The sequence below is a fragment of the Hoplias malabaricus genome, chromosome 6, assembly GCF_029633855.1.
Source record: "Hoplias malabaricus isolate fHopMal1 chromosome 6, fHopMal1.hap1, whole genome shotgun sequence".
Taxonomy (NCBI): Eukaryota; Metazoa; Chordata; class Actinopteri; order Characiformes; family Erythrinidae; genus Hoplias; species Hoplias malabaricus.
This window is the reverse complement of record NC_089805.1, coordinates 51,735,722-51,879,900: the sequence shown is the minus strand read 5'-3', so window position 1 is coordinate 51,879,900 and position 144,179 is coordinate 51,735,722. Positions and strand designations below refer to the sequence as shown.

General features: G+C 41.2%; 1 protein-coding gene, 1 long non-coding RNA gene and 3 pseudogenes across 2 annotated transcripts; 4 read left to right on the top strand and 1 right to left on the bottom strand.

The window, feature by feature from the left end:
- Positions 1 to 10,116: 10,116 nt before the first annotated feature.
- Positions 10,117 to 15,698, top strand: LOC136700277 (gastrula zinc finger protein XlCGF52.1-like; annotated as a pseudogene).
- Positions 15,699 to 16,134: 436 nt separating this feature from the next.
- On the top strand, positions 16,135 to 38,227 carry LOC136700276 (zinc finger protein 214-like; annotated as a pseudogene).
- A 16,356-nt stretch (positions 38,228 to 54,583) lies between these two features.
- Positions 54,584 to 70,665, top strand: LOC136700275 (uncharacterized; annotated as a pseudogene).
- A 20,307-nt stretch (positions 70,666 to 90,972) lies between these two features.
- LOC136699966 (uncharacterized) lies at positions 90,973 to 109,116 on the top strand. Its single transcript, XR_010803683.1, has 4 exons — positions 90,973 to 93,352; positions 105,442 to 105,557; positions 107,100 to 107,288; positions 108,986 to 109,116. It is a non-coding gene; the product is annotated as an uncharacterized lncRNA (long non-coding RNA).
- On the bottom strand, positions 107,295 to 111,840 carry LOC136699965 (cystatin-A-like). The gene is made up of 3 exons (XM_066675055.1): positions 111,293 to 111,840; positions 110,697 to 110,798; positions 107,295 to 109,097 (listed from the first exon to the last, which is right to left on the bottom strand). The coding sequence occupies exons 1-3, from the start codon at positions 111,425 to 111,427 to the stop codon at positions 108,918 to 108,920; spliced, it is 417 nt and encodes a 138-aa protein (XP_066531152.1). The 5' UTR covers positions 111,428 to 111,840; the 3' UTR covers positions 107,295 to 108,917.
- Between the last annotated feature and the right edge of the window lie 32,339 nt (positions 111,841 to 144,179).

Sequence of the window (144,179 nt, the reverse complement as noted above, 5' to 3'; positions counted from 1 at the left end):
CTGTGAAGGACTGGTGCCCCCTCCAGGGTGTATTCCCGCCTTGCGCCCAATGATTCCAGGTAGGCTCTGAACCCACCGTGACCCTGAATTGGAAAAGCGGTTAAAGATAATGAATGAACATTATTTTCAACATGTGAAATATTGTCTTTGTTCTACTTCATATGTTTTAAATGGGCATTGTGACATTTCATTTCAGTAACATTTTGAACAGAACGGACTACAGAGTGTTATCCCTGAAACACCACTGAAAGGTTTTAGAAGGTTTTGTTTCTCTCAGCACCTCATTCTTCCTCTCGTTGTAATCTGACCTTCTGTGAATCTTAGTGCCAGGCTGCCACTGTAAATAAGAAGCTGTTCTTAATGAGTCTCTAGGTTAAATAAACAAAATAATCATAGTCTATTAGACACTGCCACAGTTGTCTTCAGCTGCTCAGCTGGGGCTTTCTGATTCACACAGTGGAGCTGGACGAGATGAGTGACGAGACTAAGAAGAACACCCTGAAAATACATTTTCTAAACTATTACCACAGCAACACACCTATGTCACACAGTTAATTTACTGCTCAAATCCACGTTTTGTTCATTAAATACCAATGATTCCAAATGCAAACAGAACTTCCTCTACATTCACTAACTACGTCAAAGCATCGCAAACCTGCTTCAATATCGAGTCATACGTTCAAAATCTAGCTCATGTTTTCTCTCCAAGAGGAACACAGAGTCAGTCAGAGCATAATGACTGTCAAAATACTAACAGCTGATGGCATTACAGAAACAGAATAACTCTCCATGTGTCAGTTCTACCAGCAAACAATAGACGCTATGACATTCACTGTGTTTCTCCTGGAAACTGCTACATTTTCTGATTGAGTGTCAAATGTGTGTGTTTTTGGTGCCATACTCTCTACAGGTGAAAGACTGATATTTACTGTGTGGTAGAGAAGAAAACAAGAGTTCATGACAGACTTGGTGCAGTAACAATGTTTATTACAGTACACTCTCTGAATTAAAGGTACAGTACAGGTACATTACTGTCACTAAAACTACAAACAGTGTAGTGTATCCTTAAAGGTACAGCAGTGGTGTTAAAGTCCACTTCATTATATGAAGTCTAGCTGTGTTCCCTAAAGGTTCATTACATTCTCTTCTCCAGAAGGAGAGGGGGATCTCTGTAATCTTTCATTATACAACTGTGGAGAATAAAAGAACACAATAAAAGTCCTGGAGATGAAATGGGGCGAATGACATCGACAAAACTGTAACATCTACAACTGTGATACAATCATGTTCCCTAACTTGTGTTTATTGATAGTCAGAAAACATGTTATTTCTTACTAATTCAAGGAATAAGGTTTAAAAGACCGTTGCCCCCCTCCCAACAGTGTTGGGAAACTCTAATAGGTGTCTTGCCTGTGACGTAGATGGTGGACAACAACTCTAGAAGTTGCACTTAATTTAATGCAAAATGACGAAAAGGTGTGTTGTTTTTGGCTGCAATCATTCAATGTACAGTGGGACGTCTGTGTACAAATGGCCCAAAGATCCCAAAATATCCAGAAAATGGACTAAATTTGTCAACTTTAAACGGGCACTTTGGAAAGGACCATCCGCTCCCTCCGTTATCTGTAGCTCATTTCACTGGCGCTTTTCCAGCAATATGGGCATGTAAGGAAACCAACGAAAGGTGTTCAAGAGCCTCTGTAACATGGAGGTAAAGGACACTTACTTCGCCTGTTTTCGTTTGTGTTAGTTAACGTTAGCTTGACTTGCTAAACTCGGTGGCTCAGATTATATTAGGCTGCATTACGGAAGTTTATAGTGTCGGATGAATTCAAGTTCGACTTCGATAACATTTACAAGAATAACGGTGCCTCTAAATTTGAGTTTAGCTTATTGCTAGGCTATTGTCATGAATAATGTTGGTTATTTAGCTAGATACTGTCATAACAGTCAGTCATAACGATGTTTTACCACGGCTGTTGTTCAGCTGTTGTCCACCAGTGACGTCACACGGTTGCGTTCAAGAATTTCCGTAGCGAGCTCGGGTTTTTCCGTCTATTTAATAAAATTGTCAGTTTTAAAGCAAATTAAGCAGCTATTTTCATTTTAATCCATACTTATATATGTCAGTAACTAAAATAATGTCAAATATTCATGGAGGTCCATTAAGTGGTGCTCAGCCTTTAAATTAACCTATCTGTGTTTTCTTACTGCAGTCCATCTTTACTTAATTACATAAAGAAAATGAATTAGTTCATGTTCATAGTTAATTTTGAAAAATTTAGCCAACTCCACAGCTCCAAAGTAATCTACTTCACATGCTTTTGTTATTTTTTTTTCTCTCAATGAATATGCTTCTATCATTTTCAACCCATTAATCACTAGCCCAAAATCACTGCTACTCCCTAACAAAGAATTAGTGTATGTGGAATTATATATTTATAACATTACATTACACCAAAAACCAGCACTGAGTTTGAAAATGTATTTTAACCTACTTAGCTAGTACTTCTTAATGTGTTTAAGCAGGTTATTTTTTAATTTTATTTATTTATATAGCGATTTTCACAACTGATGTTGCCACAAAGCAGCTTCACAGAATTCCAGTAAGACTAAGATTTGACATGAAACGTAAAAAACAAAATGTAAAACCCTCAAGTGAGCAAGCCAGGGGGTTGTGACTGAAAAGTGACTGAAAAGAAAAAATGATTTTATGCTTATCTTATGTTAGAAAATTAATTACAGTGTGTGAATTTTAGAGTCATTACAAAGTGTAAAGGTGGTTTGTGTTCAACTGTAAACCAAACACAGTTTTCTAACTAGACAAATGAACTTTTATATTCTTAATCTGTGCTGGTCCTAGTGGTTTGGCTGAGGTTAACAGTTTCCTTTACTTCGTTAAATGTTCTGGGCCTCAGAGGTAATATCAGACATTACCAGCCTCACAGATAAAGTTATTGGAAATGCAAATACTGTCCTTTTCTCTGTGTGAAGAGAGCACAAGGATTGAGCCTTGTCCTTGGTAGCATCAGGAACATTAAAAATTAATATTAAATTATTTAAACTTTGTACATTATACTGTTTGTGAAAATAAATATTGAAATATGACCATAATTTAAGGCAAAAATGTCAGAGACAAATTTCTTAAAACCTGGAGAAATAAAACCCAAATTATCTCATGCATGTCACGCTCTTCCAGAACCCTGAGCTAACAGCCATAGACACATCATTGGAAGTCCCCTCAAGGCTCTAAGTTCTTCATAAGTAGCTCTGTGAGTATCTTTTCTTTATCTGTCTGTTTCTTTACACCTGACTGTCTAGCTACATGAGATACACCCAAGTTTCAAAATCTGAAGAATGTTCTTGTTGTGTACGAAACATTTCTGAACATTGCAAAAGTGCACGTAAAGTGCTTGTTTTATTGTGTATCACTTTTAGACTGTTCTGCTGCTGCACTGTCAGTAAACTCAACATGGTGCTAACTTTTGCTGTCACTGTAATGGTACTCTCAAGGGTATATGTTCACATCCCTTTAGTTCAGGAACATAATTGTAAGTTATTCTATTACAATTGTGGATTTTTAAATTGTGTTGATTTCATACGCCTCCTTTCATCTTCTGGACTTACATTGTGTTATTTTATTTTACACAGTGTCACGCCTTCGTCCTGTCAGTTTGTTGTCCCTGCCATGTGCTTTATTTGCACATGGCTCTGTTTTGTTTATGTTCGAGTCTCCGCCTTTGTTCCGCCTCCTCGTCCGTGTCATGTGTTACCCGTCCTCGTTATCTGTCCAGGTGTATCTCGTTTGTGTGAGTATTTAAGACCTCTTGTGTCACGTCCTGTTTGTCGTACATTTCTCAGTCGGTCGTGTTTTCGAGTCTGTCCGTCTGTCTCCACAGTTTCTCCGTGTCTGTTTCCCTAGTCGTTGTTTCGTGTCGTAGTTTCTTTTCCTCTCTCGTTCCTTCGTTTACTCTTTAGTCTGTCAGTCCGGTTTACCCTGTTTAGTTTCCCTTGTTTAATTTAGCCTGCCTTGTTTCCCTGTATGTTTTCGTGCTTTGTTTGGTTACCTCCCTTTATTAAAGAACTGTGTTTTAGCGAGTGCGTCCGCCCTCCTTCTATCCGCCCCTCGTTCCTGACAGAATGTACGACCCCCAGGACGCAGCTAGCACAGACTATTATCTCAAGGGATGTGCCGTTCGCCGGACTCCATTCCGCACAGGCCCCAAAGATCCTGTGGGGGAGGCTTTGAAAGCGGCCTCGGAATGGAGTCGCCGGCTCCAGCTCCTGCCTGGCGCTGCTCCGGATCCTATAGCGGAGTCGTCGACTCGGGAATCGAGTAGTTGCGCCAGCGGGAGTCGAAAGAGTCGGCGGAAGAACCGTGCTGGAGTTCCCCCCTCGCTGGAGGATTACCCCCTCAGGTCCGGGGAAATTTTTGGGGGGGCGTTAAGGGTAGGGGCTGTTAGCCTCACCTCCGTAGCTCTGAGGTCTGAGGCTAACAGGGGCGCACATTGAGGTGATCTAATGGGTGCGCCTGTGAAACCCCCTAAACCCTTTACAGCTCCAGCGCGAGCCCGGCGAGCAGCACAAACCCCTGTCCTCGAGAGCGCGGCGTGCGCCTCTCCTGTCTTCAGGGATGACGTCGCTGCAGGTTCCCCTGCCTCCGTGGACGACGTCGCTGCAGGTTCCCCTGCCTCCGTGGACAACGTCGCTGCAGGTTCCCCTGCCTCCGTGGACGACGTCGCTGCAGGTTCCCCTGCCTCCGTGGACGACGTCGCTGCAGGTTCCCCTGCCCCCGTGGACGACGTCGCAGGTTCCCCTGCCCCCGTGGACGTTGCTGCGGGGCTTCCAGTGTCCGTGATGGCGGCGCCCGCCGCTCCAGTGTCCGTGATGGCGGCACCCGCCGCTCCTGTCCCCGTGATGGCGGCACCCGCCGCTCCTGTCCCCGTGATGGCGGCACCCGCCGCTCCTGTCCCCGTGACTATGGCGGCACCCGCCGCTCCTGTCCCCGTGACTATGGCGGCACCCGCCGCTCCTGTCCCCGTGACTATGGCGGCACCCGCCGCTCCAGTCCCCGTGACTATGGCGGCACCCGCCGCTCCAGTCCCCGTGACTATGGCGGCACCCGCCGCTCCAGTCCCCGTGACTATGGCGGCACCCGCCGCTCCAGTCCCCGTGACTATGGCGGCACCCGCCGCTCCAGTCCCCGTGAATATGGCGGCACCCGCCGCTCCGGATCCTATAGCGGAGGAGTCGACTCGGGAATCGAGTAGTTGCGCCAGCGGGAGTCGAAAGAGTCGGCGGAAGAACCGTGCTGGAGTTCCCCCCTCGCTGGAGGATTACCCCCTCAGGTCCGGGGAAATTTTTGGGGGGGCGTTAAGGGTAGGGGCTGTTAGCCTCACCTCCGTAGCTCTGAGGTCTGAGGCTAACAGGGGCGCACATCGAGGTGATCTAATGGGTGCGCCTGTGAAACCCCCTAAACCCTTTACAGCTCCAGCGCGAGCCCGGCGAGCAGCACAAACCCCTGTCCTCGAGAGCGCGGCGCGCGCCTCTCCTGTCTTCAGGGATGACGTCGCTGCAGGTTCCCCTGCCTCCGTGGACGACGTCGCTGCAGGTTCCCCTGCCTCCGTGGACGACGTCGCTGCAGGTTCCCCTGCCTCCGTGGACGACGTCGCTGCAGGTTCCCCTGCCTCCGTGGACGACGTCGCTGCAGGTTCCCCTGCCCCCGTGGATGACGTCGCAGGTTCCCCTGCCCCCGTGGACGTTGCTGCGGGGCTTCCAGTGTCCGTGATGGCGGCGCCCGCCGCTCCAGTGTCCGTGATGGCGGCACCCGCCGCTCCTGTCCCCGTGATGGCGGCACCCGCCGCTCCTGTCCCCGTGATGGCGGCACCCGCCGCTCCTGTCCCCGTGATGGCGGCACCCGCCGCTCCTGTCCCCGTGACTATGGCGGCACCCGCCGCTCCTGTCCCCGTGACTATGGCGGCACCCGCCGCTCCTGTCCCCGTGACTATGGCGGCACCCGCCGCTCCTGTCCCCGTGACTATGGCGGCATCCGCCGCTCCAGTCCCCGTGACTATGGCGGCACCCGCCGCTCCAGTCCCCGTGACTATGGCGGTGACTATGGCGGCACCCGCCGCTCCAGTCCCCGTGACTATGGCGGCACCCGCCGCTCCAGTCCCCGTGACTATGGCGGCACCCGCCGCTCCAGTCCCCGTGAATATGGCGGCACCCGCCGCTCCTGTCCCCGTGATGGCGGCACCCGCCGCTCCTGTCCCCGTGACTATGGCGGCACCCGCCTCTCCTGTCCCCGTGACTGTGGCTACCGCCGCTCCTGTCCCCGTGACTGTGGCTACGGCCTCTCCTGTCCCCGTGACTGTGGCTACGGCCTCTCCTGTCCATGTCCGTAGGTCGTCCCGAAGGACTTCAGGGCCGATCCCCAGAACTGTGCCCAGGCTGGTTCCTCAGACTGCCACACAGACATTAGCCAGTCCTGGGCACCGCCCTGTTATTTTGGTTCCTTTGTCTGTCCCTGTCATGGTTCCCGTCTCTGTCCTTGTCCCAGTACCCGTGTCAGCCTTTGTCTCTGTCCCTGTACCAGTTACTGTATTCATGTCTGTCCCCGTAAACGTCTTGGTCCCTGTTCCCCTACCAAGTCCAGTCCAGTCTCCTGTCCTGCCTCATGTCCAGTCCCCTGTCAGCCCTGTCCAGTCTATGTTTCAACCCCCGGTTCAGTCCTCTGTTAGTCATGTCCAGTCTTCGTATCCGTCCAATGTCCAGTCACCCGTCTTGTCTCTGTTTCAACCCTCTGTCTTGTCTCCTATCCAGTCCCCTGTCAGTCCTGTCCAGTCCCTGTTTCAACCCTCTGTCTTGTCTCACGTCCAGTTCCCGTATCCGTCCAATGTCCAGTCTCCAGTCCCGTCTCCGTTCCAGTCTAGTGTCATGTCACCTGTCCTGTCTTCTGTCCAGTCACGTACCCCTGTCCAGTCTAACGTTCCTATCCTGTCCAGTGTCTTGTTACCAGTCTCTGCTCCCGTCCAGTCCCAGCACCAAGTCATGTCACCTGTTCTGTCTTCTGTCCAGTCACGTACCCCTGTCCAGTCTAACGTTCCTATCCTGTCCAGTGTCTTGTCACCAGTCTCTGCTCCCGTCCAGTCCCAGCACCAAGTTCTGTCACCTGTCCCGTCTTCTGTCCAGTCCCTTTTTCCATCCAGTGTCATGTCCAATGTCAAAAACCCTGTCAAGTCCCATGTGTCCACTCCTGTCCTGTCCAGTCCGTTCTCGTCTCTTGCTGCCCGCCTTTGTCAGTCTCCTGTCATGTCCCATGTCCCATCTTGTATATTCGGTCCTGTCGTGTCCCCAGCTCCTGTGTCTGTTCCCGTCCTGTCCTGAGTCCTGTCACCCGTTGGTTTGTTGTCCTGTCTTGTTTTCCGTGCCCTCTCCAGTGCCAGCTCCTGGGGGGTTTAGGAGTATGCGCCCGGGAGTTGCGCGTTCTTGGGGGGGGGCATCTGTCACGCCTTCGTCCTGTCAGTTTGTTGTCCCCGCCATGTGCTTTATTTGCACATGGCTCTGTTTTGTTTATGTTCGAGTCTCCGCCTTTGTTCCGCCTCCTCGTCCGTGTCATGTGTTACCCGTCCTCGTTATCTGTCCAGGTGTATCTCGTTTGTGTGAGTATTTAAGACCTCTTGTGTCACGTCCTGTTTGTCGTACATTTCTCAGTCGGTCGTGTTTTCGAGTCTGTCCGTCTGTCTCCACAGTTTCTCCGTGTCTGTTTCCCTAGTCGTTGTTTCGTGTCGTAGTTTCTTTTCCTCTCTCGTTCCTTCGTTTACTCTTTAGTCTGTCAGTCCGGTTTACCCTGTTTAGTTTCCCTTGTTTAATTTAGCCTGCCTTGTTTCCCTGTATGTTTTCGTGCTTTGTTTGGTTACCTCCCTTTATTAAAGAACTGTGTTTTAGCGAGTGCATCCGCCCTCCTTCTATCCGCCCCTCGTTCCTGACACACAGTAATTCCCACAAATATTCACCTCTTTTTCTGTAGGAGGCAAGGCAAGGCAAGTTTATTTATAGAGCACCTTTCATACAAAAGTAATTCAAAATGCTTTACAGAAAAAAAAAACTGTTAAATTAAAAGCCAGAATAAAAATCATAGAAGTCCAACAAAACAATTACATAAAAAGATTAAAATGAGTAAATGATTAAAACAATTTAAAATGATATAATAAAAGAAAAGAACTGAAGTGCCGTTACAGAATAAAAGTGCAGAGTGTTTTAAACTGAGCTGTAGCTGCTCAAACAGGAATGTTTTAAGCCTTGATTTAAAAGTGTCTAAAGTCAGGGCTTCAGACACTTTAGAAACGCTGCCTCTCCATGTTTAGTTTTGACCTGAGGTGAGAACCTGAGGTGAGCGGTCCGTGGGCATGCGGAGGTTCAGTTCAGGTAAATGTGCCAATGTGCCAATTCACCACTTTGGTATTTTGTTTTTTATTGACTTCCTGTTTTTTACATGCACCATATCACTGTGAAAGTGTGTGCGTCTGTTTGTAGGGTCTTATGCCAGATGTCTGGTACTTTGCCATATTCCTTTCCAAGTAAATATGTACAACTTGTTGGACATTTCAGTATAATTGAAATAGAATTTCCTGGCACTTACCATCATGTAACCAGAGTTTGTACATCACATGGTCAAAAGAACTCTTTAACCGATTCATATCCAGTCTTTATTGTGCAACATACATTTATTTTATCTGAGTTTCTTCACAATAATTTTTAAAATGCCTCCTGATTCATTACAAATGTTCTTCACATGACTGCGTGTGGATGAATGTCTTTCTCTGTCTGTTGCTGATAAAGGGCTTATTATGCAGTTATAGTCCCAGCTCATGTCTTTACGAGTCTAAGATTTAAAGAAGGTCAGAGCTCAGTGGGAGGATGAATGAGGTGCTCAGAGAAATAAGACGTTCTGAAACCTTTAACTGATGTTTAGACCTGTGATAACACTCTGTAGCCAGTTCTGTGCCAAATGTAAATAAAAACAGAACACAATGATGAGCAAATCATTTAAAACCTAACTTTAATGGAAATGATGATAAAGTCAATATTTCACATGTTGAAACTAAGAAACTGTGTTTTTTTCTGTTTTTGTTTTTGTTTTTGTTTTTTCATTCACCAATTTTGAATTTTGAAAAGGTTGGGACTGAAAACAAAACACTGGTAAATCCTACAAAAATATAAATGTGGTTAAGTAGTGACAGGACAATGACATATTTGGGTTTAAGGAGAGTGTCTATGAGAGGCAGAGTCTGTCAGAAGTAAAGATGGGGAGGGGTTCACTGCTCTGTCAAAAACTGTGTGGATAAACAGTGAAATAATTCAAGAATAATCTTTCTCAACCTTAAATATTAAAGAACCTGGGGATTTCATCATCTACAGCCCCATAATATCATTAGAGGATTCAGAGAATCCAGAGACATTGCTATATGAAAGACACAAGGTCCAAAACCAGTATCTGAAGGCCATTGCAGTGGATTCATATTTGGAGGATTTTGTTTTGTCAAGAAATCTCTAATTATAATTAATAATACCTTTAGGTAGTAATCTGGGTCTGGTGCAACGTGGAGCGGGTGGAAGCTGAGGGCGGGGACCCTGGTGTTCTGATCCTCGGTTACTGAAACTGGCTCTTGGAACATGGAATGTAACCTCTCTGGTGGGAAAGGAGCTTGAGCTGGTGTGTGACCTTCAGAGGTATCAGCTTGATATAGTCGGGCTCACCACGACACAGAGTATGGGCTCTGAAACCGATCTCTAGGTGGTGATCAGCTCAGCACCTCTCTTCACCGGAAAGTCAGAGTGGCGGAAGGTGTCTGGATTGAAGGTCTCAGAATCCCCTGTCTGCTTTTTGCGGATGACATGGTCTTGTTGGCTTCATCGAGCCGGGACCTACAGCTCTTGCTGGACCAGTCTGCAGCTGAGTGTGAAGTGGTACGGATGAGAATCAGCACCTCCAAATCTGAGTCCATGGTACTGAGTCAGAAAAGGGTGGAGTGCTCTCTCCAGGTTGGAAGTGAGAACCTGCCTCAAGTGGAGGAGTTTAAACACCCCTGGGTCTTGTTCACGAGTGAGGGAAAGATGGAGCGGGAGATTGACAGGCGGATTGGTGCAGCGTCAGCATTAATGCGGGCTCTGTACCGGTCCATTGTGGTGAGAGAGAGCTGGGCAGAAAAGCAATGTTCAATCTACGTCCCAACCCTCACCTATGGTCAAGAGCTTTGGGTAGTGACAGAAGGAATGACATTGAGTTTTCTCAGCAGGCCATTTGGACTCTCCCTTAGAGACAGGGTTAGGAGCTCAGACATCTGGGAGAAACTCAGAGTGGAGCCACTGCTCCTCCACATTGAGGGGAGCCAGTTGAGGTGGTTCGGGCGTCTGGTCCATGTGACGTAGGTGTGTTGCTGTGGTAAGAGTTTAGAAAATGTATTTTCAGGGTGTTCTTCTTAGTCTCGTCACTCATCTCGTCCAGCTCCACTGTGTGAATCAGAGAGCCCCAGCTGAGCAGCTGAAGACAACTGTGAACCCAGCCTCGTCTTCGACTACATCACCCATGTGCCCGACAGCCTGGAGTACATCAAATCAGAGCAGTACGCCGACCTTCAGTGTTACTACACCAGGGAGCTGGCGTCCCTCAAACCAGAGTATGAAAACAACCTCATGTCCAGCCACCTCAAGTCAGAGATGAATGGCCTAGAGCAGGGGTCTCAAGCTCGCGGCCCGCGGGCCAACTGCGGCCCTCAGGACGATAGTTTGTGGCCCCGCCTTGATATGAAAGTTCAATGTTAGCGCGGCCCGCGAGTTTGATATGATTGGCACTTCTCAGTGTTGTGTGCGGAGCTGAACGAACCTACCAATCACAGTGGGATATATTCAGGGTGCGATTTGCCGGTGGGGATGGTGGGGACTTTCCCACCCTCTGGTTTACACGTCCCACCCTCTGCTGAATTATTTTTATCCTCCTATGATATGTGCCTCAGCGCTTGTATAGCCGGGTCAGCGTCTCAGCACCATGGACAGCGCTGTGTGCGCGTATTCAGACAGGAACAGGGAAACCGCTAAGGTGTGTTGCTGTGGGCGTGTCTGTACCTGCTGAATGTAACCGCTGTGAAACAACCAGGAAACTTTTTATTTCTCTGATTAATAACAGCTTTATCGAGGCCGGCGCTCTCTCTTTGTTGTTACTCTATGTCTCTCTACCAAAGCGCTCTCTCTCTCACTTTCGGCCCGAATTCAATTTTCCCTCTATTGATGTAAACAACGTGAAGTGAGGAGAGAGAGAGACGGGCGGCGGCTCCTTCCCGACCCAGGGCTTCTCTCTCCCTCCGATCCGCCGGAATAGAGAAGCACCGTCTTGGTGTTCCGAGTTCCTCAAAATAGGCTCTATATCATGAATTAAAATTGTATTATATTTAAAAACTATATTTTTTATTTTTTAAGTTCACGTTCTAACTTAAACTGTGGTGTTTTTCACAAATTTAACAATTAAAAAAAAATATATTTAAGTTCACGTTCAAAATAGGTAGGAGTAGGAGTGTGAGGTTTATCTACACAAGAATTCACTGTTTTCATGTTTTCACACTATTGTGGTCATTTTTCTGAATAAAATGTTTCTCAAAATTATCCCCCCTCTGTTTTTTTTCACAAATCGCACCCTGGGTATATTGCTCTCGGGGGCGGGACATCGGCCGGGTTTATTGCGAATATATCAAATCAAATCAAATCAAATTTATTTATATAGCGCTTTTCACAACTGATGTTGTCACAAAGCGGCTTCACAGAATTCCAGTAAGACAAGATTTGAAATGAAATGTAAAAACAAATTGTAAAGCCCTCAAGTGAGCAAGCCAGGGGCGACAGTGGCAAGAGAAATCTCCCCCAGCTGAGGAAGAAACCTTGGGAGGAACCAAGGCTCACAAGGGGTGACCCATCGTCCTCTGGTCAATCTACTGGTGATAATAGTTAGTAGTCCGTGAGAACTTCAGTGTAGGGGCAGCTTCAAGGCACTTGGTGGTTGCTGGAGCGTGGGCAGCTGATCTGTAGCGTGGAGGAGGATCTCGACAGTCATCCATCAGTGTCCAGACAGACAGGTGGGCAGTCGTTTACTCGGAAAGATGTAAAGGGATGGAATTAGTTTTGAACTGTTTTGTGTTTGTAAAGTAGAAAATATGAAAATTTCCAGAGTGTGGCTAATGACTCCGGCAGATCTGACTATGACAGCTTTAACTAAAAGGAGAGAACCAGAAGGACACACAGACACGGGAGCATCCTGAAACACTGGCATCCCTCCGCTCCACCGTCAACAAACCTGAGTGATCGCGAGAAGCGGCGGGACGACAGCACCAGCGTCTCAGTTTACTATAATTCCCCGTGTCCATGCACCCCCCGGATCTGCCGCCTTTATCTATGGGGCTGCATTAGCTACCAAAAGATAAACTAAACAAATGAGTTTTTAGCCTACATTTGAAGATTGCGACTGTGTCTGAGTCCCGAACATTTTCTGGAATATATGCATCCCGCTTTTCGCTTCATGCGCTTCGGCGTCCAGTCTGAACCCGGAAGTTGCTGCTCAACGGGACAGAGAAAGAAGCGGAAAAGACTCATCGGCTAAACACTGAAACTGAAACTTCAACGCCACAGCGACACCAAGTGGAATTATATATATTATACAGCCCCAAACATGTCTTTTTCAAAGCCTGCAGTGAAGAGAAAGATTTGTGATGAGCACAGACAATTTCAGGAAAAGTGGGAAGTGCAATATTTCTTTGTTGAGCACAGGGGCATCCCGACGTGTCTTATTTGCACAGAGAAAGTTGCAGTGCACAAAGAGTACAATTTGAAACGTCATTACACAACTAGACATGCTGAGGAGTATGCAAAATACCAGGGAGATGAGAGAGACAACCGGGTTGCTAATCTTAAAACATGTCTACTGAGGCAACAAGATTTCTTTAAGAAAGCAACCAAAGAGAATAATGCAGCAGTCGAAGCTAGCTACGTGGTTAGTGAGATGATTGCTAAAGCAGGAAAGCCATTCATAGGAGGTGAATTTGTCAAAAAGTGCATATTACAGGCTGCAAGTATTGTCTGTCCAGAAAAGAAAGGTCAGTTTAGCAACATCAGCCTTTCTGCCAAACACCGTGGCAGAGCGCATTTCTGACCTGTCAAGTGACGTTTATGATCAACTGTGTGAGAAAGCAAAACGTTTCAGTGTATACTCAGTCGCTCTTGATGAGTCCACAGACATCGCCGACACTGCCCAGCTCGCAATCTATGTCCGTGGTGTTGATGACAATTTTGAAGTTATAGAGAAGTTGCTCACAGTAATTCCAATGCATGGCCAGACCACCGCTCAGGAGATATTTCACCAGCTGTGTGATGCCATTGAGAATGCCGGTTTGCCATGGAAGAGGTTTGTTGGAATAACAACCGATGGAGCGCCATCAATGACAGGGAGGAAAAATGGACTGGTGGCACTTGTTAAAAAAAAAACTGGAAGAGGAGAGTGTGGAGGAGGCCATTGCTCTGCACTGCATTATCCATCAGCAGGCCCTTTGCAGCAAATGCCTGAGGTTTGACAATGTGATGTCTGTAGTTGTGAAATGCATCAACCAAATCAGATCCAGGAGCTTAAAGCACAGAAGGTTCCGTGCTTTATTAGAGGAAATGGAGTCAGAATATGGGGATGTGCTCTACTTCACCGAGGTACGTTGGCTCAGCAGGGGAAACATATTGAAGAGATTTTTTGAGTTGAGAGCGGAAGTGAAAGCCTTCATGGAGAAAGATGGGGTTGCTGTTCCCGTGCTAAGTGATCCCAAATGGCTCATGGACTTAACTTTTCTTGTTGATATTACACATGAGCTTAATGTACTGAACAAGAAGTTACAAGGCCAGGGGCAACTTGTCAGTGCTGCCTATGACAACGTGAGAGCATTCTCTGCGAAACTTATGTTATGGAAAGCCCAGCTTTCTCAAACAAACCTTTGCCATTTCCCAGCATGCAAGGCACTCATGGATGCAGGCACACCATTCAGTGGTGAGAAGTATGTGGATGCCATTTTGATGCTACAGGAGGAATTTGATCATAGATTTGCAGACTTCAAGACGCACAGAGCCGCATTTCAAATTTTTGCGGACCCCTTCTCCTTTGATGTGCAAAATGCCCCCCCTGTGCTTCAAATGGAGCTCATTGACCTGCAGTGCAACTCTGAACTCAGAGCCAAGTTCAGGGAGGTGAGTGGAAAAGCAGACAAGCTCGGGCAATTTTTGAGAGAATTGCCTCCCAGCTTCCCTGAGCTTTCCCGAATGTTCAAGCGGACCATGTGTCTTTTAGGGAGCACATGTGCGAAAAGCTCTTCTCTACCGTGAACTTCAATAAGTCCAAGTACAGGTCCAGACTTACTGATGAGCATCTTCAAGCCCTACTGAGGGTCTCAACTGCCTCCTCCCTTAAGCCAAATGTGGCTCGGCTATGCAAGAGGAAGCGCTGCCAGATCTCTAGCAGTAAGAAGTAGGCAGAAGAAGCCATGTTCATAACTGTTTATGTTCAATGTTCCATTCATGTTCAGAAAGTTAAAGGTTAAAGAACTGTTAATACAGACATTTGAATCTTAATAATAATAATTACATTTCTCTAGTCAGCAACTATATGTGGTTTCTTCAGTGTTCTATATCTGCTGTATTATTATTATTATTATTATCATTATTATTATTTTCATTTTATTTATTTATTACTGATTGATTTTATTTTTTTTCTTATGAATTGTTAATTTATTTATTTTTTCGTCTTATTTTGTGTTAAAAAATAAAAATAAAGACATTTGATAACATTGGAATGTTTTTGTAAGAGCTTTTCTTGTGGAAAACCTGATGGGGCCCAGCCTCACCCAGACTCTACCTCCAGCGGCCCCCGGGTAAATTGAGTTTGAGACCCCTGGCCTAGAGTCTATGCACATGGCGGAACTGCGCACTGAGCTCAACAAGCTGCACCCAAATGAAGGCATGGTCAAGATGGACCCCGAGGTCCAGACAGGACACCTGTACGAGCTGCGGTTGGCCGAGGCAGGTAAGGGCCCCAAGGCCGGCACAAAATCGCACTCTCGCATACCTTGCAATCTCACGGGAGACACCTGCATGCAGTGCGGCAAAGACTTCAGCACTTTGGGTAACCTGAAAACTCACCAGTGAATCCACACCGGAGAGAGGCCTTACACCTGCTTGCAGTGTGGCAAGAGGTTCAAGAGTGCGGCCAGGCAGGCAAGCTGAAGAGGCACCAGCTCATCCACACGGGGCAGAAGCCCTACACCTGTGCCCGCTGCCTCAAAGGCTTCACCAAGGTGCACCACCTCCACTCGCACCAGAGGCTCCACACGGGTGACACCAAGTGAGGCAAGAGCTTCTGCCAGTCAAAGGAACCGAAAGCCCACCAGCTGAGCCACACCGGGGAAAGGCCCTTCTGCTGCTTGCACTGCGGCAAGACCTTCGCCAAGGAGATGAGTTTCCGCCACCACCAGCAAGTTCACATGGGTGAGGAGCCCTTCAACTGCTGCTATTGCGGCAAGAGCTTCAGCCAGTCAGGCCACCTTAAAGCACACGAGCAGATCCATAAAAGAGAGAAACCCAACCTCAGCAGCGGCAGCAGCTGCAGTAACAACAGTAGCTAAACACCTCTTAAGCTCGCAAAGTATTATTCTTTATTTTCTTTATACATTTGTTGACAGTGAGACCTGGAGGGGCATGATTGGTAGGAACAGCCCCGCTGATCTGAATCAGAGTGGTGTTCAGTTATTGGATCCCCTATGCCCATCACAGTTTTATGGATCTGGAGAAGCCATTCGACCATGTCCCTCTGGATATTCTGTGGGGGTTGCTCTGGGTGTATGGGGTATTGGGCTCTTTGCTACAAGCCATCCAGTGCCTGTATAAACAGAGCAGTAGTCTGGTTCGTATGGCTGGCAGTAAGTCCGACTGGTTTCCAATTGGAGTTTGACTCCATCAGGGCTGCCCGTTGTCAATGGTTCTGTTCATAATTTTTATGGACAGAATTTCTCAGCATAGCCACGTGAGGGAAGAAGTCCGGATCGGTGGTCTCAGGAGCCCATGTCTGATTTTGTGGATAATGTGGTCTTGTTGGCTTCATCGAGCTGGGACCTACAGCTCTTGCTGGACCAGCTTGCAGCTGAGTGTGCAGCGGTAGGGATGAGAATCAGCACCTTCAAATCTGAGTCCATGGTACTCAGTTAGAAAAGAGTGGAGTGCTCTCTCCAGGTTAGAAGTGAGATCTTGCCTCAAGTGGAGGAGTTTAAATACCTCGGGGTTTTGTTCACGAGTGAGGGAAAGATGAAGCAGGAGATCGGTGGATCGGTGCAGCGTCAGCAGTAATGCAGGCTCTGTACCGGTCCGTTGTGGTGAAGAGAGAGCTGAGCAGAAAAGCAAAGCTCTCGATTTACCGTTCAATCTACGTCCCCCTCACCTATGGTCACAAGCTTTGGGTAGTGACCGAAAGAATGACATCGTGGGTACAAGCGGCTGAAAAGAGTTTTCTCCGCAGGGTGTCTGGACCCTCCCTTAGAGACAGGGTTAGGAGCTCAGACATCCGGGAGAGACTTGGAGTGAAACCGTTGCTCCTCCACGTTGAGAGGAGTCAGTTGATGTGGTTCAGGCACCTGGTCCAGATGCCTCCTGGACGCCTTACTGGTGAGGTGTTCCTGGCATGTCTAACAGGGAGGAGGCCTCGGTATACCCACGGAGGAGCTGGGATCAGTGGCTGGGGAGAGGGAGGTCTGGGTTCTTTACTCTGACTGCTTCCCCCGCGACCCGGACTCAGATAAGCGGTGGATAATGGATGGATGGATGGATACTAGATTTGTTCATTTCTCTGCAGAAAAGATTTCTTCATTTTTATTTTCAGAGGAACCACCTTTAAAATCTTTGCTGTGTGTGTGTGTGTGTGTGTTGTCTCTGTGGCTGTGTGTGTGTGTGTGAGTGAGTGTAGTTTGCTGATGAGACTAATTTACATTGTCCTGAGCTTGTGAATAGATTGAAATGATCCATTTTAAAGTAATGTTTAAATATATACATGTTATCATTGAATTTATATAAAATTATATTTATAATATTCGTGGTAATAAAAAATAAAAAAGTGAATGTGTAATCTCAGGGACACTGATGGACCACAGAGTGGAAAGAAAGGAACAGCTTCAGGAAACTACAGTGGAGGAAAAGCCCAGCAAGACTCTGCCTCTCTGAGACGCTAAACCCACACTATTAACCTGTAGTTTGTTTCTATGGAAACAGTTTGAGTAACCACTACTCAAAAGAAATTATATTTTTTTGCATTATTTAAAATGTTTTAGTATGTGCTCCTATTTTGAGAGAATAACTGAGTGCACTAGAATTTTTTATTTGAATGAACTTAAAATATCAATTTGTAGCCGGGACCACACCCTATAGCACTTTGCCAGTTTTTTCATTGGTCAGTTCCAATGAGCCTAGTCTTGGTTTGTTTTGTGGAAAACCCTGTACAAGTTTGGAAGCCTTTTTCTCATTTTTACACAATAAGATTTGGTGTTTTCTGCATTTTACTTTTTTTCCTTGGGCAAATACCTTTTTAGGACATAGTTTTCATTTCTTCTTTTCTTCAGAGAAGAGCTAATTACAGTCACAAATTACAGCTGACTGAGTCAAACAAGATGTCTTTTTCCCTCAAGCTCTTTTTCACATTCTGGAAATTGGTGAGTTGTTTTCCATAAGTAAGTGACTGAAAAGAAAAATGATTTTATGCTTATCTTATGTTAGAAAATTAATTACAGTGTGTGAATTTTAGAGTCAGTACAAAGTGTAAAGGTGGTCCGTGTTCAACTGTAAACCAAACACAGTTTTCTAACTAGACAAATGAACTTTTATATTCTTAATCTGTGCTGGTCCTAGTGGTTTGGCTGAGGTTAACAGTTTCCTTTACTTCGTTAAATGTTCTGGGCCTCAGAGTTAATATCAGACATTACCAGCCTCACAGATAAAGTTATTGGAAATGCAAATACTGTCCTTTTCTCTGTGTGAACAGAGCACAAGGATTGAGCCTTGTCCTTGGTAGCATCAGGAACATTAAAAATTAATATTAAATTATTTAAACTTTGTACATTATACTGTTTGTGGAAATAAATATTGAAATATGACCATAACTTAAGGCAAAAATGTCAGAGACAAATTTCTTAAAACCTGGAGAAATTAAACCCAAATTATCTCATGCATGTCACGCTCTTCCAGAACCCTGAGCTAACAGCCATAGACACATCATTGGAAGTCCCCTCAAGGCTCTAAGTTCTTCATAAGTAGATCTGTGAGTATCTTTTCTTTATCTGTCTGTTTCTTTACACCTGAATGTCTAGCTACACCTGTCTATCTATCTGTTCCTCTACAGCTAACTATTTATCTATAGACCTCTGTCTTTCTGTCTATATTTAGACAAATTGTAATTGACACTCAACACTGTTTTTTGTCTCTCGCTCTCTATAGACTCTGGATGATGCAGATTTCCAGGTCATTGGTCCAAAACCAGGCATCACCTCTACTGAACCGTTCAAGAGTCAGGATCATCCTAGAAGGCAGTCTTGAAATGGATGAACTTACCAACCTACCTCAGGCAAGGTGCCCTTTGTTTGTTCTGACATATAGAGCATGAGATTTACCCACGTTTCTAAAGCTGAAGAATGTTCTTGTTGTGTACGAAACATTTCTGAACATTGCAAAAGTGCACGTAAAGTGCTTGTTTTATTTTGTATCACTTTTAGACTGTTCTGCTACTACACTGTCCGTAAACTCAACATGGTGCTAACTTTTGCTGTCACTATAATGGTACTCTCAAGGGTATATGTTCACTGCCCTTTAGTTCGGGAACATAATTATTGTACAAACCGGATTCCAAAAAAGTTGGGACACTAAATAAATTGTGAATAAAAACTGAATGCAATTATGTGGAGATGGCAAATGTCAATATTTTATTCGTAATAGAACATAGATGACAGATCAAAAGTTTAATCTGAGTAAATGTAACATTTTAAAGGAAAAATATGTTGATTCAAAATTTCACAGTGTCAACAAATCCCAAAAAAGTTGGGACAAGTAGCAATAAGTGGCTGGAAAAAGGAAATTGAACATATAACGAACAGCTAGAAGACCAATTAACACTAATTAGGTCAATTGACAACATGATTGGGTATAAAAAGAGCTTCTCAGAGTGTCAGTGTCTCTTTGAAGCCAAGATGGTAAGAGGATCACCAATTCCACCATTCTTGCGCAGAAAGATAGTGCAGCGATACCAGAATGGTGTTACCCAGTGTAAAATAGCAAAGACTTTATCATCATCAACCGTGCATAACATCATCAAAAGATTCAGAGAATCTGGAACAATTGCTGTGCGTAAGGGTCAAGGCCGTAAAACTCTACTGGTTGCTCGTGATCTCCGGGCCCTTAAACGTCACTGCACCTCAAACAGGAATGCCACTGTCAAGGAAATAACAGAATGGGCTCAGGAATACTTCCAGAAAGCATTGTCAGTGAACACAATCCACCGTGCCATCCGCCGTTGCCAGCTGAAACTCTACAGTGCAAAGAGGAAGCCATTTCTAAGCAAGCTCCACAAGCTCAGACGTTTGCACTGGGCCAGGGGTCTTTTAAAATGGAGTGTGGCGAAATGGAAGACTGTTCTGTGGTCAGATGAGTCACGATTTGAAGTTCTTTATGGAACACTGGGACGCCATGTCATCCGGACCAGAGAGGACAAGGATAACCCAAGTTGTTATCAACGCTCCGTTCAGAAGCCTGCATCACTGATGGTATGGGGTTGCAGGAGTGCTTGTGGCATGGGCAGCTTGCATGTCTGGAAAGGCACCATTAATACAGAGAACTATGTTCAGGTTCTAGAACAAAATATGCTCCCATCTAGACGTCATCTCTTTCAGGGAAGACCCTGCATTTTTCAACAAGATAATGCCAGACCACATTCTGCAGCAATCACAACATCATGGCTGCGTAGGAGAAGGATCCGGGGACTGAAATGGCAGCCTGCAGTCCAGATCTTTCACCTGTAGAGAACATTTGGAGCATCATAAAAAGGAAGGTGCGACAAAGAAGGCCCAAGACGATTGAACAGTTAGAGGCATGTATTAGACATGAATGAGAGAGCATTCCTATTTCTAAACTTGAGAAACTGGTCTCCTCTGTCCCCAGACGTCTGTTGAGTGTTGTAAGAAGAAGGGGGGATGCCACACAGTGGTAAAAAATGGCCTTGTCCCAACTTTTTTGGGATTTGTTGACACTTACAACATATTTTTCCTTTAAAATGTTACATTTACTCAGATTAAACTTTTGATTTGTCGTCTATGTTCTATTACGAATAAAATATTGACATTTGCCAACTTTTTTGGAATCCGGTTTGTAAGTTAGGAACTCAAATTCCACTGTATTTATTTGTTTGACACTTTCATAGAGCTGTTGCTTAGCCTTTAAGTTATTTAGATGAGATCTTTAGCATCAGTTGTAGCATAATCATTTGTATAACCGTGTTTGTACTATAACCTGATAATCTTTTACATTTGAAGTTCTGTAGTTAATGAATCTGCATGCATGAGCATTTTACAGGTTTTCATTAAATATTTTAAAAGAAAATATATTGAAGAGAACAGAACATGTACATAATCTCTATATGTTTAAGTATAGAGCTGGAATTCAACAAGGAGTACAACTGAGGTGACTACACTTGAGCGTTCTTTCACTACACTGCACATCCTGAAGATCCCTGTGGTCCAGGCTGCCAGAGATGAGGATACGGCTGATATCTCCATAATTGTTGAGGGCAGTGAGGTCTTGACAAAGTGTGACAGCACAGCAGAGGCTTGGAAAACTGTTGATGGAACTGATGTATGCCATGAATATTGGCACGCATGATTCGGCCAGAGTGTGGGCAGATACAATTTTGCTAGTTGGGGTGTGGCCAACACCTGTGTTTACAAAGTTCTGACCTCAAAAGTCTTGTCGAGAAATGTTTAGAACGTGTTTTTTTCACAATATATCAGCACTTCTGAAAATAGGTTTTTGGAAAGTCTAAGTTTAGAGTAAATTTAATAAAAAAAATAGATGTATGACACGCTTACTGATTCAACATTGTTGTTGCAGAGATTGTTCTGAAGAAAAGCATGTGTAACACTTTGAGAAAAAAGTAATTTGAGATGGGTGTAATTTGTAAAAAAATCAAGGCCTGTCAGACTACACCAGAGTGTCTGAAAACCATTGCTGTCTCAGTACTGTGATGACAATGAAAACCAATTGGAATGTCTCAAAGACAAAGCTTCAGAAGAGAGTTTGGAGCAGGGTCATGTAGACAAGATGAAACTGTAGAGATTATATTTGATACAATACTATGCAAAATTTACTTTCATCATCGAACATAACTTTGGACCACTCAGCAGCAGTCCAGTCCTTTTTGTCTTTAGCTCAGACGAGATGTGTTTGACGCTGTCTCTTGTTCAAGAGTGACTTGACACAAGGAATGCGACGCTGAAACCCATGTCTTGAATATGTCTGTGCATGGTGGTTCTTGCTTTTACACTTTTTTCTACCATATCTTTTCCTTCCCTCCACCTCTGTATTAATGTGCTTGGACACAGAGATCTATGAACAGCCAGCCTCTTTAACAATGACCTTTTGTGTCTTGCTCTGCTTGTGTAAGGTGTCAATGGTCATCTTCTGGACAACTGTCAAGTCAGCAGTCTTCCATTTCAAGGCCTTTGCAGGTGATTTGAGTTAATTCGCTGATTACAGTGTGGGACCAGGTGTCTTCAATATTGAACCTTTTCATAATATTCTATTTTTGTGAGATACTGAATTTGGGGTTTTCATTAGCTGTCAGTTACAGCGCCCTCCATAATTATTGGCACCCCTGGTTAAGAAGCATTTTTGGCTTCTAATAAATTTGTTAAAAAATAATATAGGACAACAATGCAAAAAAGAGAAAAATCTATACTTTCATTCAAACGCCTTTATTTGGTGGGAAATAATCACACATTAAGAAATAAATCTTTTAAATGAAATCATGTGTGCCACAGTTATTGGTACTTTGTACAACCTTCTTTTGCCAGCAAGACAGCACTTAATCTTCTCCTATAACTATTCACAAGATGGGAGAATACAAAAAGAGGGATCTTCGACCATTCCTCTTTGTACAACCTCTCTAAATCATCCAGAGTCCTGGGTCTTCTCCTACACTCTCTCCTCTTCAGCTCACTCCACAGGTTTTCTATTGGGTTGAGGTCTGGGGACTGAGATGGCCATGAGAGAAACTTGATTTTGTTCCTTGTGAACCATTTTTGAGTAGATTTGGCCACATGTTTAGGGTCATTATCTTACTGAAAGACCCAGTGGCGACCCATCTTCAGCTTTCGGTGAGAGGCCTCCAGATTCTGATTCAAAATGTCCCGATATTTCAAAGAGTTCATGATCCCATGTGTCCTTACAATGTTCCCAGGTCCTTTGGAGGAGAAACAGCCCACAGCATCACCGATCGTCCCCCATACTTAACAGTAGGCATGAGGTGTTTTTCTGTGTACTCATCCTTGGTGTTACGTCAGACCCACTTAGAGTGTTTGTTGCCAATTTGCTCTATCTTTGGTCTCATCTGACCAAAGCACACAGTCCCAGTATAATCCCAGTACCGCTGGCAAACTCCACCGGTTTACGCTTATAACTCAGAAAAGGCTTTCTCCATGCATGCCTCCCAAACAGCTTGTTGGCATGTAGATAGCACCTGATGGTTGTTTGGGAGACCTCGTAACCCCAAGCTGCTACCATTTTATTCAATTCTCTTACAGTGAGCTTTGAAGAACTTTTTACTTCTCTTACCATCCTTCTCACGGTGTGTGGTGGCAAGATACATTTGCGTCCTCTTCCAGGCTTGTTTGTCACAGTTCCAGATGTTTGTCACAGTTCCAGTTGTTTGTCTCAGTTCCAGATGTTTGAATTTTTTGATGATTGCTCTGACTGTAGATAAGGACATCTGCAGGTGAGTGGCTATTTTCTCGTAGCCATTGCCTGATTTATGAAGGTCGACACACATCTGCTTTACTTGAATAGTGTGTTCTCTTGTCTTTCCCATGTTTAAGAGTGAGTAAGAGAAATAGTCCTCTGTGTATCGCCATATTTATACCCCAAGGAAACAGGAAGTGATGAATTACTAATTACAGGTTTCTAGATACTTTGATCCACTTTATACACTACAGTAGAAATGACATAAATGGTTCAAATACATTTATTTTCAAGAAATTGTTAAGGATGCCAATAATTGTGGAATAGGTAATTTTATGGAAAATAATTATTTCTTAGTCAGGATTTTCTCTTTATTCTTTTTTTTTTCACTTGATTTGAAGGATGCTTTTTTATATAATTTGTTTTCAGAATGAGATTATGCTTCTGCAATAAAAGGCTTTTAACACATTTAAACTAGGGGTGCCAATAATTATGGAGGGTGCTGTATAATCATCAAATTAAAAGAAATAAACACTTGAAATATATTAATCTGTGTGTAATGAATGAGTATAATATACAAGTTTCACTTTTTGAATGGAATTACTGAAATAAATCAACTTTTTTATTTGTAGTAAACTCATCCCTTAGCCTGGGCCATGTACCTAAAGCTTTTAAACTAGCAGTTATTAAACCTCTGATCTAATTTAATAAGCTAGCACATGTCTAATTACAGGCCTATTTCTAATCTGCCATTTCTATCCAAGATCTTAGAAAAAGTTCATATCTACATAAGAATCATATATATGAAAAATTCCAATCAGGATTCAGGCCACATCATAGCACTGAGACAGCTCTAGTCAAGATAACGAACAAATTCTTCTTGCCTCTGATCAAGGCCACATTTCCCTGTTGGTGCTTCTTGACCTTCGATACGATAGACCACAATATTCTATTAGAAAGGTTAGAAAACATTACAGGGAATTACAGGGACAGCCCTATCATGGTTCAAATCTTACTTAACGGAATGTTATCAATTTGTAAAAGTAAACAATTTATCTTCCAATTTGGAATTCTGCAAGGCTATACTTTAGAACCGTTATTATTTACATTATAAATGTTACCGCTAGGCACAGTTATAAGAAACCATGACATTAACTTTCACTGTTACGCAGACGACACGCAATTGTATATTTCAGCCAAGCCCGATGACAAACACAGATTACAGAAAATAGAGGATTGTGTGAATGATTAGATAGGACAGAGGGAGTTTTTCTTGCCACTGTAACCCTGGCCTCGCTCACGTGGGGATGTTTACATTTTTACATGTCATGTGAAAACTTTGTCTTTACTGGAATGCTGTGAAGCTGCTTTGTGACAACATCCGTTATAAGAAACGCTATACAAATAAATTTGATTTGATTTGACCCTTTACTGACACCGGGGGTTTGTAATCACATTAGATCAGTGTCCAGTGCAAACCGACTAAAGAGCAGCAAATAGTGCAGAAACATCTACTGAATTTTATGAAAAGTGTTTTTTGATCACAGTCGTGAACGTTGCCTTCAAGTCTCTGTCTAGGGCTGTGGAACAGGGAGCAGTTACACAGCTCTTTTAGCCCTTTTTCATTCATTCATTCATTTTCTGTAAGTGCTTATCCAGTTCAGGGTCACGGTGGGTCACATTTTCTTCTGTTTATGTTTCGGTTTGAAAACCTCAGCTCTTGCAAAGTAAAACACGTTCATTTATAAAAATATGTTTAATTGTCTGGGGTCCTTTATTTAAAATGCTGTGACACAATAATTTTGTCTGTTTTTATGCAGTGCTTTTCTACCATTGAGCAGCTGTGTGGCCTGCTGTCTTCTTAGAATTGACAGAATTGTCTACAGAGTGTTGTCACTGGTCTAAATATCAGTGAAAGGTATCAGAGCGTCTTACTTCTCTCAGCACCTCTTTCATCCTCACACACATGCAGTCATGGGGAGAGCATTTTTAATGAACCAGAAAGCATTTTAAAAATGGTTATAGTGAAGAAACACAGATAAAGTAAATGTATGTTGCACAACAAGACTGAATGTGAGCCGGTTCAAGAGTTCTTTCGACTATGTGACGTACAAACTCGGGTAAAATTACCATTACCATTTTTGACAATTCTGACTTTGACACCACTATTCCAGTACTGTAACATGTCAGAGTGTGGTGTAAAAGGAAATGGTACAGAGGACCATGATTTTACTTGGTTCTTATGGATTTTTTTCACTCTATCGTAATGTAAAACATACACATATAATTACAACACTGCAGAATTACTGAAGACTGTTTATTCAGTAATTTTCAGTATTTTAGTGAAAGTTTATTATGCAGCACTTTGTTAATTTTCTTATTAACTTCCTGTGTACATGTACTGCATAAATGTGAAAGTGTGTGTGTTTGTAGAACCGTAATCCAGATCTCTTGTTCTTTACAATGTTCCTTTTAACCTAAGCACTTAAAACCTGATGAGCATTTCAGTATAATTAAACTAGACAGTGTTGGTACTTACCATCATGTTACCCGAGTTTGTACCTCACATAGTCAAAAGAACTCTTGAGACACAGATTGGCTGCGTATCTGGACTCGAGAGCCTTCAAATCTAAAGAACTGGCTCACAACCTTGGTGTATTAATGGACTCAGATCAGTTTTAGTCTCATATTAAAGCGGTTACTAGATCAGCATTTTACCATCTTAAGAACATCAGTAAGATCAGAGATTTTCTGACTAAACCAGAGCTGGAGAAACTTATCCATGATTTTATTTCTAGCATTGATTACTGTAATGGTCTCTTAACTGGACTTCCACAAAAGACCATTAAACATCTTCAGCTGATTCAAAATGCAGCCCCAGAGTCTCACTCTGAGCAATAGAAGAGATCACCCCCCCCCCCCCCCCCTTCATCCTCAAATCCTTAAAATTATGTTCCCGAACTAAAGGGCAGTGAACATATACCCTTGAGAGTACCGTTACAGTGACAGCAAAAGTTAGCACCATGTTGAGTTTACTGACAGTGCAGCAGCAGAACAGTCTAAAAGTGATACAAAATAAAACAAGCACTTTACGTGCACTTTTGCAATGTTCAGAAATGTTTTGTACACAACAAGAACATTCTTCAGTTTTTGAAACTTGGGTGTATCTCATGCTCTATTTGTCAGAACAAACAAAGGGCACCTTGCCTGAGGTAGGTTGGTAAGTTCATCCATTTCAAGACTGCCTTCTAGGATGATCCTGACACTTGAAGGGTTCAGTAGAGGTGATGCCTGGTTTTGGACCAATGACCTGGAAATCTGCATCATCCAGATTCTATAGAGAGCGAGAGACAAAAAACAGTGTTGAGTGTCAATTACAATTTGTCTAAATATAGACAGAAAGACAGAGGTCTATAGATAAATAGTTAGCTGTAGAGGAACAGATAGATAGACAGGTGTAGCTAGACATTCAGGTGTAAAGAAACAGACAGATAAAGAAAAGATACTCACAGAGCTACTTATGAAGAACTTAGAGCCTTGAGGGGACTTCCAATGATGTGTCTATGGCTGTTAGCTCAGGGGTCTGGAAGAGCGTGACATGCATGAGATAATTTGGGTTTTATTTCTCCAGGTTTTAAGAAATTTGTCTCTGACATTTTTGCCTTAAGTTATGGTCATATTTCAATATTTATTTTCACAAACAGTATAATGTACAAAGTTTAAATAATTTAATATTAATTTTTAATGTTCCTGATCCTACCAAGGACAAGGCTCAATCCTTGTGCTCTCTTCACAGAGAGAAAAGGACAGTATTTGCATTTCCAATAACTTTATCTGTGAGGCTGGTAATGTCTGATATTAACTCTGAGGCCCAGAACATTTAACGAAGTAAAGGAAACTGTTAACCTCAGCCAAACCACTAGGACCAGCACAGATTAAGAATATAAAAGTTCATTTGTCTAGTTAGAAAACGATGTTTGGTTTACAGTTGAACACGGACCACCTTTACACTTTGTAATGACTCTAAAATCCACACACTGTAATTAATTTTCTAACATAAGATAAGCATAAAATCATTTTTCTTTTCAGTCACTTATTTATGGAAAACAACTCATTCTGTGAATCTTAGTGCCAGGCTGCCACTGTAAATAAGAAGCTGTTCTTAATGACTCTCTAGGTTAAATAAACAATATAGGTCAAATAATCATAGTCTAATAGACACTGCCACAGTTCTCTTCAGCTGCTCAGCTGGGGCTCTCTGATTCACACAGTGGAGCTGGACGAGATGAGTGACGAGACTAAGAAGAACACCCTGAAAATACATTTTCTAAACTATTACCACAGCAACACACCTACGTCACACAGTTAATTTACTGCTCAAATCCACGTTTTGTTCATTAAATACCAATGATTCCAAATGCAAACAGAACTTCCTCTACATTCACTAACTACGTCAAAGCATCGCAAACCTGCTTCAATATCGAGTCATACATTCAAAATCTAGCTCATATTTTCTCTTCAAGAGGAACACAGAGTCAGTCAGAGCATAATGACTGTCAAAATACTAACAGCTGATGGCATTACAGAAACAGAATAACTCTCCATGTGTCAGTTCGACCAGCAAACAATAGACGCTATGACATTCACTGTGTTTCTCCTGGAAACTGCTACATTTTCTGATTGAGTGTCAAATGTGTGTGTTTTTGGTGCCATACTCTCTACAGGTGAAAGACTGATATATACTGTGTGGTAGAGAAGAAAACAAGAGTTCATGACAGACTTGGTGCAGTAACAGTGTTTATTTCAGTACACTCTCTGAATTAAAGGTACAGTACAGGTACATTACTGTCACTAAAACTAAAAACAGTGTAGTGTATCTTTAAAGGTACAGCAGTGGTGTTAAAGTCCACTTCATTATATGAAGTCTAGCTGTGTTCCCTAAAGGTTCATTACATTCTCTTCTCCAGAAGGAGAGGGGGATCTCTGTAATCTTTCATTATACAACTGTGGAGAATAAAAGAACACAATAAAAGTCCTGGAGTTGAAATGGGGCGAATGACATCGACAAAACTGTAACATCTACAACTGTGATACAATCATGTTCCCTAACTTGTGTTTATTGATAGTCAGAAAACATGTTATTTCTTACTAATTCAAGGAATAAGGTTTAAAAGACCGTTGCCCCCCTCCCAACAGTGTTGGGAAACTCTAATAGGTGTCTTGCCTGTGACGTAGATGGTGGACAACAACTCTAGAAGTTGCACTTAATTTAATGCAAAATGACGAAAAGGTGTGTTGTTTTTGGCTGCAATCATTCAATGTACAGTGGGACGTCTGTGTACAAATGGCCCAAAGATCCCAAAATATCCAGAAAATGGACTAAATTTGTCAACTTTAAACGGGCACTTTGGAAAGGACCATCCGCTCCCTCCGTTATCTGTAGCTCATTTCACTGGCGCTTTTCCAGCAATATGGGCATGTAAGGAAACCAACGAAAGGTGTTCAAGAGCCTCTGTAACATGGAGGTAAAGGACACTTACTTCGCCTGTTTTCGTTTGTGTTAGTTAACGTTAGCTTGACTTGCTAAACTCGGTGGCTCAGATTATATTAGGCTGCATTACGGAAGTTTATAGTGTCGGATGAATTCAAGTTCGACTTCGATAACATTTACAAGAATAACGGTGCCTCTAAATTTGAGTTTAGCTTATTGCTAGGCTATTGTCATGAATAATGTTGGTTATTTAGCTAGATACTGTCATAACAGTCAGTCATAACGATGTTTTACCACGGCTGTTGTTCAGCTGTTGTCCACCAGTGACGTCACACGGTTGCGTTCAAGAATTTCCGTAGCGAGCTCGGGTTTTTCCGTCTATTTAATAAAATTGTCAGTTTTAAAGCAAATTAAGCAGCTATTTTCATTTTAATCCATACTTATATATGTCAGTAACTAAAATAATGTCAAATATTCATGGAGGTCCATTAAGTGGTGCTCAGCCTTTAAATTAACCTATCTGTGTTTTCTTACTGCAGTCCATCTTTACTTAATTACATAAAGAAAATGAATTAGTTCATGTTCATAGTTAATTTTGAAAAATTTAGCCAACTCCACAGCTCCAAAGTAATCTACTTCACATGCTTTTGTTATTTTTTTTTCTCTCAATGAATATGCTTCTATCATTTTCAACCCATTAATCACTAGCCCAAAATCACTGCTACTCCCTAACAAAGAATTAGTGTATGTGGAATTATATATTTATAACATTACATTACACCAAAAACCAGCACTGAGTTTGAAAATGTATTTTAACCTACTTAGCTAGTACTTCTTAATGTGTTTAAGCAGGTTATTTTTTAATTTTATTTATTTATATAGCGATTTTCACAACTGATGTTGCCACAAAGCAGCTTCACAGAATTCCAGTAAGACTAAGATTTGACATGAAACGTAAAAAACAAAATGTAAAACCCTCAAGTGAGCAAGCCAGGGGGTTGTGACTGAAAAGTGACTGAAAAGAAAAAATGATTTTATGCTTATCTTATGTTAGAAAATTAATTACAGTGTGTGAATTTTAGAGTCATTACAAAGTGTAAAGGTGGTTTGTGTTCAACTGTAAACCAAACACAGTTTTCTAACTAGACAAATGAACTTTTATATTCTTAATCTGTGCTGGTCCTAGTGGTTTGGCTGAGGTTAACAGTTTCCTTTACTTCGTTAAATGTTCTGGGCCTCAGAGTTAATATCAGACATTACCAGCCTCACAGATAAAGTTATTGGAAATGCAAATACTGTCCTTTTCTCTGTGTGAAGAGAGCACAAGGATTGAGCCTTGTCCTTGGTAGCATCAGGAACATTAAAAATTAATATTAAATTATTTAAACTTTGTACATTATACTGTTTGTGAAAATAAATATTGAAATATGACCATAATTTAAGGCAAAAATGTCAGAGACAAATTTCTTAAAACCTGGAGAAATAAAACCCAAATTATCTCATGCATGTCACGCTCTTCCAGAACCCTGAGCTAACAGCCATAGACACATCATTGGAAGTCCCCTCAAGGCTCTAAGTTCTTCATAAGTAGCTCTGTGAGTATCTTTTCTTTATCTGTCTGTTTATTTATACCTGCCTGTCTAGCTACATGAGATACACCCAAGTTTCAAAATCTGAAGAATGTTCTTGTTGTGTACGAAACATTTCTGAACATTGCAAAAGTGCACGTAAAGTGCTTGTTTTATTGTGTATCACTTTTAGACTGTTCTGCTGCTGCACTGTCAGTAAACTCAACATGGTGCTAACTTTTGCTGTCACTGTAATGGTACTCTCAAGGGTATATGTTCACATCCCTTTAGTTCAGGAACATAATTGTAAGTTATTTTATTACAATTGTGGATTTTTCAATTGTGTTGATTTCATACGCCTCCTTTCATCTTCTGGACTTACATTGTGTTATTTTATTTTACACAGTAATTCCCACAAATATTCACCTCTTTTTCTGTAGAAGGCAAGGCAAGGCAAGTTTATTTATAGAGCACCTTTCATACAAAAGTAATTCAAAATGCTTTACAGAAAAAAAACTGTTAAATTAAAAGCCAGAATAAAAATCATAGAAGTCCAACAAAACAATTACATAAAAAGATTAAAATGAGTAAATGATTAAAACAATTTAAAATGATATAATAAAAGAAAAGAACTGAAGTGCCGTTATAGAATAAAAGTGCAGAGTGTTTTAAACTGAGCTGTAGCTGCTCAAACAGGAATGTTTTAAGCCTTGATTTAAAAGTGTCTAAAGTCAGGGCTTCAGACACTTTAGAAACGCTGCCTCTCCATGTTTAGTTTTGACCTGAGGTGAGAACCGTGATGCGGTCCGTGGGCATGCGGAGGTTCAGTTCAGGTAAATGTGCCAATGTGCCAATTCACCACTTTGGTATTTTGTTTTTTATTGACTTCCTGTTTTTTACATGCACCATATCACTGTGAAAGTGTGTGCGTCTGTTTGTAGGGTCTTATGCCAGATGTCTGGTACTTTGCCATATTCCTTTCCAAGTAAATATGTACAACTTGTTGGACATTTCAGTATAATTGAAATAGAATTTCCTGGCACTTACCATCATGTAACCAGAGTTTGTACATCACATGGTCAAAAGAACTCTTTAACCGATTCATATCCAGTCTTTATTGTGCAACATACATTTATTTTATCTGAGTTTCTTCACAATAATTTTTAAAATGCCTCCTGATTCATTACAAATGTTCTTCACATGACTGCGTGTGGATGAATGTCTTTCTCTGTCTGTTGCTGATAAAGGGCTTATTATGCAGTTATAGTCCCAGCTCATGTCTTTACGAGTCTAAGATTTAAAGAAGGTCAGAGCTCAGTGGGAGGATGAATGAGGTGCTCAGAGAAATGAGACGTTCTGAAACCTTTAACTGATGTTTAGACCTGTGATAACACTCTGTAGCCAGTTCTGTGCCAAATGTAAATAAAAACAGAACACAATGATGAGCAAATCATTTAAAACCTAACTTTAATGGAAATGATGATAAAGTCAATATTTCACATGTTGAAACTAAGAAACTGTGTTTTTTTCTGTTTTTGTTTTTGTTTTTGTTTTTTCATTCACCAATTTTGAATTTTGAAAAGGTTGGGACTGAAAACAAAACACTGGTAAATCCTACAAAAATATAAATGTGGTTAAGTAGTGACAGGACAATGACATATTTGGGTTTAAGGAGAGTGTCTATGAGAGGCAGAGTCTGTCAGAAGTAAAGATGGGGAGGGGTTCACTGCTCTGTCAAAAACTGTGTGGATAAACAGTGAAATAATTCAAGAATAATCTTTCTCAACCTTAAATATTAAAGAACCTGGGGATTTCATCATCTACAGCCCCATAATATCATTAGAGGATTCAGAGAATCCAGAGACATTGCTATATGAAAGACACAAGGTCCAAAACCAGTATCTGAAGGCCATTGCAGTGGATTCATATTTGGAGGATTTTGTTTTGTCAAGAAATCTCTAATTATAATTAATAATACCTTTAGGTAGTAATCTGGGTCTGGTGCAACGTGGAGCGGGTGGAAGCTGAGGGCGGGGACCCTGGTGTTCTGATCCTCGGTTACTGAAACTGGCTCTTGGAACATGGAATGTAACCTCTCTGGTGGGAAAGGAGCTTGAGCTGGTGTGTGACCTTCAGAGGTATCAGCTTGATATAGTCGGGCTCACCACGACACAGAGTATGGGCTCTGAAACCGATCTCTAGGTGGTGATCAGCTCAGCACCTCTCTTCACCGGAAAGTCAGAGTGGCGGAAGGTGTCTGGATTGAAGGTCTCAGAATCCCCTGTCTGCTTTTTGCGGATGACATGGTCTTGTTGGCTTCATCGAGCCGGGACCTACAGCTCTTGCTGGACCAGTCTGCAGCTGAGTGTGAAGTGGTACGGATGAGAATCAGCACCTCCGAATCTGAGTCCATGGTACTGAGTCAGAAAAGGGTGGAGTGCTCTCTCCAGGTTGGAAGTGAGAACCTGCCTCAAGTGGAGGAGTTTAAACACCCCTGGGTCTTGTTCACGAGTGAGGGAAAGATGGAGCGGGAGATTGACAGGCGGATTGGTGCAGCGTCAGCATTAATGCGGGCTCTGTACCGGTCCATTGTGGTGAGAGAGAGCTGGGCAGAAAAGCAATGTTCAATCTACGTCCCAACCCTCACCTATGGTCAAGAGCTTTGGGTAGTGACAGAAGGAATGACATTGAGTTTTCTCAGCAGGCCATTTGGACTCTCCCTTAGAGACAGGGTTAGGAGCTCAGACATCTGGGAGAAACTCAGAGTGGAGCCACTGCTCCTCCACATTGAGGGGAGCCAGTTGAGGTGGTTCGGGCGTCTGGTCCATGTGACGTAGGTGTGTTGCTGTGGTAAGAGTTTAGAAAATGTATTTTCAGGGTGTTCTTCTTAGTCTCGTCACTCATCTCGTCCAGCTCCACTGTGTGAATCAGAGAGCCCCAGCTGAGCAGCTGAAGACAACTGTGAACCCAGCCTCGTCTTCGACTACATCACCCATGTGCCCGACAGCCTGGAGTACATCAAATCAGAGCAGTACGCCGACCTTCAGTGTTACTACACCAGGGAGCTGGCGTCCCTCAAACCAGAGTATGAAAACAACCTCATGTCCAGCCACCTCAAGTCAGAGATGAATGGCCTAGAGCAGGGGTCTCAAGCTCGCGGCCCGCGGGCCAACTGCGGCCCTCAGGACGATAGTTTGTGGCCCCGCCTTGATATGAAAGTTTAATGTTAGCACGGCCCGCGAGTTTGATATGATTGGCACTTTTCAGTGTTGTGTGCGGAGCTGAACGAACCTACCAATCACGGTGGGATATATTCAGGGTGCGATTTGCCGGTGGGGATGGTGGGGACTTTCCCACCCTCTGGTTTACACGTCCCACCCTCTGCTGAATTATTTTTATCCTCCTATGATATGTGCCTCAGCGCTTGTATAGCCGGGTCAGCGTCTCAGCACCATGGACAGCGCTGTGTGCGCGTATTCAGACAGGAACAGGGAAACCGCTAAGGTGTGTTGCTGTGGGCGTGTCTGTACCTGCTGAATGTAACCGCTGTGAAACAACCAGGAAACTTTTTATTTCTCTGATTAATAACAGCTTTATCGAGGCCGGCGCTCTCTCTTTGTTGTTACTCTATATCTCTCTACCAAAGCGCTCTCTCTCTCACTTTCGGCCCGAATTCAATTTTCCCTCTATTGATGTAAACAACGTGAAGTGAGGAGAGAGAGAGACGGGCGGCGGCTCCTTCCCGACCCAGGGCTTCTCTCTCCCTCCGATCCGCCGGAATAGAGAAGCACCGTCTTGGTGTTCCGAGTTCCTCAAAATAGGCTCTATATCATGAATTAAAATTGTATTATATTTAAAAACTATATTTTTTATTTTTTAAGTTCACGTTCTAACTTAAACTGTGGTGTTTTTCACAAATTTAACAATTAAAAAAAATATATTTAAGTTCACGTTCAAAATAGGTAGGAGTAGGAGTGTGAGGTTTATCTACACAAGAATTCACTGTTTTCATGTTTTCACACTATTGTGGTCATTTTTCTGAATAAAATGTTTCTCAAAATTATCCCCCCTCTGTTTTTTTTCACAAATCGCACCCTGGGTATATTGCTCTCGGGGGCGGGACATCGGCCGGGTTTATTGCGAATATATCAAATCAAATCAAATCAAATTTATTTATATAGCGCTTTTCACAACTGATGTTGTCACAAAGCGGCTTCACAGAATTCCAGTAAGACAAGATTTGAAATGAAATGTAAAAACAAATTGTAAAGCCCTCAAGTGAGCAAGCCAGGGGCGACAGTGGCAAGAGAAATCTCCCCCAGCTGAGGAAGAAACCTTGGGAGGAACCAAGGCTCACAAGGGGTGACCCATCGTCCTCTGGTCAATCTACTGGTGATAATAGTTAGTAGTCCGTGAGAACTTCAGTGTAGGGGCAGCTTCAAGGCACTTGGTGGTTGCTGGAGCGTGGGCAGCTGATCTGTAGCGTGGAGGAGGATCTCGACAGTCATCCATCAGTGTCCAGACAGACAGGTGGGCAGTCGTTTACTCGGAAAGATGTAAAGGGATGGAATTAGTTTTGAACTGTTTTGTGTTTGTAAAGTAGAAAATATGAAAATTTCCAGAGTGTGGCTAATGACTCCGGCAGATCTGACTATGACAGCTTTAACTAAAAGGAGAGAACCAGAAGGACACACAGACACGGGAGCATCCTGAAACACTGGCATCCCTCCGCTCCACCGTCAACAAACCTGAGTGATCGCGAGAAGCGGCGGGACGACAGCACCAGCGTCTCAGTTTACTATAATTCCCCGTGTCCATGCACCCCCCGGATCTGCCGCCTTTATCTATGGGGCTGCATTAGCTACCAAAAGATAAACTAAACAAATGAGTTTTTAGCCTACATTTGAAGATTGCGACTGTGTCTGAGTCCCGAACATTTTCTGGAATATATGCATCCCGCTTTTCGCTTCATGCGCTTCGGCGTCCAGTCTGAACCCGGAAGTTGCTGCTCAACGGGACAGAGAAAGAAGCGGAAAAGACTCATCGGCTAAACACTGAAACTGAAACTTCAACGCCACAGCGACACCAAGTGGAATTATATATATTATACAGCCCCAAACATGTCTTTTTCAAAGCCTGCAGTGAAGAGAAAGATTTGTGATGAGCACAGACAATTTCAGGAAAAGTGGGAAGTGCAATATTTCTTTGTTGAGCACAGGGGCATCCCGACGTGTCTTATTTGCACAGAGAAAGTTGCAGTGCACAAAGAGTACAATTTGAAACGTCATTACACAACTAGACATGCTGAGGAGTATGCAAAATACCAGGGAGATGAGAGAGACAACCGGGTTGCTAATCTTAAAACATGTCTACTGAGGCAACAAGATTTCTTTAAGAAAGCAACCAAAGAGAATAATGCAGCAGTCGAAGCTAGCTACGTGGTTAGTGAGATGATTGCTAAAGCAGGAAAGCCATTCATAGGAGGTGAATTTGTCAAAAAGTGCATATTACAGGCTGCAAGTATTGTCTGTCCAGAAAAGAAAGGTCAGTTTAGCAACATCAGCCTTTCTGCCAAACACCGTGGCAGAGCGCATTTCTGACCTGTCAAGTGACGTTTATGATCAACTGTGTGAGAAAGCAAAACGTTTCAGTGTATACTCAGTCGCTCTTGATGAGTCCACAGACATCGCCGACACTGCCCAGCTCGCAATCTATGTCCGTGGTGTTGATGACAATTTTGAAGTTATAGAGAAGTTGCTCACAGTAATTCCAATGCATGGCCAGACCACCGCTCAGGAGATATTTCACCAGCTGTGTGATGCCATTGAGAATGCCGGTTTGCCATGGAAGAGGTTTGTTGGAATAACAACCGATGGAGCGCCATCAATGACAGGGAGGAAAAATGGACTGGTGGCACTTGTTAAAAAAAAAACTGGAAGAGGAGAGTGTGGAGGAGGCCATTGCTCTGCACTGCATTATCCATCAGCAGGCCCTTTGCAGCAAATGCCTGAGGTTTGACAATGTGATGTCTGTAGTTGTGAAATGCATCAACCAAATCAGATCCAGGAGCTTAAAGCACAGAAGGTTCCGTGCTTTATTAGAGGAAATGGAGTCAGAATATGGGGATGTGCTCTACTTCACCGAGGTACGTTGGCTCAGCAGGGGAAACATATTGAAGAGATTTTTTGAGTTGAGAGCGGAAGTGAAAGCATTCATGGAGAAAGATGGGGTTGCTGTTCCCGTGCTAAGTGATCCCAAATGGCTCATGGACTTAGCTTTTCTTGTTGATATTACACATGAGCTTAATGTACTGAACAAGAAGTTACAAGGCCAGGGGCAACTTGTCAGTGCTGCCTATGACAACGTGAGAGCATTCTCTGCGAAACTTATGTTATGGAAAGCCCAGCTTTCTCAAACAAACCTTTGCCATTTCCCAGCATGCAAGGCACTCATGGATGCAGGCACACCATTCAGTGGTGAGAAGTATGTGGATGCCATTTTGATGCTACAGGAGGAATTTGATCATAGATTTGCAGACTTCAAGACGCACAGAGCTGCATTTCAAATTTTTGCGGACCCCTTCTCCTTTGATGTGCAAGATGCCCCCCCTGTGCTTCAAATGGAGCTCATTGACCTGCAGTGCAACTCTGAACTCAGAGCCAAGTTCAGGGAGGTGAGTGGAAAAGCAGACAAGCTCGGGCAATTTTTGAGAGAATTGCCTCCCAGCTTCCCTGAGCTTTCCCGAATGTTCAAGCGGACCATGTGTCTTTTAGGGAGCACATACTTGTGCGAAAAGCTCTTCTCTACCTTGAACTTCAATAAGTCCAAGTACAGGTCCAGACTTACTGACGAGCATCTTCAAGCCCTACTGAGGGTCTCAACTGCCTCCTCCCTTAAGCCAAATGTGGCTCGGCTATGCAAGAGGAAGCGCTGCCAGATCTCTAGCAGTAAGAAGTAGGCAGAAGAAGCCATGTTCATAACTGTTTATGTTCAATGTTCCATTCATGTTCAGAAAGTTAAAGGTTAAAGAACTGTTAATACAGACATTTGAATCTTAATAATAATAATTACATTTCTCTAGTCAGCAACTATATGTGGTTTCTTCAGTGTTCTATATCTGCTGTATTATTATTATTATTATTATTATTATTATCATTATTATTATTTTCATTTTATTTATTTATTACTGATTGATTTTATTTTTTTTCTTATGAATTGTTAATTTATTTATTTTTTCATCTTATTTTGTGTTAAAAAATAAAAATAAAGACATTTGATAACATTGGAATGTTTTTGTAAGAGCTTTTCTTGTGGAAAACCTGATGGGGCCCAGCCTCACCCAGACTCTACCTCCAGCGGCCCCCGGGTAAATTGAGTTTGAGACCCCTGGCCTAGAGTCTATGCACATGGCGGAACTGCGCACTGAGCTCAACAAGCTGCACCCAAATGAAGGCATGGTCAAGATGGACCCCGAGGTCCAGACAGGACACCTGTACGAGCTGCGGTTGGCCGAGGCAGGTAAGGGCCCCAAGGCCGGCACAAAATCGCACTCTCGTATACCTTGCAATCTCACGGGAGACACCTGCATGCAGTGCGGCAAAGACTTCAGCACTTTGGGTAACCTGAAAACTCACCAGTGAATCCACACCGGAGAGAGGCCTTACACCTGCTTGCAGTGTGGCAAGAGGTTCAAGAGTGCGGCCAGGCAGGCAAGCTGAAGAGGCACCAGCTCATCCACACGGGGCAGAAGCCCTACACCTCTGCCCGCTGCCTCAAAGGCTTCACCAAGGTGCACCACCTCCACTCGCACCAGAGGCTCCACACGGGTGACACCAAGTGAGGCAAGAGCTTCTGCCAGTCAAAGGAACCGAAAGCCCACCAGCTGAGCCACACCGGGGAAAGGCCCTTCTGCTGCTTGCACTGCGGCAAGACCTTCGCCAAGGAGATGAGTTTCCGCCACCACCAGCAAGTTCACATGGGTGAGGAGCCCTTCAACTGCTGCTATTGCGGCAAGAGCTTCAGCCAGTCAGGCCACCTTAAAGCACACGAGCAGATCCATAAAAGAGAGAAACCCAACCTCAGCAGCGGCAGCAGCTGCAGTAACAACAGTAGCTAAACACCTCTTAAGCTCGCAAAGTATTATTCTTTATTTTCTTTATACATTTGTTGACAGTGAGACCTGGAGGGGCATGATTGGTAGGAACAGCCCCGCTGATCTGAATCAGAGTGGTGTTCAGTTATTGGATCCCCTATGCCCATCACAGTTTTATGGATCTGGAGAAGCCATTCGACCATGTCCCTCTGGATATTCTGTGGGGGTTGCTCTGGGTGTATGGGGTATTGGGCTCTTTGCTACAAGCCATCCAGTGCCTGTATAAACAGAGCAGTAGTCTGGTTCGTATGGCTGGCAGTAAGTCCGACTGGTTTCCAATTGGAGTTTGACTCCATCAGGGCTGCCCGTTGTCAATGGTTCTGTTCATAATTTTTATGGACAGAATTTCTCAGCATAGCCACGTGAGGGAAGAAGTCCGGATCGGTGGTCTCAGGAGCCCATGTCTGATTTTGTGGATAATGTGGTCTTGTTGGCTTCATCGAGCTGGGACCTACAGCTCTTGCTGGACCAGCTTGCAGCTGAGTGTGCAGCGGTAGGGATGAGAATCAGCACCTTCAAATCTGAGTCCATGGTACTCAGTTAGAAAAGAGTGGAGTGCTCTCTCCAGGTTAGAAGTGAGATCTTGCCTCAAGTGGAGGAGTTTAAATACCTCTGGGTTTTGTTCACGAGTGAGGGAAAGATGAAGCAGGAGATCGGTGGATCGGTGCAGCGTCAGCAGTAATGCAGGCTCTGTACCGGTCCGTTGTGGTGAAGAGAGAGCTGAGCAGAAAAGCAAAGCTCTCGATTTACCATTCAATCTACGTCCCCCTCACCTATGGTCACAAGCTTTGGGTAGTGACCGAAAGAATGACATCGTGGGTACAAGCAGCTGAAAAGAGTTTTCTCCGCAGGGTGTCTGGACCCTCCCTTAGAGACAGGGTTAGGAACTCAGACATCCGGGAGAGACTTGGAGTGAAACCGTTGCTCCTCCACGTTGAGAGGAGTCAGTTGATGTGGTTCAGGCACCTGGTCCAGATGCCTCCTGGACGCCTTACTGGTGAGGTGTTCCTGGCATGTCTAACAGGGAGGAGGCCTCGGTATACCCACGGAGGAGCTGGGATCAGTGGCTGGGGAGAGGGAGGTCTGGGTTCTTTACTCTGACTGCTTCCCCCGCGACCCGGACTCAGATAAGCGGTGGATAATGGATGGATGGATGGATACTAGATTTGTTCATTTCTCTGCAGAAAAGATTTCTTCATTTTTATTTTCAGAGGAACCACCTTTAAAATCTTTGCTGTGTGTGTGTGTGTGTGTGTGTTGTCTCTGTGGCTGTGTGTGTGTGTGTGTGTGAGTAAGTGTAGTTTGCTGATGAGACTAATTTACATTGTCCTGAGCTTGTGAATAGATTGAAATGATCCATTTTAAAGTAATGTTTAAATATATACATGTTATCATTGAATTTATATAAAATTATATTTATAATATTCGTGGTAATAAAAAATAAAAAAGTGAATGTGTAATCTCAGGGACACTGATGGACCACAGAGTGGAAAGAAAGGAACAGCTTCAGGAAACTACAGTGGAGGAAAAGCCCAGCAAGACTCTGCCTCTCTGAGACGCTAAACCCACACTATTAACCTGTAGTTTGTTTCTATGGAAACAGTTTGATTAACCACTACTCAAAAGAAATTATATTTTTTTGCATTATTTAAAATGTTTTAGTATGTGCTCCTATTTTGAGAGAATAACTGAGTGCACTAGAATTTTTTATTTGAATGAACTTAAAATATCAATTTGTAGCCGGGACCACACCCTATAGCACTTTGCCAGATTTTCATTGGTCAGTTCCAATGAGTCTAGTCTTGGTTTGTTTTGTGGAAGACCCTGTACAAGTTTGGAAGCCTTTTTCTCATTTTTACACAATAAGATTTGGTGTTTTCTGCATTTTACTTTTTTCCTTGGGCAAATACCTTTTTAGGACATAGTTTTCATTTCTTCTTTTCTTCAGAGAAGAGCTAATTACAGTCACAAATTACAGCTGACTGAGTCAAACAAGATGTCTTTCTTTTCCCTCAAGCTCTTTTTCACATTCTGGAAATTGGTGAGTTGTTTTCCATAAGTAAGTGACTGAAAAGAAAAAATGATTTTATGCTTATCTTATGTTAGAAAATTAATTACAGTGTGTGGATTTTAGAGTCATTACAAAGTGTAAAGGTGGTCCGTGTTCAACTGTAAACCAAACACAGTTTTCTAACTAGACAAATGAACGTTTATATTCTTAATCTGTGCTGGTCCTAGTGGTTTGGCTGAGGTTAACAGTTTCCTTTAATTCGTTAAATGTTCTGGGCCTCAGAGTTAATATCAGACATTACCAGCCTCACAGATAAAGTTATTGGAAATGCAAATACTGTCCTTTTCTCTGTGTGAAGAGAGCACAAGGATTGAGCCTTGTCCTTGGTAGCATCAGGAACATTAAAAATTAATATTAAATTATTTAAACTTTGTACATTATACTGTTTCTGGAAATAAATATTGAAATATGACCATAACTTAAGGCAAAAATGTTAGAGACAAATTTCTTAAAACCTGGAGAAATTAAACCCAAACTATCTCATGCATGTCACGCTCTTCCAGAACCCCGAGCTAACAGCCATAGACACATCATTGGAAGTCCCCTCAAGGCTCTAAGTTCTTCATAAGTAGCTCTGTGAGTATCTTTTCTTTATCTGTCTGTTTCTTTACACCTGAATGTCTAGCTACACCTGTATATCTATCTGTTCCTCTACAGCTAACTATTTATCTATAGACCTCTGTCTTTCTGTCTATATTTAGACAAATTGTAATTGACACTCAACACTGTTTTTTGTCTCTCGCTCTCTATAGACTCTGGATGATGCAGATTTCCAGGTCATTGGTCCAAAACCAGGCATCACCTCTACTGAACCGTTCAAGAGTCAGGATCATCCTAGAAGGCAGTCTTGAAATGGATGAACTTACCAACCTACCTCAGGTAAGGTGCCCTTTGTTTGGTCTGACATATAGAGCATGAGATTTACCCACGTTTCTAAAGCTGAAGAATGTTCTTGTTGTGTACGAAACATTTCTGAACATTGCAAAAGTGCACGTAAAGTGCTTGTTTTATTTTGTATCACTTTTAGACTGTTCTGCTGCTACACTGTCCGTAAACTCAACATGGTGCTAACTTTTGCTGTCACTATAATGGTACTCTCAAGGGTATATGTTCACTGCCCTTTAGTTCGGGAACATAATTATTGTACAAACCGGATTCCAAAAAAGTTGGGACACTAAATAAATTGTGAATAAAAACTGAATGCAATTATGTGGAGATGGCAAATGTCAATAATTTATTCGTAATAGAACATAGATGACAGATCAAAAGTTTAATCTGAGTAAATGTAACATTTTAAAGGAAAAATATGTTGATTCAAAATTTCACAGTGTCAACAAATCCCAAAAAAGTTGGGACAAGTAGCAATAAGTGGCTGGAAAAAGGAAATTGAACATATAACGAACAGCTAGAAGACCAATTAACACTAATTAGGTCAATTGACAACATGATTGGGTATAAAAAGAGCTTCTCAGAGTGTCAGTGTCTCTTTGAAGCCAAGATGGTAAGAGGATCACCAATTCCACCATTGTTGCACAGAAAGATAGTGCAGCGATACCAGAATGGTGTTACCCAGTGTAAAATAGCAAAGACTTTATCATCATCAACCGTGCATAACATCATCAAAAGATTCAGAGAATCTGGAACAATTGCTGTGCGTAAGGGTCAAGGCCGTAAAACTCTACTGGTTGCTCGTGATCTCCGGGCCCTTAAACATCACTGCACCTCAAACAGGAATGCCACTGTCAAGGAAATAACAGAATGGGCTCAGGAATACTTCCAGAAAGCATTGTCAGTGAACACAATCCACCGTGCCATCCGCCGTTGCCAGCTGAAACTCTACAGTGCAAAGAGGAAGCCATTTCTAAGCAAGCTCCACAAACTCAGACGTTTGCACTGGGCCAGGGGTCTTTTAAAATGGAGTGTGGCGAAATGGAAGACTGTTCTGTGGTCAGATGAGTCACGATTTGAAGTTCTTTATGGAACACTGGGACGCCATGTCATCCGGACCAGAGAGGACAAGGATAACCCAAGTTGTTATCAACGCTCCGTTCAGAAGCCTGCATCACAGATGGTATGGGGTTGTATGAGTGCTTGTGGCATGGGCAGCTTGCATGTCTGGAAAGGCACCATTAATACAGAGAACTATGTTCAGGTTCTAGAACAACATATGCTCCCATCTAGACGTCATCTCTTTCAGGGAAGACCCTGCATTTTTCAACAAGATAATGCCAGACCACATTCTGCAGCAATCACAACATCATGGCTGCGTAGGAGAAGGATCCGGGGACTGAAATGGCAGCCTGCAGTCCAGATCTTTCACCTGTAGAGAACATTTGGAGCATCATAAAAAGGAAGGTGCGACAAAGAAGGCCCAAGACGATTGAACAGTTAGAGGCCTGTATTAGACATGAATGGGAGAGCATTCCTATTTCTAAACTTGAGAAACTGGTCTCCTCTGTCCCCAGACGTCTGTTGAGTGTTGTAAGAAGAAGGGGGAATGCAACACAGTGGTAAAAAATGGCCTTGTCCCAACTTTTTTGGGATTTGTTGACACTTACAACATATTTTTCCTTTAAAATGTTACATTTACTCAGATTAAACTTTTGATTTGTCGTCTATGTTCTATTACGAATAAAATATTGACATTTGCCATCTCCACATCATTGCATTCAGTTTTTATTCACAATTTGTTTAGTGTCCCAACTTTTTTGGAATCCGGTTTGTAAGTTAGGAACTCAAATTCCACTGTATTTATTTGTTTGACACTTTCATAGAGCTGTTGCTTAGCCTTTAAGTTATTTAGATGAGATCTTTAGCATCAGTTGTAGCATAATCATTTGTATAACCGTGTTTGTACTATAACCTGATAATCTTTTACATTTGAAGTTCTGTAGTTAATGAATCTGCATGCATGAGCATTTTACAGGTTTTCATTAAATATTTTTAAAGAAAATATATTGAAGAGAACAGAACATGTACATAATCTCTATATGTTTAATTATAGAGTTGGAATTCAACAAGGAGTACAACTGAGGTGACTACACTTGAGCGTTCTTTCACTACACTGCACATCCTGAAGATCCCTGTGGTCCAGGCTGCCAGAGATGAGGATACGGCTGATATCTCCATAATTGTTGAGGGCAGTGAGGTCTTGACAAAGTGTGACAGCACAGCAGAGGCTTGGAAAACTGTTGATGGAACTGATGTATGCCATGAATATTGGCACGCATGATTCGGCCAGAGTGTGGGCAGATACAATTTTGCTAGTTGGGGTGTGGCCAACACCTGTGTTTACAAAGTTCTGACCTCAAAAGTCTTGTCGAGAAATGTTTAGAACGTGTTTTTTTCACAATATATCAGCACTTCTGAAAATAGGTTTTTGGAAAGTCTAAGTTTAGAGTAAATTTAATCAAAAAAATAGATGTATGACACTCTTACTGATTCAACATTGTTGTTGCAGAGATTGTTCTGAAGAAAAGCATGTGTAACACTTTGAGAAAAAAGTAATTTGAGATGGGTGTAATTTGTAAAAAAATCAAGGCCTGTCAGACTACACCAGAGTGTCTGAAAACCATTGCTGTCTCAGTACTGTGATGACAGTGAAAACCAATTGGAATGTCTCAAAGACAAAGCTTCAGAAGAGAGTTTGGAGCAGGGTCATGTAGACAAGATGAAACTGTAGAGATTATATGTGATACAATACTATGCAAAATGTACTTTCATCATAGAACATAACTTTGGACCACTCAGCAGCAGTCCAGTCCTTTTTGTCTTTAGCTCAGACGAGATGCGTTTGACGCTGTTTCTTGTTCAAGAGTGACTTGACACAAGGAATGCAACGCTGAAACCCATGTCTTGAATATGTCTGTGCATGGTGGTTCTTGCTTTTACACTTTTTTCTACCACATCTTTTCCTTCCCTCCACCTCTGTATTAATGTGCTTGGACACAGAGATCTATGAACAGCCAGCCTCTTTAACAATGTTATTTTGTGTCTTGCTCTGCTTGTGTAAGGTGTCAATGGTCATCTTTTGGACAACTGTCAAGTCAGCAGTCTTCCATTTAAAGGCCTCTGCAGGTGTTTTGAGTTAATTCGCTGATTACAGTGTGGCACCAGGTGTCTTCAATATTGAACCTTTTCATAATATTCTAATTTTGTGAGATACTGAATTTGGGGTTTTCATTAGCTGTCAGTTACAGCGCCCTCCATAATCATTGGCACCCCTGGTTAAGAAGCATTCTTTGGCTTCTAATAAATTCTTTAAAAAAGTAATATAGGACAACAATGCAAAAAAGAGAAAAATCTATACTTTCATTCAAACGCCTTTATTTGGTGGGAAATAATCACACATTAAGAAATAAATCTTTTAAATGAAATCATGTGTGCCACAGTTATTGGTACTTTGTACAACCTTCTTTTGCCAGCAAGACAGCACTTAATCTTCTCCTATAACTATTCACAAGATGGGAGAATACAAAAAGAGGGATCTTCGACCATTCCTCTTTGTACAACCTCTCTAAATCATCCAGAGTCCTGGGTCTTCTTCTACGCTCTCTCCTCTTCAGCTCACTCCACAGGTTTTCTATTGGGTTGAGGTCTGGGGACTGAGATGGCCATGAGAGAAACTTGATTTTGTTCCTTGTGAACCATTTTTGAGTAGATTTGGCCACATGTTTAGGGTCATTATCTTACTGAAAGACCCAGTGGCGACCCATCTTCAGCTTTCGGTGAGAGGCCTCCAGATTCTGATTCAGAATGTCCCGATATTTCAAAGAGTTCATGATCCCATGTGTCCTTACAATATTCCCAGGTCCTTTGGAGGAGAAACAGGCCCACAGCATCACCGATCGTCCCCCATACTTAACAGTAGGCATGAGGTGTTTTTCTGCGTACTCATCCTTGGTGTTACGTCAGACCCACTTAGAGTGTTTGTTGCCAATTTGCTCTATCTTTGGTCTCATCTGACCAAAGCACACAGTCCCAGTATAATCCCAGTACCGCTGGCAAACTCCACCGGTTTACGCTTATAACTCAGAAAAGGCTTTCTCCATGCATGCCTCCCAAACAGCTTGTTGGCATGTAGATAGCACCTGATGGTTGTTTGGGAGACCTCGTAACCCCAAGCTGCTACCATTTGATTCAATTCATTTACAGTGAGCTTTGGAGAACTTTTTACTTCTCTTAACATCCTTCTCACGGTGTGTGGTGGCAAGATACATTTGCGTCCTCTTCCAGGCTTGTTTGTCACAGTTCCAGTTGTTTGTCTCAGTTCCAGATGTTTGAATTTTTTGATGATTGCTCTGACTGTAGTTAAGGACATCTGCAGGTGGGTGGCTATTTTCTCGTAGCCATTGCCTGATTTATGAAGGTCGACACACATCTGCTTTACTTGAATAGTGTGTTCTCTTGTCTTTCCCATGTTTAAGAGTGAGTAAGAGAAATAGTCCTCTGTGTATCGCCATATTTATACCCCAAGGAAACAGGAAGTGATGAATTACTAATTACAGGTTTCTAGATACTTTGATCCACTTTATACACTACAGTAGAAATGACATAAATGGTTCAAATACATTTATTTTCAAGAAATTGTTAAGGATGCCAATAATTGTGGAACAGGTAATTTTATGGAAAATAATTATTTCTTAGTCAGGATTTTATCTTTATTCTTTTTTTTTTTCACTTGATTTGAAGGATGCTTTTTTATATAATTTGTTTTCAGAATGAGATTATGCTTCTGCAATAAAAAAATAATTTATTTTAAGGCTTTTAACACATTTAAACTAGGGGTGCCAATAATTATGGAGGGTGCTGTATAATCATCAAATTAAAAGAAATAAACACTTGAAATATATTAATCTGTGTGTAATGAATGAGTATAATATACAAGTTTCACTTTTTGAATGGAATTACTGAAATAAATCAACTTTTTTATTTCTAGTAAACTCATCCCTTAGCCTGGGCCATGTACCTAAAGCTTTTAAACTAGCAGTTATTAAACCTCTGGTCTAATTTAATAAGCTAGCACATGTCTAATTACAGGCCTATTTCTAATCTGCCATTTCTATCCAAGATCTTAGAAAAAGTTCATATCTACATAAGAATCATATATATGAAAAATTCCAATCAGGATTCAGGCCACATCATAGCACTGAGACAGCTCTAGTCAAGATAACAAACAAATTCTTCTTGCCTCTGATCAAGGCCACATTTCCCTGTTGGTGCTTCTTGACCTTCGATACGATAGACCACAATATTCTATTAGAAAGGTTAGAAAACATTACAGGGAATTACAGGGACAGCCCTATCATGGTTCAAATCTTACTTAACGGAATGTTATCTATTTGTAAAAGTAAACAATTTATCTTCCAATTTGGAATTCTGCAAGGCTATACTTTAGAACCGTTATTATTTACATTATAAATGTTACCGCTAGGCACAGTTATAAGAAACCATGACATTCACTTTCACTGTTACGCAGACGACACGCAATTGTATATTTCAGCCAAGCCCAATGACAAACACAGATTACAGAAAATAGAGGATTGTGTGAATGATTAGATAGGACAGAGGGAGTTTTTCTTGCCACTGTAACCCTGGCTTCGCTCACGTGGGGATGTTTACATTTTTACATGTCATGTCAAATCTTCGTCTTTACTGGAATGCTGTGAAGCTGCTTTGTGACAACATCCGTTATAAGAAACGCTATACAAATAAATTTGATTTGATTTGACCCTTTACTGACACCGGGGGTTTGTAATCACATTAGACCAGTGTCCAGTGCAAACCGACTAGAGAGCAGCAAATAGTGCAGAAACATCTACTGAATTTTATGAAAAGTGTTTTTTGATCACAATCGTGAACGTTGCCTTCAAGTCTCTGTCTAGGGCTGTGGAACAGGGAGCAGTTACACAGCTCTTTTAGCCCTTTTTCATTCATTCATTCATTTTCTGTAAGTGCTTATCCAGTTCAGGGTCATGGTGGGTCTGGGTTTTGTCTGTTTTTATGCAGTGCTTTTCTACCATTGAGCAGCTGTGTGGTCTGCTGTCTTCTTAGAATTGACAGAATTGTCTACAGAGTGTTGTCACTGGTCTAAATATCAGTGAAAGGTTTCAGAACGTCTTATTTCTCTTAGCACCTCTTTCATCCTCACACACATGCAGTCATGGGGAGAGCATTTTTAATGAACCAGAAAGCATTTTAAAAATGGTTATAGTGAAGAAACTCAGATAAAGTAAATGTATGTTGCACAACAAGACTGAATGTGAGCCGTTTCAAGAGTTCTTTCGACTATGTGACGTACAAACTCGGGTAAACTTACCATTACCATTTTTGACAATTCTGACTTTGACACCACTATTCCAGTACTGTAACATGTCAAAGTGTGGTGTAAAAGGAAATGGTACAGAGGACCATGATTTTATTTGGTTCTTATGGATTTTTTTCACTCTATCGTAATGTAAAACATACACATATAATTACAACACTGCAGAATTACTGAGGACTGTTTATACAGTAATTTTCAGTATTTTAGTGAAATTTTATTATGACGCACTTTGTTCATTTTCTTATTAACTTCCTGTGTACATGTACTGCATAAATGTGAAAGTGTGTGTGTTTGTAGAACCGTAATCCAGATCTCTTGTTCTTTACAATGTTCCTTTCAACCTAAGCACTTAAAACCTGATGAGCATTTCAGTATAATTAAACTAGACAGTGTTGGTACTTACCATCATGTTACCCGTGTTCGTACCTCACATAGTCAAAAGAACTCTTGAGACACAGATTGGCTGCGTATCTGGACTCGAGAGCCTTCAAATCTAAAGAACTGGCTCACAACCTTGGTGTATTAATGGACTCAGATCAGTTTTAGTCTCATATTAAAGCGGTTACTAGATCAGCATTTTACCATCTTAAGAACATCAGTAAGATCAGAGATTTTCTGACTAAACCAGAGCTGGAGAAACTTATCCATGATTTTATTTCTAGCATTGATTACTGTAATGGTCTCTTAACTGGACTTCCACAAAAGACCATTAAACATCTTCAGCTGATTCAAAATGCAGCCCCAGAGTCTCACTCTGAGCAAAAGAAGAGATCACCCCCCCCCCCTCATCCTCAAATCCTTAAAATTATGTTCCCGAACTAAAGGGCAGTGAACATATACCCTTGAGAGTACCATTACAGTGACAGCAAAAGTTAGCACCATGTTGAGTTTACTGACAGTGCAGCAGCAGAACAGTCTAAAAGTGATACAAAATAAACAAGCACTTTACGTGCACTTTTGCAATGTTCAGAAATGTTTCGTACACAACAAGAACATTCTTCAGCTTTTGAAACTTGGGTGTATCTCATGCTCTATTTGTCAGAACAAACAAAGGGCACCTTGCCTGAGGTAGGTTGGTAAGTTCATCCATTTCAAGACTGCCTTCTAGGATGATCCTGACACTTGAAGGGTTCAGTAGAGGTGATGCCTGGTTTTGGACCAATGACCTGGAAATCTGCATCATCCAGATTCTATAGAGAGCGAGAGACAAAAAACAGTGTTGAGTGTCAATTACAATTTGTCTAAATATAGACAGAAAGACAGAGGTCTACAGATAAATAGTTAGCTGTAGAGGAACAGATAGATAGACAGGTGTAGCTAGACAGTCAGGTGTAAAGAAACAGACAGATAAAAAAAAGATACTCACAGAGCTACTTATGAAAAACTTAGAGCCTTGAGGGGACTTCCAATGATGTGTCTATGGCTGTTAGCTCAGGGTTCTGGAAGAGCGTGACATGCATGAGATAATTTGGGTTTTATTTCTCCAGGTTTTAAGAAATTTGTCTGTGACATTTTTGCCTTAAGTTATGGTCATATTTCAATATTTATTTTCACAAACAGTATAATGCACAAAGTTTAAATAATTTAATATTAATTTTTAATGTTCCTGATGCTACCAAGGACAAGGCTCAATCCTTGTGCTCTCTTCACACAGAGAAAAGGACAGTATTTGCTTTTCCAATAACTTTATCTGTGAGGCTGGTAATGTCTGATATTAACTCTGAGGCCCAGAACATTTAACGAAGTAAAGGAAACTGTTAACCTCAGCCAAACCACTAGGACCAGCACAGATTAAGAATATAAAAGTTCATTTGTCTAGTTAGAAAACTGTGTTTGGTTTACAGTTGAACACAAACCACCTTTACACTTTGTAATGACTCTAAAATTCACACACTGTAATTAATTTTCTAACATAAGATAAGCATAAAATCATTTTTCTTTTCAGTCACTTATTTATGGAAAACAACTCATTCTGTGAATCTTAGTGCTAGGCTGCCACTGTAAATAAGAAGCTGTTCTTAATGACTCTCTAGGTTAAATAAACAATATAGGTCAAATAATCATAGTCTAATAGACACTGCCACAGTTGTCTTCAGCTGCTCAGCTGGGGCTCTCTGATTCACACAGTGGAGCTGGACGAGATGAGTGACGAGACTAAGAACACCACCCTGAAAATACATTTTCTAAACTATTACCACAGCAACACACCTACGTCACACAGTTAATTTACTGCTCAAATCCACGTTTTGTTCATTAAATACCAATGATTCCAAATGCAAACAGAACTTCCTCTACATTCACTAACTACGTCAAAGCATGGCAAACCTGCTTCAATATCGAGTCATACGTTCAAAATCTAGCTCATGTTTTCTCTTCAAGAGGAACACAGAGTCAGTCAGAGCATAATGACTGTCAAAATACTAACAGCTGATGGCATTACAGAAACAGAATAACTCTCCATGTGTCAGTTCGACCAGCAAACAATAGACGCTATGACATTCACTGTGTTTCTCCTGGAAACTGCTACATTTTCTGATTGAGTGTCAAATGTGTGTGTGTTTGGTGCCATACTCTCTACAGGTGAAAGACTGATATTTACTGTGTGGTAGAGAAGAAAACAAGAGTTCATGACAGACTTGGTGCAGTAACAGTGTTTATTACAGTACACTCTCTGAATTAAAGGTACAGTACAGGTACATTACTGTCACTAAAACTAAAAACAGTGTAGTGTATCTTTAAAGGTACAGCAGTGGTGTTAAAGTCCACTTCATTATATGAAGTCTAGCTGTGTTCCCTAAAGGTTCATTACATTCTCTTCTCCAGAAGGAGAGGGGGATCTCTGTAATCTTTCATTATACAACTGTGGAGAATAAAAGAACACAATAAAAGTCCTGGAGACGAAATGGGGCGAATGACATCGACAAAACTGTAACATCTACAACTGTGATACAATCATGTTCCCTAACTTGTGTTTATTGTTAGTCAGAAAACATGTTATTTCTTTCTAATTCAAGGAATAAGGTTTAAAAGACCGTTGCCCCCCTCCCAACAGTGTTGGGAAACTCTAATAGGTGTCTTGCCTGTGACGTAGATGGTGGACAACAACTCTAGAAGTTGCACTTAATTTAATGCAAAATGACGAAAAGGTGTGTTGTTTTTGGCTGCAATCATTCAATGTACAGTGGGACATCTGTGCACAAATGGCCCAAAGATCCCAAAATATCCAGAAAATGGACTAAATTTGTCAACTTTAAACGGGCACTTTGGAAAGGACCATCCGCTCCCTCCGTTATCTGTAGCTCATTTCACTGGCGCTTTTCCAGCAATATGGGCATGTAAGGAAACCAACGAAAGGTGTTCAAGAGCCTCTGTAACATGGAGGTAAAGGACACTTACTTCGCCTGTTTTCGTTTGTGTTAGTTAACGTTAGCTTGACTTGCTAAACTCGGTGGCTCAGATTATATTAGGCTGCATTACGGAAGTTTATAGTGTCGGATGAATTCAAGTTCGACTTCGATAACATTTACAAGAATAACGGTGCCTCTAAATTTGAGTTTAGCTTATTGCTAGGCTATTGTCATGAATAATGTTGGTTATTTAGCTAGATACTGTCATAACAGTCAGTCATAACGGTGTTTTACCGCGGCGTTGTTCAGCTGTTGTCCACCAGTGACGTCACACGGTTGCGTTCAAGAATTTCCGTAGCGAGCTCGGGTTTTTCCGTCTATTTAGTAAAATTGTCAGTTTTAAAGCAAATTAAGCAGCTATTTTCATTTTAATCCATACTTATATATGTCAGTAACTAAAATAATGTCAAATATTCATGGAGGTCCATTAAGTGGTGCTCAGCCTTTAAATTAACCTATCTGCGTTTTCTTACTGCAGTCCATCTTTACTTAATTACATAAAGAAAATGAATTAGTTCATGTTCATAGTTAATTTTGAAAAATTTAGCCAACTCCACAGCTCCAAAGTAATCTACTTCACATGCTTTTGTTATTTTTTTTTTCTCTCAGTGAATATGCTTCTATCATTTTCAACCCATTAATCACTAGCCCAAAATCACTGCTACTCCCTAACAAAGAATTAGTGTATGTGGAATTATATATTTATAACATTACATTACACCAAAACCAGCACTGAGTTTGAAAATGTATTTTAACCTACTTAGCTAGTACTTCTTAATGTGTTTAAGCAGTTTATTTTTAAATTTTAATTTATTTATATAGCGCTTTTCACAACTGATGTTGCCACAAAGCAGCTTCTCAGAATTCCAGTAAGACTAAGATTTGACATGAAATGTAAAAAACAAAATGTAAAAACCTCAAGTGAGCAAGCCAGGGGGTTGTGACTGAAAAGTGACTGAAAAGAAAAAATGATTTTATGCTTATCTTATGTTAGAAAATTAATTACAGTGTGTGAATTTTAGAGTCATTACAAAGTGTAAAGGTGGTTTGTGTTCAACTGTAAACCAAACACAGTTTTCTAACTAGACAAATGAACTTTTATATTCTTAATCTGTGCTGGTCCTAGTGGTTTGGCTGAGGTTAACAGTTTCCTTTACTTTGTTAAATGTTCTGGGCCTCAGAGTTAATATCAGACATTACCAGCCTCACAGATAAAGTTATTGGAAATGCAAATACTGTCCTTTTCTCTGTGTGAAGAGAGCACAAGGATTGAGCCTTGTCCTTGGTAGCATCAGGAACATTAAAAATTAATATTAAATTATTTAAACTTTGTACATTATACTGTTTGTGGAAATAAATATTGAAATATGACCATAATTTAAGGCAAAAATGTCAGAGACAAATTTCTTAAAACCTGGAGAAATAAAACCCAAATTATCTCATGCATGTCACGCTCTTCCAGAACCCTGAGCTAACAGCCATAGACACATCATTGGAAGTCCCCTCATGGCTCTAAGTTCTTCATAAGTAGGTCTGTGAGTCTCTTTTCTTTATCTGTCTGTTTATTTATACCTGCCTGTCTAGCTACATGAGATACACCCAAGTTTCAAAATCTGAAGAATGTTCTTGTTGTGTACGAAACATTTCTGAATATTGCAAAAGTGCACGTAAAGTGCTTGTTTTATTGTGTATCACTTTTAGACTGTTCTGCTGCTGCACTGTCAGTAAACTCAACATGGTGCTAACTTTTGCTGTCACTGTAATTGGTACTCTAAAGGGTATATGTTCACTTCCCTTTAGTTCGGGAACATAATTGTAAGTTATTTTATTATAATTGTAGATTATTTAATTGATTGTTGATTTCATACGCCTCCTTTCATTTCCTGGACTTACATTGTGTTATTTTATTTTACACAGTGATTCCCACAAATATTCACCTCTTTTTCTGTAGAAGGCAAGGCAAGGCAAGTTTATTTATAGAGCACCTTTCATACAAAAGTAATTCAAAATGCTTTACAGAAAAAAAAACTGTTAAATTAAAAGCCAGAATAAAAATCATAGAAGTCCAACAAAACAATTACATAAAAAGATTAAAATGAGTAAATGATTAAAACAATTAAAAATGATGTAATAAAAGAAAATAACTGAAGTGCCGTTACAGAATAAAAGTGCAGAGTGTTTTAAACTGAGCTGTAGCTACTCAAACAGGAATGTTTTAAGCCTTGATTTAATTGTCTAAAGTCAGGGCTTCAGACACTTTAGAAACGCTGCCTCTCCATGTTTAGTTTTGACCTGAGGTGAGAACCGTGATGCGGTCCGTGGGCATGCGGAGGTTCAGTTCAGGTAAATGTGCCAATGTGCCAATTCACCACTTTGGTATTTTGTTTTTTATTGACTTCCTGTTTTTTACATGCACCATATCACTGTGAAAGTGTGTGCGTCTGTTTGTAGGGTCTTATGCCAGATGTCTGGTACTTTGCCATATTCCTTTCCAAGTAAATATGTACAACTTGTTGGACATTTCAGTATAATTGAAATAGACTTTCCTGGCACTTACCATCATGTAACCAGAGTTTGTACATCACATGGTCAAAAGAACTCTTTAACCGATTCATATCCAGTCTTTATTGTGCAACATACTTTTATTTTATCTGAGTTTCTTCACAATAATTTTTAAAATGCCTCCTGATTCATTACAAATGTTCTTCACATGACTGCGTGTGGATGAATGTCTTTCTCTGTCTGTTGCTGATAAAGGGCTTATTATGCAGTTATAGTCCCAGCTCATGTCTTTACGAGTCTAAGATTTAAAGAAGGTCAGAGCTCAGTGGGAGGATGAATGAGGTGCTCAGAGAAATGAGACGTTCTGAAACCTTTAACTGATGTTTAGACCTGTGATAACACGCTGTAGCCAGTTCTGTGCCAAATGTAAATAAAAACAGAACACAATGATGAGCAAATCATTTAAAACCTAACTTTAATGGAAATGATGATAAAGTCAATATTTCACATGTTGAAACTAAGAAACTGTGTTTTTTTCTGTTTTTGTTTTTGTTTTTGTTTTTTCATTCACCAATTTTGAATTTTGAAAAGGTTGGGACTGAAAACAAAACACTGGTAAATCCTACAAAAATATAAATGTGGTTAAGTAGTGACAGGACAATGACATATTTGGGTTTAAGGAGAGTGTCTATGAGAGGCAGAGTCTGTCAGAAGTAAAGATGGGGAGGGGTTCACTGCTCTGTCAAAAACTGTGTGGATAAACAGTGAAATAATTCAAGAATAATCTTTCTCAACCTTAAATATTAAAGAACCTGGGGATTTCATCATCTACAGCCCCATAATATCATTAGAAGATTCAGAGAATCCAGAGACATTGCTATATGAAAGACACAAGGTCCAAAACAAGTATCTGAAGGCCATTGCAGTGGATTAATATTTGGAGGTTTTTGTTTTGTCAAGAAATCTCTAATTATAATTAATAATACCTTTAGGTAGTAATCTGGGTCTGGTGCAACATGGAGCGGGTGGAAGCTGAGGGCGGGGACCCTGGCGTTCTGATCCTCGGTTACTGAAACTGGCTCTTAGAACATGGAATGTAACCTCTCTGGTGGGAAAGGAGCTTGATCTGGTTTGTTACCTTCAGAGGTATCAGCTTGATATAGTCGGGCTTACCTCGACACAGAGTATGGGCTCTGAAACCGATCTCTAGGTGGTGATCAGCTCAGCACCTCTCTTCACCGGAAAGTCAGAGTGGCGGAAGGTGTCTGGATTGAAGGTCTCAGAATCCCCTGTCTGCTTTTTGCGGATGATGTGGTCTTGTTGGCTTCATCGAGCCGGGACATACAGCTCTTGCTGGACCAGTCTGCAGCCGAGTGTGAAGTGGTACGGATGAGAATGAGAGTGCTCTCTCCAGGTTGGAAGTGAGAACCTGCCTCAAGTGGAGGAGTTTAAACACCCCTGGGTCTTGTTCACGAGTGAGGGAAAGATGGAGCGGGAGATTGACAGGCGGATTGGTGCAGCGTCAGCATTAATGCAGGCTCTGTACCGGTCCATTGTGGTGAGAGAGAGCTGAGCAGAAAAGCAACGTTCACTCTACGTCCCAAACCTCACCTATGGTCACGAGCTTTGGGTAGTGACAGAAGGAATGACATGGAGTTTTCTCAGCAGGCCATTTGGACTCTCCCTTAGAGACAGGGTTAGGAGCTCAGACATCTGGGAGAAACTCAGAGTGGAGCCACTGCTCCTCCACGTCGAGGGGAGCCAGTTGAGGTGGTTCGGGCGTCTGGTCCATGTGACGTAGGTGTGTTGCTGTGGTAAGAGTTTAGAAAATGTATTTTCAGGGTGTTACGGGTTGTATGCCTGTGTCTATTCTTTTCCTTTTCTTGTTGTCTTGCTATCCCTCCCTGTCTTTAGGTGGAGCTGTGGAGATTTTTGGTATTGCTGCTACTGAGGTGTTTCCTGTTTCTGCCTATAAAAGAAGCAGGAAGCTGAAGATCGAGACGCCCCTTTTTCCAATTGTGAATTGCCATGTGTTGTGAACTTGGTGATTGCTTTGTCTCTGTGTGAGGACAGTGTATTTCTGGAGACTGTGTGTTTCCTTGTGTGGGTTAATTGTGTTCTGTTTATTATTTTTGTGGTCACCTGTGCCGGAAGGGGGTAAGCGCCTTTTGTGTTTATCTATTTTCTCCTGGTTTATTGTTAGATAGGGAGTCAGGGTTATTTTATTGTCATTTATTTGTTTATTGGTTTGAATAGCAAAGTTAGTGTTGGGGTTGGAGTTAGTGTTGGGTTATGTTTGTTATTTTGGCCGTGGCTTACCCCTGAAGATATGGCTTTAAGTTTTGTGTGTTGTTGTAAGATTTGTTTGTTTGATTTTGTTTGATATCCATATTTTCTTTGTAAATACATTTTTTTTCATTTATTCTAAACTATGTGAGTTTCTCTCTTTTTTTTCCTCTTTCTACTTTATTTCATTCACCAATACCCATCTCCTAGACCGAAAAGTAACAAGTGGGGGCTCATCCGGGTTTTTTTGTGTGGGGGCAGGTGTTGTGTGTTTCCATTGGGTACAGTATGGAGTTTGACCTGGAGAAGTTTGTTTTGTCTCCATCAGTAGAGGATTTGTGGGATTGTCCAAAGGCTGATTTATTGTTGATTGCTGAGTTTTATGACATTTCAATACCTCGCTCAGCTAGAGTAGGTGAAATACGGGATGTGTTGATTTCTCGGCTTTGTGAAGACAGACGTGTGCCTGTGTCCCCTGATACAAGGAGTGCTGCAAGTACAGATCCAGCCATGTTGTCTAGTGTGGACGGTGTTGGTGTTGCCTCAGGTGAACCAGATGTCTCGACAGTGGCGGAGGCTACTGGACAGTCACCAGGTATACCATCTGGCATAGATTCGGTTACTTCTCCATCTGGAGTTGGTCCACTTAGTGAGATGAACTTGAACTTGGCTATTAAATGAGTTGGATGAATTACAAGAAGAATTTCCTTAGGTTTTTCCTGTGTGTGTCACAACTCGATCCCAATGCTCTAACCAGGATGTACTTGATCTTAGCAACTTATTTACAAGTTGTCAGGAAATAAAGGGAGATTCCTCTGTTCCTTTACCGGCAAACAACTCTGTGTGTAAAAGGGACTTGGCTTTAGCTGATTGTGTGTTGTCTCTTCCTGTTAATCGAGCTGAGTTGGTATCTGCCCAAGAACTAGATCCCTCTTTGGCTAAATGCAGGTCTGCAGTTGTAGCCCCTGATCAAATATGGGTATCTTCTGTTGCTTACTTTCTACAAGACACAGTTTTAATGAGAAAATGGTCACCGCCTTCAGAGATTACTGATTGGAATACTGTGTTCCAAGTGGTAGTACCTGAACAGTTTAGGTCCCATGTGTTAAACCTTGCCCATAATCATATAATGGCAGGACATTTTGGTATTAATAAAACCTGTAAGCATGTTCTGCAGCATTTCTTTTGGCCAGGACTTAGGGCTGATATAGTGAAATTTTGTAGTTCTTGCCACATTTGTCAAGTTGCTGGAAAACCTAATCAAAGCATTCCCCCGGCACCTCTGTGTCCCGTACCTGCCATGGGGGAGCCGTTTGAACATTTATTGTTGGACTGTGTTGATCCTCTTCCTAAGACAAAAAGTGGTAACCAGTATTTACTGACTATCATGTGTTTGTCTACTCGTTTTCCAGATGCTTTCCCACTGCGTAATATAACTGCTAAGTCTATATCTAGAGCCCTTGTACGTTTTTGCTCTATTTTTGGTCTGCCTAAAACCATTCAAACAGACCAGGGAACAAACTTTACTGCTAAGCTTTTTGTGCAAGTGCTTCAGCAACTGCAGGTGGAGGCAAGGCAAGGCAAGGCAAGGCAAGGCAAGTTTATTTATAGAGCACCTTTCATACAGAAGCAATTCAAAGTGCTTTACAGAAAAAGAAATTACATTAAAAGCCAGAGTAAAATCATAAATTCCAATAAGACAATTACATAAAAAGAGTAAAATGATTAAAATGATTAAAACAATTTAAAATGACAATAAATGAAAAGAAATAAAAGAAATAAAATGCCGTTACAGAAAAGTGCAGAATATTTTAAACTGAGCTGTAAGCCTGCTCAAACAAGAGAGTTTTAAGTCTTGATTTAAATGTGTCTAACGTTGGGGCACTTCTAATATTCTCAGACAGCTGGTTCCATTTAAAAGTGGCATAGTAGCTAAATGCTGCCTCTCCATGTTTAGTTTTGACCCGAGGCAGGACTAACTGACTAGTTCCTAAAGATCTGAGATCTCTGCTCGGCTCATATCTCTGTAGCAGATCTGATAAATACGCTGGTCCTACCCCATTGAGACATTTATAAACCAGTAATAACACCTTAAAGTCTATTCTATAACAGACTGGTATCCAGTGTAAGGATTTGAGGATGGGGGTGATATGATCTCTTCTTTTGCTCCGAGTGAGAACTCTGGCAGCTGCATTTTGAATCAGCTGAAGCTGTTTAATGGTCTTTTTTGGAAGTCCAGCTAAGAGACCATTACAGTAATCAATCCTGCTAGAAATAAAAGCATGGATAAGTTTCTCTAGGTCTGGTTTAGTCAGAAAATCTCTAATCTTACTGATGTTCTTAAGATGGTAAAATGCTGATCTAGTAACCGCTTTAATATGACTACTAAAACTGAGATCTGAGTCCATTGATACACCAAGGTTGCGAGCCAGTTCTTTAGATTTGAGGGCTCTCGAGTCCAGATACGTAGCCAATCTTTGTCTCTCAGTGCTATTCCCAAATAGTATAATCTCAGTTTTATCTTTATTCAGCTGCAGAAAATTGTGTCCCATCCAGTTTGTGATGTGTTCAAGGCACTTGCTTAATAAGTCAACTGGGCCAGAGTCGTTTGGGGACAGGGCCATGTAAATCTGAGTATCATCTGCATAGCTGTGATAGGACAGCCCATAGTTCTGTAGAATCTGGCCAAGAGGAAGCATATATAAATTAAATAAAAGTGGACCAAGAATAGAGCCCTGGGGGACACCACAGGTTACTGGCATGTTCTCTGAAATATTATTTTCTATTTCTACAAAGTAGTTCCTGCCTTCCAGGTAAGAAATGAACCACTTCAGGACTGTTCCTGAGAGTCCAACCCAGTTTGCGAGTCTATCTATAAGAATCTTATGGTCAATGGTATCAAAGGCAGCACTAAGGTCAAGAAGTAATAGAAGAGATACCTTTCCAGCCTCTGTATTTAAGCGGATGTCATTAATTACCTTGATTAGAGCAGTCTCAGTGCTGTGATTAGACCGGAACCCGGACTGGAATTTGTCTAGGCTACTGTTTATGGACAAGAAACCAGTGATTTGCCTGAAAACTATTTTCTCAATGATTTTGCCCATGAACGGTAGATTAGAAATTGGCCTGTAGTTACTTATCAGAGAAGATTCTAAATTTTTCTTTTTTAGAAGAGGCTTTACAACTGCAGTTTTTAGTGAGCTCGGAAAAACCCCCGACATGAGTGAGGTGTTTACAATGTGGAGTATGTCTGGTGCTATAGTGTGAAACACACTCTTTAAAAAATTGGTTGGTAGTGTGTCAAGACTGCAAGTGGATGATTTGAGATGATTAACTGTGTCAGTTAAAATATTACTATCAACAGTACTGAACTCTGACATTTTAACTAAGGAGTTTTTATGAGGTGATGGAGAGGGTACAGACTCATTGTTGGATATAGATGTACTAATCGCTTGTCTGATATTCTGGATTTTAGTGTTAAAAAAGAATGCAAACTCATTACATCTCTCAGTTGATACTAATTCAGGGGCCATTGGTGTGGGTGAGTTAGTAAGTCTGTCGACCACGGTGAAGAGGATTTTGCTGTTGTTAGTGTTATTGTTGATGATACTAGAGAAATAGGATTGTCGTGTTTTGCATATTGTCGCGTTGTATTGACGTAGCCTATCTTTGTAGATTTCTTTGTGAATATGAAGACTTGTTTTACGCCATCTGCGTTCTGCCTTGCGACACTCCCTCTTTTGGATTTGAACAACAGAAGCATTTCTCCATGGTGCTTTCTGTTTGCAAGACAAGGCCTTCATTTTAACTGGCGCAATCTCATCCATTACACTGACAATTTTTGTATTAAAACTATTCAGCAAATCATCAACAGAGTTGGATCGTTCACATGGTGTAGTGCACAATTTACTCATGAAAAGTGTAGCTGTGCAGTCCTTTATAATCCTTTTCTTGACACAAACTCTTCTATCTCTGATGACTGGTGAGGCCCACATATCAAAGAACACACAGTAGTGATCTGACAGTGCGACGTCCTTCACAGTCACTGATATGTTGAGACTCTTTGAGATAACAATATCCAGCGTGTGACCATGACAATGAGTACTCCCTGTAACATGCTGTGAAAGACCAAAAGAGTCCAATATGGCAAGTAGTTCCTTGGCAAAACAGTCCTTGGGATTGTCGATATGTATGTTAAAGTCACCAGCAATAACAAAATGGTCAAAGTCTGTAGAAATAAAGGACAGCATCTCTGTAAATTCATCAATAAAATTAGTGCTGTACTTCGGAGGCCTGTAGACAGTTACTAGTAATATCTGTGGTGTCCCTTTCAAAACTACACAGAGATTCTCAAATGTTGTGAAGTCTCCAAATGATAACTGCTTGCACTGAAAAGAACCATGGAACAAAGCAGCTAGACCTCCACCTTTTCTGCTGGCACGAGATGCATTTAAAAAATGAAAAAGGAGCATCAAACTTCCTCAGCCTTTCATCCTCAGTCTCAGGGTGCTCTTGAGCGGTTTCACCAAACTCTCAAATCTCAGTTGCGTATTTTCTGTTTGGAAACTGGGAAAGACTGGGATGAGGGTTTGCCTCTCCTAATGTTTGCTATTCGTGAGGTCGTACAAGAGTCAACTGGTTTTAGTCTGGCTCAACTGGTGTTTGCGCATACACTGCGGGGACCCTTAAAGTTGTTAAAAGACCAACTGTTGGCTGAAAGATGTTCCAGTCGTGGTACTTTGTTAGAGTATGTCAGTAAATTTCGTGAGAAACTCCACAAGGCCTGTGAAATGGCACAGACAAATCTTTTATCTGCACAGTCTTCCATGAAAGTATGTTATGATAAGCGGGCAGTATTGAGGGAATTTCAGCCTCATAACCAGGTTTTAGTGTTGTTGCCGGTTTCTGGTTCTGCATTACAGGCAAAGTTCTCTGGTCCATATGAGGTTATCAAGAAACTGAATGAGGTCAGTTATGTTGTGTCTACTCCTGACCGTAAAAGGAAACATAGAGTATGTCATGTTAACATGTTTGTAACAAAACTAGATTTAATAAAAGGATATTGGCAAGTCCCTTTAACAGATCGTGCCTCTGATGTTTCTGCCTTCGTAACCCCCGATTCCTTTATGCAATATTCAGTTATGGCTTTTGGAATGCATAATGCACCTGCTACTTTTCAACGGCTAATGAACTGTGTACTTCAGTCTGTGCCCAATTGTGTGGCATATTTAGATGATGTGGTGGTATATTCATCTACATGGGCTGAACATGTTAACACATTACGCCTGGTTTTTGATCATTTAGATAAAGCCTGCCTGACCTTGAATCTTGCTAAATGTGAGTTTGGTAAGGCTACTATTTTGTACCTAGGCAGACAGATAGGTCAGGGGAAAGTTCGTACTCCAAAGGATAAAGTGCAGGCTGTTCTGAATTTTCCTGCTCCACGTACTAGACGTGAACTACGGAGATTTCTAGGAATGGCTGGGTACTACCGCTCTTTTTGTAAAAATTTTTCTGTCGTGGTACTCTCTTTAACAGATCTGCTCAAAGGTCATGTGAATTACATATGGACTAGTGATTGTCAGAGGGCTTTTGACAATGTAAAGGCTCTCTTGTGTAGTGCTCCAGTTCTGAGTGCCCCTGATTTTTCACGACCATTTAAGTTGGAAGTGGATGCATGTGATAATGGTGCAGGTGCTGTGCTGATTCAGGATGACATCCGAGGAGTGCCACATACTTTGTTTTTTTTCTAAAAAGTTCACTAGGTACCAGTTACGCTACAGCACCATAGAGAAAGAAACGCTGGCATTGCTTCTAGCTCTACAACATTTTGAGGTTTATCTCAATTCACACTCCTCTCCTACTAGAGTCTATACGGATCATAACCCTCTTGTTTTCCTCTCCAAAATGTGTAATAAAAATCATCGTTTAATGCGGTGGGCATTGTCTATTCAACCATTTCATATCATTGTTGAACATAAAAAGGGGTCAGATAATGTTGTCGCTGTTGCCCTGTCACGCTCTCTATACCCCTAAAGAATTTTTTTTGGTGGGGGGGTGTTACGGGTTGTATGCCTGTGTCTATTCTTTTCCTTTTCTTGTTGTCTTGCTATCCCTCCCTGTCTTTAGGTGGAGCTGTGGAGATTTCTGGTATTGCTGCTACTGAGGTGTTTCCTGTTTCTGCCTATAAAAGAAGCAGGAAGCTGAAGATAGAGACGCCCCTTTTTCCAATTGTGAATTGCCATGTGTTGTGAACTTGGTGATTGCTTCGTCTCTGTGTGAGAACAGTGTATATTTGGAGACTGTGTGTTTCCTTGTGTGGGTTAATTGTGTTCTGTTTATTATTTTTGTGGTCACCTGTGCCGGAAGGGGGTAAGCGCCTTTTGTGTTTATCTATTTTCTCCTGGTTTATTGTTAGATAGGGAGTCAGGGTTATTTTATTGTCATTTATTTGTTTATTGGTTTGAATAGCAAAGTTAGTGTTGGTGTTGGAGTTAGTGTTGGGTTATGTTTGTTATTTTGGCCGTGGCTTACCCCTGGAGATATGGCTTTAAGTTTTGTGTGTTGTTGTAAGATTTGTTTGTTTGATTTTGTTTGATATCCATATTTTCTTTGTAAATACATTTTTTTTTCATTTATTCTAAACTGTGTGAGTTTTTCTCTTTTTTTTCCTCTTTCTACTTTATTTCATTCACCAATACCTCGTCCAGCTCCACTGTGTGAATCAGAGAGCCCCAGCTGAGCAGCTGAAGAAAACTGTGGCAATGTCTAATAGACTATGAATGTTTTGTTTATTTAACCTAGAGAGTCATTAAGAACAGCTTCTTATTTACAGTGGCAGCCTGGCACTAAGATTAACAGAAGGTCAGATCACAACGACAGGAAGAATGAGGTGCTGAGAGAAACAAAACCTTCTAAAACCTTTCACAGCACACTCACCTCAGACATTGCAGAGCCCATGGCCATGCTGCCCTGCGTCAAGGCTGAGCTGGACCTGGATTCCATCCACATGGTGGACCTCTCAGAGATCCAGCCACTGAGCACGGCTGAGCTGGGCTCTGAGCAGATCAAGATGGAGATCAGCGGCGAACCCAGCCTCGTCTTCGACTACATCACCCATGTGCCCGACAGCCTGGCGTACATCAAATCAGAGCAGCACGCAGACCTTCAGTGTTACTACACCAGGGAGCTGGCATCCCTCAAACCAGAGTATGAACACAACCTCATGTCCAGCCACCTCAAGTCAGAGATGAATGGCCTAGAGCAGGGGTCTCAAGCTCGTGGCCCGCGGGCCAACTGCGGCCCTCAGGACGATAGTTTGTGGCCCCGCCTTAATATGAAAGTTCAATGTTAGCACGGCCCGTGAGTTTGATATGATTGGCACTTTTCAGTGTTGTGAACGAACCTACCAATCACGGTGGGATATATTCAGGGTGCGATTTGCCGGTGGGGATGGTGGGGACTTTCCCACCCTCTGGTTTACACGTCCCACCCTCTGCTGAATTATTTTTATCCTCCTATGATATGTGCCTCAGCGCTTGTATAGCCGGGTCAGCGTCTCAGCACCATGGACAGCGCTGTGTGCGCGTATTCAGACAGGAACAGGGAAACCGCTGAGGTGTGTTGCTGTGGGCGTGTCTGTACCTGCTGAATGTAACCGCTGTGAAACAACCAGGAAACTTTTTATTTCTCTGATTAATAACAGCTTTATCGAGGCCGGCCCTCTCTCTTTGTTGTTACTCTATGTCTCTCTACCAAAGCGCTCTCTCTTTCGGCCTGAATTCAATTTTCCCTCTATTGATGTAAACAACGTGAAGTGAGGAGAGAGAGAGACGGGCGGCGGCTCCTTCCCGACCCAGGGCTTCTCTCTCCCTCCGATCCGCCGGAATAGAGAAGCACCGTCTTGGTGTTCCGAGTTCCTCAAAATAGGCTCTATATCATGAATTAAAATTGTATTATATTTAAAAACTATATTTTTTATTTTTTAAGTTCACGTTCTAACTTAAACTGTGGTGTTTTTCACAAATTTAACAATTAAAAAAAATATATATATTTAAGTTCACGTTCAAAATAGGTAAGAGTAGGAGTGTGAGGTTTATCTACACAAGAATTCACCGTTTTCATGTTTTCACACTATTGTGTGGTCATTTTTCTAAATAAAATGTTTCTCAAAATTATCCCCCCCTCTGTTTTTTTTCACAAATCGCACCCTGGGTATATTGCTCTCGGGGGCGGGACATCGGCCGGGTTTATTGCGAATATATCAAATCAAATCAAATCAAATTTATTTATATAGCGCTTTTCACAACTGATGTTGTCACAAAGCGGCTTCACAGAATTCCAGTAAGACAAGATTTGAAATGAAATGTAAAAACAAATTGTAAAGCCCTCAAGTGAGCAAGCCAGGGGCGACAGTGGCAAGAAAAATCTCCAGCTGAGGAAGAAACCTTGGGAGGAACCAAGGCTCACAAGGGGTGACCCATCGTCCTCTGGTCAATCTACTGGTGATAATAGTTAGTAGTCCGTGAGAACTTCAGTGTAGGGGCAGCTTCAAGGCACTTGGTGGTTGCTGGAGCGTGGGCAGCTGATCTGTAGCGTGGAGGAGGATCTCGACAGTCATCCATCAGTGTCCAGACAGACAGGTGGGCAGTCGTTTACTCGGAAAGATGTAAAGGGATGGAATTAGTTTTGAACTGTTTTGTGTTTGTAAAGTAGAAAATATGAAAATTTCCAGAGTGTGGCTAATGACTCCGGCAGATCTGACTATGACAGCTTTAACTAAAAGGAGAGAACCAGAAGGACACACAGACACGGGAGCATCCTGAAACACTGGCATCCCTCCGCTCCACCGTCAACAAACCTGAGTGATCGCGAGAAGCGGCGGGACGACAGCACCAGCGTCTCAGTTTACTATAATTCCCCGTGTCCATGCACCCCCCGGATCTGCCGCCTTTATCTATGGGGGTGCATTAGCTACCAAATGATAAACTAAACAAATGAGTTTTTAGCCTACATTTGAAGATTGCGACTGTGTCTGAGTCCCGAACATTTTCTGGAATATATGCATCCCGCTTTTCGCTTCACGCACTTCGGTGTCCAGTCTGAACCCGGAAGTTGCTGCTCAATGGGACAGAAAAAGAAGCAGAAAAGACTCATCGGCTAAACACTGAAACTGAAACTTCAACGCCACAGCGACACCAAGTGGAATTATATATATTATACAGCCCCAAACATGTCTTTTTCAAAGCCTGCAGTGAAGAGAAAGATTTGTGATGAGCACAGACAATTTCAGGAAAAGTGGGAAGTGCAATATTTCTTTGTTGAGCACAGGGGCATCCCGACGTGTTTTATTTGCACAGAGAAAGTTGCAGTGCACAAAGAGTACAATTTGAAACGTCATTACACAGCTAGAAATGCTGAGGAGTATGCAAAATACCAGGAAGATGAGAGAGACAACCGGGTTGCTAATCTTAAAACATGTCTACTGAGGCAACAAGATTTCTTTAAGAAAGCAACCAAAGAGAATAATGCAGCAGTCGAAGCTAGCTACGTGGTTAGTGAGATGATTGCTAAAGCAGGAAAGCCATTCTATGACTTTGCCACTCTACTCACACACCTGTCAACCCTGTCACCTAATAACATCGTGCTGGGTGATTTTAATATTCATATGGACAACATAAACAACCCTCTCACCAAAGATTTTATGTGCTGTCTTGAGGGTTTTGGGTTTCGGCAGTACACCAATGCTCCCACTCACCCCAAGGGTCATATTCTGGACTTAATTTGCTGCTCAGGTGTCTCTCCTCTGGAACTTACAGCTGATGATCTCCCAATAACTGATCATTTCCTCCTCTCATTCAATGTCAGTCTTTTACTAAATGTCACCAAACTTCCCCGCTTCATTTCTTTCCGAAATATTAAGAACATTAATTTGGATTTGCTCTCCTCTAGTATTAACTCCATCTTTGACACTCATCACCTAACCACCCTCGACGACCTTATTGCTCGCTATTACACTGGTCTTCATTCTGTACTTGACTCACTAGCCCCACTAAAAACTAAGTCAGTAACCTTCACAAATTCAGCCCCTTGGTTTACACCCGAACTTCGGCTTATGAAGGCCAAAGGACGGAAGCTAGAGCGGCTCTATAAGAAAACCGGACTATCTGTTCATAAGGAAATGTATAAAAATCATATGTTACAATATAAGGAATGTATTATCCATACAAAAACAAATCATTATACTGATATAATCTGCTCTAATGAAGGTAATGCCAAGTCACTTTTCTCATTATATAAAAGTATTACCCAAGCCCCGGACTCTATCCCATCTCACCTGTACTCTACTGATTTCTGTAACTCACTCATGTCATTCTTCACTGACAAAATCCATACAATCCACCACCTTCTTTATGTACAATCCACTCCCAGTTTGCTCCCTGATTTTTCTCCTTCTGCTCATTCTTGGTCTGCCTTTCAGCTTCCCACTACCTCAGATATCTCTGATATCATCCAGAAGCTAAAGCCTTCCACCTGCATACTAGACCCTCTCCCTTCAGTCCTAGTGAAGGCCTGTCAGCCCTCACTAGTCCCCATCATCACCAATATTACACACTCTTCCCTTTCCACTGGGACTGTTCCTGCTCATTTTAAAGCTACTGCAATAACTCCAATTCTGAAAAAAAACGGCTCAGACCCCACTGATTTTAATAACCTACGGTCCATCTCTAATCTTCCCTTTATATCAAAAATTCTAGAAAAGGTAGTAGCTTCGTAACTCCACAATCACTTAACCTCTATAAACAGTTCCAATCTGGATTCCGCCCACTACACAGCACGGAAACCGCCCTTATAAAAGTCACAAATGACCTCCTTATGGCGGCCGATTCAGGACTACTCTCCATCCTTATCCTCCTTGACTTAAGTGCAGCATTCGACACCATCTGCCACACCACCCTCCTAAACAGACTTTCCTCCATTGGAATCACTCAAACTCCCCTAAACTGGTTTAAATCATATCTCTCTTGCCGCACTCAGTTCGTTCATATCAAATCATTTACTTCTCAATCTTTCCCTGTTATTTCAGGTGTGCCCCAGGGCTCTGTTTTGGGGCCCCTTCTTTTCATTATCTATCTCCTTCCCCTTGGCCATATCTTTCGAAAAAACACAACATTAGCTTCCACTGTTATGCAGATGACACCCAGCTCTATTTCTCCTGTAAACACACTCTCCACATCCCACTCTCCACCCTTACTGATTGTTTGACAGAAATAAAATCCTGGTTCACTGCAAATCTATTTGAACTAAACAGTGATAAAACCGAGGTTCTACTTGTTGGCACTAAATCAATACTCTCAAAAACTAACAGTCCCTTAATTGACATTGATAACACATCTGTTTTCCCTTCCTCTCAGATAAAAAGCCTGGGTGTCATCCTCGACAATTCTTTATCATTTAAATCACATATCAATAAAATTACCCAGTCCGCCTACTTTCATCTACGTAATATCAGTCGCCTTCGTCCTGCCCTTACACCACATACCTTTGCCATCCTCGTGCACAGCCTCGTGACTTCCCGCCTTGACTATTGCAATTCTCTGCTTTTTGGTCTTCCACACAAATCTCTCCATAAGCTTCAATTGGTTCAAAACTCAGCTGCCCGTATCATCACAAAAACCCCTTCATTCCACCACATCACTCCTGTACTGTTTCAACTCCACTGGCTCCCAATCAAGTTCCGTATAGACTATAAAATCCTTCTACTCACTTTCAAAGCCATCCATAACCTCGGCCCACCCTATCTCTCTGATCTTCTCACTGTCACTACTCCATCTCGCACTTTCAGATCTTCCTCCTCTATTCACCTGACTGTCCCCTGCGCTCGTCTCACTACCATGGGGAGTAGAGCTTTCAGTCGCTTTGGAATTCGCTGCCACCTGACATAAGGAACATAAACTCACTTCTACAGTTCAAATCCTCAATAAAAACTCACCTGTACAAGATTGCTTTTAATGTTCAACTGATCCATGTTTTTAACTGTGTCATATTTTAATTGTTTCTTTTACTTGTATTTTATGTATAAATGTATTTATTTTATTTCTTTGCTGTTGTAATTGTAAAGTGTCCTTGAGTGTTAGAAAGGCGCTATTAAATAAAATGTATTATTATTATTATTATTATTATTCATAGAAGGTGAATTTGTCAAAAAGTGCATATTACAGGCTGCAAGTATTGTCTGTCCAGAAAAGAAAGGTCAGTTTAGCAACATCAGCCTTTCTGCCAAACACCGTGGCAGAGCGCATTTCTGACCTGTCAAGTGACGTTTATGATCAACTGTGTGAGAAAGCAAAACGTTTCAGTGTATACTCAGTCGCTCTTGATGAGTCCACAGACATCGCCGACACTGCCCAGCTCGCAATCTATGTCCGTGGTGTTGATGACAATTTTGAAGTTATAGAGAAGTTGCTCACAGTAATTCCAATGCATGGCCAGACCACCGCTCAGGAGATATTTCACCAGCTGTGTGATGCCATTGAGAATGCCGGTTTGCCATGGAAGAGGTTTGTTGGAATAACAACCGATGAAGCGCCATCAATGACAGGGAGGAAAAATGGACTGGTGGCACTTGTTAAAAAAAAAACTGGAAGAGGAGAGTGTGGAGGAGGCCATTGCTCTGCACTGCATTATCCATCAGCAGGCCCTTTGCAGCAAATGCCTGAGGTTTGACAATGTGATGTCTGTAGTTGTGAAATGCATCAACCAAATCAGATCCAGGAGCTTAAAGCACAGAAGGTTCCGTGCTTTATTAGAGGAAATGGAGTCAGAATATGGGGATGTGCTCTACTTCACCGAGGTACGTTGGCTCAGCAGGGGAAACATATTGAAGAGATTTTTTGAGTTGAGAGCGGAAGTGAAAGCCTTCATGGAGAAAGATGGGGTTGCTGTTCCCGTGCTAAGTGATCCCAAATGGCTCATGGACTTAGCTTTTCTTGTTGATATTACACATGAGCTTAATGTACTGAACAAGAAGTTACAAGGCCGGGGGCAACTTGTCAGTGCTGCCTATGACAACGTGAGAGCATTCTCTGCGAAACTTATGTTATGGAAAGCCCAGCTTTCTCAAACAAACCTTTGCCATTTCCCAGCATGCAAGGCACTCATGGATGCAGGCACACCATTCAGTGGTGAGAAGTATGTGGATGCCATTTTGATGCTACAGGAGGAATTTGATCATAGATTTGCAGACTTCAAGACGCACAGAGCCGCATTTCAAATTTTTGCGGACCCCTTCTCCTTTGATGTGCAAGATGCCCCCCCTGTGCTTCAAATGGAGCTCATTGACCTGCAGTGCAACTCTGAACTCAGAGCCAAGTTCAGGGAGGTGAGTGGAAAAGCAGACAAGCTCGGGCAATTTTTGAGAGAATTGCCTCCCAGCTTCCCTGAGCTTTCCCGAATGTTCAAGCGGACCATGTGTCTTTTAGGGAGCACATACTTGTGCGAAAAGCTCTTCTCTACCTTGAACTTCAATAAGTCCAAGTACAGGTCCAGACTTACTGACGAGCATCTTCAAGCCCTACTGAGGGTCTCAACTGCCTCCTCCCTTAAGCCAAATGTGGCTCGGCTATGCAAGAGGAAGCGCTGCCAGATCTCTAGCAGTAAGAAGTAGGCAGAAGAAGCCATGTTCATAACTGTTTATGTTCAATGTTCCATTCATGTTCAGAAAGTTAAAGGTTAAAGAACTGTTAATACAGACATTTGAATCTTAATAATAATAATTACATTTCTCTAGTCAGCAACTATATGTGGTTTCTTCAGTGTTCTATATCTGCTGTATTATTATTATTATTATCATTATTATTATTTTCATTTTATTTATTTATTACTGATTGATTTTATTTTTTTTCTTATGAATTGTTAATTTATTTATTTTTTCATCTTATTTTGTGTTAAAAAATAAAAATAAAGACATTTGATAACATTGGAATGTTTTTGTAAGAGCTTTTCTTGTGGAAAACCTGATGGGGCCCAGCCTCACCCAGACTCTACCTCCAGCGGCCCCCGGGTAAATTGAGTTTGAGACCCCTGGCCTAGAGTCTATGCACATGGCGGAACTGCGCACTGAGCTCAACAAGCTGCACCCAAATGAAGGCATGGTCAAGATGGACCCCGAGGTCCAGACAGGACACCTGTACGAGCTGCGGTTGGCCGAGGCAGGTAAGGGCCCCAAGGCCGGCACAAAATCGCACTCTCGCATACCTTGCAATCTCACGGGAGACACCTGCATGCAGTGCGGCAAAGACTTCAGCACTTTGGGTAACCTGAAAACTCACCAGTGAATCCACACCGGAGAGAGGCCTTACACCTGCTTGCAGTGTGGCAAGAGCTTCAAGAGTGCGGCCAGGCAGGCAACCTGAGGAGACACCAGCTCATCCACATGGGGCAGAAGCCCTACACCTGTGCCCACTGCCTCAAAGGCTTCACCAAGGTGCACCACCTCCACTCGCACCAGAGGCTCCACACGGGTGACACCAAGTGAGGCAAGATCTTCTTCCAGTCAACGGAACCGAAAGCCCACCAGCTGAGCCACACCGGGGAAAGGCCCTTCTGCTGCTCGCACTGCGGCAAGACCTTCGCCAAGGAGATGAATTTCCGCCACCACCAGCAAGTTCACATGGGTGAGGAGCTCTTCAACTGCTGCCATTGCGGCAAGAGCTTCAGCCAGTCAGGCCACCTTAAAGCACACGAGCAGATCCATAAAAGAGAGAAACCCGACCTCAGCAGTGGCAGCAGCTGCAGTAACAACAGTAGCTAAACACCTCTTAAGCTCGCAAAGTATTATTCTTTATTTTCTTTATACATTTGTTGACAGTGAGACCTGGAGGGGCATGATTGGTAGGAACAGCCCCGCTGATCTGAATCAGAGTGGTGTTCAGTTATTGGATCCCCTATGCCCATCACAGTTTTGTGGATCTGGAGAAGCCATTCCACCATGTCCCTCTGGATATTCTGTGGGGGTTGCTCTGGGTGTATGGGGTATTGGGCTCTTTGCTACAAGCCATCCAGTGCCTGTATAAACAGAGCAGTAGTCTGGTTCGTATGGCTGGCAGTAAGTCCGACTGGTTTCCAATTGGAGTTTGACTCCATCAGGGCTGCCCGTTGTCAATGGTTCTGTTCATAATTTTTATGGACAGAATTTCTCAGCATAGCCAAGTGAGGGAAGAAGTCCGGATCGGTGGTCTCAGGAGCCCATGTCTGATTTTGTGGATAATGTGGTCTTGTTGGCTTCATCGAGCTGGGACCTACAGCTCTTGCTGGACCAGCTTGCAGCTGAGTGTGAAGCGGTAGGGATGAGAATCAGCACCTTCAAATCTGAGTCCATGGTACTCAGTTAGAAAAGAGTGGAGTGCTCTCTCCAGGTTAGAAGTGAGATCTTGCCTCAAGTGGAGGAGTTTAAATACCTCAGGGTTTTGTTCACGAGTGAGGGAAAGATGAAGCAGGAGATTGGTGGATCGGTGCAGCGTCAGCAGTAATGCGGGCTCTGTAACGGTCCGTTGTGGTGAACAGAAAAGCAAAGCTCTCGATTTACCGTTCAATCTACGTCCCCCTCACCTATGGTCACAAGCTTTGGGTAGTGACCGAAAGAATGACATCGTGGGTACAAGCGGCTGAAAAGAGTTTTCTCCGCAGGGTGTCTGGACCCTCCCTTAGAGACAGGGTTAGGAGCTCAGACATCCGGGGGAGACTTGGAGTGTAACCGTTGCTCCTCCACGTCGAGAGGAGTCAGTTGATGTGGTTCAGGCACCTGGTCCTGATGCCTCCTGGACGCCTTACTGGTGAGGTGTTCATGGCATGTCTAACAGGGAGGAGGCCTCGGTATACCCACGGAGGAGCTGGGATCAGTGGCTGGGGAGAGGGAGGTCTGGGTTCTTTACTCTGACTGCTTCCCCCGCGACCCGGACTCAGATAAGCGGTGGATAATGGATGGAAGGATGGATACTAGATTTGTTCATTTCTCTGCAGAAAAGATTTCTTCATTTTTATTTTCAGAGGAACCACCTTTAAAATCTTTGCTGTGTGTGTGTGTGTGTGTGTGTTGTCTCTGTGGCTGTGTTTTGTGTGTGTGAGTGAGTGTAGTTTGCTGATGAGACTAATTTACATTGTCCTGAGCTTGTGAATAGATTGAAATGATCCATTTTAAAGTAATGTTTAAATATATACATGTTATCATTGAATTTATATAAAATTATATTTATAATATTCGGTGGATGGTAATAAAAAATAAAAAAGTAAATGTGTAATCTCAGGGACACTGATGGACCACAGAGTGGAAAGAAAGGAACAGCTTCAGGAAACTACAGTGGAGGAAAAGCCAAGCAAGACTCTGCCTCTCTGAGACGCTCTTTTTAAACCCACACTATTAACCTGTAGATTGTTTCTATGGGAACAGTTTGAGTAACCACTACTCAAAAGAAATTATATTTTTTTGCATTATTTAAAATGTTTTAGTATGTGCTCCTATTTTGAGAGAATAACTGACTGCACTAATATTTTTAATTTGAACGAATTTAAAATATCAATTTGTAGCCGGGACCACACCCTATAGCACTTTGCCAGATTTTCATTGGCCAGTTCCAATGAGTCTAGTCTTGGTTTGTTTTGTGGAAGACCCTGTACAAGTTTGGAAGCCTTTTTCTCATTTTTACACAATAAGATTTGGTGTTTTCTGCATTTTACTTTTTTCCTTGGGCAAATACCTTTTTAGGACATAGATTTCATTTCTTCTTTTCTTCAGAGAAGAGCTAATTACAGTCACAAATTACAGCTGACTGAGTCAAACAAGATGTCTTTCTTTTCCCTCAAGCTCTTTTTCACATTCTGGAAATTGGTGAGTTGTTTTCCATAAGTAAGTGACTGAAAAGAAAAAATGATTTTATGCTTATCTTATGTTAGAAAATTAATTACAGTGTGTGGATTTTAGAGTCATTACAAAGTGTAAAGGTGGTCCGTGTTCAACTGTAAACCAAACACAGTTTTCTAACTAGACAAATTAACTTTTATATTCTTAATCTGTGCTGGTCCTAGTGGTTTGGCTGAGGTTAACAGTTTCCTTTACTTCGTTAAATGTTCTGGGCCTCAGAGTTAATATCAGACATTACCAGCCTCACAGATAAAGTTATTGGAAATGCAAATACTGTCCTTTTCTCTGTGTGAAGAGAGCACAAGGATTGAGCCTTGTCCTTGGTAGCATCAGGAACATTAAAAATTAATATTAAATTATTTAAACTTTGTACATTATACTGTTTGTGGAAATAAATATTGAAATATGACCATAACTTAAGGCAAAAATGTTAGAGACAAATCTCTTAAAACCTGGAGAAATTAAACCCAAATTATCTCATGCATGTCACGCTCTTCCAGAACCCCGAGCTAACAGCCATAGACACATCATTGGAAGTCCCCTCAAGGCTCTAAGTTCTTCATAAGTAGCTCTGTGAGTATCTTTTCTTTATCTGTCTGTTTCTTTACACCTGAATGTCTAGCTACACCTGTATATCTATCTGTTCCTCTACAGCTAACTATTTATCTATAGACCTCTGTCTTTCTGTCTATATTTAGACAAATTGTAATTGACACTCAACACTGTTTTTTGTCTCTCGCTCTCTATAGACTCTGGATGATGCAGATTTCCAGGTCATTGGTCCAAAACCAGGCATCACCTCTACTGAACCGTTCAAGAGTCAGGATCATCCTAGAAGGCAGTCTTGAAATGGATGAACTTACCAACCTACCTCAGGCAAGGTGCCCTTTGTTTGGTCTGACATATAGAGCATGAGATTTACCCACGTTTCTAAAGCTGAAGAATGTTCTTGTTGTGTACGAAACATTTCTGAACATTGCAAAAGTGCACGTAAAGTGCTTGTTTTATTTTGTATCACTTTTAGACTGTTCTGCTGCTACACTGTCCGTAAACTCAACATGGTGCTAACTTTTGCTGTCACTATAATGGTACTCTCAAAGGTATATGTTCACTGCCCTTTAGTTCGGGAACATAATTATTGTACAAACCGGATTCCAAAAAAGTTGGGACACTAAATAAATTGTGAATAAAAACTGAATGCAATTATGTGGAGATGGCAAATGTCAATATTTTATTCGTAATAGAACATAGATGACAGATCAAAAGTTTAATCTGAGTAAATGTAACATTTTAAAGGAAAAATATGTTGATTCAAAATTTCACAGTGTCAACAAATCCCAAAAAAGTTGGGACAGGTAGCAATAAGTGGCTGGAAAAAGGAAATTGAACATATAACGAACAGCTAGAAGACCAATTAACACTAATTAGGTCAATTGACAACATGATTGGGTATAAAAAGAGCTTCTCAGAGTGTCAGTGTCTCTTTGAAGCCAAGATGGTAAGAGGATCACCAATTCCACCATTCTTGCGCAGAAAGATAGTGCAGCGATACCAGAATGGTGTTACCCAGTGTAAAATAGCAAAGACTTTATCATCATCAACCGTGCATAACATCATCAAAAGATTCAGAGAATCTGGAACAATTGCTGTGCGTAAGGGTCAAGGCCGTAAAACTCTACTGGTTGCTCGTGATCTCCGGCCCCCTTAAACGTCACTGCACCTCAAACAGGAATGCCACTGTCAAGGAAATAACAGAATGGGCTCAGGAATACTTCCAGAAAGCATTGTCAGTGAACACAATCCACCGTGCCATCCGCCGTTGCCAGCTGAAACTCTACAGTGCAAAGAGGAAGCCATTTCTAAGCAAGCTCCACAAGCTCAGACGTTTGCACTGGGCCAGGGGTCTTTTAAAATGGAGTGTGGCGAAATGGAAGACTGTTCTGTGGTCAGATGAGTCACGATTTGAAGTTCTTTATTGAACACTGGGACGCCATGTCATCCGGACCAGAGAGGACAAGGATAACCCAAGTTGTTATCAACGCTCCGTTCAGAAGCCTGCATCACAGATGGTATGGGGTTGTATGAGTGCTTGTGGCATGGGCAGCTTGCATGTCTGGAAAGGCACCATTAATACAGAGAACTATGTTCAGGTTCTAGAACAACATATGCTCCCATCTAGACGTCATCTCTTTCAGGGAAGACCCTGCATTTTTCAACAAGATAATGCCAGACCACATTCTGCAGCAATCACATCATGGCTGCGTAGGAGAAGGATCCGGGGACTGAAATGGCAGCCTGCAGTCCAGATCTTTCACCTGTAGAGAACATTTGGAGCATCATAAAAAGGAAGGTGCGACAAAGAAGGCCCAAGACGATTGAACAGTTAGAGGCCTGTATTAGACATTAATGGGAGAGCATTCCTATTTCTAAACTTGAGAAACTGGTCTCCTCTGTCCCCCGACGTCTGTTGAATGTTGTAAGAAAAAGGGGGGATGCCACACAGTGGTAAAAAATGGCCTTGTCCCAACTTTTTTGGGATTTGTTGACACTTACAACATATTTTTCCTTTAAAATGTTACATTTACTCAGATTAAACTTTTGATTTGTTGTCTATGTTCTATTACGAATAAAATATTGACATTTGCTATCTCCACATCATTGCATTCAGTTTTTATTCACAATTTGTTTAGTGTCCCAACTTTTTTGGAATCTGGTTTGTAAGTTAGGAACTCAAATTCCACTGTATTTATTTGTTTGACACTTTCATAGAGCTGTTGCTTAGCCTTTAAGTTATTTAGATGAGATCTTTAGCATCAGTTGTAGCATAATCATTTGTATAACCGTGTTTGTACTATAACCTGATAACCTTTTACATTTGAAGTTCTGTAGTTAATGAATCTGCATGCATGAGCATTTTACAGGTTTTCATTAAATATTTTTAAAGAAAATATATTGAAGAGAACAGAACATGTACATAACCTCTATATGTTTAATTATAGAGCTGGAATTCAACAAGGAGTACAACTGAGGTGACTACACTTGAGCGTTCTTTCACTACACTGCACCTCCTGAAGATCCTTGTTGTCCAGGCTGCCAGAGATGAGGATACTTCTGATATCTCTATAATTGTTGAGGGCAGTGAGGTCTTGACAAAGTGTGACAGCACAGCAGAGGCTTGGAAAACTGTTGATGGAACTGATGTATGCCATGAATATTGGCACGCATGATTCGGCCAGAGTGTGGGCAGATACAATTTTGCTAGTTGGGGTGTGGCCAACACCTGTGTTTACAAAGTTCTGACCTCAAAAGTCTTGTCGAGAAATGTTTAGAACGTGTTTTTTTCACAATATATCAGCACTTCTGAAAATAGGTTTTTGGAAAGTCTAAGTTTAGAGTAAATTTAATAAAAAAATAAGTGAATTACACTCTTACTGATTCAACATTGTTGTTGTAGAGATTGTTCTGAAGAAAAGCATGTGTAACACTTTGAGAAAAAAGTAATTTGAGATGGGTGTAATTTGTAAAAAAATCAAGGCCTGTCAGACTACACCAGAGTGTCTGAAAACCATTGCTGTCTCAGTACTGTGATGACAGTGAAAACCAATTGGAATGTCTCAAAGACAAAGCTACAGAAGAGAGTTTGGAGCAGGGTCATGTAGACAAGATGAAACTGTAGAGATTATATTTGATACAATACTATGCAAAATTTACTTTCATCATCGAACATAACTTTGGACCACTCAGCAGCAGTCCAGTCCTTTTTGTCTTTAGCTCAGACGAGATGCGTTTGACGCTGTCTCTTGTTCAAGAGTGACTTGACACAAGGAATGTGACGCTGAAACCCATGTCTTGAATATGTCTGTGCATGGTGGTTCTTGCTTTTACACTTTTTTCTACCATATATTTTCCTTCCCTCCACCTCTGTATTAATGTGCTTGGACACAGAGATCTATGAACAGCCAGCCTCTTTAACAATGACCTTTTGTGTCTTGCTCTGCTTGTGTAAGGTGTCAATGGTCATCTTCTGGACAACTGTCAAGTCAGCAGTCTTCCATTTCAAGGCCTTTGCAGGTGATTTGAGTTAATTCGCTGATTACAGTGTGGGACCAGGTGTCTTCAATATTGAACCTTTTCATAATATTCTAATTTTGTGAGATACTGAATTTGGGGTTTTCATTAGCTGTCAGTTACAGCGCCCTCCATAAGTATTGGCACCCCTGGTTAAGAAGCATTTTTTGGCTTCTAATAAATTTGTTAAAAAATAATATAGGACAACAATGCAAAAAAGAGAAAAATCTATACTTTCATTCAAACGCCTTTATTTGGTGGGAAATAATCACACATTAAGAAATAAATCTTTTAAATGAAATCATGTGTGCCACAGTTATTGGTACTTTGTACAACCTTCTTTTGCCAGCAAGACAGCACTTAATCTTCTCCTATAACTATTCACAAGATGGGAGAATACAAAAAGAGGGATATTCGACCATTCCTCTTTGTACAACCTCTCTAAATCATCCAGAGTCCTGGGTCTTCTCCTACGCTCTCTCCTCTTCAGCTCACTCCACAGGTTTTCTATTGGGTTGAGGTCTGGGGACTGAGATGGCCATGAGAGAAACTTGATTTTGTTCCTTGTGAACCATTTTTGAGTAGATTTGGCCACATGTTTAGGGTCATTATCTTACTGAAAGACCCAGTGGCGACCCATCTTCAGCTTTCGGTGAGAGGCCTCCAGATTCTGATTCAGAATGTCCCGATATTTCAAAGAGTTCATGATCCCATGTGTCCTTACAATATTCCCAGGTCCTTTGGAGGAGAAACAGGCCCACAGCATCACCGATCGTCCCCCATACTTAACAGTAGGCATGAGGTGTTTTTCTGCGTACTCATCCTTGGTGTTACGTCAGACCCACTTAGAGTGTTTGTTGCCAATTTGCTCTATCTTTGGTCTCATCTGACCAAAGCACACAGTCCCAGTATAATCCCAGTACCGCTGGCAAACTCCACCGGTTTACGCTTATAACTCAGAAAAGGCTTTCTCCATGCATGCCTCCCAAACAGCTTGTTGGCATGTAGATAGCACCTGATGGTTGTTTGGGAGACCTCGTAACCCCAAGCTTCTACCATTTGATTCAATTCTCTTACAGTGAGCTTTGGAGAACTTTTTACTTCTCTTACCATCCTTCTCACGGTGTGTGGTGGCAAGATACATTTGCGTCCTCTTCCAGGCTTGTTTGTCACAGTTCCAGTTGTTTGTCTCAGTTCCAGATGTTTGAATTTTTTGATGATTGCTCTGACTGTAGATAAGGACATCTGCAGGTGGGTGGCTATTTTCTCGTAGCCATTGCCTGATTTATGAAGGTCAACACACATCTGCTTTACTTGAATAGTGTGTTCTCTTGTCTTTCCCATGTTTAAGAGTGAGTAAGAGAAATAGTCCTCTGTGTATCGCCATATTTATACCCCAAGGAAACAGGAAGTGATGAATTACTAATTACAGGTTTCTAGATACTTTGATCCACTTTATACACTACAGTAGAAATGACATAAATGGTTCAAATACATTTATTTTCAAGAAATTGTTAAGGATGCCAATAATTGTGGAACAGGTAATTTTATGGAAAATAATTATTTCTTAGTCAGGATTTTCTCTTTATTCTTTTTTTTTTTTTTCACTTGATTTGAAGGATGCTTTTTTATATAATTTGTTTTCAGAATGAGATTATGCTTCTGCAATAAAAAAATAATTTATTTTAAGGCTTTTAACACATTTAAACTAGGGGTGCCAATAATTATGGAGGGTGCTGTATAATCATCAAATTAAAAGAAATAAACACTTGAAATATATTAATCTGTGTGTAATGAATGAGTATAATATACAAGTTTCACTTTTTGAATGGAATTACTGAAATAAATCAACTTTTTTATTTCTAGTAAACTCATCCCTTAGCCTGGGCCATGTACCCAAAGCTTTTAAACTAGCAGTTATGAAACCTCTGATCTAATTTAATAAGCTAGCACATGTCTAATTACAGGCCTATTTCTAATCTGCAATTTCTATCCAAGATCTTAGAAAAAGTTCATATCTACATAAGAATCATATATATGAAAAATTCCAATCAGGATTCAGGCCACATCATAGCACTGAGACAGCTCTAGTCAAGATAACAAACAAATTCTTCTTGCCTCTGATCAAGGCCACATTTCCCTGTTGGTGCTTCTTGACCTTCGATACGATAGACCACAATATTCTATTAGAAAGGTTAGAAAACATTACAGGGAATTACAGGGACAGCCCTATCATGGTTCAAATCTTACTTAACGGAATGTTATCAATTTGTAAAAGTAAACAATTTATCTTCCAATTTGGAATTCTGCAAGGCTATACTTTAGAACCGTTATTATTTACATTATAAATGTTACCGCTAGGCACAGTTATAAGAAACCATGACATTCACTTTCACTGTTACGCAGACGACACGCAATTGTATATTTCAGCCAAGCCCGGTGACAAACACAGATTACAGAAAATAGAGGATTGTGTGAATGATTAGATAGGACAGAGGGAGTTTTTCTTGCCACTGTAACCCTGGCTTCGCTCACGTGGGGATGTTTACATTTTTACATGTCATGTGAAAACTTTGTCTTTACTGGAATGCTGTGAAGCTGCTTTGTGACAACATCCGTTATAAGAAACGCTATACAAATAAATTTGATTTGATTTGACCCTTTACTGACACCGGGGGTTTGTAATCACATTAGACCAGTGTCCAGTGCAAACCGACTAGAGAGCAGCAAATAGTGCAGAAACATCTACTGAATTATATGAAAAGTGTTTTTTGATCACAATCGTGAACGTTGCCTTCAAGTCTCTGTCTAGGGCTGTGGAACAGGGAGCAGTTACACAGCTCTTTTAGCCCTTTTTCATTCAATCATTCATTTTCTGTAAGTGCTTATCCAGTTCAGGGTCACGGTGGGTCACATTTTCTTCTGTTTATGTTTCGGTTTGAAAACCTCAGCTCTTGCAAAGTAAAACACATTCATTTATAAAAATATGTTTAATTGTCTGGGGTCCTTCATTTAAAATGCTGTGACACAATAATTTTGTCTGTTTTTATGCAGTGCTTTTCTACCATTGAGCAGCTGTGTGGTCTGCTGTCTTCTTAGAATTGACAGAATTGTCTACAGAGTGTTGTCACTGGTCTAAATATCAGTGAAAGGTTTCAGAACATCTTATTTCTCTTAGCACCTCTTTCATCCTCACACACATGTAGTCATGGGGAGAGCATTTTTAATGAACCAGAAAGCATTTTAAAAATGGTTATAGTGAAGAAACTCAGATAAAGTAAATGTATGTTGCACAACAAGACTGAATGTGAGCCGGTTCAAGAGTTCTTTCCACTATGTGACGTACAAACTCGGGTAAAATTACCATTACCATTTTTGACAATTCTGACTTTGACACCACTATTCCAGTACTGTAACATGTCAAAGTGTGGTGTAAAAGGAAATGGTACAGAGGACCATGATTTTTCTTGGTTCTTATGGATTTTTTTCACTCTATCGTAATGTAAAACATACACATATCATTACAACACTGCAGAATTACTGAGGACTGTTTATTCAGTAATTTTCAGTATTTTAGTGAAATTTTATTATGACGCACTTTGTTCATTTTCTTATTAACTTCCTGTGTACATGTACTGCATAAATGTGAAAGTGTGTGTGTTTGTAGAACCATAATCCAGATCTCTTGTTCTTTACAATGTTCCTTTTAACCTAAGCACTTAAAACCTGATGAGCATTTCAGTATAATTAAACTAGACAGTGTTGGTACTTACCATCATGTTACCCGAGTTTGTACCTCACATAGTCAAAAGAACTCTTGAGACACAGATTGGCTGCGTATCTGGACTCGAGAGCCTTCAAATCTAAAGAACTGGCTCACAACCTTGGTGTATTAATGGACTCAGATCAGTTTTAGTCTCATATTAAAGCGGTTACTAGATCAGCATTTTACCATCTTAAGAACATCAGTAAGATCAGAGATTTTCTGACTAAACCAGAGCTGGAGAAACTTATCCATGATTTTATTTCTAGCATTGATTACTGTAATGGTCTCTTAACTGGACTTCCACAAAAGACCATTAAACATCTTCAGCTGATTCAAAATGCAGCCCCAGAGTCTCACTCTGAGCAAAAGAAGAGATCACCCCCCCCCCCTCATCCTCAAATTATGTTCCCGAACTAAAGGGCAGTGAACATATACCCTTGAGAGTACCATTACAGTGACAGCAAAAGTTAGCACCATGTTGAGTTTACTGACAGTGCAGCAGCAGAACAGTCTAAAAGTGATACAAAATAAAACAAGCACTTTACGTGCACTTTTGCAATGTTCAGAAATGTTTCGTACACAACAAGAACATTCTTCAGCTTTTGAAACTTGGGTGTATCTCATGCTCTATTTGTCAGAACAAACAAAGGGCACCTTGCCTGAGGTAGGTTGGTATGTTCATCCATTTCAAGACTGCCTTCTAGGATGATCCTGACACTTGAAGGGTTCAGTAGAGGTGATGCCTGGTTTTGGACCAATGACCTGGAAATCTGCATCATCCAGATTCTATAGAGAGTGAGAGACAAAAAACAGTGTTGAGTGTCAATTACAATTTGTCTAAATATAGACAGAAAGACAGAGGTCTACAGATAAATAGTTAGCTGTAGAGGAACAGATAGATAGACAGGTGTAGCTAGACAGTCAGGTGTAAAGAAACGGACAGATAAAGAAAAGATACTCACAGAGCTACTTATGAAGAACTTAGAGCCTTGAGGGGACTTCCAATGATGTGTCTATGGCTGTTAGCTCAGGGTTCTGGAAGAGCGTGACATGCATGAGATAATTTGGGTTTTATTTCTCCAGGTTTTAAGAAATTTGTCTGTGACATTTTTGCCTTATGTTATGGTCATATTTCAATATTTATTTTCACAAACAGTATAATGCACAAAGTTTAAATAATTTAATATTAATTTTTAATGTTCCTGATGCTACCAAGGACAAGGCTCAATCCTTGTGCTCTCTTCACACAGAGAAAAGGACAGTATTTGCATTTCCAATAACTTTATCTGTCAGGCTGGTAATGTCTGATATTAACTCTGAGGCCCAGAACATTTAACGAAGTAAAGGAAACTGTTAACCTCAGCCAAACCACTAGAACCAGCACAGATTAAGAATATAAAAGTTAATTTGTCTAGTTAGAAAACTGTGTTTGGTTTACAGTTGAACACAAACCACCTTTACACTTTGTAATGACTCTAAAATTCACACACTGTAATTAATTTTCTAACATAAGATAAGCATAAAATCATTTTTCTTTTCAGTCACTTATTTATGGAAAACAACTCATTCTGTGAATCTTAGTGCCAGGCTGCCACTGTAAATAAGAAGCTGTTCTTAATGACTCTCTAGGTTAAATAAACAAAATAATCATAGTCTATTAGACACTGCCACAGTTGTCTTCAGCTGCTCAGCTGGGGCTCTCTGATTCACACAGTGGAGCTGGACGAGATGAGTGACGAGACTAAGAAGAACACCCTGAAAATACATTTTCTAAACTCTTACCACAGCAACTCACCTACGTCACACAGTTAATTTACTGCTCAAATCCACATTTTGTTCATTAAATACCAATGATTCCAAATGCAAACAGAACTTGCTCTACATTCACTAACTACGTCAAAGCATGGCAAACCTGCTTCAATATCGAGTCATACGTTCAAAATCTAGCTCATGTTTTCTCTTCAAGAGGAACACAGAGTCAGTCAGAGCATAATGACTGTCAAAATACTAACAGCTGATGGCATTACAGAAACAGAATAACTCTCCATGTGTCATTTCGACCAGCAAACAATAGACGCTATGACATTCATTGTGTTTCTCCTGGAAACTGCTACATTGTCTGATTGCATGTCAAATGTGTGTGTTTTTGGTGCCATATTCTCTACAGGTGAAAGACTGATATATACTGTGTGGTAGAGAAGAAAACAAGAGTTCATGACAGACTTGGTGCAGTAACAGTGTTTATTACAGTACACTCTCTGAATTAAAGGTACAGTACATTACTGTCACTAAAGCTACAAACAGTGTAGTGTATCTTTAAAGGTACAGCAGTGGTGTTAAAGTCCACTTCATTATATGAAGTCTAGCTGTGTTCCCTAAAGGTTCATTACATTCTCTTCTCCAGAAGGAGAGGGGGATCTCTGTAATCTTTCATTATACAACTGTGGAGAATAAAAGAACACAATAAAAGTCCTGGAGATGAAATGGGGCGAATGACATCAACAAAACTGTAACATCTACAACTGTGATACAATCATGTTCCCTAACTTGTGTTTATTCTTAGTCAGAAAACATGTTATTTCTTTCTAATTCAAGTAATAAGGTTTAAAAGACCATTGCCCCCCTCCCAACGGTGTTCGGAAACAGGCGTCTTGCCTGTGACGTAGATGGTGGACAACACTCTAGAAGTTGCACTTAATTTAATGCAAAATGATGAAAAAGTGTGTTGTTTTTGGCTGCAATCATTCAATGTACAGTGGGACGTCTGTGTACAAATGGCCCAAAGATCCCAAAATATCCACAAAATGGACTAAATTTGTCAACTTTAAACGGGCACTTTGGAAAGGACCATCCGCTCCCTCCGTTATCTGTAGCTCATTTCACTGGCGCTTTTCCAGCAATATGGGCATGTAAGGAAACCAACGAAAGGTGTTCAAGAGCCTCTGTAACATGGAGGTAAAGGACACTTACTTTGCCTGTTTTCGTTTGTGTTAGTTAACGTTAGCTTGACTTGCTAAACATGGTGTCTCATATTATATTAGGCTGCATTACGGAAGTTTATAGTGTCGGATGAATTCGAGTTCGACTTCGATAACATTTACAAGAATAACGGTGCCTCTAAATTTGAGTTTAGCTTATTGCTAGGCTATTGTCATGAATAATGTTGGTTATTTAGCTAGATACTGTCATAACAGTCAGTCATAACGGTGTTTTACCGCGGCGTTGTTCAGCTGTTGTCCACCAGTGACGTCACACGGTTGCGTTCAAGAATTTCCGTAGCGAGCTCGGGTTTTTCCGTCAGTTTAATAAAATTGTCAGTTTTAAAGCAAATTAAGCAGCTATTTTCATTTTAATCCATACTTATATATGTCAGTAAATAAAATAATGTGAAATATTCATGGAGGTTCATTAAGTGGTGCTCAGCCTTTAAATTAACCTATCTGCGTTTTCTTACTGCAGTCCATCTTTACTTAATTACATAAAGAAAATGAATTAGTTCATGTTCATAGTTAATTTTGAAAAATTTAGCCAACTCCACAGCTCCAAAGTAATCTACTTCACATGCTTTTGTTATTTTTTTTTCTCTCAGTGAATATGCTTCTATCATTTTCAACCCATTAATCACTAGCCCAAAATCACTGCTACTCCCTAACAAAGAATTAGTGTATGTGGAATTATATATTTATAACATTACATTACAACAAAAACCAGCACTGAGTTTGAAAATGTATTTTAACCTACTTAGCTAGTACTTCTTAATGTGTTTAAGCAGGTTATTTTTTAATTTTAATTTATTTATATAGCGCTTTTCACAACGGATGTTGCCACAAAGCAGCTTCACAGATTTCCAGTAAGACTAAGATTTGACATGAAATGTAAAAAACAAAATGTAAAACCCTCAAGTGAGCAAGCCAGGGGGTTGTGACTGAAAAGTGACTGAAAAGAAAAAATGATTTTATGCTTATCTTATGTTAGAAAATTAATTACAGTGTGTGAATTTTAGAGTCATTACAAAGTGTAAAGGTGGTTTGTGTTCAACTGTAAACCAAACACAGTTTTCTAACTAGACAAATGAACTTTTATATTCTTAATCTGTGCTGGTCCTAGTGGTTTGTCTGAGGTTAACAGTTTCCTTTACTTCGTTAAATGTTCTGGGCCTCAGAGTTAATATCAGACATTACCAGCCTCACAGATAAAGTTATTGGAAATGCAAATACTGTCCTTTTCTCTGTGTGAAGAGAGCACAAGGATTGAGCCTTGTCCTTGGTAGCATCAGGAACATTAAAAATTAATATTAAATTATTTAAACTTTGTACATTATACTGTTTGTGAAAATAAATATTGAAATATGACCATAACTTAAGGCAAAAATGTCAGAGACAAATTTCTTAAAACCTGGAGAAATAAAACCCAAATTATCTCATGCATGTCACGCTCTTCCAGAACCCTGAGCTAACAGCCATAGACACATCATTGGAAGTCCCCTCAAGGCTCTAAGTTCTTCATAAGTAGCTCTGTGAGTATCTTTTCTTTATCTGTCCGTTTCTTTACACCTGACTGTCTAGCTACACCTGTCTATCTATCTGTTCCTCTACAGCTAACTATTTATCTATATACCTCTGTCTTTCTGTCTATATTTAGACAAATTGTAATTGACACTCAACACTGCTTTTTGTCTCTCGCTCTCTATAGAATCTGGATGATGCAGATTTCCAGGTCATTGGTCCAAAACCAGGCATCACCTCTACTGAACCCTTCAAGAGTCAGGATCATCCTAGAAGGCAGTCTTGAAATGGATGAACTTACCAACCTACCTCAGGCAAGGTTCCCTTTGTTTGGTCTGACATATAGAGCATGAGATACACCCAAGTTTCAAAAGCTGAAGAATGTTCTTATTGTGTACGAAACATTTCTGAACATTGCAAAAGTGCACGTAAAGTGCTTGTTTTATTTCATATCACTTTTAGACTGTTCTGCTGCTACACTGTCAGTAAACTCAACATGGTGCTAACTTTTGCTGTCACTGTAATGGTACTCTCAAGGGTATATGTTCACTGCCCTTTAGTTCGGGAACATAATTGTAAGTTATTCTATTATAATTGTAGATTTTTAAATTGTGTTGATTTCATACGCCTCCTTTCATCTCCTGGACTTACATTGTGTTCTTTTATTTTACACAGTGATTCCCACAAATATTAAACCTGTCACGCAGGCCTCTCAGGACTCCAGGTCCCAGAATACACCAGTCAGTCACATGACGCCACATCGTTCTCACTCTCCGGAATTCTAATCACGAACACCTGTGTCTCTCAGTATATAAGCTTCTCTCTCACCAGTCTATGCCGAGTATTGCGTGATCCATATCCGTATACAAAGCGTTTTATTTATACCTGTCTGTCTTGAATTCTAGTTACCTACTTTATGCTCGTCTTTCGGTTTTTGTCCTTGCCCCTTTGGATTTGTTTGCTCTCTGGTTCATGAAATCTGCCTGGCTTTTCAACTACTCTCTTGGAATATCTCTGAGGTCCTGTTTGTTTCCAGCATTCGACCCGTGCTTGGTTTTGTTAACCCTTTTGTGGATTTCAATTAATAAACTCTTTCTACTGTTAACCGCAAGTGTCTGCCTCCTGTCCAGTCGTGACATCACCTCTTTTTCTGTATAAGGCAAGTCGAGTTTTTTTTATAGACCATCTTTCATACAAAAGCAATTCAAAGTGGTTTACAGACAAAAAAAAACAGTTAAATTAAAGGCCAGAATAAAAAGTCCAATAAAACAATTACATAAAAAGATTAAAACGAGTAAATGATTGAAACAATTAAAAATGATATAATAAAAGAAAAGAACTGAAGTGCCGTTACAGAATAAAAGTGCAGAGTGTTTTAAACTGAGCTGTAGCTGCTCAAACAGGAATGTTTGAAGCCTTGATTTAAAAGTGTCTAAAGTCAGGGCTTCAGACACTTTAGAAACGCTGCCTCTCCATGTTTAGTTTTGACCTGAGGCAGGACTAAGTCTAGTTCCTAAAGATCTGAGAGCTCTGCTCGGCTCATATCTCTGTAGCAGATCTGATAAATACACTGGTCCTACCCCATTAAGACATTTATAGACCAGTAATGACACCTCAAAGTCTATTCTGTAACAGCCTGGTCTCCAGTGTAAGGATTTGAGGATGGGGGTGATGTGGTCTCTTCTTTTGCTGCGAGTGAGAACTTAGCTGCATTTTGAATCAGCTGAAGATGTTTAATGGTCTTTTGTGGAAGTCCAGTTAAGAGACAATTACAGTAATCAATGCTAGAAATAAAATCATGGATAAGTTTCTCCAGCTCTGGTTTAGTCAGAAAATCTCTGATCTACTGATGTTCTTAAGATGGTAAAATGCTGATCTAGTAACCGCTTTAATATGAGACTAAAACTGATCTGAGTCCATTAATACACCAAGGTTGTACTGACAAGCGAGTTCTTTAGATTTGAGGGCCCTCGAGTCCAGATACACAGCCCATCTGTGTCTCACTGCTGTTCACAAATAGAATAATCTCAGTTTTATCTTTATTCAACTGCAGAAAGTTGTGTCCCATCCAGTTAGTGTTGTGTTTAAGGCACTTGCTTAATGAATCACTGGACTAGAGTCGTTTGGGGACAGCAATATGTATCATCTGCATAGCTGTGATAGGAGCAGCCCCTAGTCCTGTAGATTTTGGCCAAGAGGAAGCATGTATAAATTAAATAAAAATGGACAAAGAATAGAACCCTGGGGGACACCACAGGTCACTGGCATGTTCTTTGAAATATTATTTTCTATTTCAACAAAGTAAGTTCCAGGTAAGAAACTAACCACTTCAGGGCTGTTCCCGAGAGTCCAATCCAGTTTGCGAGTCTATCTATAAGAATCTTATGGTCAATAGTGTCAAAGGCAGCACTATGGTCAAGAAGTAATAGAAGAGATACCTTTCTGTCCTCTGTATTTAAGTGAATGTCATTAAAATGACCTTGATTAGAGCAGTCTCAGTGCTGTGAATAGACCGGAACCCGGACTAGAATTTGTCTAGGCTACTGTTTATGGACATGAATCTAGTGAATTTCCTGAAAAATATTTTCTCAATGATTTTGCCAATGAACTGTAAATTAGAAATTGACCTGTAGTCACTTATCAGAGATTATTCAAAATTTTTCTCTTTTAGAAGAGGCTTTACAGCTGCGGTTTTTAGTGAGGAGCTCGGAAAGACCCCCTACATGAGTGAGGTGTTTACAATGTGGAGGATGTCTGGTGCTATAGTGTGAAACACACTCTTTAAAATGTGGTTAGTAGTGTGTGGAGACGGCAAATGTATGGTTTGAGATGATTAACTGTGTCAATTTAAATTTCACTGTTTACAGTATTGAACTCAGACTAAGGAGTCTTTACGAGGCGATGTAGAGGATACAGACTCATTGTTGGATATAGATGTACTAATCACTTGTCTGATATTCTGGATTTTAGTGTTACAGTTTTTCTCTTTGCTTTGGTGCATTTCTCACATCAATATTAATATCTGCACAACAGTAAGTGAATTTCTCAAAACAATTAGTACAAGCTGCAAAACCTAGTTGATAACCTGCAAAAGCCTGTCACTTGCTCAAAATGGAAAGATCATTCCTCAAACGCAAGTATTCATATCAATGAAAGTGTCTGTTTCATAAAAAAACAACTCCTGACACCATTGTTTATGAACATGATAATCAAATGGCTTTGTCATGTTTTCATTATGACAGTTTATTCTGTGAGTGTTTTCCAGTGCAAAAATTATTCAGATTATGGTGACACTACCTGAAAATGCTCAAGACAGCACTATACACTATTAGCACACCCATTTGAAGTCTACAGTTAAGTTACACATTATTGTATTTAGTGAGGTAAATGAGTACAAGACACAATATTTAGAAAAAAAATATATAAAGAAATGCATAAGATTTTCTTGACTGCTTTTGACAATGAGTTCAACATTTTTGTATGTAATGATTCAACCAATGAAATGAGTACTATTAGTGTCATAGGGAGAGACTATTCAGCATTCATAAGTATAGTTCATTTTGACTGACATGACATAAGCAAATGATAATGTTATAAAACAGAGAATTGTCTGGAAACAATTGATGCATGTCTAAAAGCATTTGCAAATTGTTGTGGACGGAATGAGAAACTGCTACTATGATGTGCACAAATGACTCTATCTTGTGGAGGATGAACTAACAGTTATTAACAGTTAACAGTCATTTTAATTCTGATCAGAGAAATGCACCAAAGCAACTGAGAAAAGCTGTAAGGAATTAGTGCTTTCTTTTCTCTACATCTTGACCCTCCTCTCTGTTCGGCCACATGTTTTCATCCACGTCACACTGGATATCTTCTCTTGCAATGCTCCGTGGAAAGAATCTCCTGGAGTGTCTAATCCAGCCTCTGCAGGCATCTGCTGTGATATCCTCACAAGCTGCATCCACGGCAGTCAGCAGGTTCATCTGGGTGTACGGCTGGTGATCGTACACCTTCCATCTCCAGGCTGAGAAGAACTCCTCAACTGGGTTCAGGAATGGGGAATAGGGTGGGAGGAGTTCCATCAGCATTCCGTGATGACTAGCAAGCCATTGCCTGGTGGTGTTAGAATGGTGAAAACTCACATTATCCCAAATGACGACATATTTGGGCAAATCGTCTTGCATCGCGTCTCTCTCATGATCAGGGATAAGGCCCCTGTAGAGGGTGTCCAAGAATGTGATGAGATGCTGTGTGTTATAGGGCCCTATAATTTATATTCATACAAAAATGAGATTTGGAATTCCCCAAGACTCCATTTTAGGACCTTTATTATTCATATTATACATGCTGCCACTAGTTATTAGCAGGCATGGCATTACCTTCCACAGTTACGCAGATGACACACACTTATACATATCAGCCAAACCATATGACAAACCAACACTAAAGAACATGGAGGATTGTGTTAAAGAAGTGGAGCATTGGATCTCGACAAAACCGAGGTTCTCCTTCTAGGTCCAAAACCTGCTATAAATAAGGTATCAGATTTAATACATAATTTTGACTTCCCTGTTCTCCCGAGCTCATCAGCTAAAAATCTGGGTGTTATAATTGATTCAGATCTATCATTTGATCAGCATACAGGTAACATTACAAAAACAGCTTTCCTACATCTTCGGAACCTCGCTAAGTTAAGAAATTCCTTATCCCTCCCAGATGCGGAAAAATTAGTTCACACTTTTATTACATCAAGATTAGATTATTGCAATGCACTTTTATCAGGATGCTCCAGCAGAAACTTGAGTAAACTCCAGCTAATTCAAAATGCTGCAGCCAGGGTCCTCACTAAAACTAGAAAATTTGATCATATCAGCCCAGTATTATCGGCCCTTCACAGTCACTATGTTTAAGTCTAGGCTCAAAACACACTTGTTCAGTTTAGCCTTTTGCATCTAACCTCTTTCTAGTTTAAGGTTGTGGTTTCAGGAACTCATGGACATGGGGAATCCGGGTAAACTCAGATGATGTGCTCACAATTTCTCTTGTTTGGAGCGGAAGGATGTCTTTGCCTGAGCTCCTTCTGGTTTCCCTCCTCCCAGTCTGTTACAGTCAGATCCGTCACTACACTAAAGAAAATATTCACATGCTCTTTTTCTCTGATGCACTCAACCAAACTAACTGCTTCCCTTTACTGTTTTCTGAGAAAATGCTGACCCACTGATGGAAGATTGTTTGCTGGATTCTCCTGCGGCCCACACCAGACCAGACCAGCTGCTCACCTCCATCTACTGCTGCCAGCCTCTGACCACTCACCATGATCAACTACACTGAAGTAGAAATGGACTCAGATTAGCAACACTGACTGATTCTTCCAATCTGATGCACTATTATTATGCCCCAAGATTGATGTCACTATTATTATTATTATTATTATTAGTAGTAGTAGTAGTATTACTATTATTGTACTGTAGCATAATGACACTTCATTGGTGATCATTTAAAATTCAATCTATAGTTTGATCAGAGGAGGATGGGTCCCCTTTGTGAGTCTTGGTTCCTCCCAAGGTTTCTTCCTCCAGCCTCAAGGGAGTTTTTCCTTGCCACTGTCACCTTCGGGTTGCTGGCATTGGTCTTTGATTTAAATGTTCTCTTCTGATACTAACTATGAGAAGCTGCTTTGTGACAACGTCAGTTGTAAAAGGTGCTATATACATATATTTGATTTGATTTGATTTATATATAATGGGAATAAGTGTAAGCACACCATTCTCTGACATAGCAACACACATTGTTATGTTTCCTCCCCGTTGGCCTGGCACATCAGTGGTAGCCCTTTGGCCAATGATGTTTCAACCACACCTTCTGTATTTTGTAAGGTTGAAGCCAGCCTCATCCAGGTCTATAAAAGTGTGGAGTGGTTCTCTTGATTCCAGCTCCATGATACGCTATGGCACACAAGGAATAATGAAGTAAATATAATGTTCATTTTGGACAAGAAACAGTTACATATATTTCATCTATAGCAAATGTGTCAGTATGCATAAGGGTTTTACCTGTACATACTGCTACCGTAGGTCTTTCACCCTCTCACCATTTGGTTGAAATGGACCTGTGTACAGCTGTTTCATTGTGATCTGGTGTCATTTCAGAACCCGGTCAATGGTGGAGATGCTTACAGATTGAATATTTTGAAAAACATTGTTGTCCTGTATAACAGCTTGCTGGATCTCCCTCAGCCTTAGAGCATTATTTGCTATGACCATGGCACATATAGCGTCCTCTTGTTGAGGTGTGATACTAGGACATCTGACGCCCCTATGATCTAGTCTTGTGGTCCTATATAGTATGCAGCTGCAGCATGCCTGGTTTTCAACCAGCTTAAAAGAGCACATGTCACACCCCTATTAGTTGAGCTGCATTGGCTACCCTTAGCTGCTCGCATCAACTTTAAATCACTAATAATGGCCTTCAGAGTATTCACTGGTTCTGCTCCCATCTACCTCAATAGACTCTTAAAACCATATGTTAGCGCCCGCCCTCACCCTGGAGGGGGCGCCAGTCCTTCACAGGGCAACACAGACACACACACACTAACACCTACGGACACTTTTGAGTCACCAATCCACCTACCAACGTGTGTTTTTGGACTGTGGGAGGAAACCGGAGCACCCGGAGGAAACCGACGCGGACACGGGGAGAACACACCAACTCCTCACAGACAGTCACCCGGAGGAAACCCACGCGGACACAGGAAGAACACACCACACTCCTCACAGACAGTCACCCGGAGGAAACCCACACAGACACAGGGAGAACACACCACACTCCTCACAGACAGTCACCCGGAGGAAACCCACACGGACACAGGGAGAACACACCACACTCCTCACAGACAGTCACCCGGAGGAAACCCACACGGACACAGGGAGAACACACCACACTCCTCACAGACAGTCACCCGGAGGAAACCCACACGGACACAGGGAGAACACACCACACTCCTCACAGACAGTCACCCGGAGGAAACCTACGCGGACACAGGGAGAACACACCACACTCCTCACAGACAGTCACCAGGAGCGGGAATCGAACCCACAACCTCCAGGCCCCTGGAGCTGTGTGACTGCGACACTACCTGCTGCGCCACCGTGCCGCTCTATATTAAATTATATTTATAATGTTTGGTGGAGGGTAATAAAAAATAAAAAAGTGAATGTGTAATCTCAGGGACACTGATGGACCACAGAGTGGAAAGAAAGGAACAGCTTCAGGAAACTACAGTGGAGGAAAAGCCCAGCAAGACTCTGCCTCTCTGAGACGCTCTTTTTAAACCCACACTATTAACCTGTAGTTTGTTTCTATGGAAACAGTTTGAGTAACCACTACTTAAAAGAAATTATTTTATTGCATTATTTAAAATGTTTTAGTATGTGCTCCTGTTTTGAGAGAATAACTGAGTGCACTAATATTTTTAATTTGAACAAACTTAACCCTCTGAGGTCGGCTATGCCGAAATTCCACATAAACACGTATATAACTCTGCGAGATTTTATCCTAGAAAAAAAATACAACATACCTCGGAAACCTTGAAGGGTCTACTTTCCAACTATATACAGGATGAAACGATATATATATTTATATTCTTGTGAGAGAAGCGTAAACAACAACCGGCACATTTTTGAGGCACAAGCTTTTTTGTTCCGCCCATAGACGCGTTCTGCCATTCATATGTTAACACTATGGTAATTCGGCAGCTGCTAGTGGAGGATTATTGGCTGATAATTTGCATGAAAACGCCCATTTGCTTGTTATAAACACAGAGCACATGTCGTGGAATTGTTTTCGTGGAGCTTCGTCATGTCGCACTCACAGTTAACAGCTGCGGAGGCACTGCTACACATCCAGGAGAGCTTTTCTTTGGAAATTGAAGAGTATGTCAGCTCGTCTGACGAAATATAGCACTTTGCCAGATTTTCATTGGTCAGTTCCAATGAGCCTAGTCTTGGTTTGTTTTGTGGAAGACCCTGTACAAGTTTGGAAGCCTTTTTCTCATTTTTACACTATAAGATTTGGTGTTTTCTGCATTTTACTTTTTTCCTTGGGCAAATACCTTTTTAGGACATAGTTTTCATTTCTTCTTTTCTTCAGAGAAGAGCTAATTACAGTCACAAATTACAGCTGACTGAGTCAAACAAGATGTCTTTTTTCCCTCAAGCTCTTTTTCACATTCTGGAAATTGGTGAGTTGTTTTCCATAAGTAAGTGACTGAAAAGAAAAATGATTTTATGCTTATCTTATGTTAGAAAATTAATTACAGTGTGTGAATTTTAGAGTCATTACAAAGTGTAAAGGTGGTCCGTGTTCAACTGTAAACCAAACACAGTTTTCTAACTAGACAAATGAACTTTTATATTCTTAATCTGTGCTGGTCCTAGTGGTTTGGCTGAGGTTAACAGTTTCCTTTACTTCATTAAATGTTCTGGGCCTCAGAGTTAATATCAGACATTACCAGCCTCACAGATAAAGTTATTGGAAATGCAAATACTGTCCTTTTCTCTGTGTGAAGAGAGCACAAGGATTGAGCCTTGTCCTTGGTAGCATCAGGAACATTAAAAATTAATATTAAATTATTTAAACTTTGTACATTATACTGTTTCTGAAATAAATATTGAAATATGACCATAACTTAAGGCAAAAATGTCAGAGACAAATTTCTTAAAACCTGGAGAAATAAAACCCAAATTATCTCATGCATGTCACACACACCCTTCACACACACTCCTCAACCTACTGCCGTCTGGAAAAAGGTATCGAAGCATTCGAGCCCTCACATCCAGACTCCGTAACAGCTTCTTCCCACATGCTATCAGACTCCTGAACACCTAGAGACTGAGACTGGACTGAAGAAGCACCCACCCACACACACACACACACACTTCTTCACACAAACACTGGTCTGTTGGACTGAAAATGAGTGTACTGTTTACACATATCCTGTTTACGTGATGGTTACATCCAGTTACCATTTACAGCACAAATACACTTTAAATTGCAGTGTCCCCCCCCCCCCCCCCCCGTACTTATGGTTTTGCATTGTCTTGTATTGCATTGTATTGTATTGTACTGTAGGGACATTGTTTTGTATTTTCTTAGCCATATCTTTTGCACTTTAATGTGTGTGCACTGTTTTATGTTGCACTAGCTTTGCAGTAGTCGCACTTTAATGTTGTGTATTGTCTTATGTAGCACCTTGGTCCTGGAGGAACGCTATTTCGTTTCACTGTGTACTGTAAACTCTGTATACTGCTGAAATGACAATAAACTTCTTGAACTTGAACTCTCAAGGGTATATGTTCACTTCCCTTTAGTTCGGGAACATAATTGTAAGTTATTCTATTATAATTGTGGATTTTTAAATTGTGTTGATTTCATACGCCTCCTTTCATCTCCTGAACTTACATTGTGTTCTTTTATTTTACACAGTGATTCCCACAAATATTCACCTCTCTTTCTGTAGAAGGCAAGGCAAGTTTTTTTATAGACCATCTTTCACACAAAAGCAATTCAAAGTGGTTTACAGACAAAAAAAAAAACTGTTAAATTAAAAGCCAGAATAAAAATCTTAAAAGTCCAATAAAACAATTACATAAAAAGATTAAAATGAATAAATGATTAAAAATGATTAAAACAATGTAAAACGATATAATAAAAGAAATGTTTTACATTACGATAGAGTGAAAAAAATCCATAAGAACCAAGTAAAATCATGGTCCTCTGTACCATTTCCTTTTACACCACACTTTGACATGTTACAGTACTGGAATAGTGGTGTCAAAGTCAGAATTGTCAAAAATGGTAATGGTAATTTTACCCGAGTTTGTACGTCACATAGTGGAAAGAACTCTTGAACCGGCTCACATTCAGTCTTGTTGTGCAACATACATTTACTTTATCTGAGTTTCTTCACTATAACCATTTTTAAAATGCTTTCTGGTTCATTAAAAATGCTCTCCCCATGACTGCATGTGTGTGAGGATGAAAGAGGTGCTGAGAGAAGTAAGACGCTCTGATACCTTTCACTGATATTTAGACCAGTGACAACACTCTGTAGACAATTCCTTCAATTCTAAGAAGACAGCAGACCACACAGCTGCTCAATGGTAGAAAAGCACTGCATAAAAACAGACAAAATTATTTTGTCACAGCATTTTAAATAAAGGACCCCAGACAATTAAAAATATTTTTATAAATGAACGTGTTTTACTTTGCAAGAGCTGAGGTTTTCAAACCGAAACATAAACAGAAGAAAATGTGACCCACCGTGACCCTGAACTGGATAAGCACTTACAGAAAATGAATGAATGAAAAAGGGCTAAAAGAGCTGTGTAACTGCTGCCTGTTCCACAGCCCTAGACAGAGACTTGAAGGCAACGTTCACGACTGTGATCAAAAAACACTTTTCATAAAATTCAGTAGATGTTTCTGCACTATTTGCTGCTCTCTAGTCGGTTTGCACTGGACACTGATCTAATGTGATTACAAACCCCCGGTGTCAGTGAAGGGTCAAATCAAATCAAATTTATTTGTATAGCGTTTCTTATAACTGATGTTGTCACAAAGCAGCTTCACAGCATTCCAGTAAAGACAAAGTTTTGACATGACATGTAAAAATGTAAACAATATAAAGAATGTAAAAATCCCCACGTGAGCGAGGCCAGGGTTACAGTGGCAAGAAAAACTCCCTCTGTCCTATCTAATCATTCACACAATCCTCTATTTTCTGTAATCTGTGTTTGTCATCGGGCTTGGCTGAAATATACAATTGCATGTCGTCTGCGTAACAGTGAAAGTGAATGTCATGGATTCTTATAACTGTGCCTAGCGGTAACATGTATAATGTAAATAATAATGGTCCTAAAATAGAGCCTTGCAGAATTCCAAATTGGAAGATAAATTGTTTACTTTTACAAATTGATAACATTCCGTTAAGTAAGATTTGAACCATGATAGGGCTGTCCCTGTAATTCCCTGTAATGTTTTCTAACCTTTCTAACAGAATATTGTGGTCTGTCGTATCGAAGGTCAAGAAGCACCAACAGGGGAAATGTGGCCTTGATCAGAGGCAAGAAGAATTTGTTTGTTATCTTGACTAGAGCTGTCTCAGTGCTGTGATGTGGCCTGAATCCTGATTGGAATTTTTCATATATATGATTCTTATGTAGATATGAACTTTTTCTAAGATCTTGGATAGAAATGGCAGATTAGAAATAGGCCTGTAATTAGACATGTGCTAGCTTATTAAATTAGATCAGAGGTTTAATAACTGCTAGTTTAAAAGCTTTAGGTACATGGCCCAGGCAAAGGGATGAGTTTACTACAAATAAAAAAGTTGATTTATTTCAGTAATTCAATTCAAAAAGTGAAACTTGTATATTATACTCATTCATTACACACAGATTAATATATTTCAAGTGTTTATTTCTTTTAATTTGATGATTATACAGCACCCTCCATAATTATTGGCACCCCTAGTTAAAATGTGTTAAAAATGTGTTTTTATTGCAGAAGCATAATCTCACTCTGAAAACAAATTATATAAAAAGCATCCTTCAATTCAAGTGAAAAAAAAAGAATAAAGATAAAATCCTGACTAAGAAATCATTATTTTCCATAAAATTACCTGTTCCACAATTATTGGCATCCTTAACAATTTCTTGAAAATAAATGTATTTGAACCATTTATGTCATTTCTACTGTAGTGTAAACACACTTCATAAAAAAGTGTGACCTTCATAAATCAGGCAATGGCTACGAGAAAATAGCCACCCACCTGCAGATGTCCTTATCTACAGTCAGAGCAATCATCAAAAAGTTCAAACATCTGGAACTGTGACAAACATCTGGAACTGTGACAAACATCTGGAACTGAGACAAACATCTGGAACAGTGACAAACAAGCCTGGAAGAGGACGCAAGTGTATCTTGCCACCACACACCGTGAGAAGGATGGTAAGAGAAGTAAAAAGTTCTTCAAAGCTCACTGTAAGAGAATTGAATCAAATGGTAGCATCTTGGGGTTACGAGGTCTCCCAAACAACCATCAGGTGCTATCTACATGCCAACAAGCTGTTTGGGAGGCATGCATGGAGAAAGTCTTTTATGAGTTATAAGCGTAAATGGGTGGAGTTTGCCAGCGGTACTGGGATTATACTGGGACTGTGTGCTTTGGTCAGATGAGACCAAAGATAGAGCTTTTTGGCAACAAACACTCTAAGTGGGTCTGACGTAACACCAAGGATGAGTACGCAGAAAAACACCACATGCCTATTGTTAAGTATGGGGAACGATCGGTGATGCTGTGGGCCTGTTTCTCCTCCAAAGGACCTGGGAACATTGTAAGGACACATGGGATCATGAACTCTTTGAAATATCAGGACATTTTGAATCAGAATCTGGAGGCCTCTCACCGAAAGCTGAAGATGGGTCCCCACTGGATCTTTCAGCAAGATAATGACCCTAAACATGTGGCCAAATCTACTCAAAAATGGTTCACAAGGCACAAAATCAAGCTCCTCTCATGGCCATCTCAGTCCCCAGACCTCAACCAATAGAAACCCTGTGGAGTGAGCTGAAGAGGAGAGAGCGTAGGAGAAGACCCAGGACTCTGGATGATTTAGAGAGGTTGTACAAAGAGGAATGGTCGAAGATCCCTCTTTTTGTATTCTCCCATCTTGTGAATAGTTATAGGAGAAGATTAAGTGCTGTCTTGTTGGCAAAAGGAGGTTGTACAAAGTACCAATAACTGTGGCACACATGATTTCATTTAAAAGATTTATTTCTTAATGTGTTATTATTTCCCACCAAATAAAGGCACATTAATTAAAGCTTAGATTTTTCTCTTTTTTGCATTGTTGTCCTATATTACTTTTTTTAAAATAATTTATTAGAAGCCAAAGAATGCTTCTTAACCAGGGGTGTCAATAATTATAGAGGGCGCTGTAACTGACAGCTAATGAAAACCCCAAATTCAGTATCTCACAAAATTAGAATATTATGAAAAGGTTCAATATTGAAGACACCTGGTGCCACAATGTAATCAGCAAATTAACTCAAAACACCTGCAGAGGCCTTTAAATGGAAGTCTGCTGACTTGACAGTTGTTCAAAAGATGACCATTGACACCTTACACAAGCAGAGCAAGACACAAAATAACATTGTTAAAGAGGCTGGCTGTTCATAGATCTCTGTGTCCAAGCACATTAATACAGAGGTGGAGGGAAGGAAAAGATGTGGTAGAAAAAAGTGTAAAAGCAAGAACCACCATGCACAGACATATTCAAGACATGGGTTTCAGCGTCGCATTCCTTGTGTCAAGCCACTCTTGAACAAGAGACAGCGTCAAACACATCTCGTCTGAGCTAAAGACAAAAAGGACTGGACTGCTGCTGAGTGGTCCAAAGTTATGTTCTCTGATGAAAGTAAATGTTGCATAGTATTGTACATATAATCTCTACAGTTTCATCTTGTCTACATGACCCTGCTCCAAACTCTCTTCTGAAGCTTTGTCTTTGAGACATTCCAATTGGTTTTCACTGTCATCACAGTACTGAGACAGCAATGGTTTTCAGACACTCTGGTGTAGTCTGACAGGCCTTGATTTTTTTACAAATTACACCCATCTCAAATTATTTTTTCTCAAAGTGTTACACATGCTTTTCTTCAGAACAATCTCTGCAACAACAATGTTGAATCAGTAAGAGTGTCATACATCTATGTTTTTTATTAAATTTACTCTAAACTTAGACTTTCCAAAAACCTGTTTTCTGAAATATTGTGAAAAAACACGTTCTAAACATTTCTTGACAAGACTTTTGAGGTCAGAACTTTGTAAACACGGGTGTTGGCCACACCCCAACTAGCAAAATTCAGGGAACGTTTGCCCCCATTGCATTCTCTTCTCCAGAGGGCGAGATACATGTTTGTAATATTTCATTATAGAAATGTCATATAACAAAAAACATAATAAAAGTCTTGGAGATGAAACAAGGTGTATGAAAAAAACACATTTTAAAATCTACAATAATAATATAATAATGTTCCCTAATTAAATGCAAAAATATGTACAATTGAGAGTACCACCACAATGACAACATATCTGACAATGTAATATTAGTAAGTGTGCTTTTCATACAGCCTTGAAACAATGTAAACGTAAAGCAATTGCAATGTATATAAACAGTACGTAAAATCAATGCATAGAAAATACATTTATAACTGACATTGAAATTTGAAAGTGGCAGTGTCATGATTTCCTAAACCCAGTTAACATTCAAATCCTGTTTTTCAAAGAAACAATTGGTTTTACACCCTAAGAACTGCCTTTTACATTCAGACTTTTCTTTAAAAATATGTTATTTATGTACTACGCTAAGGCTATATAACAAAACACTTAAAAAACAAAAATATTTCACCAGTAGGTTTGGAAAAGTAAAAAAAATGGCAGAAGTGTACTTTAAAACAGTTTGAGTTTCCTGAAATGTGTGGAAGTACACATTTGACACTTATTCATGGCATACATCAGTTCCATCAACAGTTTGCAAGCCTCTGCTGTGTTGTCACACTTTGTCAATACCTCACTGCCCTCAACAATGATGGAGATATCAGCCGTATCCTCATCTCTGGCAGCCTGGACAACAAGGATCTTCAGGAGGTGCAGTGTAGTGAAAGAACACTCAAGTGTAGTCACCTCAGTTGTACTCCTTGTTGAATTCCAGCTCTGTAATTAAACAGATAGAGATTATGTACATGTTCTGTTCTCTTCAATATATTTTCTTTAAAAATATTTAATGAAAAACTGTAAAATGCTTATTCATGCAGATTCATTAACTACAGAACTTCAAATGTAAAAGATGATCAGGTTGTAGTACAAACGGTTATACAAATCAAATCAAATCAAATTTATTTGTATAGCGCTTTTTACAACTGACGTTGTCACAAAGCAGCTTCACAGTTTCAAAACAGAACATTTAAATCAAAGCCCAATGCAAGCAAGCCGAAGGCGACAGTGGCAAGGAAAAACTCCCTCGAGGCTGGAGGAAGAAACCTTGGGAGGAACCAAGACTCACAAAGGGGACCCATCCTCCTCTGATCAAACTATAGATTGAATTTTAAATGATCACCAATGAAGTGTCATTATGCTACATAATAATAATAATAATAATAATAAGGTGAGCAGCTGGTCTGGTCTGGTCTGCAGGAGAATCCAGCAAACAATCTTCCATCAGTGGGCCACCATTCTGTCAGAAAACAGTAAAACAGTAAAAGGGAAGCAGTTAGTTTAGTTGAGTGCAGCAGAGAATAAGAGCATGTGAATATTTTCTTTAGTGTAGTGACGGATCTGACTGTAACAGACTGGGAGTAGGGAAACCAGAAGGAGCTCAGGCAAAGACATCCTTCCGCTCCAAACAAGAGAAATTGTGAGCACATCATCCAGGTTTACCCTGATTCTCCATGTCCATGGGTTCCTGAAATGACAACCTTAAACTAGACAGAGGTTAGTTGCCAAAGGCTAAACTGAACAAGTGTGTTTTGAGCCTAGACTTAAACATAGTGACTGTGTCTGCGTCCCGAACACTAGCTGGAAGATTGTTCCAGAGCTGAGGGGCTTTGTAGGAGAAGGCTTTCCCCCCCGCTGACGTTTTATGAATTCTGGGTACTCGTAAGAGGCCGGCACCCTGAGATCTGAGTAATCTTGGTGGTTCATAGCGTGTGATGAGGTCTTGCAAGTATTCAGGGGCGAGACCATATAAGGATTTATACGTGAGTAAAAGAATTTTGTAATCAATACGGAATTTAACTGGAAGCCAGTGAAGGGCCGATAAGACTGGACTGATATGATCAAATTTTCTAGTTTTAGTGAGGACCCTGGCTGCAGCATTTTGAATTAACTGGAGTTTACTCAAGTTTCTGCTGGAGCATCCTGATAAAAGTGCATTGCAATAATCTAATCTTGATGAAATAAAAGCGTGAACTAATTTTTCCGCATCTGGGAGGGATAAGGAATTTCTTAACTTAGCGAGGTTCCGAAGATGTAGGAAAGCTATTCTTGTAATGTTACCTATATGCTGATCAAATGATAGATCTGAATCAATTATAACACCCAGATTTTTAGCTGATGAGCTCGGGAGAACAGGGAAGTCAAAATTATGTATTAAGTCTGATACCTTATTTATAGCAGGTTTTGGACCTAAAAGGAGAACCTCGGTTTTGTCGCTGTTTAGCAGAAGGAAATTGTATGACATCCAATGCTTTACTTCTTTAACACAGTCCTCCATATTCTTTAATGTAGGTTTGTCATCTGGTTTGGCTGATATGTATAACTGTGTGTCATCTGCATAACTGTGGAAGGTAATGCCATGCCTGCTAATAACTCTGCCCAGTGGCAGCATGTATAATATGAATAGTAAAGGTTCTAAAATGGAGCCTTGGGGAACTCCAAATCTCATTTTTGTATGAGTAGAAGAAACATTATTTACGTTTACAAACTGATAGCGATCTGTGAGGTAAGACTTAAACCATGATAGGGCTGTTCCTGTTATTCCAACCATGTTTTTTAATCTTTCTAGCAGAATAGTATGATCAATTGTATCGAAAGCTGCACTGAGGTCTAGTAGAACTAGCATGGATACACAGCCTCGATCAGAGGCTAGAAGAAGGTCGTTTGTTATCTTAACTAAAGCTGTTTCGGTGCTATGGTGTGGCCTAAAACCAGATTGAAATTTTTCATATATGTTATTCTTATGCAAGTATGACCTAAGTTGTTGGGCCACAACTTTTTCTAAGATCTTAGATATGAAGGGAAGGTTAGAGATGGGTCTGTAATTGGATAGTACACTAGGATCAAGATTCGGTTTTTTGATCAGGGGCTTAATAACTGCTAGTTTAAATGCTTTGGGTATGTGACCTAGTCTAAGGGACGAATTTATGATTGTTAAAAGGGGATTGATTATGACTGGTAATACTTCTTTAAATAGTTTTGTTGGTATTGCATCAACTGTGCAGGTCGTACAATTTGACGAGTAGATGATTTTCTCCAATTCTAGCTGTGGTAGTGGGTCAAAGTCCTGTAGTCTTTCTTCTATGTTTTGTTCTATATCATCCACACCAGATGAGACAGGCTGGATTTAGTAATATGGTATTTATTGTTTGTCTAATATTTTCAATCTTATTGTTAAAAAAGTCCATAAAAGCATTGCTGGTGTGAATGGCTGGGATCTGTGGATCAGTAGCTGCCCGATTGTTTGTAAGTTTAGAGATTACATTAAAGAGTGCTCTAGGATTGTGTTTATTATTTTCAATCAGTGAGGACAGATGTGCTGAACGTGCATTGACGAGTGCCCTTCTATATTGGATAAGGCTGTCTTTCCAGGCACAGTGAAATACTTCCAGTTTAGTCGACCGCCATTTCCGCTCTAATTTCCTTATGGTTTGTTTTAGGGTGAGTGTTTCTTCATTATACCAGGGAGCGAGTTTTTTCTGTTGTAGCTTTTTACGCTTAAGTGGTGCTACACTATCTAAAGTTGATCGAAGAGTGTTATCTAAGTAGTCCGTTAGTCTGTCCAGCTCCAGTGGGTCTGCTGGACTACTGACTGAGGTCAATAAATCAGTGATGTTTTCAGTAAATTTAGGGGCTGTAGATGGGGTTAGTGAGCGCTTTAGATAATATTGTGGGCATGTACATTTTTTAAAATCTAAACTCAGTTCATATGAAATTAGATAGTGGTCTGAGACTGTGGAAGACTGAGGGAGAATATTTAGGTTTTTTATGTTCGTGCCCAGGGTCAAAACCAAGTCTAGTGTGTGATTACAATAATGAGTAGGACCTGATACATTTTGTGTGAAACCAACAGAATCTATGATTGATGTGAATGTTCTTTTTTAGGGGATCATCACTTTTCTCAAAATGAATGTTAAAGTCTCCTACAATTATTAACTTATCACATGACACTGCTAAATTAGCAGCTAGTTCACCAAATTCTTTTATAAATTCTGAATAGGGCCCTGGTGGTCTATAAATGTTTAATAAGGAGATAGTGTTCTTATTTGTGGCGGGGTTAATTATGTTAATGTACATGATTTCGAAGGAAGTACAGTTGTAACCATGTTTTTGGTTAATAATTAAATTATTTTTGTAAATTATACATAATCCACCCCCTTTGCCCGTCAGTCTGGGGCTGTGTACATATTTATAGCCTGTAGGAGTGGCTTGATTTAGTGCTAAATATTCATCATTTCTGACCCAAATTTCACTAAAGCATAAAACTTCAAATTTCTGATCCATTATTATTTCATGTATAATGACTGCTTTAGAGTTAAGTGCTCTTATATTGAGTAGGCCAAACTTTAGATCTGAGGGGAAGATACTACCCTCTGTTTCTGATGGTTTAATAGTGATTAGGTTATTGGGGCACGCTGTTTGATATTTTCTGGGTTTAAGTTTGATTCGGGGGACAGACACAGTCTTGATACTGTAACAAATTTTTATATTTCTTAAAGCAAGCTTTGTAGATACACCCTTACTATGGGCAAACAAATGGCCATTATCTGTAAGTGTATCCTTAAAATCACTTACCTGTTCGCTGTGTAATCTACTTGCCTGGTTTGTGCTGGTGGGTGGGGTTAGTCAAGCCTGGCGAAGAACATCCTTGATGTTCCCAGAGAGAACTGCAGAACCTAGACGACTAGGGTGAAGCCCATCCCGGCGGTAGAGGGCAGGACGTTCCCGAAAACACTCCCAGTGGTCGACGTAGTCCACGCCGACAGTGCCACACCAGACCCAGAGCCAGGAGTGGAGTGCGAAGAGCCTGCTGTACGCCTCACATCCTTGTCTGTAGGTGGGTAGGGGGCCGGAGACGACGATCCTGGCGTCCGTCTTCTTCCGAGCGGTATCCAGAAGCGAACGGTAGTGCTCCTTCAGGACCTCGCTGCGGCGGGCGGAAGTGTCGTTCGTCCCCACGTGGAGAACGACGGTGCCGAGATCCTCACGCTGCCGCAGCGCCGAGGGAAGTCGCCTGGCAACATCCAGGACACGAGCACCTGGGAGACAGGACACAGAAGCGTTACTCTTTGTGCCTGAGACTCTTAAATGTCTGACTATAGAGTCGCCGATGATAAGAATACCGCCCTGTTTAGTTCTCGGTGCAGGTGAGGGCCAGGAGCTGAGCACCTCAAACCGGTTAGTAGAGGTGAAGACTGGCTGCGGTAGAGGGGGAGAGAACCTCGGCTTCCCACGCCCACGCTGACGCTCCCAGCTCGGGGCTGGAGTGAAGATGGCCATCCCGGGGAGCCGTCGCGACGGAGGAGCTGGCGTGCCAACGGCCGCGTAGGAGGCATCACGGGCGGCCTCGAGCCTCGTCTTCTCCCGCTGGAGCTCCGTCTGCTTCTCCAGGAGACGCTGAATTTGGCGGCCCAACTGCTCGAGCTCCGTGCTGAGCCTGGAGAGAGATCGCTCCTCTGCGGTCGCCATAATAAGGAGAGAAGGAGTTATTAATTGAGAGAAGTTATTAATATGAAAACAACAATAATAAAATGGTAGTGGTATTAACAGTGTACAACTAACACTAAGCACAACTAATAAGAATAAGTTAACAAGGTATTAACAGTAAAGACTTTAAGTAAAGAACTTAGGAACAGTACTAAACAGCAGCAAGCAAACAAACTGAGCGCGCGAACTGTCAGCCGGAAATGACGACACCAACGACGAGTTAACGTGTAGATCAAGTTTAAGGGTGGAGTTAAGTTGTATTCCCAGGTTTTGAACTGTAATAGAAGGAGTGTGAGATGGATGTTAAAATTGTAGTGTGGAGGGTACGGATGAGGAAATGTGGGTTCACTCAGCAAGGAGTAGGCAGGACTCAAAATAACTCTTTCCGTGAGACTTTATTTAAACGAAGCACACGTGATGACGTCACAACAAGAGAGGTACCCGAAGAGAAATGAAAAGAAAAGAAAAATAAATGAAAAGAAAATAAAAAGAGCACGTTGGAACTAAACAGACAAAGTTTGTCCATACTGCAGTTCCCTCTACCTTTACCTGGCTACTGCAGCCAAATCCCCCTCCTTTTAGGAACTTAGCCCCACCCCTCTCTTAATTGGACTAACCCAACTCTAGCAAAGGGGTAAGAAGGTTGCTCCCAGGAAGATATTAATTCCCTTCAATACGACCATCAACAGATATCCCCCGCACATCTCATTCCAGCTTCACTGGTAAGTGTTTATCTATGTACATAGTTTTAATAGTTTTACTCATTTGCTTTTTCCCTTGCACAGGTTCCTGAATCCAGCTCTTCCCTCCCCCTCTCTATACCTCACCGTGGGCCCTTCGGCTAGCACAAAGAGAGACAGGAAATTCGCTGCCATTCCCCTAGGACCGGAACTGAAACAAGGTAAGCAATGATACTAATATACATTCCTTAATGTATATTCCAGTCTTGGTGATGGGTCCAATTCACTGACCTCATCACAAGGAGACACAATGACGTCACCAATAGAGAGACTGAAAGGACTGACTTTGTTGAGTCTTAGAACTGATAAGAATAAGTTCAGTTTTATTACTATTTAACTTCAGTGAGTTGTCCTTCATCCAGTTTCTGATTTCCAAAAGACAAAATTCTAAATTATGGAGAGGTGGGTTAGTAAAGGTCTCGGTCTGAAGATAAATTCGGGTGTCGTCTGCATAGCAATGGAACTCCTGGTTAAAGCAACAGATGATTTGTCCTAGTGGGAGAATGTAAATAATAAACAACAAGGGTCCCAACACAGAGCCTTGAGAGACACCATGTGTAACAGTGGATGTGACAGAGCGATAACCAGAGAGAGTGACATACTGTTTGCGGTCTGATAGATAGGACTTGAACCAGTCAAGGGCAGTTCCAGTAATGCCCAGCTTGTACAGCCTTGAAAGGAGGATAGAGTGGCTTACTGTATCAAAGGCGGCACTTAGATCTAATAGAACGAGTACACTAAAGCCGCCATTATCTGCAGTTACCAGCAAGTAACTGACGACTTTAACCAGTGCAGTTTCGGTACTGTGACATGGACGGAAAGCAGACTGAAGTGGATCAGAAAGGTTATTTGATTCAAGAAAGGTTTTAAGTTGATTAGCCACTACTCTTTCGAGAACTTTGGAAAGGAATGGGAGCTTAGAGATAGGGAGAAAATTGTTATTCTGATCAAGACCAGGTTTTTTCAGAATTGGAGTTACTGCTGCAACTTTGTAGATTGAGGGGACGTGGCTATTGAGCAATGACTGATTAATAATGGCTGTGAGGTGGGGGACCAGAGTAGGTATACAGGCTTTGGTTAGGGGTGTAGGGAGGGGATCAAGACAGCAGGTTGTGGTTTTAGATTTAGAAATAATTTCAAGAACGAGTGAATCAGTAACCAGCTCAAAAGCAGAGAAGAAAAGAGGGGGTTCCAGAGGGAGAAGGGCTGACTACCAGGGAGAGAATGTATAGGTTGCAGGAGCGGTGTGTGAGTCAATAATTTGAGTTATTTTATGTTCAAAGAACTTACGAAAAGAGTCACAGAGTTCAAGAAGGGGCTACAATGCTGATAGGGTGTTTAAAGAGCTTCGAGACAGTTAAATCCAACTGATCACGTGTGGAGTGACATCAAAAATGCTGAAGGATTTCATTCATTTTCCTTCATTTAACCAGGAAAGACTCTCACTGAGATTAAAAATCTCTCTTACAGGAGAGTCCTGGCCAAGACAGGCAGCAGCACATACAATGTTTCCACCAACACCACAGACCACAGAATCTCTAATAAGCTATTTAAGACATTTACAATCCATTTTGCTCAATTCCAATGTCTGAAGAATGCTTTTTAAAACATTAGTGGCACTAAGTCATGTAATTTAAATACTTTCTTTACCAAATATAAGTCTGATGGTGCAGCCTGACCAAAAGCTTGTTTTTCTATTTCAGTACGTACTGTGGAAACCTTAAGAAGATACAATGATTGAGAGTGTAATATCCATTACGTTTTTGATGTGAAGAATGCAGAACTGTGTAATGTACTCCAATCAGGTTGGGCTGGAATATCTGTTTGAAGGTGTCAGATGTTAATTGACTACCAACAGCCAAACAGACGTAAAGCAGTTATCAGGAATAAAGGTAAAACAATCAAATGTTAGTTCGGTGATTAACAAAACAGCTACATCTCTTTAAAAAATCATAGGATTGAATAACATTTCAGAATTGATGTCAATGTGCAGCATTACAGCAGAGTGCACTTTTCTGAATCACACACCTGTTCTCTCTACGACACGTTTGAACGACTGAAGACACAGTTGTTCTTCCAATATTCGGCTGCCCCCGGCGACCAGCTTCAGCACAAAGACCGTGATTTAAAACATGGTCCACAATTGTTGCCCTTATTTCATCTGGGACAAACCTATGGGCATGGACTCTCCTTCCTCTTCCTCTGTCTTGTCCCCTCAGTCTTCCACCACCCAGCCTTACCCCTCTTCTCCACTGTTCACCCTGTTCACGGCCTTGTCTTTCCACTGTGAGTCTGTGTGACACTGCAGTGTTTGGTGTCTATATGTATTTGTCAATTGAAGGTTCATGAGATGCACCTCTGAGCTATAGTTGAGAGCTGTTTGATCATTGTTTGATCTAAACCTTCACAAATTCCCCTTCTTCACTGAAAGCCAAGATTCACCTGAGAACAATTTAATCAGTTTAGGAAAAATTACCAAAATTTACCAAAGAGGTTTCATAGAAATGTACAAATGAGGCCTGAGAGATTATGACATGTTCAGCACTTTTGCAGGTAATGACCCAGGCAATGACCTAAAGCCTAAATGTATTGGAGGGTAAGACAATTCAACAGACAATCAGTAGAACACATTTTGATGAACATGACCTTTACATTGTATTAATCAGAATGACTATATTCTCAATAAGGGAACAGGGTGTTTGTGTAGAAAGGTAGTGTAGTAGGCCTCTGAAACTTAAACTATTAATAAATGTCTGTTTCAACGTCTGAAATCTGTACTTCTTTATATTAGAGGATTAATAATTAACACCACTGCGTTCTGTATTAATTTACATTTTGCACAGCACCCCAACTTTTCTGGAAATGGGGTTTATCCATCACTTTGTAAAGAGAAGTCCTGGAGCTTACTGCAAATACATTATTAAAAGAACAGCAGGCTACCCCCCAGCTGTAGGACAGGACTGAATCTACTGTAACTTAGCACCAACAAGTGGATACAGTCAGAAGCAGTGTTCAGAAAAGGCAGTGGAGTTCTCCTGTTTTCAGCCTTCAAAACACTGCCATGTTCAAGTCCATAGAAACCTACTAATGTCTCCAAATTACTGACAAATTTAACAAAACACAAGCCTTTTTCATCAGAAACTTTAATACACACTCTGTATAGAGGAGGGGTTCACTATCTCAACCTTCATCTGATCAGGGAAACACACACTTCACACACACACACACTTCACACACACACATACTTCACACACTTCACACACACACTTCACAGACACACACACACACACACTTCACACACACACACACACACTTCACTCACACACACTACATACACACACACAAACACACACACACACTTCACACACACACACACTTCATACACACACACTTCACACACACACACACTTCACACACACACACTTCATACACACACACACACTTCACACACACACACTTCATACACACACACACACACTTTACTCACTTTTTTTTCATTCAATATTTTTTCATTTTATTTGTTACTGTTTTACCACCAATACATTCACTTTTTTGTCATTAAATTTTTTTACCACCAATACATTCACAGGAACAACTCCAGAATTCTTTGAGGAAACCACTTCAACCTTCGTCAGAGTGTCGACCTGATTAAGATCTTGATGCACCTCTATGATGACAAGCTTATTCACTCCTACATCAACCTGAGAGAGAGAGAGAGAGAGAGAGAGAGAGTGTGTGTGTGTGTGTGTGTGAGAGAGAGAGAGAAAGAGAGAGAGTGTTTGTGTGTGTGTGTGAGAGAGAGAGAGAGAGTGAGAGTGTGTGTGTGTGTGTAAGAGAGAGAGAGAGTGAGAGTGTGTGTGTGTGTGTGAGAGAGAGAGAGAGAAGGACAGAGAGAGAGAGAGAGAGTGTGTGTGAGAGAGAGAGAGAGAGACAGAGAGAGAGAGAGAGTGAGTAAGAGTGTGTGAGAGGGAGAGAGAGAGAGTGTGTGTGTGTTAGAGAGAGAGAGAAGGACAGAGACAGCGAGAGAGAAAGAGAGAGAGAGAGTGTGTGTGTTAGAGAGAGAGAGAGAGAGAGAGAAGGACAGAGAGAGAGAGAGAGAGAGAGAGTGTGTGTGAAAGAGAGAGAGAGGGATGTGACAATGTTAGAGAAGTGTTCTGTTTACTGTGGAGGAATAAATATGTCATTACTGCAAATAAATAAAAAATATTACATACATAAATATATGACATTAATGAGTGAAAAATGAACGAAATTCCAAATAAATGCTGTAAGAAATTAATAAATATATTTATAAAATGAGAAGGATATGAATAAATGTAAATTTCCATTATTTATAAATGTATGTATTTCCATATTTATTCATTTTTATATATTTCCACATTTCTACATTTATTTTTGTGTTTCTGTGTCTGTGTTAATTGAGTGTGCTATTCTCAGGAGACCCACATTTTATTCCTTGATTCATATCTCGACTCAGGAAACACACACTGAACATTTACTACATTATTTAATTAAACATAATGAACTCTGACCTCTTTGTTTCTCAACACCACTGTTAATAATGTTCAGAATTAGGGTGAATGCAGTATTCCCCACTTGCCCCTACCACATATGGCACTTTTCCACTGTATGGACCTTATTCGACGAGTAAACACAACGAGTAATCAACGTTTAAGGTCACTGCTGCCATTGCTGTGTTCTCCAAAGCCCACTGTTCCTGCTAGAGACTGGGTTTAGAGGCGACACCCAATACATTTAGTGATAATCTCTGATTGTGGAAGTCTTCTGAAGGAGAATGAGGCCCTAAATGTAACTAAAGTCCAGCAGCTCCTCTGATATCACTGCAGACTGGTGCAGAGCTGCTACAGAGCGGCGCTAGTCGCCTGGGAATGAAGCACTGCTCTGTTCTGATGACGTATCAGGGTCTTGAAGAGTCGTCGTAGGGGGAGATTTAACCACTGCACCCTGTAACTCAACCCCAAGGGGAGAGAGGACACTCAGAAACAAGGGGGAGGGGGGAATGGGGAGTGGGATTCACCCTAAAGTGAGTACTGCAGCAGCTGGGGTAACTACAGTCTGGGTTACAGTGTAATGTAAAGCTTCCACAAGGGGGCGTTTGTGTACATGTTCAGTTTGGGTTTGTGTCTCTTAAAAATAACTTTATTATTCCCAGTCAAACAGCACAATCTTAACTAGAACCTTTATCTAGAACCTCCTTTCAGCTTGTTCATGTTTTTCTGGGGATTACACATTTATTACCAACAGACAAACCATAATCACGTATAAAAAGTTAAATGTACCTTGATTCTGTAGTTCACTCCTCCAGCAACTTGGGTTTGGTACGTCAGAGCCTCGAAACGAGAAAACTCCTCTCCAAGCTGCTTTTGGACTTCAGGCTGTAGCTGAAATAATAAAAAAAAACATTTTACAACTACAGCACAAACAACAGTAACTCAGAATAATATCTCCACAGACTGTCTTCACTTTTAATAACAATAATACTAACAGACCACCTTCACTATAATAATAGTACTGATGATGATGATGATACAGCTTCAGCTTAAAGCCACTGTTCTCAATGCCAAGTGTGGGCTGGAGGGGTCTATGTGGAACTGTTTTGACCTAATCCAGCTTATGAACTGTGCATTAAGAAGGTTTTTCATGCAATTACAACAGTTTATAAACAACCAGATATTGTCCTGTAAGCTGTTTATAAACTCTCATGAGCTTTAGAAGAAGGGTTATCAGTTTAGACCCAGATTAGACACAAGGTATCAACAGTTTTCCGTCAGTGAAATGAATAACACACTGGAACACAGCAGTGGGTTTTAATTCTGACCCTGAGCAGGACGGAGCACTTACAGAAGAATAAATTACAGAGAAGAACAACATTCACCTTCCTGCAGATCTCATTCACGCTGTTGTCAGCGTTCTTCCACTCTGACCATCCTCCAAGTTGTGGAGTTGTTGGAGCAGACTCTGCGATCACGAACAAGACAACAACGAGCAGGAGACAGAAGCGAGACGTCATGGTGCTGAGGAGAGTCTTTCAGGAGAATTGACACCTCTGAGTGAGTGGAGTGTAGTTCTGAGAGTGAGTTCAAACTGCTGTAAAGCTGCTGTATTTCTACCTGCATCTTCATCACTATCACCTTCATCTCTCAGCACAGGAACCAATCAGAAATTAAACCACTCCCTGAGGCAATAACAAGAGCCTTGCATCATTTTCCTGTGAAACCTCTTCCTCCAGATGTTTGGAAAAATACTTGATTTCTTCGTTTTAAACAATTTCTCTGCAGAAAAGATTTCTTTATTTTAATTTTCAGAGGAAAAAACACCTTTAAAACCTTTGCTGTGTGTGTGTGAGTGTGTGTGGGTAGAGCGCTAATAATATTGAAATATGAACATAACTTAAGGTAAAAATGTCAGAGACAAATTTCTTAAAACCTGGAGAAATAAAACCCAAATTATCTCATGCATGTCACGCTCTTCCAGAACCCTGAGCTAACAGCCATAGACACATCATTGGAAGTCCCCTCAAGGCTCTAAGTTCTTCATAAGTAGCTCTGTGAGTCTATTTTCTTTATCTGTCTGTTTCTTTACACCTGACTGTCTAGCTTCACCTGTCTATCTATCTGTTCCTCTACAGCTAACTATTTATCTATAGACCTCTGTCTTTCTGTCTATATTTAGACAAATTGTAATTGACACTCAACACTGTTTTTTGTCTCTCGCTCTCTATAGAATCTGGATGATGCAGATTTCCAGGTCATTGGTCCAAAACCAGGCATCACCTCTACTGAACCCTTCAAGTGTCAGGATCATCCTAGAAGGCAGTCTTGAAATGGATGAACTTACCAACCTACCTCAGGCAAGGTTCCCTTTGTTTGTTCTGACATATAGAGCATGAGATACACCCAAGTTTCTAAAGCTGAAGAATGTTCTTGTTGTGTACGAAACATTTCTGAACATTGCAAAAGTGCACGTAAAGTGCTTGTTTTATTGTGTATCACTTTTAGACTGTTCTGCTGCTGCACTGTCAGTAAACTCAACATGGTGCTAACTTTTGCTGTCACTGTAATGGTACTCTCACACCTGTCATCACAAAGTGCTTCGAGAGGCCCGTCATGAGGCACATCAAAACCCTACTTCCTGCATCACTGTCTGGTTTGGAAACTGCACTGTGGCAGATCGCAAGTCCCTCAAGCGGATCGTGAGGACAGCTGAGAAGATTATCGGTGTGTCTCTTCCCTCCATTACAGACATCTACACCGCTCGCTGCACCCGCAAAGCACTCAGCATTGTGGGAGATCACACACACCCTTCACACACACTCCTCAACCTACTGCCATCTGGAAAAAGGTATCGAAGCATTCGAGCCCTCACATCCAGACTCCGTAACAGCTTCTTCCCACATGCTATCAGACTCCTGAACACCTAGAGACTGAGACTGGACTGAAGAAGCACCCACCCACACACACACACACACACACACACACACACACTTCTTCACGCAAACACTGGTCTGTTGGACTGAAAATGAGTGTACTGTTTACACATACCCTGTTTACGTGATGGTTACATCCAGTTACTGTTTACAGCACAAATACACTTTAAATTGCAGTGTCTCCCCCCCCCGTACTTATGGTTTTGCATTGTCTTGTATTGCATTGTTTTGTATTGTACTGTAGGGACATTGTTTTGTATTTTCTTAGCCATATCTTCTGCACTTTAATGTGTGTGCACTGTTTTATGTTGCACTAGCTTTGCACTAGTTGCACTTTAATGTTGTGTATTGTCTTATGTAGCACCTTGGTCCTGGAGGAACGCTATTTCGTTTCACTGTGTACTGTAAACACTGTATACTGCTGAAATGACAATAAACTTCTTGAACTTGAACTCTCAAGGGTATATGTTCACTTCCCTTTAGTTCGGGAACATAATTGTAAGTTATTCTATTATAATTGTGGATTTTTAAATTGTGTTGATTTCATACGCCTCCTTCCATCTTCTGAACTTACATTGTGTTATTTTATTTTACACAGTAATCCCCACAAATATTCACCTCTTTTTCTGTAGAAGACAAGGTAAGTCGAGTTTTTTTATAGACCATCTTTCACACAAAAGCAATTCAAAGTGGTTCTCAGACACTCTGGTGTAGTCTGACAGGCCTTGATTTTTTTTTTACAAATTACACCCATCTCAAATTATTTTTTCTCAAAGTGTTACACATGCATTTCTTCAGAATAATCTCTGCAACAACAATGTTGAATCAGTAAGAGTGTCATACATCTATTTTTTGATTAAATTCACTCTAAATTAAGACTTTCCAAAAACCTATTTTCAGAAGTGCTGATATATTGTGAAAAAACACGTTCTAAACATTTCTCGACAAGACTTTTGGTTTCGACAAGAGGTTTATAGTGTCGGATGAATTCGAGTTCGACTTCAATCACATTTACAAGAATAACGGTACCTCTACATTTGAGTTTAGCTTATTGCTAGGCTATTGTCATGAATAATGTTGGTTATTTAGCTAGATACTGTCATAACAGTCAGTCATAACGGTGTTTTACCGCGGCGTTGTTCAGCTGTTGTCCACCAGTGACGTCACGGTTGCGTTCGAGAATTTCCGTAGCGTGCTCTGGTTTTTCCGGCAATTTAATAAAATTGTCAGTTTTAAAGCAAATTAAGCAGCTATTTTCATTTTAATTCACACTTATATCTGTCAGTAACTACAATAATGTGAAATATTCACGGAGGTCCATTAAGTGGTGCTTAGCCTTTAAATGAACCTATCTGCGTTTCTCCCTGCCCACCTGCATTTTTCACTGCCCACTAGTTTTCTTACTGCAGTCCATCTTTACTTAATTACACAAAGAAAATTAATTAGTTCATGTTCATAGATAATTTTGAAAAATTTAGCCAACTCCAAAATAAACTACTTCACATGATTTTTTTTTCTCTCAGTGAATATGCTTCTATCATTTTCAATATAACCTCCTTCAACCCATTAATCACTAGCCCAAAATCACTGCTACTCCCTAACAAAGGATTAGTGTATGTGGAATTATATATTTATAACATTACATTACACCAGAAACCAGCACTGAGTTTGAGAATGTATTTTAACCTACTTAGCTAGTACTTCTTAATGTGTTTAAGCAGTTTATTTCTTATTTTATTTCTTATACTAAGGTATGCAGTTCTGTGGACATAAAACCCCACAAAGATGCTCACATCGTCTTGTAAAATACGCCATCAAACCACATAATTACTCAAATTATAATAACTCATGTATGAGCGAGTGTCATGTCATTTAAATGTTTTCTATGTCAGAGGAAAAAAAAGAGCTCGCTAGAGTTAAACAGGTTAGCTAAAGTCTGTCATTTGAAAAAAAAAAAAGCGGTTCAATATTACGTATGTAACATATAGCAGTTGATAGAATAACGTACATCACATTAACGATGTTAACTACATTTGGGCGATACCAAAATACATATGTATCTAAAAATATAAGGTTAAACTGAAATACTTATGGGATGAAGCTGAGGTGGAACGGTGGAGCAGCAGGTAGTTGTCGCAGTCACACAGCTCCAGGGGCCTGGAGGTTGTGGGTTCGATTCCCGCTCCGGGTGACTGTCTGTGAGGAGTGTGTTCTCCCCGTGTCCGTGTGGGTTTCCTCCGGGTGCTCCGGTTTCCTCCCACAATCCAAAAACACACGTTGCAGGTGGATTGGCGACTCGAAAGTGTCCGTAGGTGTGTGTGTGTGTGTGTGTCTGTGTTGCCCTGTGAAGGACTGGCGCCCCCTCCAGGGTGTATTCCCGCCTTGCGCCCGATGATTCCAGGTGGGCTCTGGACCCCCCGCGACCCTAAATTGGATAAGCGGTTACAGATAAGCGGTTCACAGAATTCTGTGAAGCTGCTTTGTGACAACATCAGTTGTGAAAAGCGCTATATAAATAAATTTGATTTGATTTGAGATAATGGATGGATGGATGGATGAAGCTGTTCCCTGAGGCTGGTGAGAGCTGCTCGCGCGCTGCAGTCACTGACAAGTGTGCGTATCTTCATCGTCTTCTTCTGTGTTTTTACAGCGGTTCAATTCTGTCACCTTCTGTTTTCTCATTCAGAGTTCATTCATTTTAAAGCTCGTTCCAGTTCAATGTCCTCCCTTCATTTCTGTCATTCGTGTCCCAGTCATTACATCAATATTCTAAATTATTACAATATTAGCTGGAACTGGGCCAGATCTACCTTGCTAGCTGGGACACTGCTGATTGTATTTTTTATAAATTGGATGTGGTTTTATTCTTAGAGCGTAACAAATGTGAGGTGACACTGTTTGTAACGTGCTTATGTTACGACCCAGTCTAGGGTTGAGCCGTAACAGAATGAGGAATGGGTTGAAATTAATATATGTGAAGGGAATAACTGTAACAGATGTAAATGGTGAAACAGAAAGGACACAAACGGAAACACAGAATGGATAATGAATAGAATATAAATTGTAAATGTGATATTTACAATGAAACCAAACACCAGTGAACTTCAGGATGGCCTTTAGCCGACAAAAACAACAAACAAACACCCCTCCTAACTGACCCACAAACAACTCTAACTTACCTAAGTGAAAACAAAAGGAAACAAAAGACAACACCTTACCTTACTCCCTGTCTATCCACAAAAACACACACAAAACCCACTCCCAAAACAAACGGCAGCCAACACTACTCTGGTGAAATATATACACAGTGTTACAATAATTTACAAAAGATAAACCTAGCATCAGTATTCAAAAAGGGCAAACACAAACTCGTAGTCGAAATAGGAATGGATCAAAGTCAAAACCAGGCAAACAGAATTCAATATACACAACACAAATCACAGCACAAAACAAAGCTTCCTAACAGCGTACACAGACGTATTTATGATTCCCGCCGAGATGACGTAGACGAAGTGATGACAGACAACACATGGACTGGATGTTGGACTGGATGTTGGACCGGACTCTGGACGGTGAACAAACACACGAACTGGAACATGGAATGAACTCTAGACAGGTGAACAAACATGGACTGGAACAGATTGCAGAACCTATAAATTTACAGAGATAGTGAGAGAGAGAGAAAACACACACATACACAGCGCAGCGTAACACTTAGTTTTGTGTTCTGTTTTGTATTGTTTCTTGTTTGTGCTCCCCTCGTCATAAGACTGTTCCCCCCTGTCTTGTGTCTGCTTCCTGCTTGTTCTCAGGTCATGTGATACCCTTCCCTTGTGTATCTAGTGTCCAGGTGTCTGTTGTTGGTGTGGTCTTTATATAGTCCTCTTCAGTGTTTCTTGTTGTGGGTCATTGTTGTGCTTAATGTCTCTGTTCCTTAGCCTTGTTCTGTGTTTAGCCTTGCTATGTGTTTCACCCCCTTTGTTCTGTATAGTCCTTGTATAATGCTTAACCGTGTTTGATGTTTAGAAGCTTTGTTTAGTGTTTAGCTTTGTTTAGGGTTTAGCTTTGTTTAGTGGTTTAGCTTTGTTTAGTGGTTTAGCTTTGTTTAGTGGTTTAGCTTTGTTTGGTGTTTAGCTTTGTTTAGTGGTTTAGCTTTGTTTAGTGGTTTAGCTTTGTTTAGTGTTTACCTGTGTTTTGTATTTAGCATCTAGTCTTGTTTAGTGTTATCTTACCTCTGTCTAGTTACCTTTGGTTTATTGTTATTAAAGTCTCCTGCATATACCTCATCCCCTTGCTCCTTGGCCACTCCTACACACCCAAATTATTACAGTGTTTTTCTCAGTCACTGGTTCCTACATTGAATATGCATGAGATAAGTGTGAAAACTCAGGTGAAAGGTCCCCTCCCCACTGTCAAGGTAAAGGCCCATTACCTGTCATCCCCCCACTAGCTGTCAAAAGAGAAGAGACCAGAGGCAGAAGTCGTCTTATCACATTTTATTGACAAAATAAATGAACAAAATAAATCTAAACAAGCAAAATCAACAATAATATCTGGCATAAATGAAAGCTTTCACTGAACTCACATGTAAAGACAGTCATACTATACTAAAGATAGTCGTACTATATGTCCTTGTGTGTATATATGTATGAGTCTATTCTGCAAAAGATGCCAAGCTCTAGAGCAGTTTCTGTCTGATTGCATGCAAAGGTAGACATCATATTTACTTCAGTTTTCCATGGTGGTGGCTGAACACACACACACACACACACACACACACACAAATAAATATGAGTGGTTTCCCTGTGAGCAGTAACAGAGATTTACATAGCAGTATATATTGCAGCAGCTCCTGCAAATATTTACTAATAATTCAAGTGCAACACTACAAAAAACACTACACTGAAACACTACACTTTCAGCCAGGGGCAACAGTGACACAGAGAATCTCCTTCAGAGCTGAGGAAGAAACCTTGGGAGGAACCAAGGCTCACACGGGGGACGTACCCTCCTCGGGTCAATCTACCTACACATTACTTACAAAAGGTCACAGTACCATCACATAGGTCTGCTGTTATGCTCATGTGTCCTGATACAATCATAGAAGTATTAATAGTAAATAAAGAAAGTAATGATGGTGGTGGTAATAATAATAGTAATAATAATAATAATAATAATAACAATAATAATAATAATAATAATAATAGTGGTAATAGTAATTGTGATAATAGTTAGGGGTCAGTGAGAACTTCAGTGTAGGGGCAGCTCCGAGGCCAGTGGTGGTGGCTGGAGTGTGGGCAGCTGGTCTGAAGCGTGGAGCAGGAGCTCGACAGTCATCCATCAGTGTCCAGATGGACAGGTGGGCAGTCATTTACTCTGGAAAAAGGTAGAGGGATGGAGTTAGTTGTGATCTGTTTGGATGAATGTAAAGCAGAGAATGTGAACATTTACAGAGTGTGGCTAATGACTCCAGCAGATCTGACTATGATAGCTTTAACTAAAAGGAGAGAACCAGAAGGACACACAGACGCGGGAACATCCTGAAATATGGGAAGCCGTTCAGGAAATAATTATTATGTACTTTGTACACATATATTGGGTTATGGAGAAACTACTTGGTTTAATGGCACATACATTGGTTTTAAACTGTTGCTTTGTATATATCGGTTTGTGAGTATATATTGGATTATTAATTTATACATTGGTTTCCTAGCATATATATTGGTTTGTGGGTATATATATCGGAGTACCAGTACATACATTGGTTTTCCAGCGTATATATTGGTTGTGTATATCGATTTGTTGGTATATACATTGGTTTGTTGGCGTATATATTGGTTTGTATATATCGGTTTGTGGGCATATATCGGTTTGTGGGTGCATATATTGGTTTGTTTATATCGGTTTGTGGGCATATATCGGTTTGTGGGCGCATATATTGGTTTGTTTATATCAGTTTGTGGGTGCATATATTGGTTTGTTTATATCAGTTTGTGGGTGCATATATTGGTTTGTTTATATCGGTTTGTGGGCATATATATTGGTTTGTTTATATCGGTTTGTGGGCATATATCGGTTTGTGGGCATATATATTGGTTTGTTTATATCAGTTTGTGGGCATATATTGGTTTGTTTATATCGGTTTGTGGGCATATATATTGGTTTGTTTATATCAGTTTGTGGGCGCATATATTGGTTTGTTTATATCAGTTTGTGGGCATATATATTGGTTTGTTTATATCAGTTTGTGGGTGCATATATTGGTTTGTTTATATCGGTTTGTGGGTGCATATATTGGTTTGTTTATATCGGTTTGTGGGCATATATATTGGTTTGTTTATATCGGTTTGTGGGCATATATATTGGTTTGTTTATATCAGTTTGTGGGTGCATATATTGGTTTGTTTATATCGGTTTGTGGGTGCATATATTGGTTTGTTTATATCGGTTTGTGGGCATATATCGGTTTGTGGGCGCATATATTGGTTTGTTTATATCAGTTTGTGGGCATATATCGGTTTGTGGGCGCATATATTGGTTTGTTTATATCAGTTTGTGGGCATATATCGGTTTGTGGGTGCATATATTGGTTTGTTTATATCAGTTTGTGGGTGCATATATTGGTTTGTTTATATCGGTTTGTGGGTGCATATATTGGTTTGTTTATATCGGTTTGTGGGTGCATATATTGGTTTGTTTATATCGGTTTGTGGGTGCATATATTGGTTTGTTTATATTGGTTTGTGGGCATATATATTGGTTTGTTTATATCGGTTTGTGGGTGCATATATTGGTTTGTTTATATAGGTTTGTGGGCATATATATTGGTTTGTTTATATCGGTTTGTGGGTGCATATATTGGTTTGTGGGCATATATATTGGTTTGTTTATATCAGTTTGTGGGTGCATATATTGGTTTGTTTATATAGGTTTGTGGGCATATATATTGGTTTGTTTATATCGGTTTGTGGGCATATATATTGGTTTGTTTATATCAGTTTGTGGGCATATATATTGGTTTGTTTATATCGGTTTGTGGGTGCATATATTGGTTTGTTTATATCGGTTTGTGGGCATATATCGGTTTGTGGGCACATATATTGGTTTGTTTATATCAGTTTGTGGGCATATATATTGGTTTGTTTATATCGGTTTGTGGGTGCATATATTGGTTTGTTTATATCGGTTTGTGGGCGCATATATTGGTTTGTTTATATCAGTTTGTGGGCATATATATTGGTTTGTTTATATCGGTTTGTGGGTGCATATATTGGTTTGTTTATATCGGTTTGTGGGCATATATCGGTTTGTGGGCACATATATTGGTTTGTTTATATCAGTTTGTGGGCATATATATTGGTTTGTTTATATCGGTTTGTGGGTGCATATATTGGTTTGTTTATATCGGTTTGTGGGTGCATATATTGGTTTGTTTATATAGGTTTGTGGGCATATATCGGTTTGTGGGCGCATATATTGGTTTGTTTATATCAGTTTGTGGGTGCATATATTGGTTTGTTTATATCGGTTTGTGGGTGCATATATTGGTTTGTTTATATAGGTTTGTGGGCATATATATTGGTTTGTTTATATCGGTTTGTGGGTGCATATATTGGTTTGTTTATATCGGTTTGTGGGTGCATATATTGGTTTGTGGGTCATATATTGGTTTGTTTATACTGGTTTGTGGACATATATATTGGATTCTGTGCTGCATGGTAGAAATTTGCCGCTCAGTGCTGTTCAGCGAGTAGCCTGTTTTGATTGTGCTGCGCGGTTTTAATGAACCTCAGTTTGGACAAACTTTTGACATATTCCAAAAAAAACCAAGTGGCCCGGTGATCGAGCTCCGCGATTATAAATACTAAATAAAGGTCATAATAAAGATAACAAAGCTCAGACTAGCCGATTGGATTACGTTCTACAACAATGTGTTTTCTACGACGCTGAAGTTAGCTCCTGATTCGCAGAGCCGCGGTGAACGAAAGGGACTGTTCGATGTGTACATAATGCTGCGCACATTGCTTTTAACGCTTCATGGACTAATGAATAGCGCTAAATACAGGAAGTAACAAACTGTTTACCCTCACAACACACAAAACAAGCCATAAACATGTACAAAATATTTTCTTTGTTCCTTTACTCAATCGACGTTTGGTTTGTTACAAACCAATACATATGCCCACAAACCGATATATGCACCCACAAACGGATATACACAAACCAATATACACGCCAACAAACCAATATATATGCCCACAAACCGATATAAACAAATCAATATATGCGCCCACAAACCGATATATGTCCACAAACCGATGTATGCACCCACAAACCGATACATGCCCACAAACCGATGTATGCACCCACAAACCAATACATGCCCACAAACCGATACATGCCCACAAACCAATATATATACCAACAAACCGATATACACAAACCAATATATACGCTGGAAAACCAATGTATGTACTGAGAGTCCAATATATATATATATATATATACCAACAAACCAATACATACAAACCAATATATATGCTAGGAAACCAATGTATAAACTGATAATCCAATATATACTCACAAACCGATATATACAAACCAACAGTTTAAAACCAATGTATGTGCCATTAAACCAAGTAGTTTCTCCATAACCCTATATATGTGTACAAAATACATTATAATTATTTCCTGAACGGCTTCCCATACTGAAACACAGGCATCCCTCCGCTCCACCATCAACAAACCTGAGTGGTCGCGTGAAGCGGCGGACGACACCAGCGTCTCAGTTTACTATAATTCCCTGTGTCCATGGACCCCCTGGATCTGCCGCCTTTATCTATGTGGAGCATTAACTACCAAAAGATAAACTAGTTTTCAGCCTAGATTTGAAGATTATAAGTCCCAGTCCCGAAAATTTTTTGGAAGATCAAGAACAGAGAACTGATGCACACACACACACACACACACACATACACACACACACATTAATGTGTTTTAATGCAGATTAAATAAAACACATGGACATCAGAGATGGAGAAATATTGGCAGGGCTACTTTCACAGATATTTCAAGGATGTATTTCTCTTTTCTAACGGTAGGTGTCAAAATGATCCCATGTCTGGATAATAGAACATTACAGCAAGCGAACCTTTGCGACACCTACTGTTCAAAAAGAGAAACACAGCCTTGAAAAATCTGCCAACAGGGGCCCTGCCAATATTTCTCCATCAGTTGGAGTGAAGCTGCAATGCAGCTTTCAGATTCTGGGCTAACGCGATGTTCAGAGTCAGTAGTTTAAACAGTATATAAGCGTATAGTTAGCAGTAGATAAAACTAAGGTGACTGGACGTCCTCTTTTCGCCGGACATGTCCTCTTTTCAGGACCTAAAACAAGGCGGGATTCCAAAACTGTCCGGGATCCTGCCGTCCACAGTCTTCCACCCGTCCCAATTCCTATAATTCTATCAGGCAGACCTTATAAAATATGAAATATGTGAGGATCCTAGCAATGCTCCGACCATTTATCAAGTCTGTATTACTTCTGGTTGATAAAATGTGGTGCTTGCTTTTAGTAACATTTAAAACACACAGTTAAAATTTAAACAGTCAGTTTCTGTCATGATCATGAGATTTCTGGTGTAAACAAATCGTTTTAATACAGGGCTTCATTTTTGAAGTTTGGTGTGGACAGAAAATAACAAGTTTCAATGATAATAAACTGTCAAGAAATGACAAAAAATATATTATTTTATTATTTTTGCTTAGGGCCAAATGTTGAATGGAAAGGAATCTGTCCAAAAAGGCTTTTGTTTTTTATCTTGTTAATGAGTATCTGTGTATTAAAGTTTAGCAGCATAGTTGCGTGGTTATGGAAGCATTTGTGCTGCCACCCTGCCCCATGTGTCCTCTTTTTTTGAAAACTCAAATATGATCACCCTTGGTAAAACTGCATGTAATTACTTAAATTACTCAACATGAATTATACATGAGAAGTACTTTCCAGTCCAATAACAAGTTCTCGTGGGGTCCATGTTTGTTGTGGCCTTCAAACTCCATAACTACAGTAATGCTTTGCATGCTAGCTTTAGCAATTAGCTTGCAAGTGTTTTTGTTTGCAGCAGCAGCAGCAACATTCTGGGGTTTTTCTCTTTTTTTGTGCATCTCTATATTTTTAAGGCCCATGTATTTTATTTTAATGTGAATACATTTTTTACACTTTTATTGTTTTGTTATTTTATTTTCCTGAGCGTATCTCTTTTTATGTAAGTATCTCTCTTTATTGTGTGCATCACTTTTTTATGTGCATGTCTTTTTATGTGTGCATCAGTATTTTTATGTTCACCTCTTTTTAATTGGGTTCTTCTGTAATGTTTTTGTGTGCATGTGTTTGTGCACAACAGCATTTACATTTACAGAACTTAGCAGACGATCTTATCCACAGCGACTCACAAAAGTGCTTAGTGTTCAAACAGAATGTGGATCCTCACTAGTACAAAGGTTAGTATCCAGATTCCCTCTGAGCTCAGACACTTGTCAGAACAAGGCCAGTGTTGATATCAAGAAAGGTCAAAATGTAGTAAGTGCAATACACAGAACAATCTCAACCTAGAAAGAAAGGAAGTAAGTGCAGTAGAGTTGTAAAAACATGTCACATCAACGGTGAGCATTTGTGTGCATTTCTTTTTATGTGCATTTGCCCTTTGGGGCCACCATAAATAACAGTTAATAAATGCCTGCTGTCCACATTTGTGTGTGGATGTGGATCAGGTGAAATGTGAAAGCACAGCCTCTGTAGTGTTGCAGTGGGCAGTAGACAGAAGGATGGATGGTTCCAGATGTATTCATCCAAAACAACCAGCAGCTGTAACATGGCAGACCTAGTAACACACTGTCCTTCCTCTCTCTCACTGTAGTACAATAGCGACCTCTAGCGTCCAACACACACGATCTAACAACAGTCTCAAAATCTAAAACTCCTGAGAGGAATGTAACAACACATCAAGGGAAACAGGTGAGTGCCTTGATCCACAAACGCAGATTCAATACTTTAAAAACACATTTTATATTTGAGACTATGACTGTACGAATATATACAGTGAACTTTTAAAGAAATGTAGTTAATGTAGTAAAATTATATTTTTATGAAATCCAAAAACAGGAATGTATTTGTACAAACTGCAGACTGTGAGACACAGATTGGGACATATTTATTTGTGAACAGTGAAACATATCTGTGACTTGTGTTTAAATGGATTAAATGTACACATTTGTGAAGTATTTTGAGACTAATTATTATTATATTTGGGATATCTCTGTCATGTATTTTTTATTAAATGAACAAAGAGGATCAGTTCCAGTGAAGATGAAGATGACCCACCAAACCAAAGAGCAGGACAGGGACAGGACAGTCTTCTCATCATCAATACAGGTGTCTAGAACAGACTCTCACATGACTAAATGTGTCTGTGACACACAGAGAAAGGCCCTGCAGCCCGTACAGAGCCTCGGGATGACACGTCTACAGCCTTGGTTTGAAATGAACCCACACCTAGAGGTGAAGCCTTGTCTGACCCCTTTACAGCAGTCAGCGCTCCTCACAGTCCCTCCACTACAGCCTCAGGCCTCCATCAGTCCAGAGCAACTGTAATGATCAGAGGGAACAGAAAACCAGGACATTGAATGAATGCAGTAGTAAGCAATATTTATGGGTTTAGAGTTGATTTTAAAGGGTTTTAGGTTTGAAAATCCCAAACTGAAGGCTCTGAGCTATATATTTAAAAGTTTCTGATAAAAAGGGCTTGTGTTTTGTTAAATTTGTCAGTTATTTGCAGTCATTAGTAGGTAGGGAAGAAGAAGAGAGAGATGTGAAGAAAGAGTATGAACACGAGGAGAGCAGAGAAACACTCCACAAGCCTCTCAGAGTGAGACAGCACATGGCTTTGACAGAGTGGCTGACCGTAATGGGGATTACTGACCAAACACACACACTAACATCACTGGTGCTCTAAAAAAAGGCACTGCCCAGTGCGCCTATGGGCCTACGGTAAATAGGATCCCACTGGACCCCATCCCCTTGACACTGCTCCAGTCAATCTCCATGGACCTGCTGCCCTTCACATTCATCATAAACAGTTCCTTGTTTTCTGGTCAAGTTCAATCGGCCTTCAAGACCGTGAGGGTCACTCCCATCCTGAAGAAGCCCACTCTGGACTCCTTTGACTTCAGTAACTACAAACTGATATCACTCCTTCCTTTCCTGACTAAAATTCTTGAATGTGTGGTCAATAAACAACTGTCCCTCTTTCTCACCCAGAACCAGCTCCAGGTTCCCAATCAGTCTGGCTTCAAACCGGCACACTCAACTTAAACTGTCCTTGTAGCAGTAACTGAGGAGCTCCAGGCAGAAAGATCAACCAAACTGTCATTGGTTCTGATTCTTCTGGACCTTTCTGCAACTTTTCACATGGTCAACCACAATCCTCCTGTCGGTGCTAAAAAACCTCGGAATCGCTGTTTTGACATTGAAATGTTTTGAGTCTTATGAAAGCTCTTACCACGTAACATGGAATGGAGCTACTTCCACTCTATGCAGGCTCTCCACTGGTGTTCCTCAAGGCTTTGTGCTGGGTCCTCTCCTTTTTTCATTGTATACCTGATTTCTTGGTGATATAATTACCTCACATGGATTCTCTTACCACTGTTATGCTGATGACACTCAATTAATGCTTTCCTTCCCACCTTCTGACACTCAGGTTTCCAGTCGCATCACTTTATGTCTGACTGACAGCTCACTACCTTAAGCTCAATCCTAGCAAGACTGAGCTGCTGTTCATCCCTGGAAAGGCTGATCCTCACCAAGATCTTGCTCTCATTTGAGAGCTCTTCAATTTTTCTGTCTGGAGATGCAAGGTGTGTTTTTGGATGACCAGCTCTCTTTTGCAACTCATATCTCAAACCTGACTCATTCATGTACAACATCTGTTGGAGCCGACCCTTTCTGTCTCAGGAGGATGCCCAGGGGATAGTCCAGTCTCTAGTAATTACAAGGCTTGACTTGACTTCACTCCTGACTGGTCGTATTCTGCAGGCCTCAGGCCCCTTCAGCTGATACAGAATGCAGCTGCACGGCTTGTCTTCAATCTTCCAAAATTCATCCATGTCACTTCACTGCTGCTGCTCTCTTCACTGGCTTCCTCTAGCTGTCCTCATCAGGTTTAAAACTCTCATGCTGCCTACAAAGCCAAGAACGGAGCAGCTCCTCCCTGCCTTATGGCAATGATCAAGAATTGAGCTGCACCTTGAGCTCGTCTTGATTCAATGTCCTTAAAAACACATGGAGGACTAACGTCAATACCCTTCTCAGTCCTTGTGCCCAGACAGTGGAACAAACTTCCACTGGCTTCCAACAGCAGACTCTGTCATGGTCTTCACATGCAGCCTGAAGACCCATCTCTCTGTGACCCACTGAGTGAGCACAAATCTAAGTGCGCACTGTAACAGACTGTATTACACTTATATAACTTCTAGGTATAACACTGACTAGATGCTGTGTATTCCATTTACTGTTTATGTTTAGCTCTTTCCAGGTATCATCACTGGTCCTTGTTCTGGCCGTGTCTGAGCTCAAGGGGAGATTGGACTCAAACCTATTTGTACTAGCGAGAATACATACTCTGAACCCTAAGCACTTTGTGAGTCACTCTGGGTAAGAATTTCCATGTGCTTTATCAAGGCTGAAAACAGGAGAACTCCGCCCTTCCTGAACACTGCTTCTGACTGTATCCACTTGTTGGTGCTAAGTTACAGTAGATTCAGCCCTGTCCTACAGCTGGGGGGTAGCCTGCTGTTCTTTTAATAATGTATTTGCAGTAAGCGCCAGTACTTCCCTTTACAAAGTGATGCAAAAGCCCCATTTCCAGAAAAGTTGGAGTGCTGTGCGAAATGTAAATTAATACAGAACATTGCAGTGGTGTTAATTAGTAATAATCTAAAGTAGTACAGATTTCAGACATTGAAACTGAAACTTATTTATTTTTAGTTTTAATTTCAGAGGCCTAATACGCTACATTTCCACGTAAGAAATTATTAATATTACTTCTAATTAATACAATGGAAATGTGGTTGTGTTTAATAAAGTTAAAAACTGCTCATGTCCTGATCACGTTTCTCCAGTGAAGAAATCGGTGAATGTTTTCACTCTTCAGTTTTGTTGTGACTTGTGAACTAACAATAACAGGTTTTACATCTGAATTTTTAAATCTGAAATTTAATATTTGATTTTTATTTGAATATTTCACCACCTCAGATGAAGATTATCAAATGCTTAGATAAATATAACTCAAATGTAAAATACTCAGATGGAGTATTTTATGTCAGTGATTTAGCTCCAGACCCAAACACCTACAGAGAGGTTAAAGAAGAGCTGAAGAACACAGTGGTGAACACCACCCTGATTCAGAACAGAAAACATTTTTCAGAAAACGTCTTTCTGCTGAGAAGGAACTGGAGGAAGGTTGAATTCTGGGAGTTTATTGTTGGGGCTCAGATCAGAATCAACAACATCAGAGTAAACACAAAGATAAAGTTCAGAAAGAAAACAGATCAGGAAACTAAATTAAAAGAAGAGCTATACAATATAAGGAAAGCCATGATTAAAGGAGGCCCCAGTAAAGACATGCAAGTCACGCTTTTGTTTTCAAGATTCTGGAGCTTTTTACCTTCTGTAAAATGAGCAATAAAATAACCCCATGTTATTAATTATTGATATTCCATCATATCCCAGGATAAATTACTTTTTTTGTGGGTTTCCTTGAGAATGGAAAAACTGGAAGAGGAGTTTAGTAATGAAATACATGATTGAAGTATGAGGATAAGTTCACCTGAGGAACTCAGTGGAGAGAAAGTTCTGACAGTTAGTTTTCTGCACAATAGCAGCTACAGATGTGTTATGAACATGTTTCCTGCTCATTAATTTACCATTAATCAGTTTATAATATCAGTTATAATAACTGTTTGAAGGATTAGTAAAGTTTTACTGTCTTTGCACCAATTGTAATTGTCTAAACTGTGGCTGCAATGTATGAATCAAATAGCCTCTCATATCTCTGTTATTTTCACTAAGATTTTTCCCCTCCATGTGCTGCTCTACAGTCGGTTTGCACTGGAAACCGCTCTAATGTGTTTACAAAGCCCCAGTGTCTGTAAATGGGTAAAAAAAACAAAGTGTCTGGGTTCGGTATGATAGGCTTTCTCTCTCTTTGCTCACGGCAGAGAAACGCCATCTGGAGGTTTTTAGACAACAGAGAGATGCTGAAAAACACCAACCGAGATGAGGATGTTACTCTTTTCCTGCTCCATTTTATTCATTATTATTGAACAGTTAATGTTCACAATGTGCTTCTTTGTCTCCTCCAGCAACACACACACAGCTGTTTATTCAGAGTGCAGTCTTGTCACTCATCTCATCCAGTTCAGTTTTATTTTACATTTCCCTTTCAGTTCAGTCTTGTTGTACAACATACTTTAATGTTTATACTAATAGGTTGATGAATGAACAGTTTCTTCATCATAGCCATTTTTTTAAAATACTTTCAGGTTCATAATTTAAAACAAACATATTTTGAATTTCCCTGCTACCCCCACAGTTGCATGTGTGAGAATGTCTTACACTTTCTGCTACTGGTTAAGGACTGATTATGTCGTTATAGTCCCAGCTCACATCTTTATGAGTCTAAGATTTAAAAAAACGGTCAGAGCCCAATGGGCTGTATGTAATGTAAATAAAAACAGAAAGCAATGATGAGCAAATAATTTAAAACCTATATTTAATAGAAAATAGAATAAATATTTCACATGTTGAGGTGGTGAAAAACTTCGCAGTGGCAAAGCTCCAGGAGTGGATGAGATTCGCCCAGAGTTACTGAAGGCACTCGATACTGTGGGGCTGTCTTGGATGACACGCCTATACAATATCGCATGGATCTCAGGAACGGTGCCTTTGGATTGGCAAACCGGGGTGGTAGTTCCTATTTTCAAAAAAGGGGACCGGAGAAAGTGTGCCAATTATCGTGGCATTACACTTCTCAGCCTCCCGGGGAAAGTCTATGCCAAGGTGCTGGAAAGGAGAATCTGTCCGATAGTCGAACCTAGGATTTTGGAGGAACAATGCGGATTTCGTCCTGGCCGTGGAACTATGGACCAACTCTTTACTTTTTCACAGATGATTGAGGGGGCGTGGGAATTTGCTACTCCACTCTACACATGCTTTGTGGATTTTGAGAAGGCATATGACTGTGTTCCCCGAGAGATTCTGTGGGAGGTGCTCCAGGAGTATGGGGTGCCAGGGTCGCTCCGGCGAGCCGTACGGTCCTTGTACTCTCAGGGTTTGAGTTGTGTTTGCATCCTTGGTAGTAAGTCAGGCTTGTTCAGTGTGGGCATTGGACTCCGTCAGGGCTGTGCCTTATCTCCACTCCTGTTCCTGATATTCATGGACAGGGTGGCGCGGTGTAGCCTGGGGCAGCAGGGCTTCCGTCGAGGAGCTCAGGAGGTGGCATCTCTGCTTTTTGCGGACGATGTTGTTCTTCTGGCTTCTTCGCATGGAGGCCTCCAGCGTTCACTTGAGCAGTTTGCAGCCGAGTGTGAAGGGGTCGGTATGCGGATCAGCACCTCCAAGTCTGATGCCATGGTTATCTCCCGGAAACAGATGGCATACTCCCTTCAGGTAAGGGGTGAGAACCTGCCCCAAGTGAAGGAGTTCAAGTATCTCGGCTTCTTGTTCACGAGTGATGGGAAGAGGGATGGTGAGATTGACCGTAGGATAGGTGCAGCGTCTGCAGTAATGCGGTCACTGTACCGCACCGTTGTGGTGAAGAGAGAGCTGAGCATAAAGCAAAGCTCTCAATTTACCGGTCAGTCTACGTTCCCACTCTCACCTATGGTCATGAGCTCTGGGTAATGACCGAAAGAACAAGATCGCGGATACAAGCGGCCGAAATGAGCTTTCTCCGACGGGTCGCTGGGCGTACTCTCCGTGATCGGGTGAGGAGCTCAGTGACTAGGGAGGAGCTCGGAGTAGAGTCGCTGCTCCTTCGCATTGAGAGAAGTCAGTTGAGGTGGTTTGGGCATTTGATCAGGATGCCTCCTGGACACCTCCCACTGGAGGTATACCAGGCACGTCCAACTGGAAAGAGGCCCCGGGGTAGACCCAGGACACGCTGGAGGGATTATATCTCCCGGCTGTCCTGGGAACGCCTTGGGATCCCCCAGGAGGAATTGGTGGATGTTGCAAGGGACAGAGACGTCTGGGCTTCTTTGCTCGCCCTGTTGCCACTGCGACCCTGAAATGGAGAAGCGGAGAAGAAAATGATGATGATGATGATGATGATTTCACATGTTGAAACTGAGAATCTTTTCTTTTTTTAAAATATTTGCCAATTTTGAACACCTTCCAAAAAGTTGGGACAGGGAACAAAACACTGGTAAATGCTAAAAAAATATAAATGTAGTTAATTGGCAACACGTCAATGACATATTTGGGTTTAAAAAGAGTGTCTCTGAGAGGCAGAGTCTGTCAGAAGTAAAGATGGGGAGAGGTTCATCACTTTGTGAAAAACTGGACATACAGTGAAATAATCCAAACACCTATATGAATGAGACATAGTCCATTCATTTTGAGATTTTGTTTTGTCAAAAGAGCGGCACGGTGGAGCAGCAGATGGTGTCTCTGCCACAGCTCCAGGGTCCTGGGCTTGTGGGTTCTATTCCTGCTCCGGGTGACTGTCTGTGAAGAGTTTGGTGTGTTCTCCGCGTGGGTTTCCTCCAGGTGCTCCGGTTTCCAAAAGCACACGTTTGTAGCTGGATTGGTCACTCAAAAGTGTCTGTAGGTGTGAGTGAAATCTTAACAATATATATATATATATATAGTTCAAATAAGTACAAACAGGATTCCAAAAAAGTTGGGACACTAAACAAATTGTGAATAAAAACCGAATGCAATGATGTGGAGGTGCCAACATGTAATATTTTATTCAGAATAGAACACAAATCACAGATCAAAAGTTTAAACTGAGAGAATGTATCATTTTAAGGGAAAAATATGTTGTTTCAAAATTTCATGGTGTCAACAAATCCCAAAAACTGATACATGGAAGGGAACCCCTTCCACTTCCGCTTCCGGGTGAGAGTACGCTGTGCGCGTTTGTTGCTGCCGCTTCTCGCTGGAATTATTATTATTATTTCTTTTTATTTTTCTTCTTCCCCCCTCCCTTATCCCTGGTTATTTGTCTACTTTTCAACTGTTTAACTCCTACGTTTGACGTCTCTCTGGTGGATTCTCTGGACTCCATTTGCGAGTTTGTTTACATCGACGCGCTGAGCTGCATCGTGCTGTTTGCGGGTGAGAGTTTGCTGTGCGTGTTTGCTGCTGCCGCTTTTTTTTTTATTCCTTCCCCATCACCGGAGTTATCCTGATGGCTGGCTGGTGCTGCAGGGTGGCAAACGTGGCAAGGCCTCGGGCGTTTCGCACGGGAGTTGTCACCACCACCCTCTTTTTTTTTTTGCGCCCCCTCTACATTGGTCATAGCATTCGGGTACACGCCAGCCCAACTCCACACTTTTTGCTTTCATTCTCGGCTTCACAGTTCCACATACAAATTATGTCAGTCTCTTGGAATAACCCGGTGCCCACGCTACATTCATCGATCCTCCAGACCTCGACTTACGGCATATCGTTCTTCGGACTCTGCTATTTCTGTCATATGGTCTAGTGAGCGGAATCAGTGCTTCACATCTCCGTACAGCTCTCGAGGAATCAACACTGACGTTCTCCGGTCTTTCCCACGAGCCACCCCACTGCCATCGATGAACTGCTCCAGCACGTCACACAGACTTAAACTTGGACTACTTAACTCCCGCTCTATCACAAATAAAGCTCCTTTACTTAATGATCTCATGGTTGTGAACCACATCAGTGTATTTTTCCTCACAGAGACATGGCAAAATCCTGGTGGTCATTTCCACCTTAATTTGTTGACTCCTAGTGGTTTTAGATATTTAGCCAAGCCCAGTCCACAGGGGAAGGGGGTGGTCTCGCTGTAATTATTGATGATTCACTTAATGTATGTCTCTGTGAATTTCATGAGGTAAAATCATTTGAATACATGGCTCTGAAACTGGTCATCTCAACCCCTGTGCTGTTTCTGTTAATCTATCGCCCACCAAAGACCTCCTCTGACTTCTTCACAGAACTCTGTGAGATACTCACCTTGGCCAATTCTGCATGTCCAGCTCTGGTCATGCTAGGGGATTTTAACATCCATGTTGATGCTATCTGTTCATTGACAACTGAATTTGAGTCTCTGTTGGACTGCTTTAGCTTGACACAACATGTTGATTTTCCCACACACTCACATGGCCACACATTGGATTTAATTTGTTCTTCTGGTCTATCTGTTACCTCTGTCTCTGGCTCTGTTGTTGGTGTTTCTGACCACAAGTTTGTTGAAGCATCTGTTAACATCTCTGTTTCATGCCAGTGCAGTAAATCTACCGTCTCCTTCCGTAATATCTAAGCTATCGAACCTCAATCTTTTTCCGCCCTTCTTCAGTCTTCTGCACTTTCTTATATTTTCCCGGCTGTCCTGTCCCAATGACATTCTGACTCTCTTTAATGACACAGTTTCTGGTGTACAAGACCAATTGGCTCCCCTAAAGACTAGACAGGTCCCTGCTGGTCGCTCCTCCCCTTGGTTCACCCCTGAACTCCGTGCTTTAAAAACCACTGGTAGGCATCTGGAGCGCTGCTTCAAGAATTCTGGTCTTACTGTGCACTTAATGGCATATAGTGACCACATGATTTCTTATAATACTGCTTTAAAATCTGCCCGTTCTACACACATTTCATCTCTTATTAATAATTCTGGTAACAAGCCCAAAACACTTTTTTTTTCTACTGTTAATAAACTCATTCAGCCACAGACAATCAAGAACTTTAACACTGCTGAGCCTACTCTCCTCTCCTGCTGAGACTCCTCTCATCTCCTTCTTCACCTGAGCATTGGTTCCATTTGAGCCCAGCTCATAAACCCCTGGCTAATTTCTCTCCCATTGATCCAGAGCTTATATCAGAGCTTATAGTTAATTCCAATGCTTGTACCTGTCTCCTCGATGCTGCTCTTACCCCACTTCTTAAAAAATATTCCGCCATCATATCCAGCCCCATTTCCCATCTCGTTAATATGTCTCTTGACTCAGGTCATGTCCCCATAGGCCTTAAAACATCTGCCATCACACCCATTCTCAATAAACCTGGTCTGAACACAGACAACCTTAATTTCAGACCTATTTCTAACCTCCTCTTTTTAACTAAACTGTTATAAAGTGTGGTGGCCATTCAGTTAGTGTCATTCCTGATGGACAATAATCTTTTTGAGCCTTTTCAGTCTGGCTTCCGCACAAAACACAGTACTGAGACCTTTTGCAGGTTTTAAACGATATCCTACTCGCTACTGATTCTGGTGCACTCAGTATCCTTCTTCTCTTAGATTTGAGTGCAGCATTCGACACTGTTAATCACAGCATACTCATCTCTCGTGTCTCAGCTATTGGCATAACTGACACAGCACTTTCCTGGTTCATCTCTTACTTTACCAATAGATCTCACTTTATTGGTCTTGGTACACACAGATCTTCCCCTAGTACTGTTACACAAGGTGTTCCCCAAGGTTCAGTCCTAGGCCCTATACTATTCATCATATACATGCTGCCACTTGGTCAGATCATCCACAGCCGTGGTCTTAAATATCATTGTTATGCAGACGACACTCAAATATACGTGAGCACCAAATGCCCCCCTCTGCCATTATTTCCTGCGTTCAGGATCCGAGACACTGGTTGCACACCAACTTTTTGAAACTCAACACAGAAAAAACTGAAGTCTTGCTCACTGGCCCCAAGTCCACTCTTTCAAAAGTTTCTGATATCACACTTAACTTTGATGGTGTGGCTGTAAAAACCTCTCCAGTTGTTCGCAATTTAGGTGTACTTCTTGACTCCTCCCTGTCCTTCAAACCTCATATTAACTCGATGGACCCTATATATATATATATAGCTATTTTGCTATTCCGTTTTTTTGTCAGTGCCTCTTTCAGTTGCATTTAAACAGTAATTATGTGACATAGCCATATTCAATATGTTGTTTTATTTTCTAAAGAACCTTTGCTACTCAAATATGTAATCACTTGAGGTTTTCATGCTGACCGATAAATCAATTTTTCTATAAATTTGTCATGTTTTGACCAAAATTTTACCTAGCGCCTGCTTTTTTTTTTTTCATATTTCTCAATGTATAGCCTTGAAATCATATTCCCACATCGGATATCTTGACACAGATTGTTAGTGTGAGGTGTCTGTTAGTTGAAAACATAAGCATTTTTGATGCTAATTTATTACATGTCATATTACTGTGACAAAATAAATTTGTAGCATCAGACGGACATATTTTTCTTGATATTCTAAGCTCTGGGATGTATGACTGTGTCACGCCTTCGCCCTGTCATGTCTGTTGTCCCCGGTCATGTGCTCTTTTTAGCACATGGCTATGTTTTGTTTATGTCCTTGTCTCCGCCCTCGTCCCGCCTCCTCGTCCGTGTCATCTGTTAACCCGTCCTCCTTGTTATCTGTATCAGGTGCGTCTCGTCAGTGTCTCGTATTTAAGTCCCCTTCCTGCACTTTCTGGTTGTTGGTCATTGTTCCGTGTACCATGTCAAGTCTGTCGTGTTCTCTAGTCTCTCTGTTATTAGTTTCCACGTTGTCGCTGTATTTCCTCTGTCGTTTCGTTCTTTCGTCTGTCTGTCCCGTTAGTCCTGTTTAAACCCCCGTGTCCCGTTTATCCTGCCTGGATCCCCGTTTCTTGTCTTTCGTTAAAAGTCTCTTTGTTTTGTTACTATTTATTATTAAAGGGTATCTGTGCTTTAGTGAATGCGTCCGCTCCGTCAGTCCGCCCCGTGAATGAGACGCCCGCCTCTCCTGTCTCCGTGGACGACGTCGCAGATTCCTCTGCCTCCGTGGACGACGTCGCAGATTCCTCTGCCTCCGTGGACGTTGTCGCAGTTTCTCCTGTCTCCGTGGACGTCGTCGCAGATTCCTCTGCCTCCGTGGACGTCGTCGCAGTTTCTCCTGTCTCCGTGGACGATGTCGCAGATTCCTCTGCCTCCGTGGACGACGTCGCAGATTCCTCTGCCTCCGTGGACGTCGTCGCAGGTCCCCCTGCCTCCGTGGACGTCGTCGCAGTTTCTCCTGTCTCCGTGGACGACGTCGCAGATTCCTCTGCCTCCGTGGACGTCGTCGCAGTTTCTCCTGTCTCCGTGGACGACGTCGCAGATTCCTCTGCCTCCGTGGACGTCGTCGCAGTTTCTCCTGTCTCCGTGGACGTCGTCGCAGGTTCCCCTGCCTCCGTGGATGTCGTCGCAGGTTCCCCTGTCTCCGTGGACGACGTCGCAGGTTCCCCTGTCTCCGTGATGGCGGCACCCGCCGCTCCTGTCTCCGTGATGGCAGCACCCGCCGCTTCTGTCTCCGTGAAGGCGGCTCCCTCAGCCGCTCCTGTCTCCGTGATGACGGCTCCCTCAGCCGCTCCTGTCCCCGTGACTGTGGCTACGGCCGCTCCTGTCCCCGTGGCTATGGCTACGGCCGTTTTTTCCCCCGTGAATGTGGCTCCGGCCGCTCCTGGTCGTGTCTGTGGGACGGCCCCAAGGACTTCGGGGCCGATCCCCAGAACTGTGCCCAGGCTGGTGCCTCAGACTGCCCCACAGACATTGGCCAGTCCTGGGCACCCCCCTGTTATATTGGTTCCCCTTTCTGTCCCTGTCCTGGTTCCTGTCTCTGTCCTTGTCCCTGTGCCCGTGTCTGCCTTTGTCTCTGTCCCAGTCCCGGTCACTGTGTTTGTGTCAGTCCCTGTGAATGTCTTGGTCCCTGTTCCCCTGTCAAGTCCAGTCCAGTCTCCTGTGAGTCCTGTCCAGTCCCCTGTCAGCCCTGTCCAGTCTCTGTTTCAACCCCCTGTCCAGTCTCTGTTTCAAACCCCTGTCCAGTCTCAAGTCCCGTCTCCTGTCCAGTCGCCATTTCAACCCTCTGTCTTGTCTCATGTCCAGTCCCGTTAGTCCTGTCCAGTCCCTGTTTCAACACTCTGTCACGTCTCCAGTCCAGTCACCGTTGCAGTCTAGTGTCATGTCACCTGTCCTGTCTTCTGTCCAGTCACATACCCCTGTCCAGTCTAACGTTCCTATCCTGTCCAGTGTCTCGTCACCAGTCTCTGCTCCCGTCCATTCCCAGCACCCAGTCCTGTCATCAGTCCCGTCTCCATTCCAGTCTTCTGTCCCCAAACATGTCCAGTCTCCGTATCCGTCCCGCGTTCAGTCCCCTGTCTTGTCTCCAGTCCAGTCTCCCGTCAAGTCTCATGTGTCCACTCCCGTCCTGTCCAGTCCGTTCTCGTCTCTTTTTCAGTCTCTTGTTGCCCCCCTTTGTCAGTCTCCTGTCATGTCCCATGTCCCATCTCATTTATCCGGTCCTGTCGTGTCCCCAGTTCCTGTGTCTGTTCCTGTATTGTCCTGAGTCCTGTCACCCGTTGGTTTGTTGTCCTGTCTTGTTTTCCTTGCCCTCTCCTGTGCCAGCTCCTGGGGGGTTTAAGAGTACGCGCCCCGGGAGTTGCGTGTTCATGGGGGGGGCATCTGTCACGCCTTCGCCCTGTCATGTCTGTTGTCCCCGGTCATGTGCTCTTTTTAGCACATGGCTATGTTTTGTTTATGTCCTTGTCTCCGCCCTCGTCCTGCCTCCTCGTCCGTGTCATCTGTTAACCCGTCCTCCTTGTTATCTGTATCAGGTGCGTCTCGTCAGTGTCTCGTATTTAAGTCCCCTTCCTGCACTTTCTGGTTGTTGGTCATTGTTCCGTGTACCATGTCAAGTCTGTCGTGTTCTCTAGTCTCTCTGTTATTAGTTTCCACGTTGTCGCTGTATTTCCTCTGTCGTTTCGTTCTTTCGTCTGTCTGTCCCGTTAGTCCTGTTTAAACCCCCGTGTCCCGTTTATCCTGCCTGGATCCCCGTTTCTTGTCTTTCGTTAAAAGTCTCTTTGTTTTGTTACTATTTATTATTAAAGGGTATCTGTGCTTTAGCGAATGCGTCCGCTCTGTCAGTCCGCCCCGTGAATCCTGACAGACTGATAAAGTTCTGACAGTCACAACAGGCCCAGACTTTCAGGAATTTAGTTCAGGGCAAATATGGACAATATCCCATATAAAAAACATTTTGGTACTTTGGCAGTTTTCTCAGATGCTGATAATATTTACAATTATTATTATTATTATTATAATCTTTTTAAAAAATGATGAAATAATACTTGTTTATTTAGAAAACACACAATAAATAATTATTTAAACTTTTTAGTTTATATTTGTTGATCTAATGCAGTATTATTTGATGTGAAACCTACAAAAACCTTAAAAAATTATAAATCAATAATAGGAATATGTTTTTGCTGATGACTCATATTTTTCTGCCCAGAGACAGCGTGGGTTGACGTTATGTGAGTCAAAACAAAACTGAAAGTAAACACCGTCTTTCTTCTCCATTTCTTCTCCGTCTTTTTTTCTGATTTTAGCGAATATCGTTAGATTCTTTCATGACAAGGTGTTACGCTGCGCTGTGTGTGTGTGTTTTCTCTCTCTCTCTCACTATCTCTGTAAATTTATAGGTTCTGCAATCTGTTCCAGTCCATGTTTGTTCACCCGTCTAGAGTTCATTCCATGTTCCAGTTCGTGTATTTGTTCATCGTCCTGAGTCCGGTCCGTCATCCAGTCCATGTGTTGTCTTTCACCACTTCGTCTACGTCATCTCGGCGGGAGTCATAAATACGTGTCTGTGTACGATGTTAGAAAGCTTTGTTTTGTGCTGTGATTTGTATTGTGTATATTGAATTCTGTTTGCCTGGTTTTGACTTTGATCCATTCCTATTTCGACTACGAGTTTGTTTTTGCCCTTTTGAATACTGATGCTAGATCTATCTTTTGTAAATTATTGTAACACTGTGTATATATTTCACCAGAGTAGGGTTGGCTGCCGTTTGTTTTGGGAGTGGGTTTTGTATGTGTTTTTGTGGATTGACAGGGAGGAAGGTAAGGTGTTGTCTTTTGTTTCTTTTGTTTACACTTAGGTAAGTTAGAGCTGTTTGTGGGTCAGTTAGGAGGGGTGTTTGTTTGTTGTTTTTGTCGGCTAAAGGCCTTCCTGAAGTTCACTGGTGTTTGGTTTCATTGTACATATCACACTTACAATATATATTCTATTCATTATTCATTCTGTGTTGCCGTTTGTGTCCTTTTTGTTTCACCATTTACATCTCTGTTACAGTTATTCCCTTCATATATATTAATTTCAACCCATCCCTCATTCTGTTACGGCTCAACCCTAGACTGGGTCGTAACAAAGGACATAAGACAAAAATTTTGAAGGAGCGCCTTGATTTTTAGGTGGTTTTTCACACTGGATTACTCCCAGAGGCTTCACAGCACCGTGATGAGAGTGCTATTTTTAGAAACGGTAGGATCTGCGCTTTCTAACGGTATACGGAGTTCACAGACGCATTCAGACATTCAAGACTTACAAAGCTGATTATATAAGGTGTTTTTCACCCTGCAAAATGCGGGATTCGGGTCCAAAGTTAAGGCCCTAACCAAAACATCCTTCTTCCATCTACGTAATATTGCTCGCCTTCGTCCCCTGCTTTCTGTTAAGGACGCTGAAATTCTGGTCCATGCTTTCATTTCCTCCCATTTAGACTATTGTAATTCTCTCTTCATTGGCCTTCCTTCCACGACCATACACTCCCTTCAGTGTGTTCAGAACTCTGCTGCTCGGGTCCTCTCTTATTCTAAAAAAATCAGCTCATATCACCCCTGTTCTTCATCAGCTCCACTGGTTACCTGTCTCACTCCGTATTCAGTTTAAAGTTCTCCTGCTCACATACAAAGCTCTGCAAAGTGCTGTGTCAGTTATGCCAATAGCTGAGAGACGAGAGATGAGTATGCTGTGATTAACAGTGTCGAATGCTGCACTCAAATCTAAGAGAAGAAGGATACTGAGTGCACCAGAATCACTGCAAATGCTGGAGCCCTATTGTTTTTGGTCTGTTTCCTCTTCTTCTTCTTCTTCTTTTTGTCCGATGAAACGCGATGGGCAGCCCAAACCGTAGGTCCTACAGACTTGTCGTTTGGTCAACTGTTAGTAAACCCTCCCGCTACTTAGGCGCAAAGAATCAGCCCGATCAGCCTGATGGTAGGGCTATAGCGACGCGGAACGCGTCACTCCCTATATCTCCTACTCCGTGTAGCGTAGAGACGAAATTCTTTTTTCCCTGATTCCTCAGGTCAGACCCTACAAAAAAGCATCAAGAACCCATAAGCTCCGCCTACTTAGATTTTGAGCTAATTTGCATAATATGCTAAATTGCACATATTTTTGAGCGCGAACTAGTCTCTGGAAATGTACCCAATATGTACATATGTGGTATCAGCAGAATCCTGAACTTTAATAATTATTCAAAAAAAGTTGTAATTTCATCTCTGTCGGCTTCCAGACTCCACCCAAATACAGGGGTTGAGCTCGCGTTCCAAAAATCACACAAATACAGCTATAACTCAAACGCTTTCTCTGAATGTTACGATACTTCACATGCTTGATCCCTATAAGAGCTGGAAGCCATAAGTACTTGGCTGTGCAACTGCAAGCCTAGGGGGCGCTATAACAGCAAAAAATTGTTACGCTTCACAGGATTGTCTGATTGACATGCCGATTGGTATGCATGTAGTGTGTGATGAGCTGACTTAGATTCTATGACAATGACGTCATATTCGAAAAAACATGGCCGCCATCACCCAATCAAATTTCAGCAGCTGTTTCATGACCTTAACAAGGTCCTATCATCATGACACTTCCATGGCAGCACTTCCTAAGCACATAACAATTTTCATTACGATAGCCGCTAGGGGGCGCAATTCAATTTTTCTACATGCAAATATGGAATATCTCAGCGAAATATAAACATATTGACAATCAATTTGCTTTATTGCATACTCTGCATAGTGTCTTACAACTTTGTGATTGAAACTATTGTCAAAAAATGCATAGTTTATCCACAATAGTCAGCTATGTGAAAATGGAGCTTTTTGAACTCCTTCCTGGAAATTTGTCTTATCAATAAACAACTGGTATTTTTGAAATCTGTATAGACTGTAGGTCAATAATTTTTTTTTAAAAAAGTTGGAACTTTTGACACGCTGTTGCAGCAGTAATTTAACAAATATGCATGGGCGGGGCTCCATGCACTCTTCGAGCTATAACTACAACAAACTTCACCTAAATCAAACACAACTTGGTGCACATATGTATGTCTTTACTCTGAAGTACTCTGCTAAATATGACCGCATTGCACAGAAAGGGGGCGCTACAATTAGACAACAACTGCTTGCATAGGTTCATAATTGATTACACTGCCACCTAGAGATGGAGTACCAGCAAGATGAGACCGATATATTCCAAAGACAATGGGAAAGGAGCTTTTGCATTTTCATAGCATATGACTAACGCATTTGTGAGTTATTTTGTTGATAATTATTCAAATTCAGGTTCTTATTAATCTCATGATACCACATATGTCCATATTGGCTTTTGATCCAAGCACTAGTTCATGATCAAATATATGTCTGTTACATCTCATCCTGCAGATTCTCTCTATGCAGAATCCCTCCTCAGCCCCTCCTTCTCCTCCTCACACACAGACTGTCACCTCTACCCCTCCCCTCCCCCTGCCAGTCAGAGAGGGCCAGAGGACACAGACATTTGAAAGCAGATCTAAACAAATCAACAATACCATCATGACCACCTCATTTTACTTTCAGTGTCCGTGTTTTCAGCTCCACTGTACACAGGAGCACTTTGTAGATCTAAAACTACAGAGAGGGGTGCACCTCTTGCTCTGCATACTGTCATTGCTCATTTTCACATGTTCTTCAATGGTCAGGACACCTATAAAGCAGATATGCTGAAAATGTATGACCTACTGTCTCTGCCTTTTTCATCTATAATCTGGACCAACAGAGTATGTGTGTGTGTAACAGTGTAGACAGTGAGTGGACACAGGTTTTAAAATTATCCAGCAGCACTGCTCTTTCTGATCCACTCATAAGAGCACAATACAAACTGACATAACACCACAATGTCAGTGTCACTACAGTGCTGAGAATGTATGAGCTACTGTCTGAATGTATGTCTATAGGTTTGACCAATAAAATATATGTATCTCAGTGTGGACAGCGAGTTGACACAGGTGTTAAAATCTCTAGCAGCACTGCTGTGTCTTATCCACTCATAAGAGCACTACACACACTGCCATATCACCACAATGTCAGTGTCACTGCAGTGCTGAGAATTATCCACCACCCAAATGATATCTCCTTTGTGGAGGTCCTGAACATTGGGTCAGAATCCAGGGTGAAATTCCAGATTCAGTTCTGTGATCTGGGCTGTCTCTGTAACCCAAGCCCCACGTTCACCTGTCTGCAGACCAGCAACTCACCCACTCATCTACTACCCCTTCTTCTTACAATCCAGAACACCAAGGATCACATTTTACAGCACTACTAAATCTATTTTAAAGTGTGGCTCCTGTATCAGGAAATGTCATATGCTACCTTCTTGCTCTGCAAAGACTGCTCACTTTCACCCTGCTCTTCAATGGTCAGGACACCCATACAGCAGGTATGACTCAGGTGTTGGAGTTTTAAATCCCTCAGCATCACTGCTGGACAGAGAATAGTCCACAACCAAACACAGCCAGCAGACAGTGTCCTGTGTCCATTGATGACAGACTCGAGTACAAGCAACTCCACATCATATCTGCTGTTTGGGGGTCCTGAACATTAGGGTGAGAAACCAGAGTGCAACTCCAGAGTGACTTCTGTGCTCTATGCTGTCTCTGTCATCTGCTATTCCTCCATCTCACGCTACATCTCCAAAGAGATGCCAGGACAGCATGGAACACCTTACAAACACTACTCAAACTTCCACAAAAAGCCCCTACTATCTCAGGACTGCTCATATGCTAGCGCGTTGTTCTTCTACCAGCGAATACAAGCTTGGACCCCGGGAATTGTTGCTTGTGGCTATATTTATTATTATTGTTATTAATACAGGCCTCTAACTGTTCAATCATCTTGGGCCTTCTTTGTCGCACCTTCCTCTTTATGATGCGCCAAATGTTCTCTACAGTTGAAAGATCTGGACTGCAGGCTGCCATTTCAGTACCCGGATCCTTCTCCTACGTAGCCATGATGTGATTGCTGCAGAATGTGGTCTGGCATTATCTTGTTGAAAAATGCAGGGTCTTCCCTGAAAGAGATGACATCTAGATGGGAGCACATATTGTTCTAGAACCTGAACATAGTTCTCTGCATTAATGGTGCCTTCCCAGATATGCAAGCTGCCCAAGCCACAAGCACTCATGCAACCCCATACCACCAGTGATGCAGGCTTCTGAACGGAGCGTTGATAACAACTTGGGTTATCCTTGTCCTCTCTGGTCCGGATGACATGGCGTCCCAGTGTTCCATAAAGAACTTCAAATCATGACTCATCTGACCACAGAACAGTCTTCCATTTTGCCACACTCCTCTTTGCACTGTAGAGTTTCAGCGGGCAACGGCGGATGGCATGGTGGATTGTGTTCACTGACAATGCTTTCTGGAAGTATCCCTGAGCCCGTTCTGTTATTTCCTTGACAGTGGCATTCCTGTTTGAGGTGCAGTGACATTTAAGGGCCCGGAGATCACGAGCATCCAGTAGAGTTTTACGGCCTTGACCCTTATGCACAGAAATTGTTCCAGATTCTCTGAACCTTTTGATGATGTTATGCACGGTTGATGATGATAACTTAAAAGTCTTTGCTATTTTATGCTGGGTAACATCATTCTGATATTGCTGCACTAACTTTCTGCGCAACAATGGTGGAATTGGTGTTCCTCTTACCATCTTGGCTTCATAGAGACACTGACACTCTGAGAAGCTCTTTTTATACCCAATTATGTTGTTAATTGACCTAATTAGTGTTAATTGGTCTTCCAGCTGTTCGTTATATGCTCAATTCCCTTTTTCCAGCCACTTATTGCTACTTGTCCCAACTTTTTTGGGATTTGTTGACACTGTGAAATTTTGAATCAACATATTTTTCCTTTAAAATGTTACATTTACTCAGATTAAACTTTTGATCTGTCATCTATGTTCTATTACGAATAAAATATTGACATTTGCCGTCTCCACATCATTGCATTCAGTTTTTATTCACAATTTGTTTAGTGTCCCAACTTTTTTGGAATCCGGTTTGTAAGTAAGTTGCCCTGTGAAGGCCCCCTCCAGGGTGTGTTCCTGCCATGCATCCAGTGATTTCAGGTAGCCTCTGGACCCACCACCACCCTGAACTGGATAAGGGTTACAGACAATGTATGAATGAATTTTCTGTCAAAATCTCTACCAATAACAAATAAATGTATTATTACTTAGAATACTAAATTTTATAACTGCACTCATGTGCCCTGCTAAAGCTGCTGAACTGTTAAATCTGATAAATCTGAGTATCACCTGTGTAACTATGGGGGGATAAGTCATAATCATGAATGATTTAGGAGCTAGTATTAAATAAACAGAAATGCTCAAGGAACCATACCCTGGGGAGACACCGCAGGTGATTGATTGGCAATTGTTCTGATACATATTTTTCTATTTTAACAAAGTAGTCTCTGTGCTCTCAGTATGACTGAAACTAGTTTAGGATCATTCCTGAGAGTCTAACCATGTTTGTTTTTCTAAGGATATTTTATGATGTGTCACATTAATATGGAGTTGGTCCCCACTTTGCTGCTCTAACAGCAGGTCTGGAACCCAGCCATTTTTAAGACAGAAGAGCATTGTTGACTTGCACACACTGTGCACCTCAGGACTCTGCACCCCTGCTTTGTAATGTTACATTTTCTGCCCCTTTGTAGCTGAGTTACTGTGGTTCCTAAATGCTTCCACTTTTAACTAATATCACTCAGAGTTGATTGTGGAACATCCATAAGGGAATATATTTTAGTATTAGACTTGTTCCAACAAATGACATCCTACTACAACACCATACTTGAATTCTTGAGGTATATCGAGTGACCTATTCTTTCAAACATTTGTAAAGATAGGCTCCACAGGTAGCTGCACTTGTGGCAATGGGACTAAATAAAATGCTTTAATCCAATTCATCATTTAGGTT

Excerpts from the sequence above, each read along its gene's own strand:
- LOC136699965 (XM_066675055.1), bottom strand. The coding sequence starts at position 111,427 with ATGACGTCTCGCTTCTGTCTCCTGCTCGTTGTTGTCTTGTTCGTGATC. Across the intron at positions 110,799-111,292 it reads TGAATGAGATCTGCAGGAAG|CTACAGCCTGAAGTCCAAAA; the intron begins GTGAATGTTGTT and ends TTATTATTTCAG. Across the intron at positions 109,098-110,696 it reads GAGTGAACTACAGAATCAAG|GTTGATGTAGGAGTGAATAA; the intron begins GTACATTTAACT and ends TCTCTCTCTCAG.